At 42.8% G+C, this 144,179-nt stretch overlaps 2 protein-coding genes and 2 pseudogenes across 6 annotated transcripts; 1 reads left to right on the forward strand and 3 right to left on the reverse strand.

The window, feature by feature from the left end:
* The first annotated feature begins 3,273 nt into the window (after positions 1 to 3,273).
* Positions 3,274 to 14,703, forward strand: LOC139408401 (centriolar satellite-associated tubulin polyglutamylase complex regulator 1). Of its 2 annotated transcripts, XM_071152242.1 has the most exons (9): positions 3,274 to 3,499; positions 3,678 to 3,780; positions 4,045 to 4,175; positions 7,309 to 7,393; positions 12,170 to 12,255; positions 12,923 to 13,118; positions 13,697 to 13,806; positions 13,963 to 14,026; positions 14,170 to 14,703. In XM_071152242.1, the coding sequence occupies exons 1-9, from the start codon at positions 3,439 to 3,441 to the stop codon at positions 14,333 to 14,335; spliced, it is 1,002 nt and encodes a 333-aa protein (XP_071008343.1). In that variant the 5' UTR covers positions 3,274 to 3,438; the 3' UTR covers positions 14,336 to 14,703. The 2 variants fall into 2 exon arrangements, with proteins under 2 accessions (XP_071008343.1, XP_071008353.1); XM_071152252.1 differs by lacking the exons at positions 7,309 to 7,393; positions 12,170 to 12,255 and having other exon boundaries at positions 3,319 to 3,499.
* Positions 14,704 to 14,816: 113 nt separating this feature from the next.
* Positions 14,817 to 32,103, reverse strand: LOC139408392 (mitogen-activated protein kinase 8 interacting protein 1a). 4 transcript variants are annotated; one of them, XM_071152203.1, is made up of 12 exons: positions 31,250 to 32,103; positions 30,635 to 30,746; positions 29,102 to 29,452; positions 24,857 to 24,950; positions 23,436 to 24,482; positions 23,050 to 23,125; positions 18,661 to 18,827; positions 18,170 to 18,273; positions 17,842 to 17,952; positions 16,924 to 16,994; positions 16,367 to 16,465; positions 14,817 to 16,192 (listed from the first exon to the last, which is right to left on the reverse strand). In XM_071152203.1, the coding sequence occupies exons 1-12, from the start codon at positions 31,351 to 31,353 to the stop codon at positions 16,120 to 16,122; spliced, it is 2,409 nt and encodes an 802-aa protein (XP_071008304.1). In that variant the 5' UTR covers positions 31,354 to 32,103; the 3' UTR covers positions 14,817 to 16,119. The 4 variants fall into 4 exon arrangements, 3 of the variants coding, with proteins under 3 accessions (XP_071008304.1, XP_071008315.1, XP_071008330.1); XM_071152214.1 differs by having other exon boundaries at positions 30,635 to 30,781; XM_071152229.1 differs by lacking the exon at positions 29,102 to 29,452.
* Positions 32,104 to 38,298: 6,195 nt separating this feature from the next.
* On the reverse strand, positions 38,299 to 41,589 carry LOC139406045 (cryptochrome-2-like; annotated as a pseudogene).
* A 125-nt stretch (positions 41,590 to 41,714) lies between these two features.
* Positions 41,715 to 58,225, reverse strand: LOC139406136 (cryptochrome-2-like; annotated as a pseudogene).
* Positions 58,226 to 144,179: the final 85,954 nt, after the last annotated feature.

The following is a 144,179-nucleotide window of genomic DNA, read 5'->3' on the forward strand; positions in this document are numbered from 1 at the left end:
GGAAAGAAATTCCACACATTAACTTTTAAGAAGGCACACCTCAAGAAGCTGGTTGAAAGAATGCCAAGAGTGTGCAAAGATGTTATCAAGGCAAAGAGTGACTACTTTGAAGAATCTCAAATCTAAAATATATTTGGATTTATTTAACACTTTTTTGGTTACTACATGATTACATACGTGTTATTTAATGGTTTTGATGTCTTCACTATTCTTCTACAATGTAGCAAATAGTAAAAAATAAAGAAAAACCCTTGAATGAGTAAATTTGTCCAAGCGTTTGACTGGTACTGTATATATTTGTTTACTTTTTTGTATGATATGCTTTATTTATACAGGTGAGTCACTGAGTTAAGAATCTATTTTCCATACCTGACAACTATTCGCAGAACAGAGGAGTGTGTTTGTGACGGGGGGTGGGGGGGTGTTATCGATACAGCATTTTATTCCTGTTGTTCTGACCACATGCAAAATGTATTTGTCTTTGATTTATTTCTCTGAACTAATACAATAACCTCCATTGGTGAGGTCATTATGTGTAAAGAAATCAAGACAAATACATGCAAAAGTGGAAACATTATATCCATAAGGTATAACACGACAGACACATTGGGGCCAAAGAGAGTAAGAGCTGGGTGCCCTGAATAGAAAGAGAAGTAGTAGATATTCCTGATAAGTAACATCTTGATGCCACAGAATACTATTTTTATTTAATGTATTTGACATGTAAAGTTGGTTAAAGCACAACAAATAAATTCAAAATTGTGTAATTGTGTAATGTACTATAATATAATTGTATTATTAATAACCATTAATGAACCATTCTATAATTATCCTAAATGATCCTTAAATATAATTGTTATTTATTATAGGTGTCACCTTCCTTCTCCTCATTCACAGTGCCAAGACACGTAATATCATTTCTGCTTTCCTCTGTAAAACAGTTGGCCTAAAGACATAGCAATCGCTGGAATTTTTCAAATTTAGTTGATGATGAGCCAACATCAAAACACCCCCTCGGTTATGCAGGCATTCAAATAACTGAGTGCCTTACATTTTCCAAAGACCCACTCCTTTTTGGCGAATCTACCAAACGTTTTGATTTGATATTTTCTAGAGAACGTGGCGTTGAGAAGAGTGGCCTCTCAGTCCTCTCTGTACGATTGTCAGGGTGAACCTTGCTCATGCCATTGACAAGGACAATAACCAAGGTCCTGTAGCGGCACTTCATGGCAAACTTTCCCAGATGTGTTGTCATCTCCCAAATCCGACCAGGCAAGACCGAAAATGTCCAGTGTAATTAGATGGAGGGTCACTCCATCATTGTGGTCATTCCTGGAAAGGACAACCTACTCATGCTATGTGAGGTGGAGGTACATGCAACTCCTGCAGGTAATAGCCAATGACTGTCTTCACTGTTCATCTTCATCAGACAGTTGAACTCTTCCTGTATTTCATATAGACCGTTTCAATCTTTTTTTTAGATAGGAAATTAACTTTTCGACTACATCTGGCACATTTACAGAGATATGCATTGGCCCTGTCAAATACATTTAATAAAGTAAAGGAAACATTTTTGGTATTGTGGTAAGATTCCCTGCATGCTGTGTCAGTGAGTGCACCCGTGTCAAGAGTGAAATATTGTAAACTCTCTCTCTGTTTCAGACACACCCACCTCTGTGTCCTCCACTCAACCTTCCAAAATCCTCCTATCTTTTCTCCTCTTCTTCCCCAATATCCACTCATCTTCCTTCTTCTTCAACTAGTGCTTCAACTCCTCCATCTTCTCCCACACCCGCTCTCCTGCCCACCACCCCTCCTCCACTTCCTTCCTACAGTGTCCTCTTAAGGGGGAGGAAGGTGACAGTGGTGACGAAGAAGCTGTGTTGGTCCGACGCTCTGTTCTACTGTAGGGATTACTATGGGGACCTGCTCTATGTCCGCAGCAAGGATGAACATAGAGCGGTGGAGGATCTGCTGCGGCGCAGCGACCTGCCCTCCCTCACCCCCCCACTGTGGCTGGGCCTTCGCAGGTATTTACAGATGTGATGAGAACCTATTTGCCACACCCTGATGAAGGCTATTGGAAATGTTGGTAATAAATCCACAAGCAAGGAGAGATGAGTGTGCGACTTTTGTTTTTTCATTCTATGACCCTATGCAGGTACATCATCACAGACAGGTGGTGCTGGATGACCGGGGACCACATGGACTACAGACACTGGGAGGGAGTCACACACCCTAAGAAGGACTTCTCCAACCCCTGTGGAGCGTTGACCAACGGGTGAGTCTTCCTATGGGTGGAGCTGCGCTATGATGTCCATCACCCCTTCCTCTGCTACGCAGGTGAAGATGACAGAAATGCAATGCCTTACCGTCCCATGGTCACTCAGTGAACCTCAACAAACCTCTTTTCATCCTGTGTTTCAAATGACTTACTGTACCTCCAATACTTGAACTATGTGTTATGATGCTGTGTCTGAATGTTTAGTACCAAGATACCACGATTCCAAAATCCCTGTCTCGCCTTCCTCCTGAGTAACATCTCTCCTTTTCACTCCCTCTCTCAGATGCAGCACATAAAGATGCCTCATACAGATGCTTCAAAATGTAGATAATAGAGAGATAATAATAGAGAGAGATCAAATCCAATGTATTTATAAAGCCCTTTTTACATCAGCAGATGTCACATAGTGCTAATACAGAAACCCAGCCTAAAACTCCAAAGATCAAGCCTTTTTGTGAATCCTTTGTCTCTCTCTCCCTCAGGTGCTGAGGAAGGGGTCTAAAGAGTGTGGTTCTACAGCACCTACAGAGACAAACGGCCAGAGACAGGGTCTGTGGAAAGATAGTCCATCCATTGATTCAACCGGTAGTGGAGTAGTAGTGTTTGATAAAGATCTGTTGATAGATGCAGACAAGAGTGATTTATTATCCTTTTTAATGTACTTAGATGTTTTGTGTTGTCTTTAACTAAACATGGCCCTTAATTTAAATGTTAATATGACAAGCGGCAAAGGACGGTTTTGATAAAGTGATTGAAATTAGACGATTGAGGCTACTCAGGCCAACATACTTCATAGCTTGATGTATTGCATATACGGACTGCTTTAATAAATGTGTAATAAGCTATTTGAATTATTGTCCATTACATTAATAGTTCATCAATCACTTATTGTCCATTACATCAATAGACCCATGATTGTTGCCTTCTGTTTGTGGGTTACACTGGGAACCTTTCAGTGAATACCGATGTACCATGGGGGTTTAGTTGATAAAACCCCAAACATCCGGCACTGTTTCCCATGGAAACGAAGTCTGTGCCGAAACCTACCAAGGCTAGATCGCAACAGTAACATGAACATGCAATGTCAGCTATAAAATTCAAGTAGTGAATACATTAAAATATAAATATATAACCTTATAATTACGGACGCAGCAATGTGCACGAAAATGAATCCTGATCGTTTCAACCCTACCCTCTCAGTTGATGAGTACCTTGGTGAGTAGCTAACGTTAGCTAAACCAGGCAGCAGAGCCGTTAGGCCTATGGGTAGAGATATGCTGCTCTGCATTACACTTCCTTGTTAGCTAGCAACACCTGCATAAAAGGGCACCAATATTGGTTGGCCCAATGCTAAAAAATAGTTTGTACCTACTCACCCTCTCTCCTCTGGCAGCTGAGACCAACGTGCTTTTCTACCTGAACGATGCTGTGACCCAGCTTCTGGAGCACAAGGAGGAATACACCCAGTTTGGCATCGTCCGTTACTTTGCAGAATAGTACGTTTCTATTATATTCTACCAGTCTTGTTTCTTCAGAGCAGATCATGGTGTTGGTGGAATACGTTTCCCTGCCACGTTCCTCAAATCAATTAATCTTATTTCAAAGTTACTACATTGTAGCTACAGTGTAGCTATGTAGGTAGATATACATTCTTACATTAAACTGGTTATAGCCATCTCCTGTTTATGGATTATTATTATGTTTTTGTCAAATAATTGGACCTTATGTTGTATTTCACTTCCTTTGTGATTGGTTGACAGCTTTAGCAGTGTGAAGAACGGCAACCACGTACTGTTCAGAGAGTTTGGCTACATCAAGGCCACAGCTCATAACAGGGCCTCCTTCATCCGCGTCCTCTGGAGGTGCTTCCGACAGATCGGGAAGAATGGAGGTAGGCCTAATGAGTGTGTGTGTGTGTCTGTCTGTATGTGTGATGAGGTAACACTGTCTTTGAACATTTGGAAAATGTGAAAACAATTGAGTGAAAAAGTTACGATTGAAAACACAATGCTTATGGAATTATACTCGAGCTTCAGCTTCCTGCAAGGACCTCCTGTGTGTGTGTCAAATCAAAATCAAATCAAATTTTATTTGTCACATGCGCCGAGTACAACAGGTGTAGATCTTAAGGTGAAATGCTTACTTACAAGCCCTTAACCAACAATGCAGTTTTAAGAAAAATAAGTGTGAAGTAAAAAATAAAATAAAATAAAAGCAGCAGTAAAATAACAGTAGCGAGGCTATATACAGGGTTACCGGTACAGAGTCGATGTGAGGGGGCACCGGTTAGTTGAGGTAATTGAGATAATACGTACATGTAGGTAGATTTAAAGTGACTATGCATAGATAATAAACAGAGAGTTGCAGCAGCGTGGGGGGCAATGCAAATAGTCTTGGTAGCAATTTGATTAGCTGTTCAGGAGTTATGGCTTGGGGGTAGAAGCTGTTAAGAAGTCTTTTGGACCAAGACTTGGAGCTCCGGTACCGCTTGCCATGCGGTAGTAGAGAGAACAGTTTATGGGTGGCTGGAGTCTTGACAATTTTTGGGGCCTTCCTCTGACACCGCCTGGTATAGTGTTCCTGGATGGCAGGAATCTTGGCCCCAGTGATGTACAGGGCCGTACGCACTACCCTCTGTAGTGCCTTGCGGCCGTGCCTTGCCATACCAGGCAGTGATGCAACCAGTCAGGATGCTCTTGATGGTGCAGCGTTAGAACTTTTTGAGGATCTGAGGACCCATGCCAAATCTTTTCAGTCTCCTGAGAGGGAACAGGTTTTGTCGTGCCCACTTCACGACTGTCTTGCTGTGTTTGGACCATGATAGTGTGTTGGTGATATGGACACCAAGGACCTTGAAGCTCTCAACCTGCTCCACTATAGCCCCGTCGATGAGAATGGGGGCGTGCTCGGTCCTCCTTTTCTTGTAGTCCACGATTATCTCCTTTGTCTTGATCACATTGAGGGAGAGGCTGTTATCCTGGCACGACACGGCCAGGTCTCTGACCTCCTCCCTATAGTAGCCTAGTGGTTAGAGCGTTGGGCCAGTAACCAAAACGGTTGCTTGATCAAATCCCTGAGCTGACAAGGTAAAAATCAGTTGTTCTGCCCCTGAGCAAGGCAGTTAACCCACTGTTCCCGGGGCGCCAAAGACGTGGATGTTGATTAAGGCAGCCTCCCGCACTTCTCTAATTCAGAGGGATTGGGTTAAATGAGGAAGACACATTTCAGTTGAAGGCATTCAGTTGTACAACTGACTAGGTATCCCCCTTTCCCTTTATATTGTTGTCGGTGATCAGGCCTACCACTGTTGTGTCGTCGGCAAACTTAATGATGGTGTTGGCCATGCAGTCATGAGTGAACAGGGAGTACAGGAGGGGACTGAGAACACACCCCTGAGGGGCCCACGTGTTGAGGATCAGGGTGGTCGATGTGTTGTTACCTACTCTTACCACCTGGGGGCGGCCCGTCAGGAAGTCCTGGATCCAGTTGCAGAGGGTGGTGTTTTGTCCCAGGGTCCTTAGCTTAGTGATGAGCTTAGAGGGTACTATGTTGTTGAATGCTGAGCTGTAGTCAATGAATAGCATTCTCATATAGGTGTTCCTTTTGTCCAGGTGGGAAAGGGCAGTGTGGAGTGCAATAGAGATTACATCATCTGTGGATCTGTTGGGGCGGTATGCAAATTGGAGTGGGTCTAGGGTTTCTGGCATAATGTTGTTGATGTGAGCCATGACCAGCCTTTCAAAACACTTCATGGCTACAGACGTGAGTTCTACGGGTCGGTAGTCATTTAGGCAGGTTACCTTAGTGTTCTTGGGCACAGGGACTATGGTGGTCTGCTTGAAGCATGTTGGTATTACAGACTCAGTCAGGGACAGGTTGAAAATGTCAGTGAAGACACTTGCCAGTTGGTCAGCGCATGCTCGGAGTACACGTCCTGGTAATGTGAATGTTGACCTGTATAAAAGGTCTTACTCATCGGCTACGGAGAGCGTGATCACACAGTCTTCCGGAACAGCTAATGCTCTCAAGCATGTTTCAGTGTTGCTTGCCTCGAAGCGAGCATAGAAGTAATTTTGGTGGTCTAGTAGGCTCGTGTCACTGGGCAGCTCGCGGCTGTGTTTTCCTTTGTAGGTTGTAATAGTTTGCAAGCCTTGCCACATCCGACAAGCTTTGGAGCCGGTGTTGTACAATTCGATTTTAGTCCTGTATTGACGCTTTGCCTGTTTGAGGGTATAGCGCGATTTCTAATAAGCTTCTCGGTTAGAGTCCCGCTCCTTGAAAGCGGCAGCTCTACCCTTTAACTCAGTGTGGATGATGCCTGTAATCCATGGCTTCTGGTTAGGGTATGTACAGTCACTGTGGGGACGACATCATCGATTCACTTATTGATGAAGCCAGTGACTGATGTGGTGTAGTCCTCAATGCCATTGGTAGAATCCCGGAACATATTCCATCATTGCTAGCAAAACAGTCCTGTAGGTTAGCACCTGCTTCATCTGACCACTTTTTTATTGACCAAGTCACTGGTGCTTCCTGCTTTAGTTTTTGCTTGAAAGCAGGAATTAGGAGGATAGAATTATTGTCATATTTGCCAAATGGAGGACGAGGAAGAACTTTGTACACATCTCTGTATGGAGTAAAGGTGGTCTAGTGTTTTATCCCCTCTGGTTGCACATTTAACAGGCTGGTAGAAGTTAGGTAAAAACAGATTTAAGTTTCCCTGCATTAACGTCCCCAGCCACTAGGAGCGCCGCCTCTGGATGAGCTTTTTCCTGTTTGCTTATGGGCGTATACACCTCGTTGATGCGGTCTTAGTGCCAGCATCGGTTTGTGGTGGTAAATAGACAGCTACAAAGAATATAGATTAAAACGCTCTTGGTAAATAGTGTGGTCTACAGCTTATCATGAGATACTCTACCTCAGGTGAGCGAAACCTCGTCATTGAGTTATATAGATTAATGAATACCTCTGGTGTTGCTTGTCAGTGTTTATATATTTTATGTGCTTTTGTATGCTTGCTATAGACCTCCTGGCCATGTTGGAGTACAGCTCCCTTCTGCAGCTCCTCTGTCCAGACTTCCCAGTGGAGATGGTACAACATGCAGCAAGGTCTGATTTGGCATAATTTATTGATATTGTACAATATGTTAATTTAGCTACATTTAAGTTACATTACGTTCAGTGTGTTTCCATCTCTGTGAAATGGAATGCCAACACATGATTGTAAATATTTAAAGTATACACTATTTGTATTTGTATTTATTATGGATCCCTTTTAGCTGCTGCCAAGGCAGTTATACAATTTTAAAAACATTACAGTACATTCACAGATTTCACAACACACTGTGTGCCCCTCAGGCCACTACCTCACTCCACATATCTACAGTACAAAATCCATGTGTACCTGTTGTGGTAAACCGTGGGGTGTTGGGTTGAGCGTGCAGAGATTGACACAGAGACAGTGAGGCTTTAGTCTGGAAAAACAACTTTACTTAAGACAGAAAATGAATATATCAAAGAAATAACTCAGGTTTGCTCGGTCATCCGTCTCTCTCTTCTCTGGTGCCCGTCTCTCTCCCTTCTCTCCCGCGGTGTGCCATCGTGCTCCTTTTATTAAGCCTCCACGGCTGGTTGGCACTTTCGTCTAATTACCTCCACTTAGCTGTCAGTGTCGGGGTGCAAGCTCCCGTATTCCCAGCAGAGGGAGCCAACGTCACCTCACGTACCTCCCCTCTATTACCATCCCCCGGGGTAGACCTCCTGGGATACCACAGCGTGTGTATAGTGCGTATGTTATCGTGTGTGCGTGTAAAATCAAATCAAAGTTTATTTGTCACGTGTGCCGAATACAACAGGTGTAAACCTTACAGTAAAATCCTTACAGTGAAAAAAGGCATGTGTGTGTGTGTAGGTAAGTAACGAAATAAAACAACAGTAAAAAGACATTTGAAAAAAGAGTAGCAAGGCTATATACAGACACCTGTTAGTCAGGCTTATTGAAGTAGTATGTACATGTAGGTATCGTTAAAGTGACTATGCATATATGATGAACAGAGAGTAGCAGAAATGTAAAAAGAGGGGTTGGTGGGTGGTGGGACACAATGCAGATAGCCCGGTTAGCCAATGTGCGGGAGCACTGGTTGGTCGGGCCAATTTAGGTAGTATGTACATTAATGTATAGTTAAAGTGACTATGCATATAAGATAAACAGAGAGTAGCAACAGCGTAAAAGAGGGGTTGGGGGGCAGACAATGCAAATAGTTCGGGTAACCATTTGGTTACCTGTTCAGGAGTCTAATGGCTTGGGGGTAAAAACTGTTGAGAAGCCTTTTTGTCCTAGACTTGGCACTCCGGTACCGCGTGCCATGCGGTAGTAGAGAGAACAGTCTATGGCTGGGGTGGCTGGGGTCTTTGACAATTTTTAGGGCCTTCCTCTGACACCGCCTGGTGTAGAGGTCTTGGATGGCAGGCAGCTTTGCCACAGTGATGTACTGGGCCGTACGCACTACTCTCAGAAGTGCCTTGCGGTCGGAGGCCGAGCAATTGCCGTACCAGGCAGTGATGCAACCGGTCAGGATGTTCTCGATGTTGCAGCTGTAGAACCTTTTGAGGATTTCAGGTCCCATGCCAAATCTTTTTAGTTTCCTGAGGGGGAATAGGCTTTGTCGTGCCCTCTTCACGACTGTCTTGGTGTGTTTGGACCAATCTAGTTTGTTGTTGATGTGGACACCAAGGAATTTGAAGCTCTCAACCTGCTCCACTACTGCCCCATCGATGAGAATGGGGACATGCTCGGTGCTCCTTTTCCTGTAGTCCACAATCATCTCCTTAGTCTTGGTTATGTTGAGGGATAGGTTGTTATTCTCTGACCTCCCCCCTATAGGCTGTCTCGTCGTTGTTGGTGATCAGGCCTACCACTGTTGTGTCGTCAGCAAACTTAATGATGGTGTTGGAGTCGTGCCTGGCCATGCAGTCGTGGGTGAACAGGGAGTACAGGAGGGGACTGAGCACGCACCCCTGGGGAGCTCCAGTGTTGAGGATCAGCGTGGCAGATGTGTTGCTACCTACCCTCACCACCTGGGGGCGGCCTGTCAGGAAGTCCAGGATCCAGTTGCAGAGGGAGGTGTTTAGTCCCAGGATCCTTAGCTTGGTGATGAGCTTTGAGGGTACTATGGTGTTGAACGCTGAGCTGAAGTCAATGAACAGCATTCTCACATAGGTGTTCCTTTTGTCCAGGTGGGAAAGAGCAGTGTGGAGTGCAATAGAGATTGCATCATCTGTGGATCTGTTTGGGCGGTATGCAAATTGGAGTGGGTCTAGGGTTTATGGGATAATGGGGTTGATGTGAGCCATTACCAGCCTTTCAAAGCACTTCATGGTCTGTAGTCATTGAAGCAGGTTGTCTTTGTGTTCTTGGGCACTGCTTGAAGCATGTTGGTATTACAGACTCAATCAGGGACATGTTGAAAATGTCAGTGAAGACACCTGCCAGTTGGTCAGCACATGCCCGGAGCACATGTCCTGGTAATCCGTCTGGCCCCGCAGCCTTGTGTATGTTGACCTGTTTAAAGGTCTTACTCACGTCGGCTATGGAGAGCGTGATCACACAGTCGTCCGGAACAGCTGATGCTCTCATGCATGCCTCAGTGTTGCTTGCCTCGAAGCGAGCATAGAAGTGATTTAGCTCGTCTGGTAGGCTCGTGTCACTGGGCAGCTCACGGCTGGGTTTCCCTTTGTAGTCTGTAATAGTTTGCAAGCCCTGCCACATCCGACGAGCGTCGGAGCCGGTGTAGTATGATTCAATCTTAGCCCTGTATTGACGCTTTGCCTGTTTGATGTTTCGTCGCAGGGCATAGCGGGATTTCTTGTAAGCTTCCGGGTTAGAGTCCCGCACCTCGAAAGCGTTAGCTCTACCCTTTAGCTCAGTGCGAATGTTGCCTGTAATCCATGGCTTCTGGTTGGGGTATGTACGTACAGTCACTTTTGGGATGACGTCCTGCACTTATTGATAAAGCCAGTGACTGATGTGGTGTATTCCTCAATGTCATCGGAAGAATTCCGGAACATGTTCCAGTCTGTGATAGCAAAGCAGTCCTGTAGTTTAGCATCTGCTTCATCTGACCATTTTTTTATAGACCGAGTCACTGGTGCTTCCTGCTTTAATTTTTGCTTGTAAGCAGGAATCAGGAGGATAGAGTTGTGGTCGGATTTACCAAATGGAGGGCGAGGGAGAGCTTTGTACGCGTCTCTGTGTGTGGAGTACAGGTGATCTAGAATTGTTTCCCCCTCTGGTTGCACATTTAACATGTTGATAGAGATTTGGTAGAACTGATTTAAGTTTCCCCGCATTAAAGTCTCCGGCCACTAGGAGCGCCGCCTCTGTGTGAGTGGTTTTCTGTTTGCTTATTTCCTTATACAGCTGACTTAGTGCGGTCTTAGTGCCAGCATCTGTCTGTGGTGGTAAATAAACAGCCACGAAAAGTATAGCTGAGAACTCTCTAGGCAAGTAGTGTGGCCTGCAGTTTATCACAATATACTCAACTTCAGGCGAGCAAAATCTAGAGACTTCCTTAGATTTCGTGCACCAGCTGTTGTTTACAAATATGCACAGTTGTCTTCTGCGGGTCCGGACGAGGCATTCGGCTCTTTGTCCTCTGCGTCGCTTCCTTTTGCGAATAATTGGGATGTCTGCCCTGTGGGGTGTTTGGAAAATATCGTGTGAGTCCTGCTGTTGAAGAAATCTTTGTCTAATCCGAGGTGAGTGATCGCTGTCCTGATATCCAGAAGCTCTTTTCTTCTGTAAGATACGGTTGCAGAAACATTATGAACAAAATAATTTACAAATATTGCGAAAAAAAACCCCACATGATAGCACAATTGGTTAGGAGACCGTAAAACGGCGGCCAACTCCTCGGCGGCCATCTCCTCCGGCGCCATTTTTTATATGTGTGTGTGTGTGTATGCATGTGTCTGTGCCTATGTTTGTGTTGCTTCACAGTCCCTGCTGTTCCATAAGGTGTTTATTTAATCTGTTTTTGAAATCTAATTGTACTGCTTGCGTCAGTTACTTGATGTGGAATAGAGTTACATGTAGTCATGGCTCTATGTAGTACTGTGCGCCTCCCATAGTCTGTTCTGGACTTGGGAACTGTGAAGACACGTCTTGTGGCATGTGTTGTGGGGGTATGCATGGGTGTCCGAGCTGTGCACCAGTAGTTCAAACAGACAGCTCGGGTGCATTCAACATTCAACACCTCTCATAAATACAAGTAGTGATGAAGCCAATCTCTCCTCCACTTTGAGCCAGGAGAGATTGACATGCATATTATTAATATTAGCTCTCTGTGTACATCCAAGGGCCAGCCGTGCTGCCCTGTTCTGAACCAATTGCAATGTTCCTAATTCCTTTTTTGTGGCCCCTGACTACACAACTGAATAGTAGTCCAGGTGCGACAAAACTAAGGCCTGTAGGAGCTTAACTCTTTGTTAAGTGTTGCAGTAATTTCAGTTGCTGTAGTAGCTGACATGTATTGTTGAGTCATCTTCATACATAGACACGCTGGCTTTACTCAAAGCCAGTGGCATGTCATTAGTAAAGATTGAAAAAAGTAATGAGCCTAGACAGTTGCCCTGGGGAATTCCTGATTCTACCTGGATTATGTTGGAGGCTTCCATTAAAGAACACCCTCTGTGTTCTGTTAGGCAGGTAACTCTTTATCCACAATATAGCAGGGGGTGTAAAGCCATAACACATACGGTTTTCCAGCAGCAGACTATGATCGATAATGTCAAAAGCCGCACTGAAGTCTAACAAAACAGCCCCCACAATCATCTTTTTATCATCAACACTATGACTATATCCAACTGATATCTCTTTCAACACAGGATAGTGCTAATGGATGATGCCATGGACTGCCTCATGTCCTTCTCGGATTTCCTCTTCTCTTTCCAAATCCAGTTCTACTTCGAAGGTAAGTACATCTGTATAAACCAATGACGAGAGAACTTGGTTTACCACTCTGTACCTGACACGATGATCAAATCAAATCAAACTTTATTTGTCACATGCCGAATACAACAGGTGTGTTTCACCTTACCGTGAAATGCTTACTTACAAGTCCTTAACCAACAGTGCAGTTCAAGAAAGAGGGACGAAAATATTTACCAAATAAACTAAAGTAAAAAAGAATAACAAGTAACACAATGTATATAGTCCGGTGGCCATTTGATTAATTGTTCAGCAGCCTTATGGCTTGGGGGTAGAAGCTGTTAAGAAGCCTTTTGGTCCTAGACTTGGCGCTCCGGTACCGCTTGCCGTGCGGTAGCAGAGAGAACAGTCTTATGACTTTGGTGACTGGAGTCTTTGACAATTTTTGGGGCTTTCCTCTGACACCGCCTAGTATATAGGTCCTGGATGGCAGGAATCTTGGCCCCAGTGATGTACTGGGCCGTACGCACTACCCTCTGCAGCGCCATATAGTCTGATGCAGAGAGCAGTTGCCATACCAGGCGGTGCTGCAACCGGTTACATAAACTCTAATGCTAGAGCACTAGATCCTTTTCAGACTCTAACTGGGTAGACTCTAGGTTGTACTGTGTCACCTGAAATCCTGTATTCCTTTTACTTTCCACTAACAGAGTTCCTGGAGAGTATTGCCGTGATCTACCAGGACCTGCTGTCAGGGAAAAGCCCCAACACTGTGATCGTCCCAACCTCTACCTCAGTGGAACAGCTCCCCCAGGTGGCCACAGAGGAAACTGAGGCCCAGGAAGGAGTGGACTCCTCTGTCTTTTTAGAGTGCATCGAGGTGCTTTGTGAAAGGTTCAAACACAAGTAAGAAATAGTTCCATGATTACAATACATCTAAATAAATATTGTGACTAGCCTACAATGACAATATAAACAAACATTCAATGATTCTCAAGTAACACCAGCACTCGGGAGAAGATCATACCGGGGGGTCAAATTAAGTTGTATTGAACTACTAGGGTACATAACTCCTGATTAGAGATGCTCTATGTTGAAATCACTCTACCATTTCCTGGTTGCTAAAAATCGAATAGTTTGCCTAATATCAGTTTATGTGATAAAACAAGCAAGTATAGTGTAGAGAATCATTGTACCATCTAAACAGCTTTTAAATATATTTTCCAAACCCCAAAATGTTGTAATTTCAGCTGTTTGAAGCTTTTGTACAAAACTGAAAGTAAAGGACGCAAAAACTAAACTTGAAAACAGGAAGTATAGAAATAGTGCTCATAGAACAGATCTACTGCATCTTAGACTTTCTTTCATTTGGGAATGACAGATCTATAACACACATTTCTATGAATTTGGTCAGGTCACCGAAAAAGTTACATATTGCCGCTTTAAGTTAGAGTGATTTATTGATCTTGTGTGTTTCTCCATAGCCATCCTTCTACATCTGCCATTAGAGAGGTTCTGGAGCTAACACAGAGAGTGACATTCTATGGCTTTGTGATGGCTCTGGTCAGACATGAGGGCATCAACCAGGACATTGGTGAGAACTAGCCTACTGTGTCGTTATCTATTGATAACAAAGACTATTGTTCCAATAATGAAATAGAACTACAATGCATTACAATAAATGTACCCTAAAAGGCTTTTCATTTAATCACTGTTTATCTAGTGTTTGTAATTGAGTTGACCTTGCTAGGTGCCCTACCAAACAAGTCAGAGCTTCTCATTGACCCTGAGATGGACCAGGAAGTGGAGAAACTGTGAGTAAACTGGAGCACATAATGTACCATAATCAAAACCTACATTTGCCCATGTTTCTAGTAGTACTGTGTATCCTCTACTCTCAACAGGATTAAATAATATTATATTGTAATATGTTATTATATCTCTATGCTCTCTACAGCATTGCCCAGATCGCTATCAGTCCTACATCCAACAGCAGCAGCAGTGTACCAGGACACAAGGAGCCCCCTAGGAAGGCCTCCCCACGCAAGTCCCTTCACCACCGCAAGAGGATCGAGATGGAGAGTGACGGATCCACCGAGGAGACTGACTCCTCAGAGAACTGAGCCTGGACTGAGGCTGACCTCCCAATGGCCTCCCATTAACACACTTATACTTCCACTGGCGGACTAAACTTGCCATTAACCCTGTTACAACTATAGTGTCTGTGTTACAACGGAGTAGGCTTATTAGGCTTATTACTCTAGGCAAACTTTCAGTAGAACTGCTATATATTTAGTACTATGAGAACCTGTCTGTCTGAGAAGTGTGAAAGTTTTATTTTACGATCTCTGCAGGTTGGAACTGTAATTCTGTGTTCCCTACCTGGTAACACGCATTCTTGTATGTATTTATTTATGATGTGATATATCTGTATGTCATTTATGATTACCAACCCTGTATCACCTAATATAAAAATTGTTGCTGTGTGTCACAATGTCGCCCATGGCAATAATGTCTCACTGCATGGCCAGGAAGATTTTTACACCTCAGTCTACCTCTTAGAGGGTTGTTTAGAGATGGAATCATCAAGGAAAATATAAATCATACAGTTCAGAGAGGATGTAAACACCTTCACATTTAATGACAAGAATTTACATCCTGTGTTTTTTTTCTCTACAATGTTTTGTTTGACATTGATATCATGCAATACACACCCGGTTTGATCAAACTAACTGTAGGACATTTAATTTACAAACAGCATATTTATATTGTACAGGTATTACATCTGTCCCACAGTGCCAGGATAACCTTCTCAAATAAAAAGGAAATACATCATGTATACAGTAACCACAATAATTAGAAAATAGGCACTACTTGTGGTTTGAAAACATGATTTTAGAACACATGCCTTCAGGGTGACTTTTAAAGTGGAAAGACCACAGTGATTCCAAGATCATATTTATTAAAGTATTTTCCTTATACAGGAAACCCACCTAACAATTTGGGCCAAAAATATTGTTTCCAAGTTACAGTAGGAGTATGGGCTCAATTAAATCATATCCGCTTTGGCCGACATCCGCATAGCAGTTGTTTTGGAGGTGTCAGAGGTGGAACTGCGTTAAGAGTTGTTAAATCCACCAAGCCTAAAGCGGACATTGCCATTGGCTGTACGGAGTCACATTAAGAGAAAAATAAAAGTGAATTCACCTTTTTGGTATTGGAAGATAGATGACAGGCCCTAGTCAGAGTTCATTGGTGAGAATGATGAACGGGACTTCATTTAAAGCCTGTTATGATGTGATGGGGACCATTAATCCATTAATACACTTTCCCATCCAACATACATACTAACTGATTCTGAAATCAAACACAGTGTGATTTTAAAAACAGTCCAGGGACACATACGGACAGATTGAAATCACTGCCTCTCTGTCTTCCTCTGTGCAAAGACAAGGTTTCCAGGTGACTTGATATAGTGATCTCATATAATTTGGAGTTGCTCGTAAAACCACACACATAGAAACATTCTATCTTGATTTTGAGTGTGATATTGAATTAGATCTGAAATCTGTAACTACTTTTGGGATTTTCTGTACTGTAGTGCCGGTCCTTAAATTTGGCTGCACACTTTACATTTAAAAGTACTGTACTTTAGGCCAATTAAATTTTTTTTTTTTTTAAGGAAGATACATGTATGCTCTTTTGGATAGGATTGGTAATGCTTTAGTTTGGGTATTTCTGTTTGTGCTGTGGAAACACGACAGTGAATAGGAAGACCGCACCAAGTAGACCTGTGTGACAGATCAATATTACTATAAGTTAGTTACCATTCAATGCAGTAATCCACCAATGCAAGTTGTTTCATCATGACACAACATTGGAGAAATGTACTATAGCGAGAAGAAAGCTACTCAATGAAGATGTCCTCCGTTGGGCATGAGTAGCCCACAGTTTCCTTGTAGTACATTTGGAAGGCTTTCCTATAGGTAGGAACAACAAAAGAGGGGTTAGGTACAAATAGTGAGTAGCAGTTTGTGACTAGAAAGATGTATTATTATAAACAGTATGATGTTCATATTCATGAGCGTATTTGGATAGCAAGAAGAGATGAGTGGTAGAGAGAAAGGAGGAGAGAGAAACGCTAGAGAGCTTACCCAACAGACTGAGCCAGAGGCATCATGGAGTCGTCTGACATAAACACATGGCAAGCAAACCTCTGGTGATCAGGATGTTTGGTGATGAATCCAAAATACCTGGAATCAATGGGAGAGACGTGGTACAACCTGCTCCAGATACAGTAGCTGCTACTTGCTAGTCTTTCTGCCCTTGAGAAACAGCTCTTTTAATTTTTGTTAAAATAAGTTGCCCACTGGGCACAGACGTCAGTTTTGATTTACATTTGGTTGAGTTGTCAACTAACATGGATTCAACATGGAATCAACAAAAAAATGTAACCATGTCATTGGATTTAGGTTAAAAGTTCAAAGTGAAAAAGAAGAAATTCCCTTTCGTTGATGACTGCAAATCCAATCAGTTTCCCACGTTGATTCAACGTCATCACATCATTTGGGGGGGGTTGAAATGACATGGAAAGTTGATTGAACCAGTTTTTGCCAAGTGGGTGAGGTGGCCATCAATCTGATGTGGTATTTATAGGCCTGTAGCCTGGAGTTGAATGACTTCCTTAGTTACGTACGTGTCATTTACTCACTTGTTATGTTTTGGGTGACAGCCGCAAAAGGAGATGTTCTTAAGCTGAAAAAAGTGAAAGCACTTATCCCCCTGTGAAAATATACATAGAGATGAGAGATAGTCACGGTGAGTTCCTGCGCTAGCATGTGATGTCATAGAATTAGAGAGTACTTATAGAATGGGCTAATTCTATTTCTATGGGTACAGTAGTTGTTGGGCCTGAGTGAATGCATCATACTAGCGTAGCCTGGGTCCCAGTCTGTTTCCGCTCATGCTTGCCATGGCAATTCAATAAAGAGTTGTCAAGAGAGCAGAAACAGACGGACTCTCAGGCCACACCACACCATACACCACACCTCGGTAAGAACAGAACATAATGTTAGGCTCAGACCCTATCGTCTGTGTCTGAGAGTGTACTCATACAGTAAGCCAGTCCAATGGGACACACGGGTGGAACCACGAGTGAGGAGGATTAAAAAGTCTTAAGACTAAGTGGTCATTATGCAAGAGGGGTTATGTCACCAACCACAGGACCACAGTATCCCACCAGGGAAATGTCCACCCTGCTAAATGACTGCTGCTTTCCACCCAAGACTGTTTTGAAAAGATCTAGTCATACTTAACCTCGTTTTGAACCTTGTTTGAACCCTGCTTTGAAAAGGTCTAGTTATACTGTATTTTCCATGCCTACAGAAATACTCCAGACTTGTATTTTCCAAAGTATGACAAACGCATGAGGGACTATGACTAATGTATGACTTACAGGATTAACTTTGGTCTGACTGGAACATTCCTCATCACGTGTGTCTAGCTAATCGAAATGAGAAATGTGTATCTACATAGGCCTTGAACACGGATGCATAAACTAATAAGAGTGAGGCATTGTGAACACGGATATCAATAAAAAGGGCATTTGAGTGTATAAGAGAGGACATACTCTTTCCGAGGTCCTACATTCATCTTGCACAATGATTTTCACCCCCTTCAGGTTGATTTCCAGAATACATGCAGAGGGAGGCTGCAGGGTCATCCGGCGGTTGTTAGCAACCTGTTGACGAAAACAATAGCACAGCTTGATTGTTTTACACGTGCACGTCAGCATATCCACTCAGGTTTTAAAGAAGCCAGTCCGTTCTCAGACGTTGCTGTAAGTACAATAGGCTGCCTAATCCCCTTCCGTCTGTGTTGTTCTTCCAATTGAGGATTGTGAAATGATGGTTTAGACTACCAACCCCAACACACCACCTGGGGGGCGGATACTGTACCTTTTGCATAGCAGCGCAAAGCACATCGTTGCCTTTGTGGTAGGGTACGTTAACGGAACCCAGGAACTTCACTCGGAACCTGTCTACCCAGTCATCTTTGTTATCTAACGGAGATAGGGTAAGACAAAGGCAAGGGCAAAGACACACTTAGAGTTCTATTTGTCAGCATATTATTCAGTAGAGGTTCATTCAAAGCCAAATCAGGCTATTTAAAGAGCCTATCCATCCTATACTGTTTGAACTCTCTTGCCAAAATGCCAACTCCTATGGGCAAACATGTTTGGCATGACAATACGGGACAAGGAGTTGGCAAGAGGGCACAGACTTGCACTCAGGCTAATGAATTGAATGCATTTCATAGAACGTCTATATTGATCCTATAACCAAACACTGATGCCCAAAGTGTATTGATGACAGTACCCTTGCTGTGTTCAAAGCCTGTCTAATGGATTAAATAAACCATCATAAACAGTGTAAACCATATTTGATACCTTTGATGGGTTCCTGGGTGACCTTGGCAGCGTAGTAGGCAGGGAAGATGCCGCAGGCCCCAGTTCTCATGTTGTAGGCCTTACACCACAGATCATCAGCCTGAACCACCATCAGCAGAGGGTCGTCCACTTCTAGCTCCAGCTCATCGCTATGGCGAGGGACAAACCTGTTAATCACACAGACAGCATGGTTAATCATTCAATCAATAAATCAATCAAATGTATTTGCATTATCTTGCTTAACCACTTAACCACTGACCACTATGATGTTATGTTTGATATTAGTCCATGTAATGAATCTCTAATGTGTTTGTTGGTACTTGAAGGAGGACCCTGTGTAAGATTGCTTCAAGCATTTATAAATATTTATATCACAGCGTTGTTGAGTACTCGTCTCTGATTGGCTAGAAGTCCATTCTAGGGCTTGAGCCGGTGTTTGGAGGGGAAATATTGGCACGGTATTGTTAGGCCCAAGACAAAGTAATTCTAATAATTTTATACCATAGCATTGTTGAATAGTCATTTATGATTGGCTGGAAGGGCATTCTAGAGTGGACATTTAAACCAGATGGGACAGTTGGAAAATATATCGGGACAGTTGGAAAAGATGTTGGGACACCTTGCAATCATGGCACAATAAGCGCAGATACATGCAGACCGTACTTGCTACAAACAACCACTCAAACTGAAGTTGGATACATTGTAAACGCGGGTCCAACAAGGAAAAAACGTAGCTAGCTAGCATTGATTTCTTTTTGCAGAGACACATTTTTTGGGTACATCTCATGACCTAACATGGTGAGTGATAAACATGAATTTACATTTTTTGGGTACATCTCATGATGTGGTGAGTGATAAACATGAATTCCTCTGGTCCCGGCTACTGTTGCACGCAAGTGCTGTCAAATCCTCCCACGTTTCAAATTTGACCAGCTGTTTTCAGCAACTGATATTTTTAGAATTTGGTTGTCATATTGGCAGGTTTGCTAGCAACAAACTATTTAGCTAGCTTCTAGCTTAGTGTTTGATGCAATCCCATCTCCTTGTAATGAACAGCATCGAGTGTCCTGACGAGAAGGCAAACTTTCCTAGCGATGCCAGGCAAAATTGGGCATTATCAGCTCATTGTTATGGATGTATCCAAATGAATGTCAATAGAAAACAGCTACTTTGCTGTTAATCTGGCTGCAGAGGTCATGACTGTGTTAGCCGTAGCTAGCTGGCTAGCTAGCGAGGGATAAGAACGCTACCAGCAGCAGGATGGCAAAGGAACATAAAGAATGAATGACTGGGTCACATCCATAAATAACGAACTAATCGGATGGCGTCTCTAGCAACCAAAAAATTAGAAAGTACTAGTTTGCTTATATAAATGAAGATATCAACGGAAAAATGTTTTTACTTGTTACTCCCAAACTTTGGGATATCTAATTGGTAGTTACAGTCTTGTCCCATTGCTGCAACTTCCGTATGGACTCGGGAGGGGCAAAGGTCGAGAGCCATGCGTCCTCCGAAACACGACCCTGCCAAGCTGCACTGTTTACCCAACCCGGAAGCCAGCTGCACCAATGTGTCGGAGGAAACACCGTACAACTGGCGACCATGTCAGCATGCATGCGCCCAGCAAACCACAGGAGTCGCTAGAGCACGATGGGACAAGGTTATCCCTGCCGGCCAAACCCTCCCCTAAACCAGAAACAATTGTGCAATTGACCCCATGGGTCTCCCGGTCGTGGCCAGCTGGACTTGAACCCAGAATCTCTAGTGGTACAGCTAGCACTGCGATGCAGTGCCTTAGACCACTACACCACTCGGGAGGCAACATTCTTATCCCTTGCTTGCTAGCTAGCTACAGCTAACACAGTCACGACCTCTGCAGCCAGCAAAGTAGCTGTTTTCTATTGACATTAATTTGGATACATCCATGACAATGAGCTAAAAACGCTATATTTTGCCTGGCATAGCTAGGACAGTTTGCCTTCTTCTCAGGACATTCGTCACTGGTTGTTACAAGGAGATCTCAATACATATCAAACACTAGGCTAGAAGATAGCTAAATAGTTTTTTTGGTACAAACCTGCCAATATGACAACCAAATCAAAAAATATCAGTTGCTGAAAACAAATGGTCAAACTAGTCAAGAACTGTGGGAGTATTTGACAGCATACAGTTGAAGTCGGGAAGTACACTTAGGTTGGAGTCATTAAAACTTGTTTATCAAACACTCCACAAATTTCTTGTTAGCAAACTATAGTTTTGGCAAGTTGGTTAGGACATCTACTTTGTGCATAACACAAGTCATTTTTCCAACAATTGTTTACAGACAGATTATTTCACTTATAATTCACTGTATCACAATTCCAGTGGTCCAAAAGTGTACACACACTAAGTTGACTGTGCCTTTAAACAGATTGGAAAATTCTGATAGGCTAATTGATATAATTTGAGTCAATTGGAGGTGTACCTGTGGATGTATTTCAAGGCCTACCTTCAAACTCGGTAACTCTTTGCTTGACATCATGGGAAAATCAAAAGAAAGACCTCAGAAAAAAAATTGTAGACCTCCATAAGTCTGGTTCATCTTGGGAGCAATTTCCAAATGCCTGAAGACACCACGTTCATCTGTACAAACAATTGTACAATTGTATAAACACCATGGGACCAAGCAGTCATCATACCGCTCAGGAAGGAGATGTGTTTTGTCTCCTAGAGATGATCGTACTTTGGTGCGAAAAGTGCAAATCAATCCCAGAACAACAGCAAAGGACCTTGTGAAGATGCTGGAGAAAACTGGTACAGAAGTATCTATATCCACAGTAAAACGAATCCTATATCGACATAACCTGAAAGGCCGCTCAGCAAGGAAGAAGCCACTGCTCCAAAACCGCCATAAAAAAGCCAGACTACGGCTTGCAACTGCCCATGGGGACAAAGATCATACTTTTCGAGAAATGTTCTCTAGTCTGATGAAACAAAAATAGAACTGTTTGGCCATAATGACCAACGTTATGTTTGGAGGAAAAAGGGGAGGCTTGCAAGCCGAAGAACACTATCCCAACCATGAAGCACGGGGGTCGCAGCATCATGTTGTGGGGGTGCTTTGCTGCAGGAGTGACTGGTGCACTTCACAAAATAGATGGCATCATGAGATGGGAAATGATGTGGATATATTGAAGCAACTTCTCAAGACATCAGTCAGGAAGTTAAAGCTTGGTCGCAAATGGGTGTTCCAAATGAACAACGACCCCAAGCATACTTCCAAAGTTGTGGCAAAATGGCTTAAGGACAACAAAGTCAAGGTATTGGAGTGGCCATCACAACGCCCTGACCTCAATCCAATAGAAAATTTGTGGGCAGAACTGAAAAAGCGTGTGCGAGCAAGGAGGCCTACAAACCTGACTCAGTTACACCAGCTCTGTCAGGAGGAATGGGCCAAAGTTCACCCAACTTACTGTGGGAAGCTTGTGGAAGGGCTACCCGAAACATTTGACCCAAGTTTAACAATTTAAAGGCAATGCTACCAAATACTAATATAGCGTATGTAAACTTCTGACCCACTGGGAATGTGATGAAAGATATAAAAGCTTAAATAAATTATTCTCTCTACTATTATTCTGATATTTCACATTCTTAAAATAAAGTGGTGATCCTAATCCTAATTTTTACTAGGATTAAATGTCAGCAATTGTGAAAAACTTCCGATTTCAACTGTAGCGCCACATGCCTCAAGACTGCAACAGTAGGATTTGTGTTCATCACTCACCACGATAGGTGATCAGATGCTCCCTGCAAAACAAATCAATGCTAGCTAGTTAGCTAAGTTTTTTCCTCGTTGGACCTGCGTTTACATTGTATCCAATTTCGGTTTGTTCGGTTGTTGGTTTAGATTTCTGTAACTTTGTACGGTTTGCATGTGTAGGTGCTTATTGTGTCGTGATTGCAAGGTGTCCCGATATCTTTTCCAACTGTTCTGTTATATGGTAAATATGCTTTTATTGTCCATTCTAGAATGCTCTTCTAACCAATCAGAACCAGTATTCATCATCGCTGTGGTATAAATATATATACATGTCATTTACCAGACAATCTTATCCTAAACGACTTGCAGGAGCAATTAGGGTTATGTGCCTTGCTCAAGGGCACATCGATAGATTTTTCACGTAGTCAGCTTGGGGATTCAAATCAGTGAAGTTTCAGTTACTGGACCAACGCTCTTAACCATTAGGCTAGCTGCCGTGGCTCTATGCACTCTCTGGCAAATAATGTAACTTTTTCCATAGAACGCTCGTCGTTGATTATCACTTACGGATAACTCATTTATAATGGCTTATTCATTAGTTTCTATATAAACCAAGTTTTTATAAAGAGTAAAACCGTACAACGTCTCACCTAAACACAGCTCTGTGGCTCTGCTCTTGCTCTACTCCATTCAACACACAGGAGAACAGGCCAAAGGACTCCGCACCTGGAGGACACAAGGCAGGAGAGGAGCTTTTAGGTCATTGTGATAAAAATGGAATAACAAAGTGCCAAAACAAGAATACCATACAGGAGTAACTTTGCTGAATTTAGTGTCTTTCAATCATGTTAAATGGGGCATTCTAACTTCTGTAATTCCTTTGAATTAAGAAAGTAAGTACAGCTCTTTGTCTTCAGAAAGGTAAACATAGTTTCAATGAATTTACAACACAATTGAGTATGAGCATTATCCTGAGCCAGGTCTGCCTAAGGGGGAAAAAAGGGTAATTGGCAGCAGCCAGCCACACAAAACTCACCAGAAGAGTGTAAATGTCTGTTCACAAACACATTGCGGAACTTGCGTGTTCGAGGTCCCCCGCCAACTCCTGCCTCAGAGGACGAAGAAGCCCTCGACAGACGTGATGACTTCCTTTCTCTCTTCAGCTCGCTGTGATCCACCTCATAGTCCTCTTCCTCGTTGGCTGACTCATATACCGTCTCTGTGTCGCTTTCATCACTGTAGCTCTGGTAGCACTGCTTCAAGCTCACCAGTTCTAACTTGGCGTGCTCGTCCACCACTAGGGTGTACTTAACAGAGTCATAGGAGAGGCCGTCGGCCTCGGAGCTCTGAGCGTGTGCAGTCCGCAGGGCCCCCGACCCCCCCGACTCACCCTTAGAGCTAGACTTAGAGCCCCTGTCCCACAACCCCCTTTCTTGCTCCCCTCCCTCACTGTCAGATGGCCTAAAGCATGAGGAGATGGAGAAGGAACGTGGAGGAGGTGCAGGGGGGTGCAGGTAGACCTCGTCCTCCTCGCTGATAGAGGGGTTTGTTCGGTTGGGGAGGGCAGTGTTTGTGTACGCTGGGGGTCCCTCCGCGTCAGAGCTGATTGACATGCGATTGCCCTCGCTGCTCTGAGACAGGAAGGGACGGTCAGAGTCTGGACGGTCAGTGTCTGTGTTCTTCTGGTGTACCGGTGTCAGGTAGATCTCCTCTGTGGCTTCTGGCTGGCGCTCCTCCTTACTGCAGCACCCCCGCCCATGCCCCTGTCCTCCTCGCCCCCTGCTCCCATCCCTATCCCCATCCACAGCTTTGTCTCTCACGCTGTCTGCTTTCGGCTTTGCTGCTGTCGTCTGGTTGTGTGGAGCAGTGGAGGACTTCTTATCCCGCTGCTTTGCGTCACGCCGCCTGCCCCGTGATTCTGTCGGTCCATGTGAGATGAACGTGGAGTAGTCCTTGCTGTATGCCTTGGCTGCCTTCTCTGGTACTCTACCTCTGTGTTGGGGTTGTTTGGCCACAGAGCCGTCGTTGTGCTGCTGGACTTTAGACTCATCGTTGAGCTGCTCATTAGTGGGTGTCAGATCGCCTTTAACACACACAAACAAAACAACAGCACAAGCAAAAACAAAAGATGATTAACTAGGCCTCAAACTGCTGAAGGATTATAAGGGATGTAGCTACAGTAACAGTATCCATGCTGCATGGGAAAGAGTTACAGGATGAGAGCCATTTGTTGGGTTTCCTGGCCAACATGTTCTTATTGTATGTATCATACTGAAGTATGAGAACGCCGAAGATGTTGGGCTTTTAATATTTTCTGTTTCTTGAACATTTGAAGGATTGGGACTGTGAGTGTTCATGTCAGGGTCACCTTATGAAGGAATTTGGTATTACTCTCACAAGAAAGTACTGTATACATGTACAGTATATGGCTTAAACCAGTGAATATCCCATTCTCACCTGTTATGTGGGGGGAGGAGGAGTTTGAGTTTGACAGATTCTCCTTCCATGTGTCCTTCTTTCCAAATGAGTTGTTGTTAATTGTATCCTTGTCCTACAACGATATTACAGACAGAGAGAGGTAAAGATCGACAGATAGGAAGAGCGAGAGAGGAGAGAAAGATAGTTAGATGTAACTTTTATTTGATCAACTTTACATCACCCTTTAAGAGTGTGCGTACACACACACAGTCTGTACAGCTAACACAATTCAGTTACATTCAAAATCCTATTTTCCCAAACCCCTAACCCTAAACCTAACCTGTACTTTCACCCTTACCCTAACCCCAACCTTAACCCTAACCTAAAAACCTAACCCACAAATGAACCCTAGCTCCTAACCCTAAACATAATTATAACCCTAATTATAACCTTAACCCTAAACCCCATAGAAATAGCATTAGACTTCTGGTCCCCACAAGAATAGTTAGACACGTCCACACACACACACACACACACACACACACACACACACACACACACACACACACACACACACACACACACACACACACACACACACACACACACACACACACACACACACACACACACACACACACACACACAAAAGAGTGGCTGTTAAAACGCATGAGTGGTTGTTCTGCCTAAGAAGACGGCTGTTCTCTATTCTCTATTATTACCACACAGTCCAGCCCAGTCAGTCCACAGCCCTTTTCTAGCCAAGCAGCTCTATGATCAATGACTTGTCTCAGCTGTCAATCACATCTACCCAGTCATAGCCTCTGTTCCAGGCTTCCTGCAGCCAAGTGATGAACGAGGCTTTGGACTACGGTAACGCAAGATCACAGCCATCTAAATATATGGCGCTGGCTTCACCAAGCCCCGATGACATCATCTCACATACCATCACAATTTGATCCGGCTGCCAGGAAGAGGAATCAGGAGCTAGCCAATAAAGAGGAAGTCAAGACTGTTAGACTACACAGCAGCACACTGTCATATAGACCATTCACAGTGATGATGCTGACTCACAGTCGTGATGCAGCTGCTGCTGGGCACTGGAACTGGCTCTGTTACCATGGTTACCATGGCCAGGAACTGGAGGAGAGCGAAACTGTGTGTAGTGTGTGTGTGTGTGTGTGTTTCTTTGGTGTGTCGGGTTTGTGTTGATATAATGGTTTGATGTTGAAACGCTCCAAGTTCTATTTATGAAATGAAAATAAGACGTTTTGGAATTCATGGGACTGACTGTTTATCAAGACTGTGTTATCATTTTGGTAGCTGTTATCCCTTTGGTTGAAGTCTTCGGGTCTCAGGTAAGGTTACTCCTCATGTAGCTTCACAAACTTTGGTACACTTCACCCTCCCCCTTGGCCTCCTGTTCACAGTAACCAACCCCGGCAACTGATAACCATCCACTGTGTAATCCGATTCACGACACCACCAATATCAGTCATATTGCTCTGAGAGATTCAGGTCTCTTCAGGCCTCAGGCAACATGGCACCGGCATAGTTTAGAGTAGTATCATCACGTCTAATAGCCTAATTGTCAGAAAAGTGTTCAGCCCAAATAAACAACTGTGATGACTGTAATGATAATTGAACTGCCGTGCGCGCCATTTGCTGCATTGGCCACGCACCTACGTACGCGCGTGGCCAATGCAGCTTACATACATACTCACGCATACACACACACACACACACACACACGCACACACGCACACACGCGCACACACACACGCACACACACACACACACACACACACACACACACACACACGGCTCAACCCATCCATCACAACAGCGTGATGTAACAAGGTGGGACACGTAGTGACGGCAACAGCCATGGTGACATATGGCTGGCAGATGTTGTTCACAATCAAACTAATCTGTTTTTTAGTCTCAAAAAAGGGGCTAAAGTTTCTAAGTAATCGTTCACCTTGATCACATTAGAAATCTGAGTAGGTGTGATATAGCATAGAGCAGGGCTCTATACAACCCTGTTGCTGTAGAGCTAGCCTCCTGTTGGTTTTCACTCCGCCCCAGTTGTAACTAACCCGATTCAGTTTATCAACCAGCTAACTATTACTAGAATCAGGGGCGCTAGACTAGGTTTGGAGCTAAAACCTACAGAAACAGGGTTGGAGAGCCCTGCTATAGTCACTTGATCTTGAGGGGGGATGTAATCTCAAGGACTGTGAAAATAGGCCTTGCTACAGCACAAACAGATCTGGGACCAGAATATCTGAATCAAGCTTTCACTACCTGTTTCCCCAGTCCTTGAGCTCAAGTGTCTCTGTCATCTGTACCAGGCTACCACTCAGACAGAGTAGGAGCGAGACATCAAACATGGTTCGCCCAATCCTTCCCAACACAGCGTGAGACCACGAGCAGCAGCAGGGCTCTGAGGTCAGGTCGTGTTGTGGTGTCATACACAGAGACGTTAGTCACGTGACCAGGTCTGACAGGGCCAGAAGTAGGAATTACACCTCCTAGAGGGGAATAACATCCCAGGCTTCCCTCTATCCTCCGCAGGCCACACTTGGGTTCAAAAGCACATACTTTCAAAATCCTTTGAATACTTTTTAGCATTTGCTTTAGTCTGCCTAGAGTGCCAGACGAACAGAGTCTGAGTCTAAAGTGGATGTGGTATTAGGTTATTTGATGGGAAGGGACCTTGGCAGGGTAAGGATTAACCAGTCAGTGTAGCAGGTTATCCAAACCGACATCTGGTCACGCACCTTATCCTGATCTTCTTTGAATTGAATCAGAAGTCTGCTCATCATTCGTGAATGTCCTTGTGAAACAGATTCTCTGAAACATTTCCTTTTTAAGCATCTTGATGTTTTGGTTATAACTGATTATAACCGGTTATGTCTGATTATCACTGGTTTCAACTGGTTCCGCCTGATTTTAACTAGTTAAAACTGGGTGGAGTTGTTTGGGTGGGTACATATATCATACATACAGTACATACACTACAATAATCCTACCAATGGCTCAGGTTAAAAGATGAAACCGTCAAACATTCAAACTGCAGTCTGCACTCTACTACTAGAGACTGTAGAGTATTTGGTCGTGCTGAGCATTGTGGGCAATTACTAAGATCATTCCAAATCTCCTCCAGAGAAATGACAGCCCTCTCCTCGTCGCATACGTCTTCAATGAAGACAGGTCTGAAGCTCACTGGACTGTATCAAAGCATCCAAGCAATAATAAACCTTTTTTTTTACGACAAAATACTAACCTACAAAATCTAATTCTGGCAAGAGGTCTATTCTGAGGGAAAGATCAAAGACGTTTTATAAAGATCAACATGAGGATGCAATGGATGAAAGACGAGTGAACAGATCCTCACTCGTTTAGACACTCTACATAGGATTGCCATTGTAAACGGCCCTATCCTTGGACTGACACTGATGGACTCTGACCTGTCCTTTCCATCGTAATCCCTAGTCAGCAGAGCACACACACCCTTCCTTCCCCGTCTGATGCCATTCAGCTGGCGGGGAAGCCGACAGACTCACAGAGGGACAGAAGGGTGCGCTGTTTACAGACAGCAAAGATCCAGGACAGCAGTCACACGGAGCACATGCCACAAACACAGTCGTAAGCATGGGCTCCGTCGAGAGAGAAAGAGCACATTCATTCTCACACGCATGAACATTTCCTCTACTGTTACAATGCTTCGATCGAGAACCACAACCGTCCCAGCGTTATGATTTTCTGGTATACAGTGGCTGCAAATGTGAAATGAAAATATTTCCATTTAACGACATTAACAAATACACACTGTAGACATATTGCTTACATTACATTAAAAGGGAGTCCATATTTATATTGGTGCCTGGGTCAGGCATGCTGCCTCGACACAGATACCATTCTATACCGATTCAATTCTATCTGGTCTCCCATTAATTATTTAAACCAAACAGACGATCTGTAAAAACAGAGGAGAAAATAAGCAGGATCTCTACTGTAAATTGGTGCTGGGTGTAAGCAACCAGCTTCTATACTGCTCTTATGCAGATCCCATCCTATCGAATCTCATATTTCAAACAAACCTAATATGATCTATGATACAGTACATGATCCGCCTGTCACCCCAGGGAAGATATAGAAGCAGCCCCTTTAATGCCTCTTTACAGATCCCGTTCTATAGCCAATCCAATATTATATGAACCAAACAGATGATGTGATGATGTCGTGTCATCACAGAGGGTAGATATAAACAGTCCCCACCTGAGTCCTGGGAGGCTGAGGAGGCTGAGGCTGCACCTGTGGAAACAGCGCTAGTGTGGTGGGTCTCTTGGGCCTGTACGTATCCATAGCGACTGGATGTTCAGCAGATTTGAATTCTATCACATTGGGCTGTTGCTGTCTGACAGGAGTTAGAACGACGGCCCCTCTCTCTTCCTGGTTGAGTCTGTGGTCGCCGAGGGAACCATGGATCAGGCCCCAGTGCTCCTCTTCCTCCTGGATCTCCCCCTCAGCATCGATCAGGTCCAAGTGGAGCATCTCCGCCTGCACTTCCCTGAACCCCCGCCCGTCTGCCTTCCCCGCCTCGCTACTGGCTGGCCACGTCACATGGTCCTGGGAAGAGCCAGGCAGCAGTGTTGCAGCAGATAGAGAGAGAATAATTCAGTGAGGTGGAGGGGGGAGAGGGAGGGAGGCGGAGAAAGCAAGAATGAGAGCGAGTGGAGAGAGAGAGAGAGAGAAAAAAGGATTCAGTGAGGAGAAAAGGAAGGGAGGGGAAAGGAGGAGGAGAGCAGAGAGGGAGCCAGTCAATCACGGCCTGGCAATGACATCAGCAGCCTGAGCCCGTGGCTCGTTCTCTGCTCATGCTCACTGTAATGCCATTCTAATTCAATCATACTGTAGTAGGATAAACCTCCCTGAAAACAAACACAGGCAAAGCTAGGCTACTGTTCTGTTCTGTGAGGTATACAACAGCAGCATGTAACACCCTTACTATCTTTACACTGACGTCAAATCTAAAGATAATGTTAATACGGAATCATTTCTTTAACCACAAAATACGAAGATGCACACAGACCTGCTGTACGGTACATCAACGTCATACAACCTTCCCCTGAGCTAATGTATGGTCTGACATTCTCCATTTGACTCATACTAAAATGACAGTTCACCCTAGCAGCTAGTTGAGTAGAATATCTGCAGGGCTGAAGGCGGAGGCCAGTGATGCGATGGCCAGGCTTTAATGGCGTGTGGCATGTTAGGTCTACTCGGCTCTGGAACACATGTGTACCAAGACCATCCCCGCCTGCAGTCATTAATCTGATTAGTGACTTTGGACTACTAACTCTGGATTCTACTGCCTCTTCCGCTTCTGCTGCGGCTACTATCTCACAGCGACAGACCCAAAATAACAGCAAGCATACAAATGGGGAGCGACATTTATCTCAATATCTCAACCTTCTGTTATGAATATTCATATTATGAAAAACAGGACTGCAACAGAGTGAAGTCAGGCAGTGTGTTGTCGGAGAAGGGAGGGAGGAGTTTGTTGAGGGGAAACTGGTGCAGAGGAGCTTACTTGGTCATCCCGGTTGTCGTAGTTGAGGCTGGCACCCCGCTGTGCACTGGGTTCATATACTATTCAAAATCATTTCAAATACTTGATCTGTGCTTGATTGAGCTTGCCTGGCTTAATGGACCAATAGAAAAGTCACAAAATTGGGATCCGAGCACATTTGACACTTTGAAACTGTTTTTGAACCCAGGTCTGGTGTGTGTACATGTAGATTAGCTTACTTGAGAGTCAAGGTCGTCGTAGTTAAGGCTGGCTCCAGCCTCATCAGTGATCTCTGTGACCTGAGAAAGGTCCTCGTCCTCAAACTCCTCCAGGCTGATGTCATGGGTCAGCCTGAGGACACGACATACACACCGCATCACACCACACTACAGAAAACAAACCACGCCGTCACTCAACATCGCTGAGAGCCGAGGGCAGAGCACACTGTTTTGCACACATCAATGAGAGAGTAAACACATGGGTGTCGCTCTCTGCAGACAAACGACTTGGTCACACTTTCACCTTAGTGAGGTACTGCTTGATACTCCTGATGGTAGGTGGCAGTTGCACAACCAGGTGGACAACCATCTGTGCTGACATCAAAAATCTCTAAACCCTTTAATAAAAAGGCGTGCATTGGGGTTTGCATGAAGGCCCGAGAGAGACAGGAAAAAGTGTGCTCTCTTACATTAGCATTACTGTACGTCACTGCCAGGAAGTCTAGACCTTTATGGCAAATAAACGCTTGTCTGGTAAACACTTGTTTTAGTTATCCTTTGAAAAGCATTTTGTTACTTTTTACCCTAATGAATGTGACCCTAGTTTAACTCTACAGTATATAAATAATACTGTACCATTTCTCCCACTGGTCCTCCATCCACTTCTCTCCATTCTCCTCCTCCCTCCAATTCTCCCCATCCTCGTTGGACTCCATGGCCAGACTGAGGTAGAGCAACATCAGCTGGGCTGGGCAGGGTAGGCAGATGGACCAGGAACTGATCGATTCAACAGGCAATTACAGCACTTCCGCCTTTTCAACTGAGCATCATTCACAGTCCTGACTTTTCAATCTCCATCCGCTCTGGCCCACACGTCAGCAACAGCATCAGCAACAAAAAAACAACAACAACACCACCACACCACTGATAGAGAGGGACCCTGAAGCTAAAGACAGCTTATTTGTCCTTTCCCCCACACACAGTATAGAGCTCTCTTCTCTTCACCACGGGCTCCACCCAGGCACTTATCTCCTCTCTGTGTATTTGTACTCCCCCTCTGGTCCAGAATAATGACCGGAGGAGGATGGGAGGATGGGGGAGGTGCAGGCTGCAGGTGGACAGTAAAGAGACTGGCGATCGGGTGACTCAATCACTCGCTCAAGCTCCAGCCCATCAGCCCTAGCTGGGTAGGTTCTCCTCCTGTAAGTCCCTGCCTCCTGTATGATGGGCGGCTTGAATCGATGCAGCTCTACTCCGTTTGCCTGCCTCCTCCTCCGCAGGCCAGGCAGCCGTATACAGGGAGGGCCAGACTGAGGGAAGGGAAGTGGTGTCTGCTAGGATCAATGGAGCCGCTGTAGTGCTGAACTAGAACCTTCTTCCCTTTTATCCCTGGTCTGAGGGAGGGAGTATTTGGAAGGTCCCTGGCCCTGCTTAGAGCATCATGGCTTCCATTGTGTTGTGGTTTAGGTTGGTTCTCACGCCATGGAATGACCCACGCCTTCTTCTCCTCACTCTGAACAGACTGTGACGTGATGGGTGAGCCGGTGCAGCAGAGAGAATTAACAGCTTACGTATGTCGGCGGGTATAATTTTTTAAAATGGCGGAGGAGGTCAAGTGGGCTAAGCGGTCATTACATTATTACCTCTAATGTGATTTGCTGTCCCTGTGGACATGTCCACACATTACACACTAAAATACTGTTTAAGACATGACATGCACACACATTTTACACACTACAACCCTGGCCACTAACACGCACACCACGCCAGGGGTGGGTGAGTACATCACAGTTCATTTATAACTGGATACACCAGAAAGAAAGGAGGGCAAAATCACAGTAAAAAGTTTGACAACCCAGGCCTGTGTACATTCATAGACACAATATCCTATTCTTGGTATCCTAATCATGTCCTCACTTTATCAAGTTACAAACCAGGATAATTATACTGCACGGGAAAGCTAGAATGTCACTTTCACTGGGCCAGGTCTGTATCAGATAGCTTAAAGACAGCCAGGTCTGTATCAGATAGCTTAAAGACAGCCAGGTCTGTATCAGATAGCTTAAAGACAGCCTTTAGCTCGTTTCTCCCTCCTCGCCCTTCTATTCTTTACTGTTCACCGCAACAGATGGGTCGTCAGAACCATTCAGGAATTTGTTTCTATCAGAGTTGATATCAGGGAGCGAGGCGAGAGAGTGTGAGATGGAGAGACAGACACAGAGAGGAGGGAGAGACACACACACACAGACAGAGAGAGAGACAGAGAGAGAGAGAGAGAGAGAGAGAGAGAGAGAGAGAGAGAGAGAGAGAGAGAGAGAGAGAGAGAGAGAGAGAGAGAGAGAGACAGCGAGAGAGAGAGAGAGAGAGAGAGAGAGAGAGAGAGAGAGAGAGAGAGAGAGCGAGAGAGAGAGAGAGAAATAGATAAGAGAGAGGGAGAGAGAGGACTCAGACCGTTAGCAGTGATCCCTGAGGAGATGGCATAAGGGTTACTGCTGGTCAACAAAGCACTGTTAAACCTCATCCTTCTCATCCTCCTCCCAGACTACAACCTGTACAGTATTACATAACAAGCCTCTATTGCTATAACTAACCTGAGATTACCACTTCAATAAACCAAAGTTTGGCCCTAATGTGTTGATGGATTGTTGATTAATTGATAAGTTTATTAATGACACATAACCATTGATGAGCCACAACCATTTTCAGAAAATAAGGGTTGTTCGAGTGAAGTGCAGATGACCCGCGGTCCAAGTTCAGTTCCAGACCTCCTGCACCGTACAAAGCTTTCAGCACATTCTGTGCTAAGAACCTACTGCATGTGGCCCTCCAGTGGCGAAACGCAGTACTGAAAAAGTGGTACTGTAACTACCTACTACCAATTATAAACTGGGTGGTTCGAGCCCTGAATGTTGATTGGCTGACAGCTGTGGTATATCAGACCATGGGTATGAAAAAACAGTTATTTTTACTTCTCTAATTACTTTGGTAAACAGTTTATAGTAGCATTAAGGCACCTCGGAGGTTTGTGAAATATGGCCAATATACCACAGCTAAGGGCTGTATCCAGGCACTCTGCGTTGTGTCGTGTGTAAGAATAGCCCTTAGCCGTGGTATATTAGCCATATACCATACCTCCTCAGGCCTTATTGCTTAAATACAATGCTATGAATTAACTATATTTATTACCATCAACAGTGAATTCCAGCATCAGGTATAGAGGTTCATATACAGATACAATCACGAAGACTGAGTGGATCACTATTCTATCAGCGCTTTAATGAAAATAAAACTATTTTGTACAATACAAAACAAAGAAATACAACTACATACACGTTTCACAAAGCTAACATTAAGTATGCAACGCAAGAATGCAAAATGGCTGTCCTGAGTACTTAAGTAGACTATACATTAGGCAAAACTCATCCCTTTCTGGGCAGATCCACAGACAGAACAGTGCAAACAAAGAAAACATGTTTTATGGTAATATATACAGTTTAATATACACACAGGGCTGATAGATGTGCAAATATAAACAGAATATAGCGGGAATTAATACAAATCTTTTATACACATGGTACTTAGCGGAACTAGTTCTTATTGTATTAGTATAGACACTATTATCATTATGGGATCTTTTGGCAAAATATTTGTTTCTAAACCAACGACATGGTTGTGATCGAAGTCAAAATATCATACAGAGGACAAACAGATGAATGACAGTAGAAGCTTAGATCACGAATGGAGGTTGTTAAGAACACTGAAATGTATAGAAAATATGAATTGCGTATTTTACATGAATGTGTATTGTTTTAATGCGTTTTTTTATGGGGGGGGCGGGGGAGGGACAACAAAAAAAACATCCATGTTAATATTGCCTGCTCGCTTGACCGGTCAGTTGGTAAATCTAAGGTTTGTATCTTTGAGGTTCTACTGTAGTCCTAAGGCAGTTTTTCACTCACGAATCAAAGTGTCTGGTGTTGCAAAAAACTATAGCAAAAAAAACAGTTTAGGAAAGCTGAAACGAACGGTGTAAAGCACTAACTTGCTATATAATACACTGGTTGTAACCTTTCTGTATGCAAATTATTATTGGCAATTACAGAGATGTTCTTGCTGCTCTTATACCTCATAAACCGCTTATTGTATGTACAACTCTGTGTATGCTTGTGTGTGTGTGTGTGTGTGTGACTAGTCTTGCCCGAAGGGAAAGGGTGAGCACAAGACATCAGAAGTCTTCTGCTATGTCTCTCTAGCATACGCCATCCCACATGGCAAGCTCCGAAAAACACAGAAACCTAATTGCAGAGTTGGTTAAATTTCTACAAATACCCCACAGCAGGCTTCCCCAACTGGCAGCCTGCGGGCCTGTTGGTGGTTTTATTTGGCCCCCCAGTTTTGCTGAGCAAAGGAAAATAAAACAATACGATCACGTGTCTCTATATTATGCTTGGGAATACTTGGGAACAGATATCTTAAATAAAAATCTATTTGAGTTGATTTCCTGGTGTTTTTCCAGTCTTTTCCAGTACCGGTCAAAAGTTTTAGAACACCAACTCATCCAAGGGTTTTTCTTTATTTAGCTATTTTCTACATTATAGAATAATAGTGAAGACATAAAAAACATGAAATAACACATATGGAATCATGTTGTAACCAAAAAAGTGGTAAACAATATATTTTAACAAATTAGCCACCCGTAGCCTTGATGACAGCTTTACACACTCTTGGCATGGAAAGACTGGAGAAACACCAGGAAATAAACTCCAATTGATTTTTATTTAAGATATCTGTTCCCAAGTATTCCCACGCATAATAGAGAGACACGTGATTGCATACAAATGTCAGCAAGGTTTGAAATGATTATGTTTTAGTCTAACATCATACAGTCCCTTGCAAAAGTATTCATCCCCCTTGGAGTTTTTCCTATTTTGTTGCATTACATCCTGTAATTTAAATGGATTTCTTTGACATATTACTAGCTCAAAGCATTTGAATCTGCTATATGACAAGTTAATCAGTGGGTGATGAGGATGTTGGATAACAAGGTGGGGGCACAAAAAAACAGAAATTGCCCCCCCTAATCTGTTAGTGGTAGATGTACACACTCAAACAAACACACATTTTGTGGTCCAAATTGATGAAGTGAAATGAAAAAAAAAAAACTTTTTAAAATTACTTTTTTATTTTTTTTAAAATGGAAAAGTGGTGCATGTATATGTATTCACCCCTTTTGCTATGAAGTCCCGAAATAAGATCTGGTGCAACCAATTACCTTCAGAAGTCACATAATTAGTTCGATTGCACACAGTTGGACTTTATTTAAGTGTCACATGACCTGCCACATGATCTCAGTATATATACACCTGTTCTGAAAGGCCCCACCACTAAGCAAGGGGCACCACCAATTAAGCTGCAACATGAAGACCAAGGAGCGCTTCAAACAGGTCAGGGACAAAGTTGTGGAGAAGTACAGATCAGGGTTGGGTTATACAAATATATCCGAAACTTTGAACATCCCACGGAGCACCATCAAATCCATTATTAAAAAATGGAAAGAATATGGCACCACAACAAACATGCCAAGAGAGGGTCGCCCACCAAAACTCACAGACCAGGCAAGGAGGGGATTAATCAGAGAGGCAACAAAGAGACCGAAGATAACCCTGAAGGAGCTGCACAACTCCACAGCTGAGATTGTAGTATCTGTCCATAGGACCACTTTAAGCCTTACACTACACAGAGCTGGGCTTTACGGAAGAGTGGCCAGCCATTGTTTAAAGAAAAAGAATAAGCAAACACATTTGGTGTTTGCCAAGAGGCATGTGGGAGACTCCCCAAACATATTGAAGAAGGTACTCTGGTCAGATGAGACTAAAATGTAGCTTTTTTGTCATCAAGGAAAACGCTATGTCTGGTGCAAACCCAACACCTCTCATCACCCGAGAACACCATGTTTTTCATCGGCAGGGACTGGGAAACTGGTCAGAATTGAAGGAATGATGGATGGCGCTAAATACAGGGAAATTCGTTAAGGAAACCTGTTTCAGTCTTCCAGAGATTTGAGACTGGGACAGAGGTTCACCTTCCAGCGGGACAATGAGCCTAAGCATACTGTTAAAGCAACACTCGAGTGGTTTAAGGGGAAACATTTAAATGTCTTGGAATGGCCTAGTCAAAGCCCAGACCTCAATCCAATTGAGAATCTGTGGTATGACTTAAAGATTGCTGTACACTAGCGGATCCCATCCAACTTGAAGGAGCTGGAGCAGTTTTGCCTTGAAGAATGGACACAAATCCCAGTGGCTAGATATGCCAAGCTTATAGAGACATTCCCCAAGAGACGTTCAGCTGTAATTGCTGCAAAAGGTGGCTCTACTAAGTATTGACTTTGGGGGGGTGAATAGTTATGCACGCTCAAGTAAAAAAAAAAAAAAAGCCTTATTTCTTGTTTGTTTCACAATAAAATATATTTTGCATCTTCAAAGTGGTAGGCATGTTGTGTAAATCAAATGATACAAACCCCCCAAAAATCAAGTTTAATTCCAGGTTGTAAGTCAGCAATATAGGAAAAATGCCAAGGGAGGTGAATACTTTCACAAGCCACTGTATTTGTTTGGGCTTTTTGCGGTCAATTTGCAGCCTACAAATGATTTGTAATTATGTTCCGGCCCCCCAACCATCCACTCAAGAAAAAAACTGGCACATGGCTGAATCTCGTTGATGATCCCTGGCCTACAGAAAGAGTATTGAAAGATTTTATTTGACTGAAATTTGATGACTTATGAAGAGGTTCCAGTAAAATGCCTCACATTTCAGAATACAGAACAACCCATTGTCTTATTATCGTGTGCCACTGCAGATCCATTGGCTGTTCTACAGCCTGCTGCTCTGACTGTTCCTCCCACTGCTCCTGTGCTGTTCCTGTTGTTGCCGCTTGTCTCCTTGGGCAGTGATGGTGTGCTGGTGTTTCGGGTGGGTGCACTTCTGGGTGCTCTATGGTTCGGAGGGCCTGCCTCTCTTCAGAGTGTTGGACTGGGCAGATAACGTGTGTGTGGGTGACTGCATTAAATAGAGTTTAGATTGGTCATGTCTTTTTCCTGTACATGTATCCTTCACTTTCTGTTAGACGACATGTATTTGTTTAGCTGATACATTGAAACTTTGAGAAAAGAAAACTCATGCATTAAATTTCAAATCATAGCTTGTTTTTTTTACGTTAATCTAAAGCAGCAACTAAAACCTGGAAAATGCTGCTTTCTTGACCAGGACTTTCCTGGTTAATTAAATGATAAATAAAAAAAAAGACATACCACAGGTGCTGCTGCTGATCTAAAAGTCGTCTGTTGGGGGAGGCACTGCCTCTTCCTGGATGGTGGGCACAGAGGCCAGGAGACCTGATGGACACACACACACACACACACACACACACACACACACACACACACACACGTTACATCACTGTTACCATGGCAGCCACTGACTGGAAATAGCCTACATAACGGCTGATGGCCGCGGAAAAAATGGTGATGCAGGACATCCAAAGAAAAAAACAACAACAACATTTAACCACTAGGTGGCTCTCTCTACATCCATAGAATAAGCCAGGAGAAGTGCTTTGTAAAAACAGGATGCAAAAAGAGTCAAATGACTAGCTAGAAGATTGTGGTGGAGTTGTGGGCCGAATCAAGAGCCAAATTGCTTCAGTTCTCAATAGGAACTGTGAGAGAGAACCATGATGTGGAATCAGAAGAGAACGAGTGGGAGAGTTGCTGGAAGACCTTCTTCATCTTTTCTATGTTGAGCCTGCTGCCCTCTGCGTGGTTGATCATGGGCTTAGGGTAGTCCATTCATGATGCAGTAAGCTGCTTTCTGAACAGGCTCTGGGGCTCTCCACGGCTCATAGATGTAGTAGTTGGGATAGTCCTTTAGCGTAAGGATGTAGCGCCTGTGAGATAGACAATCACAGATACAGTGCCTTGCAAAAGTATTCGGCCCCCTTGAACTTTGCGACCTTTTGCCACATTTCAGGCTTCAAACATAAAGATATAAAACTGTATTTTTTTGTGAAGAATCAACAACAAGTGGGACACAATCATGAAGTGGAACGACATTTATTGGATATTTCAAACTTTTTTAACAAATCAAAAACTGAAAAATTGGGCGTGCAAAATTACGTAATCACGGACCAATCACCGTCTTTTGTCTGAAGCCCAGGAGGGCAGTAAGTGAGTGTCTGTGTTTGTGTGTAGTGTGGGTGTCTATGTGAGTACCTGATGTAGTGTGTGTGTAGTGTGTACCGGATTTAGTGTGCATGTGTGTGTGTCTACGTGTGTGCCTATGTGTGTGTATGTGTCTACGTGTGTCTATGTGTCTACGTGTATGTGTCTATGTGAGTGTGTATGTGTGTGTGGTGTGTACCCTGCTTTAGTGTATGTGTGTGTGTGTGTGTGTGTGTGTGTGTGTGTGTGTGTGTGTGTGTGTGTGTGTGTGTGTGTGTGTGTGTGTGGGCGGGCGTGAGCGTGTGTGTGTGCGTGCGTGCATGTGTGTGTGTACCTGATGTAGTCTCCTCTGGGGTCTTTCCTTTGTCCGAAGCCTACACGAGAGTAGCAGTGGAAGAACTGCTGGAAGAAAGACACTGCAGGAGAGCCACATCCAGTGCCTGAGTTTATACTCCCGTCTGCATCCAGAGGCACCTCCTCAAATACCTGACAGGCAAAACCAACCAGCACAGAATACAGTTAGTCAGATTCTAGTGAAGCGGCACCACTACTGTCTCTCTTAAGCGTCTATCATAGTCCAAAACGTGTATGTGTATTCACAGCAGTGTTCGAGTATATTGGACCGTTGGCTTTCGTGCTTTTAAAATTCACAGAGCAGCTCAAGCTATTTCTCCAATGTCACCACATTAAAATGAATAGAGGATGTGTAGCGGAGCCGCGTTGGTTGGGAATTGTGGGGAGGTGAGCGTTTGTGATTTGCATCCTCCGCAGATGGTGGTCTCAAAGCAGTTTAGCTATGCATTGCGTCGTATCGTCTGTGGACTATGATTTACGCTCGGTTGTCTTTATGCCATGCTTTGTATATTAAGTAAATCCCCATGTCCCCCAATGCTTTTATGTGTGTGTAAATGTCTTGTATTTGTGAGAAACATATTGGACTGTTATGTGGAAGTAATAGGCTAAGGTAAAGAAAACACTGCGTTGACATTCTGTATTCGGTAAAAGCTCTTTAAACACATGGACAAGGGGAAAACGCCCCAATAGGGAAAAGCCCCAATAGGGAAAAGCCCCAATTGGGAAAAGCCCCTATAGGGAAAAGCCCCAATAGGGAAAAGCCCCTATAGGGAAAAGCCCCTATAGGGAAAAGCCCCAATTGGGAAAAGCCCCTATAGGGAAAAGCCCCAATTGGGAAAAGCCCCTACAGGGAAAAGCCCCAATAGGGAAAAACCCCAATAGGGAAAAGCCCCTATAGGGAAAAGCCCCTATAGGGAAAAGCCCCAATGTTACATGCTCTAAGACACTGGCTGACTGATAACATGCTTTGTGGCTTAGCCCAGACACTGTATATTTGCAACGGGCTTATGACAAGCTTTACAGGTTACTTTTAAATGTCTTCCTAACAAATGTAAGGTTTGACATTTTTACGTTTTATCCAAACTATATCTGTTTGGGTTTCTTGCAGTCAATTTGCAGTCTACAAATGATTTGTAATTCTGTTGACATTTTATATATTTTATATATTTAGTAGACGCTCTTATTCAGGCTCGGGGATTTGAATCAGTGCCTATTTACCTGATTTGTTTAATATTCATATTTAACAGTTAATATGCTTAACAATGGTATAGACATGTATTTAGTGCCAATGCTGTGCTTCTGAGAAAGGATGGTTCATTTCTTCCACGTTCACTCCCCGCAGCTGGTCTAGGCGTGTAGTCAGGGACATGGGATGGAGATCAGCTGGTCTAGGCGTGTAGTCAGGGACATGGGATAGAGATCAGCTGGTCTAGGCGTGTAGTCAGGGACATGGGATAGAGATCAGCTGGTCTAGGCGTGGAGTCAGGGATAGAGATCAGCTTGAAAAACAGATAGACCTGTATTATTTCCATTTCTCTTTGCTTCTGAGTAAGCTGGTCACACGGCATAAGACAAAGAGCCTCTGAGAAGTGACCACTGTACTTCGGCCCATCCTGTTCTTTTACTGTCTTCCAAGGGCACAGCTGTGGGGAGAGAGAAGAGAACGGAGGCTAGCTTGGTAGAGAAGGGAGTAAACGGAACCAACGTCTGCTATGACCCGATACACATAGCCACAAGATGAAAACAAGGTAGCTTAAATTGCCCTGATCTGCCAGGGAGGGTGGAACCAACCATGACTAAGCAGTTTTGTGTTTCAATATAAACCCTTTGCTTCTCTGTATTATTAGAGCACTCAATCGATTCACCTTGTATGTGTGTGTTGTATTGACCTGCTCCCTTACTAATAAGTGAATAAAGAAGTATAACTCTGACTTGTGTGATAAGCTTGTCTTTCCTCATTTGATAATACAGAAAAAACCACTACACGGTCCACGGCTGACTCTAGTTGATGATCCCTGCTGCATAGGCTACTTGCTCAGCCCATAAAATGAAATATAAAATCACCTGCTATTGAAATTAGGCTCTCGTCATTCACTTTCCTGTCAGATCGACTCGGGGCAGTATTTGTTTCATTCGGGCCAGTAGCATTCAGTTGAATGTTGAGCCCTGCTGTGTGCGGTGTGCTGTGTGCTCCAAAAGAATGTTGCAGGAATGGTAATCTTATCGGTTTCCAACGGAAACGACATCAGAACAATCTGAGATGATGTGTGTCAAAGTTTTATTTCTTGTGCTTTTGGAGGTGGAACGACCCACATCCAATTCTGTTGTTTTAATACATTTTCAAAGTGAGATTTTGAGAGCAAAAACCTGACAAAATGTATTAAAATCACTTGCTTTCTCCATGTTTTTGGTTTGTTTGTTGCCATGGTATCATTTTGGTATCAAGTCTATTTTTTTCAAATTCTATTATTTTACTTGAATATTACATGGCGATCAGCGAACACATGTTGTTCCTGGTCCACTGAAAGTTAGCCACCCAGGCATTTCTGTCTAAGTGTTTGTAGAGTCTCTAGTGCTTCAGACTCCTCACCCTTCCACATCGCTGGGCCCAGTCCTTGAGTCTTGAATCCTGGAGAATGGAGTCAAGACAAGTCAAGCACAGTCAGATAACAAGCACCAAATGTACATGGACACTGTGACTCTCTATTTCTCCTTGTCAACAGACAGTACTGCAAACAGTACTGCACACAGTGCGTGAGGAATAACAGGATGTAACAGTTCTGGATATCACAATGGTGGAAATGTGTCAAGCACTATATTATACTGTACAATCACACTGTTGTTCCACCAGGTGTTAATGAAACAAAAAGAGTAGATTTAGGTCAAAGTTAAAATTACCTTCTTCCATATGGTCGGAGTCCCTTCTCCCTAGTCTGGATTACCCTTTCTGACAACTGCTCATGCAAAAGGGGATTTATACAGTGCCTTCAGAAAGTCTTGACTTTTTCTACATTTTGTTGTGTTACAAAGTGGGATTAAAATGGATTTAACGCTGTTGGTGTGATAGAGGCGAAAGAGCTTTGCACACCTAGATTGTACAATATTTGGGCATTATTCTTCAAAAATTCTTTAAGCTCTGTCAAGTTGGTTGTTGATCATTACTAGACAACCATTTTCAGGTCTTGCAATATATTTTCAAGCAGATTTAGGTCAACCCGGTAACTCGGCCACTCAGGAACATTCCCTGTCATTCTTGGTAAGCAACTCCAGTGTAGATTTGGCCTTGTGTCTTAGGTTATTGTCCCACTGAAAGGTGAATTCATCTCCCAGTCTTTGGTGGAAAGCAGACTGAACAAGGTTTTCCCAAGGATTTTGCCTGTGCTTAGCTCCATTCCGTTTATTTTTTATCCTGGAAAAACTCCCCAGTCCTTAACAATTACAAGCATACCCATAACATGATGCAGTCACCACTATGCTTGAACATTTGGGGTGTGGTACTCAGTAACGTGTTGTATTGGATTTGCCCAAAACATAACACTGTATTCAGGACAAAAAGGTAATTGCTTTGCCACATTTCTTGCAGTATTACTTTAGTGCCTTGTTGCAAACAGGATGCATGTAAAGGTGAAATAAAAAAAATAGAAAAATGTTTTGGAATATTTGTATTCTGTACAGGCTTTCTTCTTTTCACTCTGTCAATTAGGTTAGTTTTGTGGAGTAACTATAATCTTGTTGATTCATCCTCAGTCTTCTCCTATCACAGCCATTAAAGTCTGTTTTAAAGTCACCATTGGCCTCATTGTGAAATCCCTGAGCGGTTTCCAGAAACGGAGTTAGGAAGGACGCCTGGATCTTTGTAGTGACTGGGTGTATTGATACACCATCCACAGCATAATGCATGCACCATGCACCCCCTAGATTCGATGTCTGTGCCCCACAAAAAAACAAAAAAAATCCCCATCAAAACCAGTCTAAGCTAGAGATATCCACCGCATGCACCAATGGCGGCCTTCCACATCTACGGAACATGAGACATCCCGAAAATCAATCCTCTCACCAAAATGTCTGTAGCGTTCAAACAAATACGAAAGGAATGGAAAGATGATGCTCTCACGAACACGATGGTGTTCAGTTTTGCTCTACAACCCCCACAAGCGTCACGGGAAACATCTGAAGCTAGCCCGCTACCAGTTTAAAATGTTTTATTCAATAGCAGTAAGGCCAAATTCAATGTTTCATCAAATAATTGTTTCGATACCTAAAAGGGTCCTGAAATTCAAAATCAAATGCCTTAAATGATCCTTGGTATGACCATCTTAAAACAACTCCATATGTTAGTTTTGTAGAACCTCCCCCCATAACAAAGGGGTTGAATACTTATCGACTCAAGCCATTTAAGCTTACATTATGGGGTATTGAGTGTAGGCAAGTGGCACAAAATATAAATGCAATCCGTTTTAAATTCAGGCTGTAACAACAAAATGTGGAAAAAGTCCAGGGTTCTGAATACTTTCCGAAGGCACTGTAAAATACATCTGATTGATTGATTACCCAGCTCTTCCAGAACAGGGGACGCTGTAGTGTCAGTCTGTGGTTGTCTGCGGTCTTCGTCTGACAGCTGTCCAGTTGTTCTTGTGTGATGGTGGGCATGGGTTTCCTAGGCAGCTCTAGCCTGTTCCCTAAGGCCTGGAACTTCTTGCAGGTCAGCGGAGGACTGCCGTTGTCCTTCTCAATTATCCTGATAACAGCAGAAACATGAGGGACAGTGAGATTAAAACATTGACATCTGGGCCCATATTCATGAAACTAATCAGAGTAAGCGATGATCTAAGATCAGGTCCTTTAGGTAAGGTCTACACTTGTTGTGACAAATACAGTTTGACTTGATTTGATTATATGTGACAAAAAAGTTTGATTTGATTATCCTGTTCTAGTGATTTTACTCATTATTTATCTCAAAGGCATAACTGATCCTAGATTAGCACTTCTACTCTGAGACAGTTTCTGAATACATGGCCCGAGGTAACTTTGCAGAAATGTCAATAATAATACTGTTGGTGTGGGGAAATGATGCTGTTAATAAAAATGTCTTCTTTGGTATGACGCTATAAGCTTGGCACACCTGTATTTGAGGAGTTTCTCCCATTCTTCTCTGCAGATTCTCTCAAGCTCTGTCAGGTTGGATGGGGAGCGTTGCTGCACAGCCATTTTCAGGTCTCTCCAGAGATGTTTGATCGTGTTCAAGTCTGTCTGTTGTCTGTGTGCTTAGGGTTGTTGCCCTGTTGGAAGGTGAACCTTCACCCCAGTCTGAGGTCCTGAGCACTCCGGAGCAGGTTTTCATCGAGGATCTGTCTGTACTTTGCTCCGTTCATCTTTGCCTCGATCCTGACTAGTCTCCCAGTCCCCGCCGCTGAAAAACATCCCCACAGCATGATGCTGCCACCACCATGCTTCACCGTAGGGATGGTGCCAGGTTTCCTCCAGAGGTGACGCTTGGCATTCAGACCAAAGAGTTCAATCTTGGTTTCATCAGACCAGAGAATCTTGTTTCTCATGGTCTGAGAGTCTTTAGGTGCCTTTTGTCAAACTCCAAGCGGGCTGTCATGTGCCTTTTACTGAGGAGTGGCTTCCGTCTGGCCACTCTACCATATAGGCCTGATTGGTAGAGTGCTGCAGAGATGGTTGTCTTTCTGGAAGGTTCTCTCATCTCCACAGAGGAACTCTGTCAGAGTGACCTTGGTCACCTTCCTGACGAAGGCCCTCCCCCAAATGCTCAGTTTGGCTGGACAGCCAGCTCTAGGAAGATCTTGATGGTTTCAAACTTCATCAATTTAAGAATGATGGAGGCCACTGTGTTCTTGGGGACCTTTAATGCTGCATAATTCATTTGGTACCCTTCCCCAGATCTGTGCCTCGACACAATCCTGTCTCGGAGCTCTACAGACAATTCCTTCAACCTCATGGCTTAGTTTTTGCGCTGACATGCACTGTCAACTGTAGGACTTATATAGACAGGTGTGTGCCTTTCTAAATCATGTACAATCAATTGGACTCCAATCAATGTAATGTATCAAAATGTGGAAAAAGTCAAGTGGTCTGAATACTTTTTGAAGGCACTGTAAATGTAGAGGTAGAAATTATTAAAACATAATTTCAAGATTAAAATAGAGCATAACTTTTTGAAATGCCAATTGATTCTGATCTGGCAATCTTTGCACACCAACAAACTGGTTGTTTCAAGTTAACTACACAGTACATCATTTCTCAGCACAATTCAAAACATCATAATAACAATACAGTTTTACTTTTCAGTTTTTGAAATTCTGTAGTTTTTACATTTAGTAAAATCTAAAATCCTACTGTATAAATGATTTATAGTCAACTTGTAAAGTAAACATAGTCATGGTACTTGATTTGATCATAGTTATCAAGTTGTTATTCATCTTCTCCATTACTCATATACAGGATGTACAACAAAGTACATATAAAATATATATTTTACAAATTATAATAAAATGGCAGCATCATGACTCATTATAGAACAGCGGGCAGTATCTACATAGCCATTCCCTAACCATGCCCTGATGAAGTTACAGCACGTCATCTATATCGGTGCTGGCTGGAGCCTTTCAGACCTTCCTATTGGATCATTCCCTGTTGTGGGCCGGGCCAAACAGGCGTATCAAGAGCCTCCATGAGTCTCCAGCAGAAACATGGTTTGTAATGGCTGAGCACTGCCACCCTACCGGGCCGCCACTCGCAAGTCTGCCACGGTGACTGCCTCCCTGCTTAGCTATTTCATCTCCTCACTGCTTGGAGCCTGCACACGTTGTGTGGTGTGACAGCACTGAGCTATGGGACTCTGCTGTAGGAAGTAAAACATCAAAACTCTTTCAGTTGGTTCTACATCAGTGAGAGCTTTTTCCCCTTTGACCTCCGGACGCAGCATGCGTGTCTTTCGAGCATCGATCACATTTATGTAACCCACTGTGCTCTAGTTTAGTTACAGTAACATACTGACATCGGTTAGCCTACTGGATAGTAAGAAATAGGCTGAATGGAAGCTACTGTGCTGACAACAGAAGTTGTGGAAATGTGAAAGTAGAAATTATAATCTTATTGATCCCTCCCGGGCAAAATACCCCACCAATGCTGCACTTTACACTGTCCTGGGGTTCTGGATTTTCTGGAACCTGACTTGGTTCTGGATTTTTCTGCTCAGTGCTCCCACCGCTCCCCTGCCGCTTCCCTTTCATTGACATGGAGGGAGAAATGTCATGTTGTACACTAAAGATATGGTTGACATCTTCAAACTATGTATTCCTTGCGTCCTCCTCTCCGAAAACTCAGTGTTCACGGCCTATAATTGAACATGCTCTTAGATGTGACGTTTCCCTACCCGCGAGCATTTTCTCAATTTACACTCTTATTTTCCAGTTGGCTCTTCTCTATCCAGCAAGCAACCGTGTTGAATATGCCACCGGAAACAGTTTGAGCTCAAAATTCAAATACTATTCAAATCACTATTGAATGTACAGTTATCGGACTAATCAGAAATAACTTCAAATGACATGGGTAGGTAAGCACTAGCCTGGTCCCAGATCTGTTTATGTCGTCTTACTAACTCCTATGGTCATTGTCCTCTGGCTACAGAGCACAAACAGATTTGTGACTAGGTTTTTTAAAATTATTTTTAAATTTTTTAACTTTACCTTTATTTAACCGGATAGGCTAGTTGAGAACATTTACAACTGTGACCTGGCCAAGATAAAGCAAAGCAGTGCGACACATACAACAACACCGAGTTACACATGGAATGAACAAGTGTACAGTCAATAACACAATAGAAAAAAGAAAGTCTATATACAGTGTGTGCAAATGGCGTGAGGAGGTCAGGAAATAAATAGGCCAATAGTAGCAAGTAATTACAACGTAGCAAATGAACACTGGAGAGATAGATGTGCAGATGTGCAGATGATGATGTGCAAGTAGAAATACTGGTGTGCAAAAGAGCAGAAAAGTAAATAAAACAATATGGGGATGAGGTAGGTAGGCTATGTACAGCTGCAGCGATCGGTTAGCTGCTCGGATAGCTGATGTTTAAAGTTAGTGAGGGAAATATAAGTCTCCAGCTTCAGCGATTTTTGCAGGTAAGCACTATCGCGGAGAGAAGCATTTCACTTATTGGACCCTTCCTACTGAATGTGACAGTGAGTGACTAACCTGTCCAAGTTGTAGGGTGTGTTAGAATTCCCCACTATTGTCTCCACTACAAACTCCTGGGCCATTTGAATGATGGATTCATCTCTCTCCTTCCCAAAGGTCACCCGGGTGATGTTCCACTCCTACAGAGAATACAAAGGCAGGAGGAGGGATAGAGACGGGTATACAGGTGGAAATTGGGGCGGCAGGGTAGCCTAGTGGTTAGAGCTGTTGGACTAGTAACCGAAAGGTTGGAAGTTCATATTCCCGAGCTGACAAGGTACAAATCTGTCGTTCTGCCCCTGAACAGGCAGTTAACCCACTGTTCCTAGGCCGTTATTGAAAATAAGAATTTGTTCTTAACTGACTTGCCTAGTTAAATAAAGGTTTAAAAAATGAGAGAGGATGAGAAATGATAACATGACATATTGTATGTACTGGGGTTGAGATCATTATTCAGTGAGGTTTTTGGGACTGTCTGTTGACTATCTGTTGACAGATATGCCAGACTAGCCATATCTCCCAGACATACAGATCAGAACCTAACAATACTGTTTGCGCCTGCATGATATTGACACAATTTTGTACCTACTAGGGCAGAGAAATCAATCTTAATGCGTGTTCAGGAAAACACATTTTGTATTCACCTATTGGGCCTATATCTACTGTGTGCCCAGGCAGCATGACAGGTTGCCAGAGTGTACACGTAAGTCAATGTGTTTATTACGATGAGGGAAAACAGAGTATTCTCCATCAGTGCTTGTTGCAACCAGTGGTTTCTTACTAGTCACAGAACCTTCTAAACATCCCCCAGGGATTGTTCTGCCATTGAAATCCTTGGGATTTCAAAATTCTGGAATGGGAAAATGCTAAAACCTGATATACGGTATGTAGAAAAGATATGTTTTAAATAAATATATATCATCTTAGAGAACTATGTTGGAGCAAAAGAATACAGCTTTAACCAAAATGTTCTCTCAGCTCCATGGCAAAATGTGTAGAATTGCAAGAAATTTGCCGACAGAACCCATTGCCTCGCCCCGTGCCACGCCCACCACCTAAGCCCCTTTTTGATCCAATAAAACCCTGCTTATCTGTTGAAGCAGTGGCTGAATAGATGCAGCAATCTCCTATAGTGATCTCATCTCTGCGCAGAACAATTTCATCACCCTCACTGCATTCACTATCAAAATAGGCAGCAGTGTGCAATGTATCTGTACTTCTGAAGAGGGGCTGTTATTGGAGTTTTATAGACATCTGATGTTGATGGCTATTCAACCATCTAGGCCCTGCTGCTATACACACAATGGTGATAAGAGCTTACAGCTGAATGTGAAATGTGCTGACTGCTCTCAGACCTGAAGGACTCTTGCATAAGCAACCCTTTCTCTTAACCGGCTGGTCGGTGCTTCACCCACTACACGTTCACAACATGTCATCTAGCGCTGTCAATTGGACATCTCAAAGTTTGGCAAAGTGGCTGTTCACGAGCACATAACTTCTGAATGATTGTATTATGACAATCAGCCTAAAAGCCTGTGAGACAATCTTTGCCCAACTGTCAAAAGAGCGATGTTTTCTCTCTCCTCTTAGTTATCAACCTTTCAGAGATGAATTGAGACATACAAAAGTGCCATTTCTTAGAACAGGTGAAAACAGGCGACTGGCATCAGACCACTTACTTCTTTACAGGTTGTTCAGTGTGGCTTGATTTATTCATTAACCATAGGCTCTATTTCTGATAGGTGGAAAACACGTTCTTCTCATAGGCACCTCACAAGACTAATGGTGATTCATCATCTTGTCTCATGCATGAACAAACTCATTGCGTGGTAGAAAATATGGGTAATTAAGCAGGTTGACGCATATTCTCAGTGTTCAGTTTATTAAATGAAGGTGTCTGAGTTGTAGGCTGTGTTGTGTTAGGCCAGGCATAGTCATTGCGCAGCTCGCAGAGCCTTGATTGGTGGCTCGCGGTAATATTTCGATTTTACATGTGCAGACCACCAAATACAGCACAATTTCAAATAGTTTCAGAGCAGTCAAATTCCACAAACTCCCAACAGGTGGCAGTATAAGATAGATTTTGAGCTTTTGCATTAACATGTGCAGTCGAATTACCTTGCAATAAAGATTTAAAATTGGGCTTCTACTATTTACAAGAGTAAATATATTCAAATCATTAAAATCCAGACAGAAAATATTTACACAAGAAGCAATCTAATATCACACAGTCAAACTCTCAGTCATTTAGTAGTTTCACCATTTGTTTGGAAAACAAATATCAGCAACTTACTGCTTTGCTGAAAGTACAGTAAGAGCTGATGAACAGAACAACTTCTGCTGCAGAGAAATTGACGGAGGCAACATATGAGAATGTATGGATCTTGGCCAGTAGCGATTTTAGTATGTACGTCTTGGTGGGGCAAACAATTGTTATTTTTTCAAATGCATGCCAGCAAAGCCACTACACTACACAACACAACACTAAACAATACATTAATTGCACTATAAAGGTGACAAACCGTGCCCACAAACTGTTAGGGCCTACATAAAGCTGTCCCAACAGCAGAGTTCCAACACCTTACCACTGCTACACCTGGCTATCAGTGGAGCCTTGTCTGGTAGCAAAACAGTTAATTCAGCCTCATTTACTGCCTTTAAAAAAACATAGCCGATATGGCTGACTTGCTTACTTTGTTGGGGATAGGGGGCAGTATTTTCACTTTGGATGAATTGCGTGCCCATAGTGAACTGCATCCTACTCTGTCCTAGATTGCTAATATATGCATATTATTATTACTATTGGAAAGAAAACACTCTGAAGTTTCTTAAACTGTTTGAATTATGTCTGTGAGTATAACAGAACTCATAGGGCAGGCAATCTTCCAAACAGGAAGTGAAATTCTGAATGCGGGTCTAATTTTAAGTCATCGCCTCCTCACTTCCAAATAAGATATGGATCTGTTAGCACTTCCTACGCCTTCCACTAGATGTCCTCATTCAGTAGAACGTGGAATGGAGCCTCTGGTGTGAACCTGACCGAATAGGAGGGTAATGAGTCACTGTCCTGACAGAATGCCATTTCCTGGTTGCGCATTTGTCTGTTGATATCACCATCATTCCATTTGGCTGCAGATGAAAACGTATGCTCCGGTTGGAACGTTATTGGATATAAATGAAACTAACATCCTGAAGATTGATTCTCTACTTAGTTTGACCAGTTTATTCGACCTGGAATATATATTTTTTAAGTTTTCGTCCGAGTTCTCCTGGACCAGCGTCAGCTTTTGGGCACGTGAGCTGAAAGTGCTAGCAAATGCAGCTAATTGGACACTAATATTGGACATTATGGAACAAAACAACAATTTATTGTGGAACTAGGACTTCTTGCACTGCATTCTGATGAAAGATCATCAAACGGTAAGGGAATATTTATCATGTAATTTCGTATTTCTGTTGACTCCAACATGGCGGAGAAATATATTTACGTCTGAGCGCCGTCTCAGATTATTGCATGGTATACTTTTTTCGTAACGTTTAAAAAAAATCTGACACAGCGGTTGCATTAAGAACCAGTGTATCTTTAATTATATGTAGAACATGTATCTTTCGTCAAAGTTTATGATGAGTATTTCTGTTACCTGGCGTAGCTCTCTGTAATTACTCTGGATATTTTGGAGGCATTTCTGAACATGGCGTCAATGTAAACCGAGATTTGTGGATATAAATATGCATTTTATCGAACAAAACATAAATGTATTGTGTAACATGTCATATGAGTGTCATCTGATGAAGATTATCAAAAGGTTAGTTATTCATTTTATCTCTAATTCTGCTTTTGTGACTCTATCTTTGGCTGGGAAAAATGGCTGTTTTGTTTTGATTTGGTGGTGGTCTAACATAAATATATGTTGTGTTTTCGCTGTAAAACATTTTAAAAATTGGACACAATGGGTAGATTAACAAGATGTTTATCTTTCATTTGCTGTATTGGACTTGTTAATGTGTGAAAGTTAAATATTTCTAAAGAATATTTTAGAATTCCCCGCGCCACCTTTTCAGCTGAATGGGGGAGTGGGAGTTCCCCTAGGGGAATGCCTTGCCATAACAGGTTTTAAACAAATATGGTTTCTACTGACAATTGAGACGTACAAACTATGGCATAAGTGGATGAGGAGTGGATAAGAGGCAATCCATAATTCCCATTAAGACATTAATGAGCGAGCTAGGATGGACGTAGTCAATATAACTATTTGTTTAGCACTTTTGAAATGTACATGACATAATTCAGAACATGGGTCGTTCTTACAGTTATCTCCTTGTACACCAAGTCAGAACCGTAGGATAAGCAGACAATGAAAACTCTTACAATATTCGATGATGACATTTCTCTAAACCGGACTATAGGCTAAATGTGCACCACCAAATCAGAACATGATTATGAGGGGAAAAGAGACCAAATTATTAGGGTGAGGCACATGGGCTGCTAACAGCTTACTACACAATATACACTTAGTATTACTTTCTTAGCTACAGTATACATATCTCCCTGGCATTGTACATAATTTATGCAGCAGCATACAATACATTTTTGGACTCTTTTGGACTCTCAGGAAGGTGCACGGCAGTCCTTCATGGGCAAGTTTTGTCATCAAAGTCTGTCATTCACTGGATTTCAATACAACTGTGAACATAAAATAAAAAAGGTTGAGATTTCCCAGTTCCGAGTTTCCAGTTGTTTTGAACACGGCAGAAGTCATGCTGGATTGACAGCATGGCCAATGTTGAATGTTTATTATTTGAAACTTGGAAAAGATACCTTTAAACCCAGACTTGGACCACACACACACTCCACTGAATAGTAGGCTAGTGATTGCTTTCCATACCACTCATTGTTGTATTTGCGATTTCCAACTTGTTGTGTAATGTTGATGTCCAATGGCTGATGAGTACAGATACGTTTTATCTATATTTTCTCTTCATATGACAACAATTGAAAATTATTTGCCAGAAGATTGTTGACTTGATTCAGGATGATGACTGCTAGCTTGCTAGCTAAGATTTTGAAAGTATGATTTTGACATGATGTGGCCAATGACCTTGAGCCTTCTTGAAATGGCACTGCTAATGTAACTCTCCCTGTAGATTTTGCGGTGACGCAGTGTCCCCATGAGTGACAGAACACTGAGCCAATCACGGCGCAACTAGAGAACATTACCAACCCCTGTATTCTGCCACACCACCACAGAAAGCACTGAGCTAGGCTGAAACAGATACATTTTGGAGCTGCCTTACTCAAGAAAGCAAAAAAGAGACCAAGTTTGTATCTGATGCTGCCTGAACCAAAAGAGTATAAAATGTTGTATCCGTAGCATTTGATTGATCAATGCCAGCAAGCATTTGCTCAACTGTGGGTTGTACTGGTGCAGCAAAATGTCCCCCGAGGGAGGCCAGTTTGGATTTGGCTTCAGACCAATCAAATAATTTCCTAAGCAAAACCTATTTTTGTTTGTTTCTGGGCTGCTTGTGTTGATGTCTTGCATAGATGGAGATGTTGATGTGGATTTGTGGTTTTGACTTAATTCTCTGTACAGGTCAATGATTATGATGGTGAATCCGATCAAACCATAAATTAATATGTTGTGCCACTGGCCTGAGACGATAGAAGTTAAATATGTAGCCTAGATGTAACCTAGTAGGCTCACCTTAGCTCGCTGCACAACTTAGCTGGTTGATTATTGCCCATGCCAGGAAGTTAGGCTTACAAGTCCCTAACCAACAATGGAGTTGAAAAAATATGAATAAGAATAAGAAATAAAAGGATCAAGTAATTAAAGAGCAGCAATAAAATATCAATAGCGAGTCTATATACAGGGGGGTACCGGTACAGAGTAAATATGCCGGGGCACCGATTAGTCGAGGTAATATGTACATGTAGCTATAGTAATTAAAGTGACTATGCATAGATAATAACAGAGAGTAGCAGTGGCGTAAATGCAAATAGTCTGGGTAGCCATTGATTAGATGTTCAGGAGTCTTATGGCTTGGGGGTTGAAGCTGTTTAGAAGCCTCGTGGACCTAGACTTGGTGCTCCGGTACCGCCTTCCATGCGGTAGCAGAGAGAACAGTCTATGACTAGGGTGGCTGGAGTCTTTGACAATTTATAGGGCCTTCCTCTGATATCGCCTGGTATAGAGGTCCTGGATGGCAGGAAGCTTGGCCCCAGTGATGACTGTCTTGGTGTGCTTGGACCATGTTAGTTTGTTGATGTAGACACCAAGGAACTTGAAGCTCTCAACCTACTCCACTACAACTCAATTCGTATTTGGTAGCAATGCCTTTAAATTGATTAGCTTGGGTCAAATGTTTCTGGTAGCTTTCCACAAGCTTCCCACAATACGTTGGGTGAATTTTGGCCCATTCCTCCTGACAGAGCTGGTGTAACTGAGTCAGGTTTGTAGGCCTCCTTGCTCACACACACTTTCTCAGTTCTGCCCACAAATTCTCTATAGGGTTGAGGTCAGGGCTTTGTGATGGCCACTCCAATACCTTGACTTTGTTGTCCTTAAGCCATTTTGCCAAAACTTTGGAAGTATGCTTGGGGTCATTGCCTATTTGAAAGACCCATTTAAAATGACCAATAAATAGACCCATAAGATCTCTGTCCCCATGTGCAGTTGCAATCCATAGTCTGGCTTTTTATTTTCGTATTTGGTAGCAATGCCTTTAAATTGATTAGCTTGGGTCAAATGTTTCTGGTAGCCTTCCACAAGCTTCCCACAATATGGTGGGTGAATTTTGGCCCATTCTTCCTGACAGAGCTGGTGTAACGAAGTCAGGTTTGTAGGCCTCCTTGCATGCACACGCTTTTTCAGTTCTGCTAACAAATTTTCTATGTGATTGAGGTCAGGGCGTTGTGATGGCCACTCCAATACCTTGCCTTTGTTGTCCTTAAGCCATTTTTTTGGAAGTCATTGTCCATTTGGAAGACCCATTTAAAACCAAACTTTAACTTCCTGACTGATGTCTTGAGATGGTGCTTCAATATATCCACATAATTTTCCTGCCTCATGATGCCTTCTATTTTGTGAAGAGCACCAGTCCCTCCTGCAGCAAAGCACACCCACAAAATGATGCTGCCACCCCCATGATTCACGGTTGGGATGGTGTTCTTCGGCTTGCAAGCCTCCCCCTTTTTCCTCCACACGTAACGATGGTCATTATGGCCAAACAGATCTATTTTTGTTTCATCGGGCCAGAGGAAATTTCTCCAAAAAGTACGATCTTTATCCCCATGTGCAGTTGCAAACCGTAGTCTGGCTTTTTTTATGGCGGTTTTGGAGCAGTGGCTTCTTCCTTGCTGAGCTGCCTTTCAGGTTATGTCGATATAGGACTCATTTTACTGTGGATATAGACTTTGTACCTGTTTCCTCCAGCATCTTCACAAGGTCCTTTGCTGTTGTTCTGGGATTGATTTGCACTTTTCGCACCAAAGTATGTTCATCTCTAGGAGACAGAACACGTCTCCTTCCTGAGTGGTGTCATGACGTTGGCCTGGGGGTAGGTTTATGACAGTCATAAATACCTCTTCCCCCCTTTTTCATCTCTCAACCCTACTGATGTTACCTTTGCAAATCCTTTGGTTAACATAGAGATTCTGGGAACATCAGAAGGTGGGGGGAAATGAACTATATTCTGGTAATCCGAACAATTGAACATATGCAGTGGTATTTAATGAATATGATGTCAGTTCGGTTGTCATCTGAGTCATTCTCATCAATGATAAGATGACAAACTCTACAGTGTAAAGTCTACACATCAGAGTTATCGGATTCACATGGAATTGCTGTTCAATTTAAATGTTTGAATATGACATTTTTCGTGATGGAATGAAATGTGATTTTAGCTTAAAAAATTTGAGATTTGGGTTTTCATAAGGCATGGCTCTGCTCAATCAGTGGCCCGCCCTTGTGAAGGAACATGGGCTATAAAACTTTTCAAACACGCCCTCCTCTCCCTTCCTATATAAGCCCTTGATGACAATATAACCTCCTGTTCCGAGGACGTGAGGACGACGATCCGATGTCAGAATGGTTCAGATAATAACTACAGAACGAAGCCAACATCAGCGTGAGCTTTGGTTGCGAATGGTATGAACTTTGAACTCTTATTCACTACAGAAGTGATACCTCCTAGTCGTTGAGTTAGCAACAGCAGATGCAAACGCAGGTTAGGAAGGAACAGACAGAGTATCCCGTCTACCACACAACGACGTTACTACAACGTATTTACCAGCAGAGACATTCTTCAAAGGACTCGGTTGGGCAACTCCGCCTTCCATCTACCACCAACCTACTGAAGCGCAGCTCAGAGTAAATATTTATTACATTTTCCTTTTCCGAATGGGCAGTAATTTGGAATGCATAAGATACTGTATTTACGATAGCACAGCTTCGCCCTTTGTTCCTCAGTCTTCCCGCTCCATCACTCAAACCCAGCCTCTTTTCTTTTGTGTAACCAGCTGTCATATCTGTTCCACCCGCTAGGGACGTTTTCCTTTATGACGTAATTTGTAATCAAGTTGATTAATTAAGTGTATGTGTAATTCTGTGTGATTAGTTAGGTATTTAGTAAATAAATAATTAAACCCAATTTTGTATTGCTGATTCAACTTGTTAGCCAGGGTTTGTGCAGATAACTAAGAATTTACAACTTTCAGATGAGACTGAATTACGATTACGATTAATATTGACTGCTATTGATGTAAAATATTACTAGGTCTTTAAGAGTTTATTCGGAAGATAACTGCTCTATAAATATTATTTTGTGGTGCCCTGACTCTCTAGTTAATTACATTTACATGATTAACTCAATCAGGTAGTATTAATTACGGAGAAATTATTTTATAGAATAGCATGTCACTTAATCCGGCATAGCCAGAGACAATACAGTGGTATGACGGCTGCGTGGTCCCATGGTGTTTATACTTGCATACTATTGTTTGTACAGATGAACGTGGCACCTTCAGGCGTTTGAAAATTGCTTCCAAGGATGAACCAGACTTGTGGAGGTCTACAATTTTTTCTGAGGTCTTTGCTGATTTCTTTAGATTTCTCCATGATGTCAAGCAAAGAGGCACTGAGTTTGAAGGTAGGCCTTGAAAGACATCCACAGGTACACCTCCAATAGAAGCTTCTAAAGCCATGACATAATTTTCTGGAATTTTCCAAGCTGTTTATTAAAAGGCACAGTCAACTTAGTGTATTTAAACTTCTGACCCACTGGAATTGTGATATGGTGAATTATAAGTGAAATGATTGGTCTGTAAACAATTATTGGAAAAAGGACCTTTGTCATGCACAAAGTAGATGTCCTAACCGACTTGCCAAAACTATGGTTTGTTAACAAGAAATGTGTGGAGTGGTTGAAAAACAAGTTTTAATTATTCCAACCTAAGTGTATGTAAACTTCTGATTTCAACGGTTCATATAAGTAGCGTTAATACTAGGCAACAGGATAGATGCAGTAGCAGGTAGCCAGCCATTTGATTAGCCATTTAACAGTTTTGTTTAGCAGTCTTATGGCTTGGGAGTACAGTGCCTTGCGAAAGTATTCGGCCCCCTTGAACTTTGCAACCTTTTTCCACATTTCAGGCTTCAAACATAAAGATATAAAACTGCATTTTTTGTGAAGAATCAACAACAAGTGGGACACAACCATGAAGTGGAATGACATTTATTGGATATTTCAAACTTTTTTAACAAATCAAAAACTGAAAAATTGGGCGTGCTAAATTATTCAGCCCCCTTAAGTTAATACTTTGTAGCGCCACCTTTTGCTGCGATTACAGCTGTAAGTCGCTTGGGGTATGTCTCTATCAGTTTTGCACATCGAGAGACTGAAATTTTTTCCCATTCCTCCTTGCAAAACAGCTCGAGCTCAGTGAGGTTGGATGGAGAGCATTTGTGAACAGTTTTCAGTTCTTTGGATTCAGGTCTGGACTTTGACTTGGCCATTCTAACACCTGGATATGTTTATTTTTGAACCATTCCATTGTAGATTTTGCTTTATGTTTTGGATCATTGTCTTGTTGGAAGACAAATCTCCGTCCCAGTCTCAGGTCTTTTGCAGACTCCATCAGGTTTTCTTCCAGAATGGTCCTGTATTTGGCTCCATCCATCTTCCCATCAATTTTAACCATCTTCCCTGTCCCTGCTGAAGAAAAGCAGGCCCAAACCATGATGCTGCCACCACCATGTTTGACAGTGGGGATGGTGTGTTCAGCTGTGTTGCTTTTACGCCAAACATAACGTTTTGCATTGTTGCCAAAAAGTTCAATTTTGGTTTCATCTGACCAGAGCACCTTCTTCCACATGTTTGGTGTGTCTCCCAGGTGGCTTGTGGCAAACTTTAAACAACACTTTTTATGGATATCTTTAAGAAATGGCTTTCTTCTTGCCACTCTTCCATAAAGGCCAGATTTGTGCAATATACGACTGATTGTTGTCCTATGGACAGAGTCTCCCACCTCAGCTGTAGATCTCTGCAGTTCATCCAGAGTGATCATGGGCCTCTTGGCTGCATCTCTGATCAGTCTTCTCCTTGTATGAGCTGAAAGTTTAGAGGGACGGCCAGGTCTTGGTAGATTTGCAGTGGTCTGATACTCCTTCCATTTCAATATTATCGCTTGCACAGTGCTCCTTGGGATGTTTAAAGCCTGGGAAATATTTTTGTATCCAAATCCGGCTTTAAACTTCTTCGCAACAGTATCTCGGACCTGCCTGGTGTGTTCCTTGTTCTCCTTGTTCATGATGCTGGGAGACACACCAAACATGTGGAAGAAGGTGCTCTGGTCAGATGAAACCAAAATTGAACTTTTTGGCAACAATGCAAAACGTTATGTTTGGCGTAAAAGCAACACAGCTGAACACACCATCCCCACTGTCAAACATGGTGGTGGCAGCATCATGGTTTGGGCCTGCTTTTCTTCAGCAGGGACAGGGAAGATGGTTAAAATTGATGGGAAGATGGATGGAGCCAAATACAGGACCATTCAAAATGTTATGTTTGGCAACAAGAAAACCTGATGGAGTCTGCAAAAGACCTGAGACTGGGACGGAGATTTGTCTTCCAACAAGACAATGATCCAAAACATAAAGCAAAATCTACAATGGAATGGTTCAAAAATAAACATATCCAGGTGTTAGAATGGCCAAGTCAAAGTCCAGACCTGAATCCAAAGAACTGAAAACTGTTCACAAATGCTCTCCATCCAACCTCACTGAGCTCGAGCTGTTTTGCAAGGAGGAATGGGAAAAAATTTCAGTCTCTCGATGTGCAAAACTGATAGAGACATACCCCAAGCGACTTACAGCTGTAATCGCAGCAAAAGGTGGCGCTACAAAGTATTAACTTAAGGGGGCTGAATAATTTTGCACGCCCAATTTTTCAGTTTTTGATTTGTTAAAAAAGTTTGAAATATCCAATAAATGTCGTTCCACTTCATGATTGTGTCCCACTTGTTGTTGATTCTTCACAAAAAAATACAGTTTTATATCTTTATGTTTGAAGCCTGAAATGTGGCAAAAGGTTGCAAAGTTCAAGGGGGCCGAATACTTTCACAAGGCACTGTAACTATATCTATTTTGCCAATTGGATGGATCCCCTCTACCACACGGAACCCCACTAATCTACCGATGGAAACGCACGAGGTGGCTAAAAACAGACCTCCATCCTATGCTAGCTTGCTACTGATGGCTCGGATAGCTGTCTGAAACGCCGTTACCCCAACCAACCTCACGACTCACTGGACCCTTATGATCACTCGACTAAGCATGCCTCTCCTTAATGTCAATATGCCTCGTCCATTTCTGTTCTGGTTAGTGTTTATTGGCTTATTTCACTGTAGAGCCTCTAGCCCTGCTCATTATACCTTATCCAACCTTTCAGGTCTACCACCCACACATGCGATGACATCACCTGGTTTCAATTATGTTTCTAGAGACAATATCTCTCTCATCATCACTCAATACCTAGGTTTACCTCCACTGTATTCACATCCTACCATACCTTTGTCTGTACGTTATACCTTGAAGCTATTTTATCGCCCACAGAAACCTCCTTTTACTCTCTGTTCCGGACGTTCTAGACAACCAATTCTCATAGCTTTTAGCTATACCCTTATCCTACTCCTCCTCTGTTCCTCTGGCGATGTAGAGGTGAATCCAGGCCCTGCAGTGCCTAGCTCCACTCCTATTCCCCAGGCGCTCTCTTTTGATGACTTCTGTAACCGTAATAGCCTTGGTTTTATGCATGTTAACATTAGAAGCTTCCTCCCTAAGTTTGTTTTATTCACTGCTTTAGCACAATCTGCCAACCCGGATATTCTAGCCGTGTCTGAATCCTGGCTTAGGAAGAAAATTTTGAAATCTCCATCCCTAACTACAACATTTTCAGACAAGATAGAACGGCCAAAGTGGGCGGTGTTGCAATCTACTGCAAAGATAGCCTGCAGAGTTCTGTCCTACTATCCAGGTCTGTACCGAAACCATTTGAACTTCTACTAAAATCCAACTCTCTAAAAACAAGTCTCTCACTGTTGCCGCCTGCTATAGACCACCCTCTGCCTTCAGCTGTGCTCTGGACACCATATGTGAACTGATTTCCCCCCATCTATCTTCAGAGCTCGTGCTGCTAGGCGACCTAAACTGGAACATGCTTAACACCCCAGCCATCCTCCAATCTAATCTTGATGCCATCAATCTCACACAAATTATCAATGAACCTACCAGGTATCACCCCAAAGCCATAAACACGGGCACACTCATAGATATCATCCTAACCAACTTGCCCTCTAAATACACCTCTGCTGTTTTCAACCAAGATTTCAGCGATCACTGCCTCATTGCATGCATCCGTAATGGGTCAGCGGTCAAACGACCTACACTCATCACTGTCAAACGCTCCCTGAAACACTTCAGCGAGCAGGCCTTTCTAATCGACCTGGCAGGGGTATCCTGGAAGGATATTGATCTCATCCCGTCAGTAGAGGATGCTTGTTTTTTTATATTTAAATGCCTTCCTCACCATCTTAAATATGCATGCCCCATTCAAGAAATCTAGAACCAGGAACAGATATAGCCCTTGGTTCTCTCCAGACCTGACTGCCCTTAACCAACACAAAAACATCCTATGGCGTTCTGCATTAGCATCAAACAGCCCCCGTGATATGCAACTTTTCAGGGAAGCTAAGGTTCTGGGACACTGTAAAGTCCATGGAGAATAAGAACACCTCCTCCCAGCTGCCCACTGCACTGAGGATAGGAAACACTGTCACCACCAATAAATCCACTATAATTGAGATTTTCAATAAGCATTTTTCTACGGCTGGCCATGCTTTCCACCTGGCTACCCCTACCCCAGTCAACAGCACTGCACCACCCACAGCAACTCGCCCAAGCCTTCCCCATTTCTCCTTCTCCCAAATCCAGTCAGCTGATGTTCTGAAAGAGCTGCAAAATCTAGACCCCAACAAATCAGCCGGGCTAGACAATCTGGACCCTTTCTTTCTAAAATTATCTGCCGAAATTGTTGCAACCCCTATTACTAGCCTATTCAACCTCTCTTTCTGTCTGAGATCCCCAAAGATTGGAAAGCAGCTGCGGTCAACCCCCTCTTCAAAGGGGGGGGACACTCTTGACCCAAACTGCTACAGACCTATATCTATCCTACCCTGCCTTTCTAAGGTCTTCGAAAGCCAAGTCAACAAACAGATTACCGACCGTTTCGAATCCCACCATACCTTCTCCGCTATGCAATCTGGTTTCAGAGCTGGTCATGGGTGCACCTCAGCCACACTCAAGGTCCTAAACGATATCTTAATCGCCATCAATAAGAAACAATACTGTGCAGCTGTATTCATTGACCTGGCCAAGGCTTTCGACTCTGTCAATCACCACATCCGCATTGGCAGACTCGATAGCCTTGGTTTCTCAAATGATTGCCTCGCCTGGTTCACCAACTACTTCTCTGATAGAGTCCAGTGAGTCAAATCGGAGGGCTTGTTGTCCGTGCCTCTGGGAGTCTCTATGGGGATGCCACAGGGTTCATTTCTTGGACCGACTCTCTTCTCTGTATACATCAATGATGTCGCTCTTGCTACCATTCTGTATACTTCTGACCCTTCTTTGGACACTGTGTTAACAACCCTCCAGACGAGCTTCAATGCCATACAACTCTCCTTCCGTGGCCTCCAATTGCTCTTAAATACAAGTAAAACTAAATGCATGCTCTTCAACCGATCGCTGCCTGCACCTACCCACCCGTCTAACATCACTACTCTGGACGGTTCTGACTTAGAATACGTGGACAACTACAAATACATAGGTGTCTGGTTAGACTGTAAACTCTCCTTCCAGACTCACATCAAACATCTCCAATCCAAAGTTAAATCTAGAATTGGCTTCCTATTTCGCAACAAAGCATCCTTCACTCATGCTGCCAAACATACCCTTGTAAAACTGACCATCCTACCGATCCTCGACTTCGGCGATGTCATTTACAAAATAGCCTCCAACACTCTACTCAGCAAACTGGATGCAGTCTATCACAGTGCCATCCGTTTTGTCACCAAAGCCCTATATACTACCCACCACTGCGATCTGTATCCTCTCGTTGGCTGGCCCTCGCTTCATATTCGTCGCCAAACCCACTGGCTCAAGGTCATCTATAAGTCTTTGCTAGGTAAAGCCCCACCTTATCTCAGCTAACTGGTCACCATAGCAGCACCTACCCGCAGCACACGCTCCAGCAGGTATATTTCACTGGTCACCCCAAAGCCAATTCCTCCTTTGGCTGCCTTTCCTTCCAGTTCTCTGCTGCCAATGACTGGAACAAATTGCAAAAATCACTGAAGCTGGAGACTCATATCTCCCTCACATGCTTTAAGCATCAGCTATCAGAGCAGCTTACAGATCATTGCACCTGTACATAGCCCATCTGTAAATACCCCATCCAACTACCTCACCCCCATATTGATATTTATTTTATTTTATTTTTTGCTCCTTTGCACACTAGTATCTCTACTTGCACACTCATCTTCTGCACATCTATCACTCCAGTGTTCATTTGCTAAATTGTAATTATTTCGCCACTACGGCCTATTTATTGCTTCACCTACATAATCTTACTTAATTTGCACACACTGTATATAGACTTTTCTATTGTGTTATTGACTGTACATTTGGTTATTCCATGTGTAACTCTGTGTTTGTGTCGCACTGCTTTGATTTATCTTGGCCAGGTCGCAGTTTTAAATGAGAACTTGTTCTCAACTGGCCTACCTGGTTAAATAAAGGTGAAAAAATAAATACAAATAAAGGTATGTACAGTACATCTCTGCATTCAATAATTGCACTTGTGTGGGCTACTTAGCAAACATGTGATGACATATACCATCTAAATGTTGTCACGCCCTGACCATAGAGAGCCATTGTTTCTCTATGGTATAGTCAGGGCGTGACTGGGGTGTTCTAGTCTATTATTTCTATGTGGTGTTCTAGTTTATTATTTCTATGTGGCGTTCTAGTTTTCATATTTCTATGTTGGTGTGCTTGATATGGTTCCCAATTTGAGGCAGCTGGTAATTGTTGTCTCTATTTGGGGATCATATTTAGGTAGCCTTTTTTCCACCTGTGTTTTGTGGGATATTGAGTAAGTGTATGTAGCACCTCTGTAGTCACGGTTCGTTGTTCATTTATTGTTTATTGTTTTTGTTACGTTTCACTATTAATACATTAGGTGGAACTGTAATCACGCTTGCACCTTGGTCCGTTTCTACAAACGATCGTGACAACTCTAGGACCATGATTATGAAATGGATTTAGAAATCTATGATGTCTAATCTGTCAGCAACATAAGCCATAATTACCCTTAATATTAAAGACGCTGACCGCAATGTTGGTGACTAAATATTTTAGAAACCTCTCACTTTGGCTGGAATTCGTCAATAAGCATTCAATACATGCATAATTAATGTCTTACATCGATTAGATACAATCTTTATTTGAATCCATATAATTTTGTGGTCAGCCATTTTGGATACAAGGAACACTGATTTCCTGTTATATGAGCCAGACTAACTAGAATAATGCACTGCCCAGCATTACCAGAGCTGACGGCAGAAGTGTGGCGAGTTGGCATTTGCCCAGCACTTTTCAATAAGGTGGAGAACCACTCAGTTTGCAAGGCAGGCTCAATGGCTCCCCGAGGGAGAGCAAAAAGAGAGCGATGGCAAAGACGTGGTGCACATGTGTGATGTAGTACGCAATTTTCAGGTACCACATTTGGCTTGTGAGTGCCACTTTCTCCACCAGTGGCCAAACTTCGCACACCGCATCTTTAAAATGAGCTTTTGACTAATTGGACTAGCTACCATCTAAGACTGCTAGATTGTGGACCAAGACATTGTGCACCGAAGACAGGACTTCCTCAACCAGTGTCCCAGTGTTAAAGACATGAGAGGCAGATGGCCTGCTCTGTTTGAAACCTCTCAGGTGAGTCAGCAGCCAAAATATACAGTACCAAATGAAATATCTGTACCATTACAAACCTCTTAATTGATGATATTTGAGTATTTGTCTTTCAGATAAATGAAGAATTCCAGAGGATCACCACAAAGCATCTTGAGCAAAGGTTTATGGCCATGTTGGACCAGTACATCCCTAAGCTGCTGTCCTTATTCCATTCCAAGGGAGGAGCACTTGGGCATAGATTGCGGGTCATGCTGGATGTGTTACTCCAGGTAAAGTATTCTCAGGAAAAATTCATTGTTTTATATTTTGCTGGCTGATGTTTGGTGCTGCAATTTAAGTCATAGCCCCTGCTTTAGTACCCAAGCACCATACGCCTTTTAGTAATACGGGATACTTGGATCAGTGGATGCATAGACTTCAACCCTTTACATATGCACAGATTCAATCGATGTGAGTTCAGTGAGGAATTTTTGTTCAGTGTTACTGAGCAATGAGCAATGAATGGTATGTGGTTTGTATTGAATACCTAATTTCAGAACCCAAATAGTACCCCCATTTGAGAAGACAAGAGAAGTGGTTTTACGTTGCTTAATTGACTACCTGGCTGAAGATGGAGGTGACCTCATTAAAGACTACCATGTGAGGGCAATAAAGTATTTTCTGACCTGTATATTCTATCGTGTGTGTGTGTGTGTGTGTGTGTGTGTGTGTGTGAGAGAGAGACAGAATGTTCACTGCATTCTGATATAAAATAAGGGCATCTCATAATCCGGTTTGATTTAATGGAAAATTGCCTGGAAAATTTTATCCCAACATTGAAAGAATATATCTGTATTTTTGTTTTATTTTTTTACAGGAAGCTGAAGGGGGTGATGTCATGCAGGACCTGGCACAACATATAATGAAAAACTACAGTACCAGTCAATATTTTGGACACACCTACTCATTCCAGGGTTTTTCTACTTAAATGTTTTTACTATTTACTATTATTTTTGTATAATAGTGAAGACATCAAAACTATGAAATAACACATATGGAATCATGTAGTAACTAAAAAAGTGTTAAACAAATAAAAATATATTTTAGATTCTTCAATGTAGCCACCCTTTGCCTTGATGACAGCTTTGCACACTCTTGGCATTCTCTCAACCAGCATCACGAGGTAGTCACATGGAATGCATTTCAATTAACAGTTGTGCCTTGTTAAAAGTGAATTGGTGAATTTCTTTCCTCCTTAATGTGTTCGAGACAATCAGCTGTGTTGTGACAAGGTAGGGGTGATATACAGAAGATAGCCCTATTTGGTAAAAGACCAAGTCCATATTATGGCAAGAACAGCTCAAATAAACAAAGAGTAATGAGCATCCATTATTACTTTAAGACAAGAAGGTCTGTCAATCTGGAAAATTTCAAGATATTTGAAAGTTTCTTCAAGTGCAGTTGCAAAAACCCTCAAGCGCTGTGATAAAACTGGCTCTCATGAGGACCGCCACAGGAAAGAAAGACCCAGAGTTACCTCTGCTGCAGAGGACACGTTCATTGGAGTTAACTGCACCTCAGATTGCAGCCCAAATAAATGCTTCACTGAGTTCAAGTAATAGAAACATCTCAACATCAACTGTTCATAGCAGACTAAGTGAATCAGGCCTTCATGGTCGAATTGTTGCAAAGAAACCAATACTAAAGGACACCAATAGTAAGAAGAGACTTGTTGGGCCAAGAAACACGAGCAATGGACATTCATTTTTGGTTCCGACTGCCTTGTCTTTGTAAGATGCAGAGTAGGTGAGCGAATGATCTCCGCATGTGTGGTTCCCACCGTGAATCATGGAGGAGGAGGTGTGATGGTGTGGGGGTGCTTTGCTGGTCACACTGTCTGTGATTTATTTAGAATTCAAGGCACACTTAACCAGCATTGCCACCACAGAATTCTGCAGCGATATGCCATCCCATCTGGTTTTCGCTTAGTGGTACTATAATTTGTTTTTCAACAGGATAATGACCCAAAACACCTCCAGGCTGCAGAGTGAAGGAAAAGCAGTCAACAAGTGCTCAGCATATGTGGGGAGCTGGTTGAGAGAATGCCAAGATTGTGCAAAGCTGTCATCAAGGCAAAGGGTGGCTACTTTGAAGAATTTGTTGAAATTCTTTTGGGTTACTACATGATTCCATTTGTGTTATTTCATAGTTTTGATGTCTTCACTATTATTCTACAATGTAGAAAATAGCAAAAATAAAGGAAAACCCTGGAATGAGTAGGTGTGTCCAAACCTTTTACTGGTACTGTATATATGTATTTTTTCCTGATTTGCATGTTATTTTAGCATTAGTACGTGTCACATATCAGTTTGCAAACAATGTAAAAAATATTACGGGCAGAGCTCGACAATTCAAGCCCTTTGGATGCTGCCATAGAGTTTGGCCCAGTTTGGCTTGGTGATTTCATGGGCATGTACCTCAAGTGCTTGGTTCGTCCCAAATCACCCAGCAATCTTCAAATTATACACTGCTCAAAACAATAAAGGGAACACTAAAATAACACATCCTAGATCTGAATGAATGAAATGTTCTTATTAGATACTTTTTTCTTTACATAGTTGAATGTGCTGACAACAAAATCCCACAAAAATGATCAATGGAAATCAAATTTATCAACACATGGAGGTCTGGATTTGGAGTCACACTCAAAATTAAAGTGGAAAACCACACTACAGGCTGATCCAACTTTGATGTAATGTCCTTAAAACAAGTCAAAATGAGGCTCAGTAGTGTGTGTGGCCTCCACGTGCCTGTATGACATCCCTACAATGCCTGGGCATGCTCCTGATGAGGTGGCGGATGGTCTCCTGAGTGGTCCTGGACTAAAGCATCCGCCAACTCCTGGACAGTCTGTCCACCATTGGTGGATGGTGTGAGACATGATGTCCCAGATGTGCTCAATTGGATTCAGGTCTGGGGAACGGGCGGGCCAGTCCATAGCATCAATTTCTTCCTCTTGCAGGAACTGCTGACACACTCCAGCCACATGAGGTCAAGCATTGTCTTGCATTAGGAGGAACCCAGGGCCAACCGCACTAGCATATGGTCTCACAAGGGGTCTGAGGATCTCATCTCGGTACCTAATGGCAGTCAGGCTACCTCTGGCGAGCACATGGAGGGCTGTGCGGCCCCCCAAAGAAATGCCACCCCACACCATGACTGACCCACCGCCAAACCGGTCATGCTGGAGGATGTTGCAGGCAGCAGAACGTTCGCCACCGCGTCTCCAGACTCTGTCACGTCTGTCACGTGCTCAGTGTGAACCTGCTTTCATCTGTGAAGAGCACAGGGCGCCAGTGGCAAATTTGCCATTCTTGGTGTTCTCTGGCAAATGCCAAACGTCCTGCACGGTGTTGGTCTGTAAGCACAACCCCCACCTGTGGACATCGGGTCCTCATACCACCCTGATGGAGTCTGTTTCTGATCGTTTGAGCAGACACATGCACATTTGTGGCCTGCTGGAGGTCATTTTTGCAGGGCTCTGGCAGTGCTCCTCCTTGCACAAAGGCGGAGGTAGCGGTCCTGCTGCTGGGTTGTTGCCCTCCTACGGCCTCCTCTACGTCTCCTGATGTACTGGCCTGTCTCCTGGTAGCGCCTCCATGCTTGGGACACTACGCTGACAGACACAGCAAACCTTCTTGCCACAGCTCGCATTGATGTGCCATCCTGGATGAGCTGCACTACCTGAGCCACTTGTGTGGGTTGTAGACTCCATCTCATGCTACCACTAGAGTGAAAGCACCGCCAGCATTCAAAAGTGACCAAAACATCAGCCAGGAAGCATAGGAACTGAGAAGTGGTCTGTGGTCCCCACCTGCAGAACCACTCCTTTATTGGGGGTGTCTTGCTCATTGCCTATAATTTCCACCTGTTGTCTATTCCATTTGCACAACAGCATGTGAAATTTATTGTCAATCAGTGTTGCTTCCTAAGTGGACTGTTTGATTTCACAGAAGTGTGATTGACTTGGAGTTACATTGTGTTGTTTAAGTGTTCCCTTTATTGTTTTGAGCATTGTACTTCAGATGAGCACATTTCCATTTCGGAGCGCTTCACAATTATCCTTTAGGATTGCACTAGCAGTCAAGATAACATAATTCTAAGTCATTTTTAGATATTCATGATGAAAGGAACAGAAAAGGACCAAGTCCTCTAACAAATAATGCTTCATTGCAGCACATCAAAATCATTCCTTACAAATGTAATTTATCTGTCCCTTTTCATAACAATGATTGTCGCAGAGTGCTTTACAACAACCCGTCCTAGACACCCAAAGAATAAGCAGCAGTTATGTGGCAAAGGAAAATCAGGAAAAGTGGTAACTTATGATATTTTTCATGCCAATGCCCTATGATATGACATGCTTCTTTTCAGGGCTGGATTTTATTTTCACTAAATGCTTATGACAAATCCAGCCCCAGAACCAGCCTAACCTAGCAAGCTGGCTAATCTTTTGAACATGATTTAGCAACAACAGATAAATCAAATCAAATCAAAGTTTATTTGTCACGTGCGCCGACCACAGCAGGTGTAGGTAGACCTTACAGTGAAATGCTTACTTACAGGCTCTAACCAATAGTGCAAAAAAGGTGTTAGGTGAACAATAGGTAAGTAAAGAAATAAAACAACAGTAAAAAGACAGGCTATATACAGTAGCGAGGCTATAAAAGTAGCGAGGGTAAATACAGACATCGGTTAATCAGGTTGATTGAGGTAGTATGTACATGTAGATATGGTTAAAATGACTATGCATATATGATGACCAGAGAGTAGCAGTAGCGTAAAAGAGGGGTTGGCAGGTGGTGGGTGTTCAGGAGTCTTATGGCTTGGGGGTAAAAACTGTTGAGAAGCCTTTTTTGTCCTAGACTTGGCACTATGGCACTGCTTGCCATGCGGAGTAGAGAGAACAGTCTATGACTGGGGTGGCTGGGGTCTGACATACCTTAAGGGAACATTTCGGCATTTCGTGTATGATTAGTGAAAAAGTCCATATTGCAAATGTACGGTCCCTTACTAGACGTCCGAAATCGTTTGTAAAATTCGCGGTCGGGCCGTGCGGTAGGGCCGGACCTACCGGGAAGTCATCAAATGAACTTTGTCGGACATTCGGTTTCCGTTTTATAAAATAAACAAGTTTTTGACCGTTTTTCCGCTATCCCGGAAATTCCCACAAGAGGGCATACGGAATCATATGGCAATTTGGCAAAACATCACGAATCACGACGGGGCCTTATCTCGAAAACTGAAAATATTTCGAAGCCGAAACTTGGTGAGCGTAGGTTTGGCATAATGGGCAGTTGGCCCCGAACAAGATGGCGTCTAGGCCTCGACGGTTTTTGAGTTATGGCCATTTTTCTGGGATTAAAGGTCCAAAATGGAAATAGAGAAATTATTTTTCCACTTCAGGTCAAAGTCAAGGAGCCTCCGGTGTCAATAAAAAAAGAACCAGCCATTTATCTATCGTCATTTAAGAGAAACGGAACAATGACAACTTGGTGATGGTCACAAATAGGCGTTTTTTTTTTCAACGGTTACAGATCCAGTTGCAGGGTGTTCATACTAATCTTTTTAAAGTGTGCTGCGGAGCTCTGTGAGATTTCTGTGATTTTCTATGATTTTCTGAAATAACACACACATACTAAACCCTCCGTAAATAACTCAGTTCTTAACGTAAAGACTTAAAACTCAGGATTATGTAAAAGCATACCCCAATGAGGATATGTGGTGACTTATAGCTTCCTGTGCCAACCGGAAGTGCCATAATTGGTGTCTCAGGGGCTGTTTCGAAGGGTTAAAAAAGTCTGATCTCTCCAAAATGTCATATGTGTGATTAGGCAACCCCCATGAACTGTAAATCAGTCATTTTTCCCAAAAAAAATCAAAGGAAAAAAAAATCACACTAAAACACAACTTGGATGGAGGGACGTATTGGGGTGCGTAGAGACAGACAGTGGCTGCAATAGTTAGCTTTGTTGGAGCTAAAAAAGAACCGTCAGACCTAGAGTTCCGAAACTTTAGAAACCTGTTCTAGACCTCCGGTCGATGGTGCGTGGTGAGTTACGTGGCTCTAGACGGTTTTCGGACCGAGAAACAGCCTCGTACATTTGCAATACCTTCAATTCATTTTGACCATTACGAAAATGACGACGTTTAGAAAAGTCTCAGAGACGCAAGGCTAGGTGCATTGAAACCGGCTCGGCCCATAGAGACGGACCCCAACGTTTCTGTCCGATAGCTCGTTCAAGGACCCCGTAGCAAGACATGGAAAAAAAGTGGATTTTCAGCACCAATTAGGGTTTTTCTCGGACACCAAATGACCTATCGAGCCGAAACTCGGGATTCGGGGTCGCCTCACATAGGACTTCACATAATGTCCGAACTGGACCCGCAGCTAGAACGTAACTATGTGTTTTACCTTTTTATTATGTTTTAAACCGAAGGCGCTGTGAATTATGGGCCTGCTCTGACATATGTGATAGTTGGCTTCTAAATGAGTAGGAAAAAGTGGGTTTGGTGTCAATTGATATCCGTTTGGTGTCATAATGACATCTAATTGACTGATGGACACTGACTTGCTAGTTGACTTTTGTGCATTTGCAATATGTTTAAACGGAGAGGGACCATCACCAAAATGTCATTCTGAAATCAACACAAAAAATGGCATCACCATAGTCTCCAGACTGTGCCGAGTTCAACGAGACGCCCCGCTTGACCGTAGCTCGTTCTGAGTGCAGCGAACTTGAAAAAAAGAAGGCCCAAAATGAAGCCTGCCCCACGTCATTTGATTTTGGGTGGCAGTGAGAGAACCGTTAGGGTGAGAAGCACAATTCGACCTCAGGTACGTTCCTGAGGTCCTCCCGATCCGTGCAAGCCTAACCTTGACCGTGTGGCATTAACCCTTCACAGTAAAAAGAAGGTGTTTACTTGAAACAGCTTGCTTTGACTTCTCTCCCCATAGGAATACATTGCCTGCACCTCTAAATTCAACCTGAAGCCTATGTGGGTTATGAATGCCTTATGAACCTGTCTTCTATGACAGTCCATCAGGCCACTCTGAGGTCTACCTGTGTCGAATCTAAGCTTCCTGGAGCAACCGGAAGTGGTTAAAATCACCCTAAAAGTGTATACCCATACACTGCCTGCAGTTTGATAGACATAGTGCATTCAACCCTGTGTAAATCAGTCAATTCTTAACGTAAGGACTTAAAACTCAGGATTCTGTAACAGCATACCCCAATGAGGATATGTGTTGATTTATAGCTTCCTGTGCCAACCGGAAGTGCCATAATTGGTGTCTCAGGGGCTGTTTCGAAGGGTTAAAAAAGTCAGATCTGTCCAAAACTTCATATATGTGATTAGGCAACCCCCATGAACTGTAAATCGGTCATTTTTCCCCAAAAAATTCAAAGGAAAAAAAAATCACACTAAAACACAACTTGGAAGGAGGGGCGTATTGGGATGCGTAGAGACAGACAGTGGCTGCAATAGTTAGCTTTGTTCGAGCTAAAAAAGAACCGTCAGACCTAGAGTTCCGAAACTTTAGAAACCTGTTCTAGACCTCCGGTCGATGGTGCGTGGTGAGTTACGTGGCTCTAGACGGTTCTCGGACCGAGAAACAGCCTCGTACATTTGCAATACCTTCAATTCATTTTGACCATCACGAAAATGACGACGTTTAGAAAAGTCTCAGAGACGCAAGGCTAGGTGCATTGAAACCGGCTCGGCCCATAGAGACGGACCCCAACGTTTCTGTCCGATAGCTCGTTCAAGGACCCCGTAGCAAGTCATGGAAAATAGTGGATTTTCAGCACCAATTAGGGTTTTTCTCGGACACCAAATGACCTATCGAGCCGAAACTTGGGATTCGGGGCTTCCTCAGCTAGGCCAACACATAACATAAGAAATGGACCCGCAGCTAGAACGTAACTACGTGTTTTATGGTTTTTTTATGGTTTGAACCGAAGGCGTTGTGAATTTTGGGCCAGCTCTGAAGTATGTAATAGTTGGCTACTAAACGAGTTGGAAAAAGTGGGTTTGGTGTCAGTTTGTATCAGTTTGGTGTCAGAATGATATCTAATTGACTGATTGACTCTTGTCCACTTGACTCTTGTACATTTGCAATATGTTTAAACAGTGAGGTACCATCACCAAAAGCGACATTCTGAAATCAACCCAAACGAGCGATTGAGATGACCCAGAATCACTGCAAAGCCATCCTGAGTTCATCGGGCCAGTCAATTTCACATTCCTGCAGGATTTTTATAGCATGACCAATTCGTGATGGTACCTGCCCATTAAAACATATTGCAAATGCACAGTGACTTTGAAAAAGTAAGGAAACATAAACAAATGGACATAATGAAATCAACATTTTTTTTATTTTTGGGTGACCAGTTGCACGTGCATTTGCAATATGATTCTATAGTGAAAAAACATCACCAAAAGCGACATTCTGAAATCAACCCAAACGAGCGATTGAGATGACCCAGAATCACTGCAAAGCCATCCCGAGTTCATCGGGCCAGTCAATTTCACATTCCTGCAGGATTTTTATAGCATGACCAATTCGTGATGGTACCTGCCCATTGAAACATATTGCAAATGCACAGTGACTTTGAAAAAGTAAGGAAACATAAACAAATGGACATAATGAAATCAACATTTTTTTTATTTTTGGGTGACCAGTTGCACGTGCATTTGCAATATGATTCTATAGTGAAAAAACATCACCAAAAGCGACATTCTGAAATCAACCCAAACGAGCGATTGAGATGACCCAGAATCACTGCAAAGCCATCCCGAGTTCATCGGGCCAGTCAATTTCACATTCCTGCAGGATTTTTTATAGCATGACAAATTCGTGATGGTACCTGCCCATTAAAACATATTGCAAATGCACAGTGACTTTGAAAAAGTAAGGAAACATAAACAAAAAAAATCATTTTTTTTTTTTTTGGGTTACCAGCTGCACATTTCAGATCACCAGTTGCACATTTCAGATCACCAGTTGCACATTTCAGATCACCAGTTGCACGGAGGAAAATCGTTACATTTGACTTTGACTTTTGACTTCCTATGACATCATATTGCAAATGGACAAAACATATGCCTTATGCACAAGTAAAACAAAAAAAAATTAGGATAATACAAGTTGACAAAGGTATAGTTTGAGCAAAGTATAGTTTGAATTTTGAGCATGACAAATTCGTGATGGTACCTGCCCATTAAAACATATTGCAAATGCACAGTGACTTTGAAAAAGTAAGGAAACATAAACAAATGGACATAATGAAATCATCATTTTTTTTTTTTGGTTACCAGTTGCACGCGCATTTGCAATATGATGCTATAGTGAAAAAACATCACCAAATGGACATGATGAAATCAACACAACGAGTGATGGAAATGAACAACTATCACTGCCCGGCCGTCCCGAGTTCATCAGTTCAGTCAATTTTGGCCCCAAAAAAATTGACTTTTGACTTTGACTTTTGACTTCCTATGAAATCATATTGCAAATGGACAAATCATATTCCTTATGCACAAGTAAAAAAAAAAAAATTATGATAATAACATTTTACAAAATTATATTCATACACTTCTTACACATGATTAATTGTCTTAAAATCGAAACAATTTCGAAAAACGGTCCAGAAAGCACTTTTTTTTTAGTTTTTAAAGTTTACATTTTTTTTTTCCGACTTTTGACATCCTATTAAATCATATTGAAAATGGACAAAACATATGCCTTATGCACAAGTAAAAAAATAAAAAATTATGATAATAAAATACGAATAAAGTATGTTGATACAGTTCTTATACGTGTGTAATTGACACAAAATTCGAAAGAATTTTGAAAAACGGTCCAGAGAGCACTTTTTTAAGGGTGTGTGAAGTTTTTTATAAAATTTTGACATTTTTGACTTTTGACTTTTGACTTCCTATGAAATCATATTCCAAATGGAGAAAACATATGCCTTATGCACAAGTAAAAAAAAAAAAAAAATGATAATAAAGTATGACTAAAGTATGTTGATAAAGTTCTTATACATGTGTAATTGACACAAAAATTGAAAGAATTTTGAAAAACGGTCCAGAAAGCACTTTTTTAAGGATGTGTGAAGTTTTTTACCAAATTTTGACATTTTTGACTTTTGACTTTTGACTTCCTATGAAATTATATTGCAAATGGACAAAACATATGCCTTATGCGCATGTAATTAAAAAAAAAAAATATGATAAAAAAATTGGACAAAAGTATATTCATAAAGGTCTTACACATGTGTAATTGACAAAAAAAATCGAAAGAATTTGCGAAAAAAGGCCCAGAAAGCACTTTTTTAAGGGGTGAAAAGTTTTTGAAAAAAAAATCATTTTTTCAAAATTTTGCTTTTGGATGTTGACTTGGGTTGCATTTCCAATATGAAAAACCCAGGTGGAGCGCACTCGCCCCCTGTTGGATTTTTGAAGTGTTACAATTGGCAATTGCCATATGGCATTTGCCATATACTTTGCACGAATCAACGCCGCTTTGGGTGGTATTGGACATCGTGTATATGGTTTGTCCAATGCCAATATCTTGCCATTCATTTTTGTCCAATTCAGGGGGGTATTCCCTTACAATTTTTAGGGCCTTCCTCTGACGCCGCCTGGTGCTGAGTTCCTGGATGGCAGGCAGCGTAGCCCCAGTGATGTACTGGGCCGTGCGCACTACACTCTGTAGTGCCTTGCGGTCAGAGGCCGAGCGCCTGCCGTACCAGGCAGTGATGCAGCCAGGATGCTCTCGATGGTGCAGCTGTATAACCTTTTGAGGATCTCAGGACCCATGCCAAATCTTTTTAGTTTCCTGAGGGGAATAGGCTTTATCGTGCCCTCTTCACAACTGTCTTGGTGTGCTTGGATCATTCTAGTTTGTTGTTGATGTGGAGACCAAGAAACTTGAAGCTCTCAACCTGCTCCACTACAGCCCCGTCAATGAGAATGGGGGCATGCTCTGTCCTCCTTTTCCTGTAGTCCACGATCGTCTCCTTAGTCTTGGTTACGTTGAGGGATAGGTTGTTATTCTGGCACCACCCGGCTAGGTCTCTGACCTCCTCCCTATAGGTTGTCTCGTCGTTGTCGGTGATCAGGCCTACCACTGTTGTGTCGTCTGGAAACTTAATGATGGTGTTGGAGTCGTGCCTGGCCATGCAGTTGTGGGTGAACAGGGAGTACAGGAAGGGACTGAGCACGCACCCCTGTGGAGCTCCATTGTTGAGGATCAGCGTGGCAGATGTGTTGCTACCTACCCTCACCACCTGGGGGCAGCCCGTCAGGAAGTCCAGGATCCAGTTGCAGAGGGAGGTGTTTATTCCCAGGGTCCTTAGCTTAGTGATGAGCTTTGAGGGTACTATGGTGTTAAACGCTGAGCTGTAGTCAATGAATAGCATTCTCACATAGGTGTTCCTTTTGTCCAGGTGGGAAAGGGCATTGTGGAGTGCAATAGAAATCTCTCATCTCTATCATCTGTGGATCTGTTGTGGCAGTATGCGAAATTGGAGTGGGTCTAGGGTTTCTGTGATAATGGTGTTGATGTGAGCGGTATGCATGTGTGTGTCATGTCTGTATGTCCGCGTATGAAGTGTATGTGAACGTTTGTGGCTTTTATATTGTGTAGTGTGTGAGTATGTATATAGTGTGTATATAAGTCATGAGTGTGCATAGAGTGCAAGATAGGCGCTGTCGTGCCCTCATCATGACTGTGCGGGTGTGTGTGGACCAAGTCCTTAGTGATGCGGACGACAAGAAACTTGAAACTGTTTAAAGGTTTTACTCACATCGGCCACAGAGAGCAATAAATGAGGCTGGTTACCTTGGAGTTATTAGGAAAAAGGGACAATAGTGGTCAGCTTAAAACATGTTGGGATTACAGACTGGGACAAGGAAAGAATGAAAATGTCTGTTAAGATACTTGCCAGCTGGTCTGCACATGGTTTGAGTACACACCCTAGCCCGGCAGCCTTGCAAGTGTTAACCTTTTAAAAAGTTTTTCTCACATCTGCCATGGAGAGCGAGATCACACAGTCATCCGGAACAACAGTGGCTTTCACGCACGACTCGGTGTTGTATTCCTCGAAGTGAGCATTAATGGCTTTTATCTTGTTTGGGAGTTCTGCATCACTGGGCATCTTATGGTTGGTTTTCCCTTTGTAATTCGTTATCGTCTGCAAGGCCTGCCACATATGACGCGCGTCAGAGCCGGTGTAATAGGATTCCACCTTCCTCCTATATTGTCCTTTTGCATTTTTGATGTCTCGTTGGAGGTCATAGTGTGCTTTCTTGTATGTGTCCATGTCTATGTGTTATTTATTGTAAGCGGTAGCTCTAGCCTTTTGCCCAGCACAGATATTTCCTATAATCCATGGTTTTGGTTTGGATATGTTCGTGTAGTCATTGTTGGGACGACGTCGTCTATGCACTTATTGATGAAGCCAGTGACTGATGTGGTAAACTCCTCAATGTTATCAGATGAATCCTGGAACATATACCAGTCCTCGCAAAAAGTATTATAGCCTGGCGTCTGCTTCATCGGACATTGAGCGCGTCACTGGTACTTCCTGTTTGAGCTTTTGTTTGTAAACAGGAAGCAGGAGAATAGACTCATGGTCAGATTTGCAGAACGTATGATGATTAAGGGCCTTATGCGTTTCTGTGGGTAGAATAAAAGTAGTCTAGAGATTTAACGCCCCTAGTGGTGCAGGAGACATGTGTTATAAGATGGGTGGCCCATCCACCACCTCACCACCCCCCATCTTTGTAGGACAAAATAAGCATTGTTTTTACAGCTTTTTCTTTTGTTGTTACATGTACATTCTACACACAATTTACGTACATGGCATTTAGAAAAAAAAATATTGACAGTAGTTACGTAGTAACAATAAAGTAATTTGATATTTGATGTACATTATAGATGCAGATGCAGACAGTGTCGAAGTAACACAAGTTTATTACTAGAACAGGTCAATAATACTATGTGGTGGGGCAAGGTACAGGACAGCAGGTAGGCGCAGGGCAGACAGAATGGTCCAAACTGGGAAAACTAGAAAACAGGAACTATAGAAAAGACAGGAGCAAGAGGAAAACCGCTGGTAGGCTTGACGAACAAAACTAACTGGCAACAGACAGAGCACACAGGTATAAATACACAGGGGATAATGAGGGGATATGGGACACACCTGGTGGGGCTGGAGACAAGCATAAAGACAGGTGAAACAGATCAGGGTATGACAGTATATCTTGATAGATAGATACATTAAACATTGTGTTTTCAGTCATAACTATCATGGAAAGTGAGCTCAAAATCCCACCCCTCAGCTACTCTCAGTCCATCCCCCCTTTCTCCGTAAACTGCCCTCTATATTTTTCAACAGTGCTGTGATGTTTTGCATAAATTCTGAACCAGTAAAATCACATGGTAAGTTAAAGATAAATATTTTTACTAAAAGTATGATTATATTGTTGATTGATAGACTATGGTTTTCCAAATATCTCAACAGTGCTATTTGTAATGTTAATTTTATATAAATGATGTGATTTTTCAGCCATTCCTGAACCAGTGACCAAAAACAAGCTACAGTGCATTCAGAAAGTATTCAGACCCCTTCCCTTTTTCCATTATTCAGATCCCATCAAGAGAGAGCATGATGGAGAAATGTACAGTTACAGTATTTTGATTTCAGGTGTGAGTTGATTTAACCACCAGGTGGCGAGTGTATCCAATTTATGGGGACAGCTTATTGATATGATCTGAGTAAATGTGACTGTGGTTGGGCAGAGCTTCACACAGAAATAACTAATATATGTGGCAGCATTGAGGTGGATGTGCTGCTCTAACTTCACATCCAACATGAGCCTGCATGCCAGCTGCTGTCAGTGTCATCTACTGCAAGAGAAATATATGGCTTTTGTGATTGTGACAGTATACAGTCCCTTCAGAAAGTATTTACACCCCTTGACCTTTTTCCACATTTTGCTGTGTTACAAGGTGGGATTTAGTCAACGGTCTACACAACATACTCTGTAAAGTTAATGGGGTGAAGAAAAATGTGAACAATTGTAAAAAATGTATGAAAAATAAAACAGTAATATATCTTGATTAGATAAGTATTCAACCCCCTGAGTCAATACATCTTTGGCAGCGATGACAGCTGTGAGTCCTTTGGGGGTAAATCTCTAAGAGCTTTGCACACCTAGTGAATAATATTTGGTCATTATTCCTTTAAAAATCCTTCAAGCTCTGTCAAGTTGGTTGTTGTTCATTACTAGACAGCCATTTTCAATTCTTGCCATAGATTCTCAAGCCGATTTAAGTCAAAACTGTAACTAGGCCACTCAGGAATATTCAATGTCGTCTTCGTAAGCAACTCCAGTGTATATTTGTCCTTTTGTTTTAGGTTATTGTCCTGCTGAAAGGTGAATTTGTCTCCCAGTGTCTGCTAGAAAGCAGACTGAAACCAATTTTGGTTGTGCTTAGCTCCCTAGTCCTTGCAGATGACAAGCATACCCATAACATGATTCAACCACCACCATGCTTAAAAATATGAAGAGTGGTACTCAGTGATGTACCCAAAAAGAAAAAGTGAATTTCTTTGCCACATTTTTTTCTGTTTTACTTTAGAGCCTTATTACAAACAGGATGCATATTTTTTTACAGGCTTCCTTCTGTTCACTCTGTCATTTATGTTAGTATTGTGCAGTAATTACAATGTTGTTGATCCATCCTCAGTTTTCTCCTATCACAGTCATTAAACTCTGTAACTGTTTTAAAGTCACCATTGGCCTCATAGTGAAATTCCTAAACGGTTTCCTTCCTCTCCGGCAACTGAGTTAGGTGTATTGATACACCATCCAAAGTGTAATTAATACATTTGTCATACTTAAAGGGATATTATTATTATTATTATATTGTCTGCTTTTTAAATGTTTACATAAACCAATAGGTGCCCTTCTTTGCGAGGCATTGGAAAACTTCCCTGGTCTTTGTGGTTGAATATGTGTTTGAAATTCACTCCTTGACTGAGAGACGGTACAGAGATGAGATAGTCATTCAAAAATCATTTTAAACACTATTATTGCACAAAGAGGGAGTCCATGCGACGTGTTAAGCACATTCATTTGACTCTTGAACTTATTTAAGCTTGCCATATCAAAGGTCGTGGAATATTGGTCCTGCCGTACATACCTACACGTACGCTACGGTCACAAGACGCCGGCCTCCTTACTGTCCCTAGAATTTCTAAGCAAACCGTGGGAGGCAGGGCTTTCTACTATAGAGCTCCACTTTTATGGAATGGTTTGCCTATCCATGTGAGAGACGCAGACTTGGTCTCAACCTTTAAGTCTTTATTGAAGACTCTTCTCTTCAGTAGGTCCTATGATTGAGTGTAGTCTGGCCCAGGGGTGTGAAGGTGAACGGAAAGGCACTGGAGCAACGAACCACCCTTGCTGTCTCTGCCTAGCCGGTTCCCCTCTCTCCACTGGGATTCTCTGCCTCTAACCCTATTATGGGCGCTGAGCCACTGGCTTACTGGTGCTCTTCCATGCCATCCCTACGAGGGGTGTGTCACTTGAGTGGGTTGAGTCACTGACGTGATCTTGCTGTCCGGGTTGGTGCCCCCCTCGGGTTCATGCCGTGAGGGAGATATTCGTGGGCTATACTCGGCCTTGACACAGAGTAGTAGGTTGGTGGTTGGAGATATCCCTCTAGTGGTGTGGGGGCTGTGCTTTGTCAAAGTGGGTGGGGTTATATCCTGCCTGTTTGGCCCTGTCCTGGGGTATTGTCAGACAGGGACACAGTGTCACCCGACCTCTCCTGTCTCAGCCTCCAGTATTTATGCTGCAGTAGTTTGTGTCGGGGGGCTAGGGTCAGTCTGTTATATCTGGAGTAGTTCTCCCATCTTATCCGGTGTCCTGTGTGAATTTAAGTATGCTCTCTAATTCTCTCTTTCTCTCTTTTTCGTTCTCTCTCTCGGAGGACCTGCACCCTAGGACCATGTCTTAGGAATACCTGGCCGGATGACTCCTTGCTGTCCCCAGTCCACCTGGTCATGCTGCTGCTCCAGTTTCAAATGTTCTGCCTTCAGCAATGGAACCCTGACCTGTTCACTGGATGTGCAACCTTGTCCCGGACCTGCTGTTAAGGACTCTCTCTCTGACGCACCTGCTGTCTCTAATTCTGAATGATCGGCTATAAAAAGCCAACTTACTTTACTCCTGAGGTGCTGACCTGTTGCATCCTCTACAACCACTGTGATTATTATTATCTGACCCTGCTGGTCATCTATGAACGTTTGAACATCTTGGCCATGTTCTGTTATAATCTCCACCCGGCACAGCCAGAAGAGGACTGGCAACCCCACAGAGCCTGGTTCCTCTCTAGGCTTCTTCCTAGGGTCTGGCCTTTCTAGGGAGTTTTTCCTAGCCACCATGCTTCTACATCTGCATTACTTGCTGTTTGGGGTTTTAGACTGGGTTTCTGTACAGCACTTTGTGACATTGGCATTGACATTGATACTTATTGACTCAAGACATTTCAGCTTCGTTGTAGTTTTACCTCCCGTTTCTCACCAATTTCATGATATCCAATTGCGATACAATTATGATCTTGTCTCATCGCTGCTACTCCCCTATGGGCTCAGGAGAGGCAAAGATCAAGTCATGCATCCTACGGAACATGACCCGCACCAAGGAAACACCACTCAACAGCTTGCAGGTGCCCAGACCGCCACAAGGAGTCACTAGAGCTTGATGAGCCAAGGAAAGCCCCCTGGCCAAATCCTCCCCTAACCTGGAGCAAGGCCAATTGTACGCCGTCCTATGTGCCTCCCAGTCACGGCCGGCTGTGACACAGCCTGGGATCAAACCCCAGGCTTTAGTCATGCCTCAACACTGCAATGTAATGCCTTAGACTGCTGCGCCAGTCGTGAGGTCTCAGCTTTTCATTTTTAATAATTGTGTAAATAAATTCAAAATAACAATTTCACTTTAACGTGTTTCCACTGCTCCAATGGCGGCAAGCTTTACACCACTCCAGCCAACACATGGCATTGCACATCATTATCTTAGGTTTGTATGCGGCTGCTCGGCCATGGAAAGCCATTTGATGAAGCTCCTGACGAACATTTCTTGTCTGAAATTTTCTTCCAGAGGCAGTTTGGAACTTAATGAGTGTTGCAATGGAGGACAGACGATTTTTACGCGCTACGTGCTTCAGCATTCAGCGGTCCCGTTCGGTGAGCTTTTTTGGCCTACCACTTTGTGGCTGAGCCATTGTTGCTCCTAGGTGTTTCCACTTCATAATAACAGCACTTACAGTACAGTTGACCGGGCAGGTCTCGCAGTGCAGAAATTTGACTAACTGACTTGTTAGAAAAGGTGGCATCCTTTGACGGTGCCACTTTGAAAGTCACTGAGCTCTTCAGTAAGGCCATTCTACTGCCAATGTTTGTCTATGGATATTTGGCTGTGGCAGTGTGCTCAATGCATGGCTGTGTGCTCAATTTTATACAATTGTCAGCAATGGGTGTGGCTGAAAATGTCCTCATACTTTTCTGTATATAGTGTACATTGTGCCCCCTCAGATTTTGGGGGTGCATGACACCCCTGCTATGAATATAGTTTGCTTAAAAACCAATGTAATCACAAATACAAATCTACTGTATAATCACTGGCTGTATAACTATATGACTTGATGGCCCACTTAGGCCCCCTTATATGACAGTGTTCCTCTGTTGAGATTCATTATTAACATTGAAAACAGAGCATGCTGATTGTCACTGTTTACTACTAAACAAGGATGCCTCAAACTGTCAATCAAATGTTGTCTAATGCATTCAGTTGAGTTTAAGCATATATATTTTTTGTGTATTTGTGTATTTTATGATGTATCTCAGGTCCATGTGTATTTTATATGCATTTTTATATGACTTTGTCTTCGTCATTGAAACTTTACTTTTTTTGTGTGTATTTGAACTATCAGGGATGATGATATCGCTTCAATTTTGTTAATCCTTCAATTTCGGTAATCCCTTTTTAATGCATTGGGCTATATCAAGAGTGAACAGAAAGTACAGTATCTTTCAATGCATGCTAATACTGTGATTCCCATAATCTCTCTGAGATTGGCAAAATGGAGAATGAAAAGTACACAGTCACAACCTCTCTGCTTCTTTGCAAATATATTTTTAATACCAAAAAATGAATTCCCAGAATTCCTATCTTGAACCATAAGATGTTATTGATTTTCAGACTGTGCCCTTTTCCTACACTTCAAAGAGGGAAACATTTGAGGGATATTGATCCCATTTAGTAACTATATTCCTCCCACCTATTCCCTCTATCCTGAACTAATAATATATTCCACGGTGGATTATGATGAATAGCTTGTCATATAAAGTTAGGAGATAAGGCGGTCTCCTTATTTCTGTAACACAGTTATTTTTTTCAGAGCAGCTAAACACTGTGAATTAAACTTGATTTCACAGATCCTGGAGCTGATGACATTTGGACTTTTATCTGAGATGTGATCACATTATATAATAGTAAATGCAACTTCTCTGAATGTAGTAGATGAAAGGCAGAGTTTAAGGTACCTTGGGCTGCCCTGTACGACAAGATAAGCATAACTTGTTAGATAACATTTTGTGCAGAGCTGTCTAAGAATTCGGTAATACTCAACAATTGGTGCATTTGGCTAGTCTTCTTTATGTATTTTTTTCATGTAAAAGCAATCAGTATGCAGGGAATATTGCAAGCCTATGCATGCACTATGCAGGTTTCTATTGTTCCTTTTGCGAGACAATCTGCTGTAGATCAAAGAGTATATGCAAAGCAAAAATATTCCCTTATCTCAGCAAGAAAAATCACTGATGACAATCACATATTATATGAAATTATGCATAATTAAATTGTATTACAGGAAACAGTGTGTGATTTTCAAAGAACAATGTGATTGAACACAAAATGACCTTGAATTCCATACCTTAAAGTTAAGATTCCTCCAACTTCTCTCCTCTTTCTTCCTTCTACCTCCTCTAACACCTCCTCCTTGTGGGAGAACAGGTGCTAGTGTTTCCATGCTACATTAGCTGTATTTCATGTCTTGCCAGGGTTGGGTTGTCTTTGCCAGGGAACACATAGGTGATTTATTACATGTCTCTATGACAGAGGTTGTCTATCACTAAAAACGTATGCCGTTTCCAGTGGTTAAATTGAGACGGACCATACGGCGGAGCACAATTGGCCCAGCGTCGTCCAGGTTAGGGGAGGGTTTGGCCGGGGTAGGCCTCATTGTAAAATAAGAATTTGTTCTTAAACTGACTTGCCTAGTTAAATTAAGGTTCAATAAAAAAATACAAAAATAAAAGGAGAGCCAGGCAGAGGCGAGCTCCAGGTCTAAAGAGAAAAGTAGGTTGAACCGCGATCTGGATATTAAGCTAGGATTAGTGTAAGGGTTGTGGTTGAGGCTAGGGTTAGGGCTGTGGTTGAGGCTAGGGTTAGGGTTGAACCAGGATGTGGATGTGAAGCCTCTGATAGTAAAGATCAGGTGACAGTCTTATTACCATGTTTTTGTTGTAAAGAGGGACAGTTCAAGGTAAGTCCAGTTTACATTAAACCAGATATTAGTGGGCTAGAGTGTGGTGAGTAACCATGACTACAGAGAAAGTCAGTATGTTAGCCTCAGGGGGGAACGACTGCCCCCTCTCATTGAAGCCATGGAGGTACTAGGCTGACCATGATACTGCAGACATTGTTAGTAGGAAACAGGATCCCCTGAGAGTTTCTATTGGACAAATTCAGGTATTTTTATCCCCGTTTCTTTTGCTTCTGTTTAAGAAACATTTTTCGACAGAATTGGCAGAATGACTATCCCTGATCACGCATATATTCTACCGTGGCCAATAATCTGCTCCTTTTACTCTCTGTTCCGAACGTTCTAGAAAACCAATTCTTATAGCCTTTAGCTGTACCCTTATCCTACCCCTCCACTGTTCCTCTGGTGATGTAGAGGTTAATCCAGGCCCTGCAGTGCCTAGCTCCACTCCCATTCTCCAAGCACTCTCATTTGTTGACTTCTGTAACCGTAAAAGCCTTGGTTTCATGCATGTTAACATTAGAAGCCTTCTCCCTAAGTTTGTTTTATTCACTACTTTAGCACACTCTGCCAACCCGAATGTCCAAGCCGTGTGTGAATCCTGGCTTAGGAAGACCACTAAAAACCCTGAAATCTCCATCCCTAACTATACAATTTTCCGACAAGATAGAACTGCCAAAGGGGGCGGAGTTGCAATCTACTGTAGGGATAGCCTGCAGAGTTCTGTCTTACTATCCAGGTCTGTGCCCAAACAATTTGAGCTTCTACTTTTAAAAATCCACCATTTCAGAAACAAGTCTCTCACCATTGCCACTTGCTATAGACCACCTTCTGCCCCCAGCTGTGCCCTGGATACCATATGTGAATTGATTGCCTCCAATCTATCTTCAGAGCTCGTGATTTTAGGTGACCTAAACTGGGACATGCTTATTAACACCCCGGCCATCCAACAATCTAAGCTTGATGCCCTTAATCTCACACAAATTATCAATGAACCTACCAGGTACAACCCCAAATCCGTAAACATGTGCAACCTCATTGATATCATCCTAACCAACCTGCCCTCCAAATACACCTCTACTGTCTTCAACCAGGATCTCAGCGATCACTGCCTCATTGCCTGCGTTCGTAATGTGTCTGGGGTCAAACGACAACCTCTCTTCCCTGTCAAACGCTCCCTAAAACACTTCAGCGAGCAGGCCTTTCTAATCAACCTGGAAGGATATTGACCTCATTCCGTCAGTAGAGGATGCCTGGTTATTCTTCAAAAAACATTTGAAGCAGGAACAGATATAGCCCTTGGTTCACTCCAGACCTGACTGTCCTTAACCAGCACAAAAATATCCTGTGGCGTACTGCATTAGCATCGAAAAGCCCCCGCGATATGCAACTTTTCAAGGAAGTTAGGAACCAATATACACAGGCAGTTAGGAAAGCAAGGCTAGCTTTTTCAAATATAAATTGGCAGTTCTGGGACACTGTAAAATCCATGGAGAATAAGAGCACCTCCTCCCAGCTGCCCACTGCCCTGAGGCTAGGAAACACTGTCACCACCGATAAACCCACGATAATTGAGAATTTCAATAAGTATTTTTCTACGGCTGGCCATGCTTTCCACCTGGCTACCCCTACCCCGGTCAACAGCCCTGCACCCCCCACAGCAACTTGCACAAGCCTCCCCCATTTCTCCTTCACCCAAATCCAGATAGCTGATGTTCTGAAAGAGCCGCAAAATCTGGAACCCTACAAATCAGCCGGGCTAGACAATCTGGACCCTCTCTTTCTAAAATGACCCGCCGAAATTGTTGCAACCCCTATAACTAGAATGTTCAACCTCTCTTCTGTATCATCTGAGATCCCCAAAGATTGGAATGCTGCCGCGGTCATCCCCCCCTTCAAATGGGGCGACACTCTAGACCCAAACTGCTACAGACCACAGAGTTCAGTGTGTCAAATCGAAGGGCCTGTTGTCCAGACCTCTGACAGTCTCTATGGGGGTGACACAGGGATCAATACTCGGGCCGACTCTTTTCTCTGTATACATCAATGCTGCTGGTGATTCTCTGATCCACCTCTACGCAGACGACACCATTCTGTGTACTTCTGCCCTTCTTTGGACACTGTGTTAACTAACCTCCAGACGAGCTTCAATGCCATACAGCACTCCTTCCGTGGACTCCAACTGCTCTTAAATGCAAGTAAAACTAAATGCATGCTCTTCAACCGATCGCTGCCCACACCTGCCCGCCCGTCCAGCATCACTACTCTAGACGGTTCTGACTTAGAATATGTGAACAACTACAAATACCTAGGTGTCTGGTTAGACTGTAAACTCTCCTTCCAGACTCACATTAAACATATCCAATCCAGCTTTCTATTTCGCAACAATGCATGCTCATGCTGCCAAACATACCCTCGTAAATCTGACTATCCTACCAATTCTTGACTTCGGCCCACCACTGCGACCTGTATGCTTTCATTGGCTGGCCCTTGCTTCATATTCGTCGCCAAACCCACTGGCTCAAGGTCATCTGTAAGTCTTTGCTAGGTAAAGCCCCATCTTATCTTCTTTGGGATAGGGGGCAGAATTTTCACTTTTGGATGAATAGTGTGCCCAGAGTAAACTGCCTCCTACTCAGTCCCAGATGCTAATATATGCATATTATTATTAGTAGTATTGGAAGGAAAATACTCTGAAGTTTCTAAAACTGTTTGAATGACGTCTGTAAGTATAACAGAACTCATATGGCAGGCAAAAACACGAGAAAAAATCCAAACAGGAAGTGGGAAATCTGAGGTTTGTAGTTTTTGAACACAGCCCCTATCGAATTCACAGTGGAATATGGGTTATGGGTCAGGCTGCTCCTGTGAAGGTGGGCCAGATGAGAGCTGTTTGACTAAGGGATCTGGCAGCAGCCTCGTTCTCAGTCAGGTGCATTTCACATGAGAGGTATCTCTCGTTCCATTGCTTTTCTACAGACAATGGAATTCTCCGGTTGGAACATTATTGAACATTTATGATAACTTCCTAAAGATTGATTCTATTCTATGCAAATTAATTACTTAAAAATCATACAAATGTGATTTTCTGGATTTTTGTTCTCTCACCGTTGAAGTGTACCTATGATAAAAAATAACAGACCTCTACATGCTTTGTAAGTAGGAAAACCTGCAAAATCGGCAGTGTATCAAATACTTGTTCTCCCCACTGTATATATATTTCCCCTTTATTTAACCATGGAAGGATTCCAGACCTTGGTGGAACGTCACGACTGTGCATTCCATACATTGCTGGAGCAAGTCCACAGATTGTCTGTTAGACAGCCAGACACTACCGTAACCTCCCAGCCTCTCAGTACCCCTGCTGTCAGCAGCGCATCCCCCCAGCCCACCCCGACTTCCCGAGAACTCCGCTCACCTCATCCGGAATGCTTCGCTGGAGATTCAGGGACCTGTCGGTTGTTTCTCTCTCAGTGCTCCCTAGTCTTTGAGCTACAGCTCTTTTCTTTTCCCTAGGACTGCTCGAAGGTAGCGTACCTTATAACACTGTTGTCCGGGAGAGGTCTCGCCTGGGCGACTGCGGTGTGGGAGCAACATGCCGCTGTGTGTTTCAGGCCAGAATAGTTTATTGTAGGGGTGAAGAAAGTGTTTGATTCTCCATTATCAGAGAGGCTGCTCGGAAGCTACTCCGGCTACGCCAAGACTCCCATAGTGTGGCAGACTATGTGGTCGATATCTGCAATTTGGCCGCTGAGAGTGCTTGGAACCTGGAAGCCATTCGATAACCATTCAATTCTTCACAGGTTATCGGAGGAGGTGAAAGATGAGCTCGCAGCCCGGGAACTGCCCATCAATCTCGACTCTCTCATCGCCTTGACCATCCTGATCGATGGGAGGGAGAGGAGGTCTGTTCCCACTCCCCCTCGCTCATCCATGGATCCCATCTCATATCGAGGAATCCCGGAAGTCCTTGGCGTCTACATTGTGAATCCGAATTCATTGACTCTGGGGCCGATAATTGTTTTATGGACGCTACCCTAGTGCCTGAGCTGGGAATCCCCACTCAGCCCCTCTCCATTCCCATGGACATCAGAGCGCTATATGGGCGTTAGTTTGGCAGAGTGTTAAAGGAATTATATTCCTATTTGTTCATCAACCAATTCAATTAAAACACTCTGCCCATTTCTAAGAATTTGTAAGATACTTATTTGTATAAAATGGACAGAGACCAGTCTCAAAATCAATCAATAGCGTTTATTCTCGAGAGTACTGATCATAATATAATGTACATTGGTTTATATCACATTTCGTCATAGCGTTTTGAATGCTGCTCCTCCTTCTCTCCGATATAATGGCAATATAGTTCACAAGCCTTCCCACATTGTCTGCCGCCTGTTAAACAATATACTACAAGCCCAAGGTCTCTCCCCTCCCTGGGTAGAGACAGGATGTCCTGTAAGGAACACAGCATTCCAGCCAGTCTGACAATAGCTCCATTCGTTTCTAACAAGGAACAGACAGTCCTTCTAATTCTGGATGAAAACTACACACATTACATTCAGTATTATGATTATAATAAGATTAATACATCCATACAGTAACATAGTAGTATTCTGTTTAGTCATAGTTCTGATTTAAAATGTTTACATAATTTAGTCATTATTCATAAAAATCGTCTTAACACAGAGTCACCCAAAACACGGTTCCTATCAACCTGCGAGTGTCAGGCAACCACAGCGAGTCGATACAGTTTCTACTTATCGAATCCCCTCAGGTACCAGTGGTGTTGGGGTTTTCATGGCTCAAGAGACACAATCCCTTTGTTGACTGGACTGGGGGTTCGATCAAGGGTTGGAGCCCATTCTGCCATGCTCATTACTTGAAGTCAGCGCAGCCTGCCCTGGGACGTCTACTTATTTTCCACCATAATTTGCAAATAAATTCATTAAAAATCCTACAATGTGATTTTCTGGATTTTGTTTCTCATTTTGTCTGTCATAGGTGAAGTGTACCTATGATGAAAATTACAGGCCTCTCTCATCTTTTTAAGTGGGAGAACTTGCACAATTGGTGGCTGACTAAATACTTTTTTTGCCCCACTGTATCTAGCAGTGGCAAGTGGCAACATATTGATCACAGAACACTGTCTAAGAAATTACATCATCATTGCTCTTTTTAACACTGGATAAATGTACAAAGAAAGTCTTTGTATTGGCAATATAATAGCACATTGGAAATAGTCGAAGGGTTTGATGTAACAACAAACACAATGTTCTTTGAGCAAACAGCCTTATTAGTCTGCTGTTTTACAAATACCAGACAGACCTAACCACTGCCATTCAATGTATTTTTCTACAAATTGTTTCAATGCAGAAACAATATGAGTGTGGTGATAGCTAGTCATTATTTCGAAAGTGTTGCCCTTCTTCTATGCATTACTTTTTACAGCAGCATGTATTGAAAGGAATAACTTAAGTAGAGAGACGTATCAATGCTTACATGTGGGACAACAACACTGTGCAACAAATTATTCGGTAACACTTTACTAGACACCCAGTGTTATAACATGTTATGTCAAAATATGTAATAACAGCTGACATAATTTGTCATAAACTGTCATAATATGGTCATAAGTGTCATGACCAATATATTTACTGTTGGGACATATATTATTTTATGGCTGGTTATGACACCAACCAAAGAGAGTCAAAACCCACATTTTTTTTAAACAATATGTTTATTGATTTTTCTTCTTTATCAAGACAAATATAAGCAGAAATATTATGTGAAAAAAATAACAGCAAAAAAACCATAAAAAGTTAACAGCAAAAATAAAAATAAATACAACTTATGAAACATCTAAGACAAAATAAAAGAGTTACAGAAGCATAAAACCACCTAAATTACATTTCACAGTGGTCTGATCCAATAGGGTAGAACATATGTGGTACAAATTTCAGATGAAACACCACGCCACGAGCCAATCGGATATCTCTCACCACCCCACATGCACACAAATCACAGTACACAACCCAGAGTTCCCTTCATTAGCCAATATTTCACCCACATCACTCTGCTCAACAAAATCCCCAAAATGGTCCCCAAACCTTTTCAAAAGTGTCTCGTTTAGCCTTAACCGTAAATGTTATCCTTTCCATTGTTAGGCAAGACGACATTTCCCTAAGCCATTGGGCAATACTAGCCCTGCTCACACTTTTCCAGGCATGAGCTATCAAGAGTTTCGCTTGCAACAAGCACATATCTGTACGTGTTCGTACTTGGTTCTTTAGATGAGGATTGATTGGGTACAACCCCAGGACAAACACTTTTGGATGGAGAGGCAATTTTACTGATACTATTTGGGATATCATATGTGATACCTACTTCCAAAAATCTTGAATTTTCTCACAGTCCCACAGACAATGAAACGGAGTCCCTTTAGGGTGATTGCACTTGTAGCATATCTCTGGAATTGTACTATTAAACTTATTTAACTTAGCATATGTTTGCATCAACCAATTGTATTGCAGTAGTTTTAGCCAAGTATTCACAGACTGTGTCTGAGCCTTAGTACATATACTTCTCCATTCATCCAAGACTATGTCCTCCCGAATATCTTCCTTCCAAGAGTTCAGTTTGTGTGCAGAGGATTTGGTTGAGCCAGACTCTAGCATAATGTATAGAGCTGAAAATCTACCCTTACCATTACAATGGGTTGAGATCGTCATTTTCTAAAGTGGACAGATGGGGTTCTGTTACGTTTTGGTTTTGGGCAGCCGTGGGGAAGCTCCATAACTGTAAATATTTGTAAAAAAAATATTCTAGGATGTTCCTATTTAGGTTCTTCAAATGACATAAAAATACCTTCTTTATACAAGTCTTGAACTTTCCTTAAACCTTTGCTGGCCCGTAGTTGGAAACCGGATCAGCTCTCCCAGGAGTGGTTGTGGTTACCCCAGATAGGACAAAAACATGACAAAGAATCAATTTCACCAAGGAGCTTCCGCACCTCATACCATATGTTGATTGTATTAAAAACAAATGGATTATTTTTTTTATTTTTTTGTGTGTCTTGAAATCAACTGAGTAAATGTAGAGGTTAAGGGGTAATTTGGGTACAACTGAAGAAATTTAAATCTCCATCCACGAAGGGAGAGACTCGGTGGTAAAATAGTACACAGCCGTGCGAAGCTGAGCTGCCCAGTAGTACCACTGGATATTAGGCAAATGGAGCCCCCCTCTGTCATACGGTAGGTACAATAAGGACAAGTGAACTCTGGGACGTCTGTTATTCCAGATAAATATAGTGAGCATATTTTTAAGCCTTGTAAAGAGGGATGGTGGTGGCGGCAAGCAAGGGAATGTTCTGAAATAGATACAACAGTTTTGGGAGGACGTTCATTTTCAGAATGCCAATCCGGACAATTAAAAATATAGGTAAAGATGACCATCTATCTATTGATTGAGTTATTGAATCTACAACAGGGTCCTAATTAGTTGAGACTATGCGGTCAATCTCTGGCACAATACAAATGGCGAGATATGTAAAGCATTCCGTTGCATTAAAAAAGAAGTCAGAGGTGTAGGTCTACGTCTTTCCTCCTTTAGCATCATAATGGAGGATTTTGCAGTATTTATTTTGTTTATTTTGTTTGTTTATTTGATTTTGTATCACGAAAACACCCCAAAACATTTAGATTAGGTCCATAAGTGCGGGTATGGAATTTCACAAGTCTGTAAGAAACAAATGACATCATCTGCATAAAGGGCAATTCGATGTTCCATCTGATCTATTCTGATACCTAAAATATTGGGGTGGGACCTAACAGCTATGGCTAGAGGCTCAACGGCTAGGATAAACAGGAGAGGGGAAAGTGTGCAGCCCTGCCTAGAACCCTTGCAAATGTCAAAAGGTTTAGATACCGTATTAGTAGTAAGGATCTCTGCAGTGGGATTTGAATATAGTATCTTTATCCATTTACAAAAGCTTTCACCACAACGAAAACGAGTTAACACTTCAAAAAGGTAGGGTCACTCAACCCTGTCGAAGGCCTTCTCTGGTCCAACGACAGGATTGCAGTGTCTGACGACCCAATTCTAGCAAGTAGAACATTTATCACTCTCCTAACATCCTTGACGACCTTTAAAAAAGCCATTTTGGTCTCTACCCACCACATCCAGGGGAAAACCCTCCAACCTCTTCGCAAGTGCTCCACAAAGAACCTTAGTGTCAGAATGAAAAAGTGAAATGGCACGATAGGAATCAGATTTGGTATGCATCTTTCCAGATTTTAGGAGCAGAGTGATCAGAGCTCCTTTCAAAGAAGGGAGCAGCAGACCATTTTCGTAAGATTCCAAAAAAAATACAGTTTGTTCTTAAATCTATTGTAGATGTCAATGGGCAGCCCATCTGGGCCAGATACCCTCCCCACCCTCATACTATCAATTGCATTGGAAATTTCCTTCACAGTCAGCTCACCTGAAATATTGGGAAACTCCAATGTATCTATAAAGCTAGCCTGTGTATCAGTTTCAGGAGGATACTCTTATGCGTATAATTATTCATAAAAGGATTTAAAGGTATTGTTTATCTCCCGAGGGTCTACTGTCACAGCTCCCCCTGCATCCTGAATTGAATGGATTGCTCTCTCTGCTTGCTGCTGTTTGATTCGCTAGGGTAACAGCTTCCCAGGTTTTTCACCCTGGTCATAATATGATTGGTTTAGTCTCAATAAGCTTGCTGCAGCTCTACCCGCAGAAATTATGTCATATTTGAGCCCTGAGCAAGAGCAACTCCTTGTATGCACCTGTGGAATTAGTGAGGAAAATTTCTCTCTCCAGTTTTAATTTTGGTTTCAGGTAATTTCATTTTTTGATGAGTATTTTTGGACTTGGAGCTAGTGAAATGTATAATTTGACCACTTATGAAAGCTTTAAAGGCTTTCCATTTAGTACAAGCTGAAGTCTGTGTTGTATTAATTGACAATTATAGGTCAATTTGCTGTCCAATGTATTCTGTAAAACTTGCATGTTACAGCCATTTTGGTTGGAAGCGCCATTTTGGTGGGTCACCTGCTAAATTAGAATCTGAATATATAAGAGATGCTGGCGCATGGTCAGAGATGACAATGCTATCATGAAAACAATCCCAATGCTGGTGAGATTGTTGAAAATAAATTGTTGATTCGGGAATAGGTCTGGTGGGTGCTAGAGTAACAGGAGTATTCCACATAATCTGGTTTCATTTATCTCCAAATCTCTGTTAAGACTAAATCCTTCATAAAAGGCTGTCTGGTTTTCCTAGACCCCGAGGTCCGATCTTTAACAGGATCCAAAGTGCAATTAAAGTCTCCTGCAACAATATAATTACCTGGAAGTGTGGAAAGGTTTAAAAACAAATCATTAAAGAATTTAGAGTCATCTTATTTGGGACCATACATTAAATTCAACTGCTCGGACAGCAAGGTACCCCATAAAATAATATATCTGCTGGCGGGATCACAAATTGTTTGCAATATCTGATATGGAATGGACTTATGGATAAGAATAATAACTCCCCTTACATGGGAACTAAATGAGGCTGCAATGATCTGCCCAATGCCACATCTTGTAAGGAAGCGACGAAGGAGATGAGAAGCAGGTACAGGGAGTGAAGGTGTACAGGAACAGGAACAGCGTCTGGACAGGAACACATAACAAACACAATACCGAATAAGGCGGACACAGGGAACACAACCAAGGAACAGACAGATATACAGGGGGTAATCAACAAAGTGAAGGAGTCCAGGTGAGTCCAATGAGCACAGCTGCGTGTAATGTTGGTATGTAACGATGACGGGTAGCCTGGCGCCCTCGAGCGCCAGGGAGGGGGAGAGGGAGCACCTTATGCGTACCTTATGAATGTCGCCAGATAATAGATGATAATAGATGTGATTCTTACAAAAATATGATCTTCACCTGAAGTTGTTTTTAAATCTACTGATTTCCTGTTTTATTTAGGAGATTTTGTTTAATCCCCTACAGTTCCAGTATGTATATTTAACCTTAACACTATGAGTCATCGAATTGACCAGGGACACTTGAACTAAAACATTGCCCCATAAGAGCACATTGGATCAGCCTAATATACCAATAGACCTCTGTCACCACCATAAACAAACACACAAAAGACGCTTTAAAGCACCTCATTGTACAAAAACACATGTCCAACAATCAACCATGAATGTGTGATTAACCCTCTTACCCCAAAGTCTGTATCAGACTTCCCCCTCCCCAATCAGTGACACTCCTTATAAGGTGCTCAACAGATCCACACACGTGAGGAGCCGCCTCTGCCTCTGCGTTTTTTCCCCCTCTGTACACCTTCTACTTGTCATTACACTATATTGTGTTCACCATTTAACAAAGAACCCCCCAAAAAATACCAGGAGTGAGCCAGAATATAAGACCACCGTGATCTAGCGCCATATAGGCCTAAATTAAACAAACCCGCACCCAGAAGTTACGATGCATAAAAGCTAAGTTTCATGGTACATAAAATTATGATAAGGCTTACTTGTAAACTGGGCATGTTATTATAGTTCAATAGACAGTGCTACTACAGTGGCAATAAAAAGTATGTGAACCCTTTGGAATTACCTGGATTTCTGCATAAATTGGTCATCAAATTTAATCTGAACTTCTTCTAAGTAACAACAATAGACACATGCAGTGTGCTTACACGAATAACACAAAAATTACTGTATTTTTCTTGTCTAAATTGAATACATCATTTAAACACAGTGTAGGTTGGAAAAAGTATGTGAACCCATAGGCTAATGACTTCTCCAAAAGCTAATTGAAGTCAGGAGTCAGCTAACCTGGAGTCTAATCGGTGAGATGAGATTGGAGATCTTGGTTAGAGCTGCCTTATAAAAATCACTCACAAACTTTGAATTTGCTATTCACAAGAAGCATTGCCTGATGTGAACCATACCTTGAAGAAAAGAGATCTCAACAGACCTAAAACTAAGAATTGTTGACTTGCATAAAACATGGAAAGGGTTACACAAGTATCTCTAAAAGCCTTGATGTTCATTAGTCTACTGTAAGACAAATTGTCTATAAATGGAGAAAGTTCAGCACTGTTGCTACTCTCCCTAGGAGTGGCCGTCCTGCAAAGATGACTGCAAAGCACAGCACAGAATGCTCAATGAGGTTAAGAAGAATTCTAGCTTGTCAGTTTAAGATTGACATAAATCTCTGGAACATGCTAGCATCTCTGTTGACTTAACAAGAATATGTTGTTCATGGGAGGACACCACGGAAGAAGCCTCTGCTGTCCAAAAAAATCATTGCTGCACGTCTGAAGTTTGCAAAAGTGCACCTGGATGTTCCACAGCAAAATGGCAAAATATTCTGTGGACAGATGAAACTACAGTTGAGTTGTTTGGAAGGAACACACAACACTATGTGTGGAGAAAAAAAGGCACAGCACACCAACATCAAAACCTCATCCCAACTGTAAAGTATGGTGGAGGGAGCATCATGGTTTAGGGCTGCTTTGCTGCCTCAGGGCCTGGACAGCTTGCTATCATCGTCGGAAAAATTAATTCCCAAGTTTATCAATACATTTTGAAAGTTAAGCTATCTGTCCGCCAATTGAAGTTCAACGGAAGTTGAGTGATGCAACAGGACAACGACCCAAAACACAGAAGTAAATCAACAACAGAATGGCTTCAACAGAAGAAAATACCCCTTCTGGAGTGGCCCAGTCAGAGTCCTGAACTCAACCCGATTGAGATGCTGTGGCATGACCTCAAGAGAGAAGTTCACACCAGACATCCCAAGAATATTGCTGAACTGAAACAGTTTTGTAAAGAGGAATGATCCAAAATTCCTCGTTACCATTGTGCAGGTCTGATCCGCAGCTACAGAAAAACGTTTGGTTGAGATTATTGCTGCCAAAGGAGGGTCAACCAGTATTTAAATCCAAGGGTTCATATTCTTTTCCTACACTGCACTGTGAATGTTTACACATTGTGCTCAATAAAGACATGATAACGTCTAATTGTTAGTGTGTTATTAGTTTTAAGCAGACTGTGTTTGTCAATTGTTGTGACCTAAATGAAGATCAGATCAAATTTTATGACCAATTTATGCAGAAGTCCAGGCATTTCCATAGGGTTCACATACTTGTTCTTACCACTGTATGTTACTCTGTAAATTATAACTTTAAATACCTGCTTAGACAAAACTGAAAGCAACAGTTCGAAAAATGTTTTTAAAAATAGGTCAAAGTTTAACTTTACGTTGCCATTGCCTCTTCTTCAAGGTTGCTCTGCTTCCACACCTCTGCCTAGCTTCTCAAGAAACTGCTCCGCAGCGGCTGCTGTTTCAGAAATGTAGGAACGCTGGAAAGATGATTCCATACCGTATAGCCTTAGCCCGTAGCCGCTGCTTGACACTATCAAAGCGTTTCTGCTGCTTGTGGACTTCCAATGAGAGATCTGGGAAGAACATCACTTGCCAATTATTGTAGAGTACTCTCCATTTCACCCTGGCTGCGTTCACCACGTGGAGCTTATCTTTATAGTTTAAGAACATCATTATCAGAGCGCTGTGTTGGGGTCGGATCGCGGGCCAGAAATCCGATGTGCTCTCTCAATGATCAAAGGAGAGTGGAGTGGCTCCATCTCCAGAGTCTCGGGAAGCCACTGCTCTAGGAATGAGCAAGCATCGCTCCCATCAGCGCCTTCGTGGAGATGTACTAGTCTCAAGTTCGATCTCCTGCTGCGGCCCTCCAAATCAACTAGTTTAGAGGTAAACGATTCAACCTTTTTCTTAAGAGCGGGGGTCGTTGCTATAATGTTGTCTTCGGATCCAGAGATGTGTACCTCAGCCTGAGAGATTTGCCCAGCACATTCTTTGACTTCCTTTTTAATGTTGTAGACAGTACATTTTCGAATTTAATAGAGAATTCTGCATTTCATATCTTTGATGGCCTTGAGGATATATTCGGAGCTAACGTCACTGCACGTGTTTATCGCCTCAGTCCTGCTTCCACCACTAGCACATGAAGCTAGCACAGCACCTTCATCCTCACTCTAAACTTTCGCTCGTTAAGTCTGGCTTTTTGGTGTGATTTTTCTTTGTCGGCATTGTGGTTTTCGGAAGCTAATAAACTATTACTGCCTTTCCTGGTACATTAAGGTTAAGGTTGAACATTTTTCAGGATTTATTTCAAATTTGTAACGGAGCTAAAAATAAGATCAGACTGATCAGCTCTGCGTCATACTGGAAGCCCAAAAGTTTTTTCCCCGCCAAGAAGTTTCCTTAAATCCTTTGTTGTTGTTGTAATTAATTATTTTCATATTTGAATTATTTTCATATTTTATATGATTTCATATTTTAAATAACTTGTAGGAAATACACTTTATGACACTGTCAAGAAGCATTATGACCATCATAACCATATAAGCCAGATACGCCTATCACATTCCCTCATGTCAGTCATCAGTCAAAAAGAGGGTGTCTTGTCCTACTCCTGAAATCTGCTCCGGCATTCATCCAAGTCATCAGCAACAGAGCTGGTATGTGCCGCATGTCTGACATCAATTTGTGGACCATTACAATGATCATTTAATATGATAAATTTATGTGGGTGCCATAAACAGCAATAGAATAACTACCGTGGTGGGTTTTGTGGGTTTTGTCGATCTTATGTAGGTGTCATAACCAGCCATAAATAACTACCATGTAAGTTTTGTGTGTTTTTACACTCTTATGTAGGTGTCATAACCAGCCATAAATAACTACCATGTAAGTTTTGTGCGTTTTTACACTCTTATGTAGGTGTCATAACCAGCCATAAAATAAAACAATATATGTCACAACAGGTGATGATATATGTGTCATGACAGTGGTATGGTCGTATTATAACAGATGACAAGTTATGACATGGTTATGACATGATGCTGGGCGTCAAGTAAAGTGTTACAAATTATTCTAAAGCCTTGTGAGACACAAATAACTGAGATTGTATAATGGACCATTGTTTGCCTTTCAATGATGATGATTTTATCAATGTCTTAAGAGTGTTTTGTGTCACATCCAGGGCTATGGCTGATACAGTACGTACAGCTAGATCGATACCATCTGTGTTCAATAATTCTTCTTGTTCCCAGATCCTCCAGGAGGGAGAGGGATGGCGGGTTGGAGGGATGGGGGGATGGAGAGAGAGAGAGAGAGAGAGAGAGAGAGAGAGAGAGAGAGAGAGAGAGAGAGAGAGAGAGAGAGAGAGCAGTTATTAGGTGTGGAGCAGATGGTACAAAGCCAGACTCTGGAGATGTCTGTCTGGCTGCTGTGTGTGTGCGTGCCTGCGAGCATGGCTGCTGTGTGTGTGTGCGTGCCTGCGAGCATGGCTGCTGTGTGTGTGTGCGTGCCTGCGAGCATGCCTGCAGGCGTGCATGCGCATGCGTGTGGGGTGGACCTGCGAAATAGAACAGAGCCATCTCTACAATGACTCACAATAATGGTCTGGTGATGAATGGAGTTTTACCCTGGTCCCTGGGACTGCTAAACGGCCACACCATCTGGATAGGGCCATAGGTATTGGTCTCCTTCCTCTGGCTTTCTCTGTACCATCTTCATCTCTGTCAATTTTTTTTCTGAAAAGTCAATGGCCTCCAAGGCCTTTACCCCTTTCCTGGTTGGTTCCTACACTGGCTGCAGGGTGCTACCTAAGCAAGACTGGCAAGCAAGACTATCGTCCATGTCAAATCTCGATGTAGGACAAGGATGCTGTTGTATAGGCTTCTCTTACATTGCAGGGGTTGCGGTTGGGGGTTTGAAGAGGACTGTCCTTTTATGTTGTGTCCAGAACATTGAGCCCAAAGCCTAACACTCTGAGGCACAGCACAGTCAGATATCCCTCCCCAACATCGGACTAGGCACTGATACTATCCTACTGGGTCAACCAAACTCATTGGAAACTTTTAAAAACAGCACAATAGCAATCAACTTTGGAAGTGTTTCAATACTTTCCACTGATATGGCTTGAGGGAGGTGTGGCTTGTGAGCAATGTTCCCTCTAAGCTGCACCCCTGTGCTGTATCAGACCACGGAGAGAAGCACGAGATTGAACCAAGCTTTCCCTCTTAGTTAACACTATCAGCGTTTCCCTCCAATGTGGCAATTGTGATCTAATCAACACAATATTATCCACTTTCAATGCAACATACCGAAAACAAAAAAAACTATGCAAGGGATTTTGTTCTAGGCAGGAGACATAGGAGTGAGATTCTATTGCGCACGACTCAGCTTGTACTACACAGACCGGTGTGGCGTAGCCAATCAGAGCTCCAGTAGGCCTATATGCAAATAGACCATTGCCATATATGGATCTGTGCCATTTACTTTGAACTGGACTGTGTTTGCAGCTGTGGTCGTAAGTGGATGCACTTGTTTCGAAATCAAAGCAAGAGCTGCATGTAGCCACGTGTGAACATTTTGCTCATATCCTTTGCTAAATTAGTTAGTTAGTTATTAGCCCAGTTATAGATAATTTGTAGTCAGCTATAGGGGAGTGATTGCTTCCAACAAGAGCACAAAACGTGTACATTTCTAGACATCTTTGAAAAGCGAGTCAGGTAAAGAGCTTTTTTTTGTCTTAAAGGGGCAGTGTTGTATTTTGAGACACGCTTGAATAAGCTAAGTAGCCAACAGGCAGAGGGTAGGATCCTTTCTCTGACTCTCTGTGATAAGGGTATGGAAATTATAATGCATTTTAATTTGTAAAGTGGTTCCTTGCATCAAACAACAAAACAACATTTTCAGTCATAAACAGGTTAATGTTAGTTAAGACCTGCATGTTTTTTTTTCAAAAGTCTAATGTAATGTAAGGCTACATTGAACACCACACATTGTCTGCTACTGTAGGGTGAATGATAGAACAGCTATTTTCCTGTTAAAAATTATGGGATGCATTTTCTCCATTGTTTTTGATGGTAGGTCACTCTGGTAGGCCCACATGATCAAATAGACACAGTAGCCTACTTGGCCACTGTTGAAACTGTAAGTTAAAGCGGGTACAGCCTCAGTGTTCACAGTAAACGCCCGCTGGAAGTTGCACAGATTTTCCACAACGTTCAAGTTTGCCCTCGACAGACCTGAAATATGCTGAGAAACGTGGCGAGGGAACATTGCTCGTGAGTGTTCAGGGAGGCCCAGCTAGTTAGACATTTCTCTCCAGCTCTTTAATGAATCTGGTCATGCTGAGGTATTAAAGCCACTGCACAGCAGACCAACGATTAAGGCGTCAGTACAAAGGCCTGGCCGGGATTCTAGAATGCAGTATTGGAATTGGAATTCCCTATTTGCAGAATTAGAATGAGCAAACCTGGCTCGCCTTGGGCAGGCTATTGGTCTACTTGTGGCTTGTGATAATGAGGAAGCACGCATGTTGAATGTGAACTCTTGAAGATGATGTAAAAAATAAAACATTGTCAATCAACCAAGCTCTGCTTCTCCCCCCCCCGTGTAATTTCATTATGTGTTTCTTAAAATGATGCTTGTGACCCTTTTGGAGGTTGCTTGCAGCGTGCCGACTTCTCATAGTTGCTCATTCAATACCTAGAACACATAACTGTTTGACTTCAATAGAGGAAACCTTGAATAGCTAATGTGTCTGTCCAGAGACAATGGGGTTCATTGGTTGCCTTTAAACATGGTTGCCTTTAAACACTTTAACACAACCTTTAGTTGCCTTCAAAATATTGTCACAATAATTACTTGAGAACTAGCCATGATGACACAACCTTTTCCACAAACAAAATATTCTCTCTCGTTGCTCATTGAGTCATGTTTTTTCAGCGCATGGTAAGTAAAGCATGTATCAAGTTCAGGTAATAAAGTTCATTCGGATTGAGAAAAAAAAAAAAAGAGGTTCTCTGAGTCCTTTGGTCCCCTCTCAATCTCTGGTAACAGACACGGCGCCCAAAAAGAAGGGCTATTTATTCCACGCAGTAAATACTCATCCTCTACTATAACACAGACTCTTCTGTCTCAATCACTCGATTCCATGACAACCTGTAATACAGTGGACTTGAAAGGGGATGGGATTTCCCGGCAGCACAGGCTGTTTTTTGTTGTGGAGTTTAGTCATTGGCCTCCTCTGTGGAGAAACTCACGGGAGTCTATGACTGCATCCCAAATGGCACCCCATGAACAGAGAAGCATGATGTTGTCCTTTCCTGCAGAGACCTCACTTGGCCATTTGGTGCTCTCTCTGCAATCAGATGCTGTATGCACTCATAAAAAAAAGTACTACTGAATAACAACTCAACCCTACTACACAGCATCTACACAAAACCAATGGGTTTTACTGCTTGATTGTTATTGATATGTGTAGTTAACCAGTGGTGATTTATGTAGTAATTTAAGTAGTAATGCGTGATAAAATGGGACATTTCACTACTGGTGAACACTTTTTCCTATTCAAATCACGACATTATTCTCCCTGAATGACTGCTATGTAACTACTGAGCTTTTGGGTATCTACTACTTACAGTTGAAGTCGGAAGTTTGCATACACTTAGGTTGGCGTCATTAAAACTCGTTTTTCAACCACTCGACAAATTTCTTGTTAAGAAACTATAGTTTTAAGCAAGTCGGTTAGGACATCTACTTTGTGCATGACACAAGTAATTTTTCCAACAATTGTTTACAGACAGATTATTTCACTTATAATTCACTGTATCACAATTCCAATGGGTCAGAAGTTTACATACACTAAGTTGACTGTGCCTTTGAACAGCTTGGAAAATTCCAGAAAATGATGTCGTGGCTTTAGAAGCTTCTGATAGGCTAATTGACATCATTTGAGTAAATTGGACGTGTACCTGTGGATGTATTTCAAGTCCTATCTTCAAACTTAGTGCCTCTTCGCTTGCCATCATGGGAAAATCAAAATGAATCAGCCAGGACCTCAGGAAACATTGTAGACCTCCACAAGTCTGGTTCATCCATGGGAGCAATTTCCAAATGCCTGATGGTAACACGTTCATCTGTACAAACAATAGTACGCAAGTATAAACACCATGGGACCACACAGCCGTCATACCGCTCAGGAAGGAGACGTGTTCTGTCTTCTAGAAATGAAAGGACTTTGGTGCAAAAAGTGCAAATCACAACAGCAAAGGACCTTGTGTCCTATATCGACATAACCTGAAAGGCCGCGGAGCAAGGAAGAAGCCACTGCTCCAAAACTGCCATTAAAAAGCCAAACTACGGTTTGCAACTGCACATGGAGACAGAGATCACACTTTTTGGAGAACTGTCCTCTGGTCTGATGAAACAAAAATAGAACTGTTTGGCCATAATGACCATCGTTATGTTTGGAGGAGAAAGGGGGAGGCTTGCAAGCCAAAGAACACCATCCCAACCATGAAGCACGGGGGTGGCAGCTTCATGTTGTGGGGGTGCTTTGCTGCGGGAGGGACTGGGGCACTTCACAAAATAAATGGCATCATGAGGCACAAAAATTATGTGGATATATTGAAGCAACATCTCAAGACATCAGTCAGGAAGTTAAAACTTGGTCACAAATGGGTCTTTCAAATGGACAATAACCCCAAGCATACTTCCAAAGTTGTGGCAAAATGGCTTAAGGACAACACAGTCAAGGTATTGGAGTGGCCATCACAAAGCCCTGACCTCAACCCTATAGAACATTTGTTGGCAGAACTGAAAAGGCATGTGCAAGCAAGGAGGCCTACAAACCTGACTCAGTTACACCAGTTACACCAGCTCTGTCAAGAGGAATGGGCCAAAATTCACCCAACTTATTGTGGGAAGCTTGTGGAAGACTACCCGAAACGTTTGACCCAAGTTAAACCATTTAAAGGCAATGCTACCAAACACTAATTGAGTGTATGTAAATTTCTTACCCACTGGGAATGTGATGAAATAAATTACTCTACTATTGTTCTGACATTTCACATTCTTAAAATAAAGTGGTGATCCTAACTGACCTAAGACAGGGATTTTTTACGAGGATGAAATGTCAGGAATTGTGAAATACTAAGTTTCAATTTGCTTGGCTAAGGTGTATGTAAACTTCAGACTTCAACTATACAGCTAGCTATCAATAACCAACTACTTCCTGCATTGTCTTTTTCTGCAGTCGCAAAAAGCCGGTGTGACTACTTATTTACTACCAACGTCAAGCAGTAAAAACTATACCTGCTTACAACTGGAAACACTACTGTTTTCCTACTGAACACTACAAAACTCTACTTGTGTGTCTTGAGTAGTGCATACACTACACACTCACTACACAATCATTACACGTCTCTACATAGTCACTACTGCGCGAATAGGTTTTGTGTAGTAATTCAGTAGTACTTTTTACTAAGGGTGGTGGCTATATTACATGTTTTAATGAGCAGAGTGTAGGACCTCTGTGAAAAGCTCCTCTGTTTGAAGTTAGGGAGACAAAGAGACCTCACTGCTCTGCCCAAACCTCCTATAGCTCTCTCTTTCATGGTAGTACACTACTGTACTCATGCTGTGTGGAAGTATATCATGCCTCTATAGTACTCAAGGGACAGAGAGAACCAAATCCTTGAAATCTGAGTAGGTCCTGCAGTGATTTGTTGGTTTGAACATCTATAGTATTGTAGCGACCTTAACCCAACACCAAGCAACCTCGTCAAGGGAGTTTGATCCCTTGGCGCAACGGTTAAGGTTGACAGTAACTAGACCTGGGTTTGAGTCCCAGTTGGGGCTACCCCTGAATTTGCTGCAGTATAATGTATTATAAAACAAGTATAATATCCCATGGAACTACTCACTCATTAGTCTAACTGTCTGATTGTACGGTGGTCTATCTATCGGCCTATACATTACCCAACTACCTGGCAGTCTGCTCAGCTGTCAGTTAATCCATCAGGTTGCCTTATAGCAGTTGCAGTTGGACGGGTCTAGCAGTAACAGATGCTGTTGTCTATGGACAGACGAGGTGGCAGATGTTGGGTGCCAATAAAGATACTTGATGTGGATCTGTTCTGCTTAAAGGAGAGTAATATGCATGGGATTTTATCACCACCATTATTACAATGAACTGCTTTATAAAGGGAAATGGGAATTGCCCCAATGGTGAGAGAGATATAACAGGCCTCCTTCAAGGGCGTATTATTTTTTCATAAGCCTTTTTAACACCAGGGAAAAAGGGCATCAAGAGAGTTGATTATGCCTGGCCTATTTAAGTTTAATCTTAATAAGACCAAGCCTGCTTTCATGGTGATTCAATGGGAAAGGGGAAAGAAGGAGAACAGAACATATAAAAGCTCTGCTTACAACAACCTGTTTCTATTGGCTTATTGTAATGCCAACCATTGATTGTGTCAAAGAATGCTGTTTTCTGATCCGTCCTCAACTTAACTCATGTAAAAACAGAGATTCACTTATGTCAGTACAGAGAGAGTTGGGTTGAACCAATTTGCAAGGACACGGGCTTGCTAGAGGGAAATACGGTGGTGTGTTGTACTTAGACACACAGAGGTGAGAAGGAACATGATTTTCAGCCTGAGTGTCTCAGCTTACCACCTATCTGCAGTATTTCTTGTTAATCTAACTGCACTGTCCAAGTTACAGTAGCTATTACAGTGAACGCATACCATGCTGTTTGAGGAGAGTGCACAATTTTGAACATGAAAAGTTATTAATAAACAAATTAGGCACACTTGATGCAAAATTTTGAACAGAAATGCAATGGTTCATTGGATCAGCCTAAAACTTTGCACATACACTGCTCCCATCTAGTGGCCAAAATAGAAATTGCACCTGGGCTGGAATAATACATCATGGCTTTTCTCTTGATGATGGTACAAAAAAATACAAAGAATGGTTGTTTTTTTCTTTGTATTATATTTTACCAGATCTATTGTGTAATATTCTCCTACATTCCCGTTACATTTCCACACCTTCAAATTATACCAAGAATATGCATATCCTTGCTTTAGGGCATGAGCTACAGGCAGTTAGATTTGGGTATGTCATTTTAGGCAAAAATCTAAAAAAAGGGGCTGATCCTTAAGAGGTTTTAAGCACACTCTCCCCCACACAATCAGAAATTGCAGTGGTGGAAAAAGTACCCAATTTTCATATTTGAGTAAAAGTAAAGATACCTTGCTAGAAAATGACTCAAGTAAAAGTTACACAGTAAAATACTACTTGAGTTAAAAAGTAAATGTAATTGATAAAATATACTTAAGCATCAAAAGTAAAAGTAAAAGCATAAATAATTCCAAATCATTTTATATTAAGCAAACCAGACGGCCAAATGTTCTTGTTTTTTTTAATCTATTTACGGATAGCCATGGGCACGCTCCAACACTCAGACATAATTTACAAACGAAGCATGTGTTTAGTGAGTCCACCAGATAAGAGACTATAGGGATGGCCTTTTGAAAAGTGTGTGAATTAGACTATTTTTTTTGTCCTGCTAAGCAGGTTAAAATGTATGGAGTAAAAAGTACATCATTTTCTTTTGGAATGTAGTGAAGTAAAAGTTGTAGAAAATATAAATAGCAAAGTAAAGTACAGATACCCCCAAAAACTACTTAAGTAGTACTTTCAAGTATTTTTACTTAAGTACTTTACACCACTGGCAAATTGTCTTTATTCCTCTAATACAGCAGTGTGCTGGACCAGATGCTATCGCTGGAGCTCCAATAAAAGACACTACATTTCATTTCTATAAGCGCTGTACATCGTACTGTACTATCTCACACATAGATTTAGCAAAATAACGTTGTTCTACATTTAATGCCTGTTTTCAGACAGACTGGCCAACAGACAGACAGACAGACATACATACAGACAGGTGGATACATACTACCCTGAACAAAAATATAAACGCAACATGCAACAATTTAAAATATTTTTCTGAGTTAAAGTTCATATAAGGAAATCAGTCAATTAAAATAAATAAATTAGGTCCTAATATATGGATTTTACATGGCTTGGAATACAGATATGCATCTGTTGGTCACAGATACCTTAAAACAAAAGATAGGGGCGTGGATCAGAAAACCAGACAGTGTTGTAATGAGCACGAGGGGAGACAGATAGCTGGTTTCAAGCGCAGGGCGCAGCAGGTGTTTATTGAAAAGGACCACAGGAGGAGGCAGGTAGTTTTGTCACACAACACAATGCCACGGATGTCTCAATTTTTGAGGGAGGGTGCAATTGGCATGCAGACTGCAGGAATGTCCACCAGAGCTGTTGCCAGATAATTGAATGTTCATTTCACTACCATAAGCCACCTCCAACGTCCTTTTAGAGAATTAGGCAATACGTCCAACCGGCCTCCAGCAAAAGGTGCACCTGTGTAATAATTATGCTCTTCATCAGCTTCTTGATATGCCACACCTGTCAGGTGGATGGATTATCTTGGCAAAGGACAAACGCTTACTAACAGGGATGTAAACAAATTTGTGCCCAAAATTTGAGAGAAATAAGCTTTTTGTACACATGGAAAATGTCTGCGATCTTTCACTTAAACTCGTGAAACATGGGACCAACACTTTACATGTTGCGTTTATATTTTTGTTTGGTGTAGATACTGTAGACAGATATAGATAACTTTTTTCCATCCTCATGTAGATATTCATTCATTCAAGCAAGTCGGTCATCACTGTACCCCTGTTGTGATTGTGTTGGTACGGCTGAGCACTACTCCACAGTACTTCAGTTATCATATCTATAATGCACACACTCCCCAGCATTATACTGTGGCTCGGGCTATTGCCTGTTACAAAGACCAACCAATGTCATCAAGACAAACCGCCGACTGATGCTCATTTCAAACTATCCTCATGTCATGCCCCATTTGGCTCTGAACATATGCAAACACCTGAAATTAGCCATTCACACTCCCACTGCATACATAAGTTGATCTCTTGGTTGTGGTTGATGGACCTTAAACTGCAGGAAATGGAGGGAAGAATAACCACAAACAGACCCGGGGTAATTCAAAGTCAAGAGCCCTTTGGAGAGGAGATGAGCTGCCATGCCACATTATTGCACTGACTACCAAGATGGTAGAGGTTTCATTATAAAGGACCTGTCACCCAAACCCGGATGAAATGACACACGTTGATCAAAAATGATCTGACATATTGTTATTCTCCTTTATCAAAAGGCATAAGACATTGTTAGTAAACGTATTGAGAACCTGGATTAGAACATGCTACTGACTGTGCCAAGGTTGCTACGGTATGTAACATGCATGTAGAATGTTGCCATGGTCCCTATAGTAACAATCCCCTGGTTTACATTAGAAACGCTAATCGATTAGTCTATTGGACACTATTTCAGGAGGTCATGATGCTCAGCTGTTGAGTTGTTGTGCAGTCCAGATCCAAAGTTTTTTTCCCCAGAGTAATGGGTTTGTTGTGCTTTTGCCTACGGTGCATTCAGCTATGCAGATTGTCAATACACCCACACCCACACCCACACCCACACCCACACTAAAATCATGCATCTCTCCAGTTTGTGAGTTTGAGAGTTAAGCATAGTATCGTCTTGGCTCAGTGAATTAGACTACTTAGTTCTGTCTCTGCAGTCTGCTGTTGAAGAAAACCTTCAGTGTTACACCCTGTGTATGTCCCAAATGCCATGGGCCCTGGTTAAAAGTAATGCACTACAAAGGGAATAGGGTGCCGTTTGGGATGTAGACCTGATCGCGCTCTAAAATAAGTAATACTGTACGAAGGCGTGTGTGAAAATAGTCTGTGCTCATTCCTGTCATATTGAGGTTGCAGGAGTCAGTGCTATGAGGCAGTGATATGAATAATGTATCTCTTTATAAGTGTCATAACCTCTATAGATTTCACACTGTTCCTTAACCACGGTGATCAATAAGGTTTCCTGGGAAATAAGTAGCTATTGATCATAGCTGGGATGAGAAGTGTTCCCTGGAGTGGACTGGAGGGGGTGAGAGTGTTGAGACCTTCCAAGACTCTGCACAGCAGGAGCAGCCCCCCTCTGTACCCCACTCCACACAACACCTCTTCATCCCTCCATCCCTCTATCTACCTCCAGACCTCCCTTTATCCCTCCCCCATCTCCATCCAACCCCATCCAGCCACCTTTATCCTCTCAATCCACCCCCTTCCCTCAGCCACACATCCACACAGGCACTGATGGATCACATAGCCAGACCAACTTATTTCCCCAAGATGCCCAATCCTATTTGAGGGAATAAAGCTCTGGAAGATTTATGTGGCTGGGAGAGTGAAGGCTACACAGCAGTTTCGTCTAGGCAGGTTAGGTCACAGAGAGGAACACACTCATCTCGTATTCATTTATTATGAATGTATTAGGGGAGTCTAAAGTGTGCCTAGGGATATTACATGTACAACCACATTACAACCTAGTCTGAAAATGTCGTTTGAACGATGGAACGCTCTCAATTAAAAAGGAATGTTCCATAGCTATAACAGTAAATATCCACTCTGCTTCGTTCAGAAGCACTAAGAGCAGCAGACAAGGCAATCCAATTTAGCTATTCTTATTATCCATGGAACCCCTGGCCTAGGCAATTCGTCAATCGAAGGAAACAACACATCGTTTTCTCAAATCTACTGACCACTTCATCTCATTATATGCAGACACTATTTTCCTTTATCTAGACAATGTATCTCAATCGCTCCCAAACTAAGTGAAGATCATAGATAAATTCAGCTTCATCTTAAGTTATAAAATTAATCTAAGTAAGCCACCCTATGCCTTGATGACAGCTTTGCACACTCTTGGCATTCTCTAAACCAGCTTCACCTGGAATGCTTTTCCAACAGTGTTGAAGGAGTTCTCACATATGCTGAGCACTTCTTGGCTGCTTTTCCTTAACTCTGCGGTCCAACTCATCCCAAACCATCTCAATTGGGTTGATTGTGGAGGCCAGGTCATCTGATGCAGCACTCCATCACTCTCCTTCTTGGTCAAAAAGCCCTTACACAGCCTGGATGTGTGTTGGGTCATTGTCCTCTTGAAAAACAAATGATAGTCCCACTAGGTGCAAACCAGATGGGATGGTTTATCGTTGCAGAATGCTGTGGTAGCCATGGTGGTTAATCACAGACAGTGACACCAGCAAAGCACCCCCACACCATCACACCTCCTCCTCCATGCTTCATGATGGGAACCACACATGCGGAGATCATCCATTCACCTACTCTGCGTCTCACAAAGACACTGCGGTTGGAACCAAAAATCTCAAAATTGGACTCATCAGGATACATTTCCACCAGTCTAATGTCCATTGCTTGTGTCTCTTGGCCCAAGCAAGTCTCTTCTTATTATTGGTGTCCTTTAGTAGTGGTTTCTTTGCAGAAATTTGACCATGAAGGCCTGATTCACACGGTCCTCATGAGAGCCAGATTCATCATAGCGCTTGATGGCTTTTGCGACTGCACTTGAAGAAACTTTCAAAGTTCCTGAAATTTTCCGGACTGACTGACCTTCATGTCTTACGGTAAAGATGGACTGTCTTTCTCTTTGCTTATTTGAGCAGTTCTTGCCATTTGAAAAATTGAATTGACCAAATAGGGCTATCTTCTCTATCAAATAAAATAAAATCAAGTTGTATTTGTCACATGCCTCCGAATACAACAGGTGTAGACCTTACCGTGAAATGCTTACTTACAAGCCCTTAACCAACAAGGCAGTTCGAGAAAGAGATTTAATAAAATATTTAATAAATAAGTAACACAATAAATGTGCATAATAATAACGAGGCTATATACAGGGGGTACCGGTACCGAGTCAATGTACGGGGGTACAGATTAATCAAGGTAATTTGTAAAGTGATTATGCATTGGTAATAAACAGAGAGTTAAACAGCAAGTAGCAGCAGTGTAAAAAGAAGGGGGGTGGGGTGGGGGGGCAATGTAAATAGTCCGGGTGGTCATTTGATTAGTTTAGTTGTTTAGCAGTCACATGGCTTGGGGATAGAAGCTGTTAAGGAACCTTTTGGTCCTAGACTTGGTGCTTTGGTACCGCTTGCCATGCGGTAGCTAAGAGAATGTGGGTGGCTGGAGTCTTTTACAATTTTGGTAGGGCCTTCCTCTGATCCTGCCTGGTATGGAGGTCCTGGATGGCAGGAAGGTTGGCCCCAGTGATGAACTGGGCTGTACGCACTACCCTCTGTAGGTTGGATGCTGAGCAGTTGCCATACCAAGCGGTGATGCAACCAGTCAGGATGCTCTTGATGTAGAACTTTTTGAAAATGCCAAATCTTTTCAGCCTTCTGTGGGGGAATAGTCATTGTCATGCTTTCTTCACGACTGTCTTTGTGTGTTTGGATAATTGGGCCTTAGTGATGTGGACACCAATGAACTTGAAGCTCTCGACCTGCTCCACTGCAGCCCCATTGATGTGAATGGGGGCATGCTCGGCCATCCTTTTCCTGTATTCCACAATCAGCTCCTTTGTCTTGCTCACATTGAGGGAGAGGCTGTCGTGTCGTCAGCGACTTAATGATGGTGTTGGATTTGTGCATGGCCATGCAGTCGTGGGTGAACAGGGAGTATAGGAGGGGAATAATAAGCACTGTGGGGTGGTATGCAAATTGGAGTGGGTCTAGTGTTTCTGAGATGATGGTATGGATGTGAGCCATGACTTGCCTTTTCAAAGCATTTCATAGCTACAGATATGAGTACTACGGGGCGATAGTCATTTAGTCAGGTTACCTTGGCGTTCTTGGGCAAAGGGTCTATGGTAGTCTCCATGAAACATTTACTTATTACAGACTAGGTCAGGGACAGGTTGAAAATGTCAGGGAAAACACTTGCCAGCTGGCCAGCACATGCTTTGAGTACGTGTCCTGGTAATCTGCACTGAATGTAAAACATGTTAAAGGTCTTACTCACATCGGCTATGGAGAGCATGATCACACAGTTGTCCGGAACAGCTGGTTCTCTCATGCATGGTTCAGTGTTGGTTGCCTCGAAGCGAGCATAGAAGGCATTTAGCTTTTCTGGTAGGTTTGCCTCACTGGACAGCTCACGGCTGTGAGCAATTCCACATCCGACAAGCAATTCCACATCCGACAAGCATCAGAAGCGGTGTAGTAGGATTTGGTCTTGGTATTTTTCTCTAGTTGCATATGTGAAATGATGGTAGAAATGAGGTAAAACCAATTGCAGATTTCCTGCATTAAAGTCCCCTGGCCACGAGCAGGGCCACTTTTGGATGAGCATTTTCTTTTTTGCTTATGACCTTAAACAGCTTGTTGAGTGCGGTCTTAGTGCCAGCATCGGTTTGTGGTGGTAAATAGACAGCTACGAAAAATATAGATGAAAACTCTTGGTAAATAGTGTGGTCTACAGCTTATCAACTCTGGTGAGCAAAACCTCAAGACTTCCTTAATATTAGAGATTGCGCACCAGCTGTTGTTGAAAAAAAGACACACCCCATGCTTGTCATTTTCACGGACTATTAGGATAAGAATAGAGCTAAGTACAGGCAATATCCTAGATGACAACCAGGTTCAGTCTGTTTGGTAGACAAAATTCACCTTTCAACAGGACAATAACCTAAAACACAAGGCCAAATATACACTGGAGGTGTTTACCAAGATGACATTGAATGTTCCTTAGTGGCCTTAGTTACAGTTTTGCTTAAATCTTCTTGGAAGTCTATGGCAAGACTGGAAAATCTAGCGATGATCAACAATCAATTTGACAGAGCTTGAAGAATGATTTAACTAATAATGTGCAAATATTGTACAATCCAGGTGTGCACAACTTCCCCAGAAGGACTCACCGCTTTAATCACTACCAAAGGTGATCCTAAAATGTATTGGCTCAGGGGTGTGATACTTATGCAAATGAGATATCTATGTGCTGTATAGCCTGACTAAAGAGCCATATGCCACTAGCCTGGTCCCATATCTATGTGCTGTATAGCCTGACTATAAGAGCTATATGACACTTGCCTGGTCCCATATCTATGTGCTGTATAGCCTGACAATGACCATACATTGACCAAAATAATTTGGACTTGATGTAGTGTCCCTGAATTCCTCCATACTCCTCTAATATCTGATAAATCACATCCATTATGTTTTAAATTCCTTCCATGAGTCAACAATAATAGGAATTTAAACTTTATAGCTCACTAATAGGACTTATCACCGGCCCAGTCAGTGTAATCCTGTAACACACTGTGAAATGAGTTTCTCTTTGCTATTTAAATGCAAATGCAGAAGCAATGCTGCGTGGAGAGAATCGAGAGAGAGAGAGAGAGGTTCATAACTTGGACCAGGGAGAGCAGCGAAGCATCCAAACAAACCACCAGATTTGTAGACTCAATCCACCTTTAATGTGATTTCCTATGAGAGTTAATTAGAAAAACCTGATATCAGATCTGTAATTAACCACGTAGTTAATGTTGTCTCTAATAAGAGTTGTTATTTAAGAGCTGGTCTCAGACCTGTAAACACCAGCACGATTAATGTTGTAGTTTATAACAGTAAATCATTAGTAGATGGTCTTAGATCAGTGACTTAACTCTAGAGGAGGACAGGCCTTTTTGTTTGAGATCCTATCCTACATTGGGTATACAGAAAACATGCCTTTGTAAAATTGAATTAAATGTACAAAGAATTATTTTGCATATTTTCCATCTATTAATGTGACAATTCCTTTTATCATTCTTACACTACTCGATTACTCCAAAGAATCTAGGTAGAACAGAGTGTTTCCAGTTTGTTCAGTACTATGATCTCTAGTTACAAGCAAATGCGTTTTCTGATTGCAACATCCTCCTTGGATATTGTAAAATGAGATTGTCTGAAGCGCCTGTCCCTGGGAGAAGATGGGAAGAGAGAGAAGAGAGTCACTTTATTCTGAAGTATACCTGGGGGATAACATGATTTACAGTATATGACAACAACAAAACCAGCACAGGCAGGCAACAAACTTTCCAAAGCATCAATGTGTATTTCTGCTGCATCCAGAGAGGATAAACAGCTTTTATTTTACTGAAGTGAATTTGTAACTTGTCATGAGTTTAGAGTACATGGAAGTTGAAAAATGACTGTATTCTTTTAGTTGATATGAGCATATCTACGTTTCTATTTTAGAAACCAAATACATAAACTGCTCAAACGTTAAACAACTAAAATGTGTATCTGCTGTCTGAAAGGACATACAGTTTAAGACTTGAATTCAAGTTTTAAATGACATTTTCTTCACAGTACTTTCCATCTCTGTATCATTGTATAGCTGCCTAACTCATTTTCATACATTTCTTATGAAATGGCCTTTTCCAAATAACTCCTTTTTAGTGTCCCTGCTTGCAGACAGTAATTCTGAGATGATGAAGACAGACCGCCAGCTGTCAGCTGTTGGATAATAAAGGTATTTAATGAATTCATTGGCTGATTGGCTGCCGCTATCGAGGAGACACATGCAGCCACAGTTTATGACCATTGAGCTGATTCCTGCCAACTAAATTGGCTTTTCAATGTTCAGTTCGGAACGGAGGGAGAATCAGGAAGAGAATACATCCCACTGATTGGTCGTGTATGATTGGTTGAGGTGGCCAAGTGCTGGATTAATTGCTATTGTCATAATGCGATGGCAACGCAAGGCTATTATCCTGATGGTGAGCATTCATCATGCACCAGCCCACAGCTTGAGGCATGAAGCATCAGGCCTTACCGGCAGAGTAGTGTAGCATGCGCTACAGTACTTGCAACACTAATCATTCCTCTTGTGTGTATGCTGTTTTACATAGCAATTCTCCAATCGTGCTCCTTCATCAAGCCCAGCCCAGCCACTCAGGACGACAGACAATGCTGGATTTAGTCTTCACTGATGTCCTTATTTAAAAAAAATATATATTATTATTATTTTTTATTTTTTACAAACAGACAAATAATGACCGCCAAAAAACACCCCCACCCCTCATCCCTGACAGAAGACACAATAACAAAACAAGGGGGGAAAAAAAAAAAAAAAACAGTACAGAAAGAAATCAGCACCACGCTTCAGTGATATTTGACTTGTAAGGAACATGCTCCATTAAAAATAATTACTGTGGATCAGGGTGGGTTGCTAGTTGTATGTTGTGTTGCCCATTATCAGGTGACAGACAAGCTAAAAAGGGCAACCACATCTTAAACGAATGTATTAGATTTGCCAGAGATATCATGGCTAATCCTTTTCATATGTAGCGAACTAGGGACTTCGGATTTACACACAGGTACAGTCTCCTTATTCCAAAGGCTTAAAAAAAATAATATTTTTTTGCATTTACCATGCCATATTGTACAGTATTTTGTTTCCAGTGGGTTCAAGTCATCAGGTGCTGTGACCTACCTTAAACAGCAGTGTCCAGGGCTTGTGCGAGGTTTCAGCTGTATACTTTTGAGTAACCCTTAAAAATATCCAGCCAGAGTGCATTCAATTATGAGCATCACCAGAAGAGATGAGCTAGGGTACCTTCGGCAGATTTGCACTTTCGGCACATTGGAGAAACCAAGGGATAAAACAAATGCGATTTGTTACAGGAATATTTTAGTCTGTGAATCACTTTATATTGAATAAATTGGTGCCGGGTGTTTATTGAGCAAAAGTGAATATCCCTAAGGAAATCAGCCCAGCTATCATCAGTAATCTCCACACCAAGGTCTTCCTCCCAGAATTCCTTCAAATATTGTGTGGATACAGAGTAATATGCTGTAAATCAATCTACAAATCTGGAGACCAGACTCTTGGATTCAGGGACGAGATTCATTCAAATATACAGTTTGCGGGCAAGTGTAATTGCTTAAAAATTTTGAATATGTAAGCAAACCTCATTTATTTTCTGAAGATATATCATAAGAAATGAGATGCGGGGAGGTCGTACTCTTCCCTCAACTGCCCAAATGTTGCAAAAATGATAAATTATATAAAGGTCTGCAATAGTAGTAAGAAAATAAACGTATATTCAGTTAGTGAGGGAGTGAAAGCATGGTTATGGAAAATAGGATTACAGACTGAGGTCTCCAGGAGACTGAATGTTTCCCTTATTCGATGCCAAATTTGTTATGATTTTTTTTGCATAAAGTTATTGCCAGTAATTGCTGTGGGGGATTTAGTTGATGAGAAAATGAGTGCAAGAAGAGAGGTGTTGTGGATATCTTGTTCAATAGCGAACCATGAAGGGGTGGAGGAATCTACCACACCAGGATATGCATTCTGCCAATAGACTGGTGCTCTAGCATTTGCTGCCCAATAATAATGCAGACAATTTGGCAGGCTCAGGCCCCCTAACTCTTTGTGTTTTTAGATACAGTATTCTTTGCATCCCCACACAAAAGGCAGGATGATAGAATTTAAGGATTTTAAAAAAAATAGGCAGATTCTGAAATAGATGAATAAATCTGGGGAGTGTATCCATTTTAATAGCGTTAACAGGGCCTATCATAGATAGAGGCAACACTCTCCAGATCTCAATGTCGCAATTCAACATCTTTATCATGTCGAGATTGTTCAATTTATAAATCAATTAAGGGTCCTTGGTGAAAACAACACCCAAATATTTGATTTTAAAGGTATATTCATTCCTAAGAAAGTCTGGGTTTAGATCACCTTTAAGAGGTATCAATTCACTTTTATCCCAGTTTATGGTGTACCCAGAGCTCTCCAAATGATTTACTGAGCTCCAACATATGTGGGAATGAATCTTTGAGACATGAAAGAAGCAAAATGACGTCATCCACATAGAGTGAGATGCGGTGATCAACCCTGCGCATGTTTAGCAGAGCAATGTGAGGATGTTACTGATACCAGAGATACTGGATAAAATGACAATAGGCCTATGTCTACGCCCTAACAATGGAATTAGTTGTCGACAGAGCGGAACGGCGGGCTGTCAATCCCTTTCGATTGGTGGATACACATCGTTATTTGAATACTCTTTTGAGGGGTGATCATGTCAACCACCTGTATTCAATGGAGAGTGAAATGCTATGCTAGCCACCTGAATATGACTCACATTTCAACAGGGACAACTTTGATATAAAGTGTTTTTTCTCAAAGTTACCGGGATGTCACATACATCACTCTTATATCACCAAACTTGTAACAACCTAAGCATTATGAAACTTCTATTAGATCAAATAAACCTCAGGTATCAAAATAGCAATTCATTTTTATCTTCACTAAATTCAACAGTCTCTCGTTGCCGCCCATACAAAAACTCTTCAATTGCGTAATAATGAATGATCTGCTTAATGTGGACAGATTTTGGGTGATTTTTCAACCCAAAAGGCCACACTCTTGCCCAAACCAAAATCCTTTATTACTGTCAGAATGTAGGTCCATCCCCCTTGGTCAAAAGCTTTCTGAGCATCAAGTGCTTGAATGGCAATTTCAGAATCTTTGTCATGTTTGGAATGATATTCATCAGTCACCTAACGTTGGAGGTTCCGGACTGTAGCCCGTCGTTGGAGGTTCTGGACTATGGACCATCGTTGGAGGTTTCGGACTGTGAAACGTCGCCGGAAGCTCTGGACTGGGAACTGTCGCCAGAAGCTCTGGACTGGGAACTGTCGCCGGAAGCTCTGGACTGTGGACGCGCACTGGAGGCCTGATGCGTGGTGCCGGCACTGGTGGTACCAGGCTGGTGACACGCACCTCAGGGCGAGTGAGGGGAGGAGGCACAGGACTTACTGGACTGTGGAGGCGCACTGGAGGCCTGGTGCGTGGGACCGGCACAGGTGGCACCGGGCTGAAGACACGCAACTCAGGGCGAGTGTGGGGAGGAGGCACAGGACGTCCTGGACTGTGGGGGAGCACTGGCGGTCTGGTGCGTGGTGCCGGCACTGGTGGTACCGAGCTGGTGACACGCACCTCAGAGCGAGTGAGGGGAGGAGGCACAGGACTTACTGGACTGTGGAGGCGCACTGGAGGCCTGGTGCGTGGGACCGGCACAGGTGGCACCGGGCTGAAGACATGCAACTCAGGGCGAGTGCGGGGAGGAGGCACAGGACGTCCTGGACTGTGGGGGAGCACTGGCGGTCTGGTGGGTGGTGCCGGCACTGGTGGTACCGAGCTGGTGACACGCACCTCAGAGCGAGTGCGGGAAGCAGGCACAGGACGCACTGGACTGTGGAGGCACACTGGAGATCTGGAGCGTAGAGCTGGCACAATGCGTCCTGGCTGGATGCTCACTTGAGCCGGACAAGTGCGGGGGGCTAGCACAGGATGCACTGGGCTGTGAAGACGCACCGGAGACACAGTACGCAGACCTGGCGCAGGATATCCTGGTCCAAGGAAGTGTACTGGAGACCAGGAGCGCTGAGCTGACACCATCCGTCCTGGATGGATGCCCATTCTAGCCCGGCAAATGCGAGAAGCTGGAATAGAGCGCACCGGACTATGAATGCGAACTGGAGACACCGTGCGCATCTCTGCATAACACGCACCGTGTGACCAGTCACACGCTCCCCACGGTTAGCACGAGGAGTTGGCTCAGGTCTCCAACCTGACTCAGCCAATCAGCCAATCAGAAGAATCTGGTGGATTCTTCTGTCATGTTTTTCATATGAAGGAGACCAAGGTGCAGCGTGGTATACGTACATTCTGTATTTATTAAATGAACGGCGAACAAAAACAATAAAGAACAAATGAAACGTGAAGCTATCCAAACTAGTGCTGACTGGCAACTAAACATAGACAAGAAGCCACGAACACAAAAGGGAAAAGGGCTACCGAAATATGATCCCCAATCAGAAACAACAATAAACAGCTGCCTCTAATAGGGAACCATATCAGGCCACCCTAGACATAGGAAAACCCTAGACATACAAAAACCCTAGACAATACAAAAACTAGCATACCCACCCTCGTCACACCCTGACCTAACCAAAATATAAAGAAAAAAAGAGATATCTAAGGTCAGAGCGTGACAGGCGGGGTGTTTCATGATTAACTACTCATGGTGTGATTGTGATAACATACAGGAACTCAAGTCCTTTTGTTCACCCGACCTATAATACCTTACAATCAAATGCCGACCGCATTTCCTCCCAAGATAATTATCTTTGGTTATAGTCACAAGCCAATACCACGACGGCCCTCAAATAACTTCATTGGACTTCATGCAAAGAAACCACATGTCCCGAGGCTGCATTTATTGTAGCTGGGGATTATAACAAAGCAAATTAGAGAAAAACGTTACCAAAATTCTATCAACACATGGACTGTGGTACTCTCGCTGCTAAAACACTTGACCACTGCTACTCCAACTTCCGGGAGGCCTACAGGGTCCTTCCCAGCCCTCCCTTGGGCAAATAGATTCACGATTCCATTTTACTCCTCCCTTCCTATAGGCAGAAACTCAAACAGGAAGAACCCGTGGCGAGGACTATTCAACACTGGACTGACCAATTGGAATCCACGCTGCAATATTGTTTTGATCATGCGGACTGGGATATGTTCCGAGAAAAACATAGACGAATACACTGATACGGTGACTGAGTTTATCAGGAAGTGTACAGGATATATTGTACCCACTGTGACTAATTAAACCAATCCTAACCAGAAACCATGGATAGATGGCAGCATTTGCACAAAATTAAGTGCGAACCATCACATTTAACCATGGCAAGGTGACTGGGAATATGGCCGAATACAAACAGTGTAGTTATTCCTTCCGTAAGCCAATCAAACAGGCAACACATCAGTTTTGAAAGTCTTAATTCAATCACTCAGACACAAGACTTATGTGGCAGTGTCTACAGACAACAAAGGGGAAACCAACCACGTCGCGGACACCGACTTTTTGCTTCCTGACAAGCAAAACACCTTCTTTGCCCGCTTTGAGGATAACACAGTGCCACCGACCCGGACCGTACCAAGGGCTGTGGGCTCTCCTTCTCCGTGGCCAACGTGAGTAAGACATTTAAGCGTGTTAACCCTCGCAAGGCTGCCGGCCCAGACGGCATCCCTAGCCACGTCCTCAGAGTATGTGCAGAACAGCTGGCTGGAGTGTTTACGGACATACTCAATTTCTCCCTATCCCAGTCTGCGTCCCCACATGCTTCAAGACATCCACCATTGTTCCTGTACCCAAGAAAGCAAAGGTAACTGAACTAAATGACTATTACCCCGTAGCACTCACTTTTGTCATCATGAAGTGCTGAGAGACTAGTGCTGAAGTGCTGAGAGACATTGAGAGACTAGTCAAGGATCATATCCCCTCTACCTTGCCTGACACCCTAGACACACTCCAATTTGCTTACTGCCCCAATAGATCCGCAGACGATGCAATTGCCATCGCACTGCACACTGCCCTATCCCATCTGGACAAGAGGAATACCTATGTAAGAATGTTGTTCTCCAAGCTCATCATTACGCTTGAGGCCCTGCGTCTGAACACTGGGTCCTAGATTTCCTGACGGGCCGCCCCCAGATGTGAAGGTAGGAAACAACACCTCCACTTCACTTTTTATGGATATCTTTAAGAAATGGCTTTCTTCTTGCCACTCTTCCATAAAGGCCAGATTTGTGCAATACACGACTGATTGTTGTCCTATGGACATAGTCTCCCACCTCAGCTGTAGATCTCTGCAGTTCATCCAGAGTGATCATGGGCCTCTTGGCTGCATCTCTGATCAGTCTTCTCCTTGTATGAGCTGAAAGTTTAGGGGGACGGCCAGGTCTTGGTAGATTTGCAGTGGTCTGATACTCCTTCCATTTCAATATTATCGCTTGCACAGTGCTCCTTGGGATGTTTAAAGCTTGGGAAATCTTTTTGTATCCAAATCCGGCTTTAAACTTCACAACAGTATCTCGGACCTGCCTGGTGTGTTCCTTGTTCTTCATGATGCTCTCTGCGCTTTTAACGGACCTCTGAGACTATCACAGTGCAGGTGCATTTATACGGAGACTTGATTACACACAGGTGGATTGTATTTATCATCATTAGTCATTTAGGTCAACATTGGATCATTCAGAGATCCTCACTGAACTTCTGGAGAGAGTTTGCTGCACTGAAAGTAAAGGGGCTGAATAATTTTGCACGCCCAATTTTTCAGTTTTTGATTTGTTAAACAAGTTTGAAATATCCAATAAATGTCGTTCCACTTCATGATTGTGTCCCACTTGTTGTTGATTCTTCACAAAAAAATACAGTTTTATATCTTTATGTTTGAAGCCTGAAATGTGGCAAAAGGTCGCAAAGTTCAAGGGGGCCGAATACTTTCGCAAGGCACTGTATTTGTCTGTGTGGGTGGACCATTTCAGTTTGTCAGTGATGTGTACGCCGAGGAACTTGAAGATTTCCACCTTCTCCACTGCGGTCCTGTCGATGTGCTTTCCTGAAGTCCACGATCAGCTCCTTGGTTTTGTTGATATTGGGTGAGAGGTTATTTTCCTGGCACCACACTCCCAGGGCCCTCACCTCCTCCCTGTAGGCTGTCTCGTCATTGTTGGTAATCAGACCTACTACTGTTGTGTCGTCTTCAAACTTGATGATTGAGTTGGAGGCGTGCATGGCCCCGCAGTCATGGGTTAACAGGGAGTACAGGAGGGGGCTAAGCATGCATCCTTGTGGGGCCCCAGTGTTGAGGATCAGCGAAGTGGAGGTGTTGTTTCCTACCTTCACATCTGGGGGTGGCCCGTCAGGAAATCTAGGATTCTTCACACAAAAATACAGTTTTATATCTTTATGTTTGAAGCCTGAAATGTGGCAAAAGGTCGCAAAGTTCAAGGGGGCCGAATACTTTCACAAGGCACTGTATTTATATATTCTTAATTCCATTCCTTTACTTTAGATCTTTGTGTATTGTTGTGAATTTGTTTTGATATTACTTGTTAGATGTTACTGCACTGTTGAAGCTAGAAACACAAGCGTTTCGCTACACCCGTAATAACATCTGCTAAACATGTGTATGTGACAAATTCGATTTGATTTGATTTGGGGGTAAGTGGAGGAGGGTGTGTCTTTTATGTGTTTGAAACGCAGCCATAGTCCGTAATTAAGGTGAGGCACCACACCCTAATCCCTTTAATCACATCACAATTAACTTTTACCAGTTGAATATAGACACCAATTTAACACTTTTTGGCACTGCAACTTTTCTAAGATATTGTATTAAAATATGCAAATGAGGCAATATAAATTAAATATATGCAAATTTGCATATACTGCAAATCCGTTTTTATGGACACCGGATGAAGTCGGCCTAAATATTTTTATTTCATTTTGTTAAGACACTCCAGGACCGGACTTGCATATAGAGCAGATTGTGGATATTAACATTTTTCAACTTTCTATCTGTAAAACACAAAAGACGTACTCTATATCAAAAGCATTTTTGGCAAATATTTACAAAGACATTGTTATGCAGAATCAAATTGTTATAACATACCAACAATTCCCTCTATACAAGTCTGGAGAATATAGAGTGCCTTCGGAAAGTATTCAGACACCTTAACCTTTTCCACATATTGTTACGTTACAGCCTTATTCTAAAATGGATTCAATAAAAAAAATCCCCAGAAATCTACACACAATAGCCCATAATTACAAAGCAAAAACAGGTTTTTAGTAATGTTTGCAAATGCATTCAAAATAAAAAACCTGAAAAGCATTTTTTACATAATTATTCAGACCCTTTGCTATGAGACTCGAAATTGAGCTCAGGTGCTTCGTGTTTACATTTTTCAGCATTTAGATGTTTCTACAACTTGACTGGAGTCCACCTGTGGTAAATTTAATAGATTTTTACATGATTTGGAAAGGTACTCACCTGTCTATATATGGTCTCACAGTTGACAGTGCATGTCAGAGCAAAAAACAAGCCGTGTGGTTGAAGGACTTGACAATAGAGCTCCAAGACAGGATCGTGTCGAGGCACAGATTTGGGGAAGGGTACCAAAACATTTCTGCAGCATTGAAGGTCCCCAAGAACACAGTAGCCTCCATCATTCTTATTAAAAAATATATATTTTTACCACCTTTCTTCCCAATTTGGGGAATCCAATTGGTAGTTACAGTCTTGTCTCATCACTGCAACACCCGTACGGACTTGGGAGAGGAGAAGGTTGAAAGCCGTGCATCCTCCGAAACACAACCCAGCCAAGCCGCACTGCTTCTTAACAAAATGCCCGCTTCACGCGGAAGCCAGCCACACGAATGTGTCGGGAGGAAATACTGTACACCTGGCAAAAATGTCAGTGTGCATTGCCTACCACAGGAGTCCCTAAAGTGCGATGGGACAAGAACATCCCTGCCGGCCAAACCCTCCCCTAATCCGGACAACGCTGGGCCAATTGTGCGCCGCCCCATGGGTCTCCCAGTCGTGGCCGGCTGCGACAGAGCCTGGACTCAAACCAGGATCTCCAGTTGCACAGCTAGCACAGCGTTACAATGCCTTAGAAAACTGTGCCACTCGGGAGGCCCTGGCCTCCATCATTCTTAAATGGTAGAAGTTTGGAACAAGCAAGAATCTCCCGAGAGCTGGCCGTCTGGCCAAACTGAGCAATCGGGGGGAGAAGGGTCTTGGTCAGGGAGGTGACCAAGAAACAGATGGTCACTCTGACAGGACTCTAGAATTCCTCTGTGGAAATGGGATAACTTTCCAGAAGGACCACCATCTCTGCAGCACTCCACCAATCAGGGCTTTACGGTAGAGTGACCAGATTGAAGCCACTCCTCAGTAAAAGGCATATGACAGTCCACTCAGAGTTTGCCAAAAGGCACATTAAGACTCTCAGACCATGAGAGACACGATTATCTGGTCTGATGAAACCAAGATTGAACTCCTTGGGCTGAATACAAAGCGTCACGTCTGGAGGAATCCATCCCTATGGTGAAACATGGTGGTGGCAGCATCATCCTGTGGAGATGTTTTTCAGCAGCATGCTGGAAGACTAGTCAGGATAGAGGCAAAGATGAACGGCGAAAAGTACAGAGAAATCCTTGATGAAAACCTGCTCCAGAGCTCTCATGACCTCAGACTGGGACGAAGGTTCACCTTCCAAGAGGACAATGACCCCAAGCACACAACCAAGACAATGCAGGAGTATGTGTCAGATTGTGTCTGAATATTTTCCCGAAGGCACTGTATCTAATGATAACCACAAGAAATGTGGTGAATGCAGATGCTTCTGAAGCGGAGAAAAAGGATTTGGCATGTAGCAAGAGTCTGACTTTTGGGAAATGTAAGTTAAAGAGATCCTACCAATCGCCGAATGCCTATTTAGATTCAATTACTATCTCTTCAAAGTAAGTTGCCACATACACTGAGTGTATAGCACATTAAGGACACCTGATCTGTCCATGATATAGACTGAATAGTTGAATCCAGATGAAATTAAGGATATGATCTCTTACATACAGTTGAAGTCGGAAGTTTACATACACTTACGTTGGAGTCATTAAAACAAGTTTTTCAATGGGTCAGAAGTTTACATACACTAAGTTGATTGTACCTTTAAACAGCTTGGAAAATTCCCCAAAATTATGTCATGGCTTTAGAAGCTTCTGATAGGCTAATTGACATAATTTGAGTCAATTGGAGGTGCGCCTGTGGATGTATTTCAATGCCTACCTTCTAACTCCGTGCTTCTTTGCTTGACATCATGGGAAAATCAAAAGAAATCAGCCAAGACACGTTCTGTCTCCTAGAGATGAAAGTACTTTTGTGTGAAAAGTGCAAATCAATCCCAGAACAACAGCAAAGGACCTGGTGAAGATGCTGGAGGAAACAGGTTCAAACGTATCTATATCCACAGAAAAACAAGTCCTGTATTGACATAACCTGAAAGGCAGCTCAGCAAGGAAGAAGCCACTGCTCCAAAACCGCCATAAAAAAAGCCAGACTACGATTTGCAACGGCACATGGGGACAACGATCGTACTTTTGGAGAAATGTCCTCTGGTCTGATGAAACAAAAATAGAACTGTTTGACCATAATGACCATCGTTGTGTTTGGAGGAAAAAGGGGGAGGCTTACAAGCCGAAGAAAACCATCCCAACCATGAAGCACGGGGGTGGCAGCATCATGTTGTGGGTGTGCTTTTCTGCAGGGGGGTCTGCTGCACTTCACAAAATAGATGGGATCATGAGGAGGGAATTTATGTGGATATATTATAACAACATCTCAAGACATTTGTCAGGAAGTTAAAGCTTGGTCACAAATGGGTCTTCCAAAGGGACAATGATTCCAAGCATACTTCCAATGTTGTGGCAAAATGGCCATCACAAAGCCCTGACCTCAATCACATAGAACATTTGTGGGCAGAGCTGAAAAAGCGTGTGCGAGCAAGGAGGCCTACAAACCTGACTCAGTTACACCAGCTCTGTCAGGAGGAATGGGCCAAAATTCACCCAACATATTGTGGGAAGCTTGTGGAAGGCTACCCGAAACGTTTGACCCAAATTACACTCAATTAGTTTTAAATTGTTTATGTAAACTTGGGGAATTCCCAGTGGGAATGTGATGAAAGAATTAAAAGCTGAAATTAATCAATCACTCTACTATTATTCTGACATTTCACATTCTTAAAATAAAGTGGTGATCCTAACTGATCTAAAACAGGGATTTTTTCTAAGATTAAATGTCAGGAATTGTGAAAAACTGAGTTCAAATGTATTTGACTAAGGTGTATTTAAAATTCCAACTCCAACTGTAAGTGTATGCATACTTCCGACATCAACTGTATAGTGTATCTATACTGGTTAACAGCTACTCGGAATGGCATTATTGATCCTCGGCGTCGGTGGCTTTAGCACGAACCCCGTTAATGAAAGTCTCGGTGTCTTGTGGCTTCTCAAACACCTTCTCTACCCTACCGTACTGTACTATGGGTAAGAATCAGTCGAGCAGAGAAGAGGAGGCCATGTGATTCCCAGGTCTCTGAGTTTCTTCCTTGCTCCAGTGAAGGTGCTGCTTGGTTACCTCGGCGGTGTAGTCTGGGTATATATTCATCTGCACCCTGTTGAAGGACTGGGGGAAATTGCTGGCGGGACAGAATATTGTCCTTCTCGGAGTCGTGGTGGATTTTGGCAATCATGACATGGGGCCGCGTTGAGGAGAGCATGCTGATACGGTGTCCTCGATCCACTTTTAGGCCTTGGGGGATATTGTCATTCCCCAACAGTTTTTGTGGAGGTCTTCCACAAACTGAGTCAGACTGCTCTTCTCAATTTTTTTTCCAATCCTGTGATTGTTACCTGTATATTTGAACACCTTGAATGTCCCTCAAGGTCAATTAGCTTGAGTTTCATGGCTTTGTTTGCTGTGAGTAACTCTTCATACTAACCCTCGAGGGAGGTGATGCGCATATTGTGGTCATCTGCTCTTTCTTCCCGGTCAACAATACGGATTGTGTTGTCAGGCAGTGAGGTTTGGACTAATAGTAAGGATACGTCCAGGTTGTTAAATTGAGTAGTCATGCCCTTCATTTTTATTTATAGCAGCCAGAATGTTAGCTGGTAAAGGCTCCAGGTCAGGGTTAGCCATGCTAGTCATTTCAGCTGGGCTAATGTTAGCATTGCCATCTTCGTGTTGTGCAGTGGTCAGTTCAGACTGGACGGTAGTAACTTTGACGTATTTCATGCCGGTTGGTTTTGGGTTATTTTGTTCTGCCTTGGCCATGTTTCTCGTAGATTTGTTCATTGTAGCAGTTTGGCCTCGTATAATTTTGCATATATAAAGTAGAATTTAAATCTAATTTTAGCATGGGGTCGTCAGAAAAGCATCTACTCTGTGAGGTGCTCACTAGCACCCCCTTAGTCATTCATGTCTAAATGAAATAGAGTTCCATGCAGACTAACAGCAGGGATCAACAATGGCCAGAATACAGTATGTATATACTGCTCACAAATGGCTCAAATACTATTTGAAATCTTTCAAATACTTTGAGCGTTTGCTGAAGCCTAGTTCCAGATGGGTGGGGCTTTCCATTTTGGGACCCTTCTATTGGCCCATCAAACTAAGCAAGCTCAATCAAGCACAGATAAGTCTTTGAAATCATGTCATTTGTCAAATAGTATTTGAACCCAGGTCTGGCTGCCCAGTTTGAAGGACATAATATTTACACTGAGCAGGTAATTGGGCTCAGAGCTACTAAACCTAACATGGCAACAACTCAGGAATAATAAGCAGGAACTCTGCGGCCTGTGATCACCAAGCTTTAAGAGGCCAATCATACTGCTTCAGAACTATTGTATAAGTGCTGTCTCTCTCTTTAAAACATAAAACACAAAGCTAAAGCTATATGCTTCACAGTACAGAGCTATTGTATAAGTGCTCTCTCTTCAGAACAGAAAATAAAGCTTTATGCTTTGTTCCACACATACAGTGTGATTAATATGCAGCCTTTTGTGATCATCTGAACAATAGACCTCACTTTGTGTGAAAGCACATGTTTGGGGAGCGTGTTATAGAATAAACGATGTCAACAACAGAACAGAATTGAATAGTGGGTCCTCTATTTCTGGTGACCGATTGCTCCTCTTTGAGAAGAAACTGTCCCCTTTATATATCCCCTAGTTCTGATTAGATTACAGGGCAACTTTTTTGGGAGCGGGCCATTAAGTACAGTCATGAATCTTATTCTTTTCCCCAAATGGGGCTCCGTCAGGGCGCCTTGGATTAATGATCGTCGCTGCTGTGTTACCCTTTCTCTTCCAAGGCCCGCGTTCCCATTCACCCTGGGCTAATGCAAATTAATTTCCACTCTCCCAGCAAATGAGTCCTTGGGACTTGGCCTCTCACTAGGGCTGGAATAAGAGAGAGTTGTAAGGCACCAATACTTAATTTGCTATTCCTCACAGCTGTAATGGATATATAGGAATGGTTGCTTTCCCAAATGGCACCCTACAGTATATGCCCTAATCCCGATGGACCCTGGTCAAAAGTAGTGCACTATGTAGGGGATACAATGCAATTTGGGATGTTGCCAGGATTTCAGCACAAATTGGATGGTGCATTGTTCTCTAATAGGTTTTAAACCAAATGATTTATTTGCACAGGTGTTTTTTTCCAACCATGGGTGGTTGACTGAACTCAATGCTCAACATACTCCTCATTGGATTTCAACTTCAAAGTTAATATTAGGACACTCTTCTCCCATATGTGAAAAAAATAAATAATAATTTAGGATACATATAATATTTATAATTGGCCAAATAATGTATTTAACATTTTTATTTAATACATTTAACATACATTCCAACATCTATTACGGTAATGTATATACAAATGTATGTGAAATGTACAGTACCAGTCAAAAGTTTGGACACACCTACTCATTCAAGGGTTTTTCTTTATTTGGACAAGTTTCTACATTGTAGAATAATAGTGAGACAACAAAACTATGAAATAACACATATGGAATCATTTAATAACCCCCCAAAAAGTGTTAAACATGTCACTCCCTGATCTGTTTCACCTGTTCCTGTGATTGTCTCCACCCCCTCCAGGTGTCGCTTATTTCCCCCCAGTGTATTTATCCCTGTGTTTCTCTGTGCCAGTTCGTCTTGTATGTTTAGTCAAGTCAACCAGCGTGTTTTTCCCGTACTCCTTTTCTATTCTCTTTTTATAGTCCTCCCGGTTCTGACCCCTGCCTGACTCTGGACTACCTTCCTGCATGTCTGATCATCCTGCCTGCCCTGACCTTGATTCTGCCTGCCCTTCGGTACCTATTGACCTTTTTGCCTGTCCACGACCTCTCTCTTGCCTAGCCCTTTTGATTAATAAACATTGTAAGACTCCAACCATCTGCCTCCTGTGTCTGCATCTGGGTCTCACCTTGAGCCTTGACAAAACAAATGTTTTAAATGTATGTTTTAGATTCTTCAAAGTAGCCACCCTTTGCCTTGATGACAGCTTTGCACACTCTTGGCATTATCTCAACCAGCTTCACCTGGAATGCTTTTCCAACAGTCTTGAAGGAGTTCTCACATATGCTGAGCACTTCTTGGCTGCTTTTCCTTAACTCTGCGGTCCAACTCATCCCAAACCATCTCAATTGGGTTGATTGTGGAGGCCAGGTCATCTGATGCAGCACTCCATCACTCTCCTTCTTGGTCATAAAGCGCTTACACAGCCTGAAGGTGTGTTGGGTCAATTTCCTGTTGAAAAACAAATGATAGTCCCACTAAGCACAAACCAGACGGGATAGCGTATAGCTGCAGAATGCTGTTGTTGCAATGCTGGTTAAGTGTGCCTTGAATTCTAAATAAATCACAGACAGTCTCACCAGCAAAGCACCCCCACACCATCACATCTTCTCCAATCTTCACAGTGGGAACCACACATGTGGAGATCATCCGTTCATCAACAATCTCAAACTTAGATTAATCAGACCAATGGACAGATTTTCACCGGTCTAATGTCCATTGCTCGTGTTTCTTGGACCAAGCAAGTCACTTCTTCTTACTTGTGTCATTTAGAAGTGACCATGAAGGCCTGATTCACGCAGTCTCCTCCGAACAGTTGATGTTGAGATGTGTCTGTTTCTTGAACTTGGTGACGCATTAATTTGTGCTGCAATCACAGCAGAGGTAACTCCGGGTCTTCCTTTCCTGTGGCGGTCCTCATGAGAGCCAGTTTCATCGTAACACTTGATGGTTTTTGCGACTACACTTGGAGAAACTTTCAAAGTTCTTGTAATTTCCGTATTGACTGACCTTCATGTCTTCAAGTAATGATGGACTGTCGTTTCTCTTTGCTTATTTGAGCTGTTCTTGAGCTGGTCTTTTACCAGGTAGGGCTCTCTTCTGTATACCACCCCTACCTTGTCACAACACAACTGTGTTGGAAAGACATTCCACAAATTGTCACACCTGTTAATTGAAATGCATTCCAGCTGCCTACCTCATGAAGCTGGGAGAAGTTGAGAAAATTTCAAGTGTGCAAAGTGTGGCTACTTTTAAGAATCTCAAATATAAAATCTATTTAGATTTGTTTAATAATTTTTTGTTTATTACATGCTTCCATATGTGCCATTTCATAGGTTTGATGTTTTCACTATTATACTACAATGTAGAGAATAGAACAACCCTTGAATGAGTAGGTGTGTCCAAACCTGGTACTGTATATAACAACATACAGTTGAAGTCGGAAGTTTACATACACCTTAGCCAACTACATTTAAACTCAGGTTTTCACAATTCCTGACATTTAATCCCAGTAAAAATTCCCTGTCTTAAGTCAGTTAGGATCACCACTTTATTTTAAAAATGTGAAATGTCAGAATAATAGCAGAGAGAATGATTTATTTCAGCTTTTATTTCTTTCATCACATTCCCAGTGGGTCAGAAGTTTACATACACTCAATTAGTATTTGGTAGCATTGCCTTTAAATTGTTTAACCTGGGTCAAACGTTTCGGGTAGCCTTCCACAAGCTTCCCACAATACGTTGGGTGAATTTTGGCCCATTCCTCCTGACAGAGCTGGTGTAACTGAGTCAGGTTTGTAGGCCTCCTTGCTCACACACACTTTCTCAGTTCTGCCCACAAATTCTCTATAGGGTTGAGGTCAGGGCTTTGTGATGGCCACTCCAATACCTTGACTTTGTTGTCCTTAAGCCATTTTGCCAAAACTTTGGAAGTATGCTTGGGGTCATTGCCCATTTGAAAGACCCATTTAAAATGACCAATAAATAGACCCATAAGATCTCTGTCCCCATGTGCAGTTGCAATCCATAGTCTGGCTTTTTTATGGCGGTTTTGGAGCAGTGGCTTCTTCCTTGCTGAGCGGCATTTCAGGTTATGTCGATATAGGACTCGTTTTACAGTGGATATAGATACTTTTGTACCTGTTTCCTCCAGCATCTTCACAAGGTCCTTTGCTGTTGTTCTGGGATTGAGTTGCACTTTTCGCACCAAAGTAGGTTCATCTCTAGGAGACCGAACGCGTCTCCTTCCTGAGTGGTATGACGGCTGTGTGGTCCATGGTGTTTTTACTTGCGTGCTATTGTTTGTACAGATGAACGTGGTACCTTCAGGCGTTTGAAAATTGCTCTCAAGGATGAACCAGACTTGTGGAGGTCTACAATTCTTTTTCTGAGGTCTTGGCTGATTTCTTTTGATTTTCCCATGATGTCAAGAAAAGAGGCACTGAGTTTGAAGGTAGGTCTTGAAATACATCCACAGGTACACCTCAAATGATTTCAACTAGCCTATCAGAAGCTTCTAAAGCCATGACATCATTTTCTGGAATTTTCCAAGCTGTTCAAAGGCACAGTCAACTTAGTGTATGTAAACTTCTGACCCACTGGAATTGTGATACAATGAATTATGAGTGAAATAATCTGTCTGTAAACAATTGTGTCATGCACAAAGTAGATGTCCTAACCGACTTGCCAAAACTATAGTTTGTTAACAAGAAATTTGTGGAGGGGTTGAAATACGAGTTTTAATGACGCCAACCTAAGTGTATGTAAACTTCTGACTTCAAATGTATGTTAAATGTACCGGAAATGTATTTAATGTATTTCAAAATGTACTTGTATTGTAACATTGTTGATATTGAACCAAAATGTTTTGCATGTCAGCGAATTAGTTTAAGATATGTAACTTTCAAAATACAAATATGATGATGCAAAATGTATCATAGGGGACAGCTTTCTGAATTTTGAAAGTTACATATCTTGAAAACTTGATTGCTGACATGCATAACATTTTAGAAAAATATTAACAATGTTACAATATTCTAATAATTAAATCATATTGTACAATCAGGGGAGCTGGTTCTACTCTGTTGCCATTTTTTTTTTTTTTGTGGTGAAACTGAGCTGGTCGAGCATATTACGTCAACCCTGTTACCCATAGACAGGCTAGAAATGTTTTAACATTGTACTCATTTTTGTGAATGGCGCATTCAATTGCCTCACCCTGTTGCACAAAACAAGCTTCCATTTCCCCTGTCACAAAGGAATTCTTTAACTACTTTAACTGGTTATTACCAGGTGATGGGTGGTTCAAGAGGATCTTTCCCAGATGTGGTAAATGCCCACTTCCCACTTGGTTGGGAACGCACCATAACTCTGCTAACTATCCACTGTAGAACCGTATAATACCACTGATTGGAAGCACAAGACATAGACATATACTTTGACATATTGTGGAGCGTTGTACAATATTTAGTTTTTGTTTAAAACCTCTTAAGTCTACCCCCTCCTTTTTCGAACATTCTGTTAAAAATCGCGCAACTTTTCAGCGTCCTGCTACTCATGCCAGGAATATAGTATATGCATATGATTAGTATGTGTGGATAGAAAACGCTCTGAAGTTTCTAAAACTGGTTAAATCACGTCTGTGACTATAACAGATCGTTTGTTTCATCAAAAAACGCAAGAAAAACTGCTCTCTGAAAGCTAAAAATAATTTCCATGCGTCACTTTCATGGGTTGTTAAAAGGGCACAAAATTAATTATGGATCTGCATGCAATTCCTACAGATTCCACACGATGTCGCCATTGTCGTCATTTTCAAGGGACTTTTTTCTTGGTAAATCCAACTAACTGGATTCCATTTCTTCCGGTCTCCACCAGGATGTTTTGAATGTGCACATTGGCAGCTATTGATTTGAAAACGAGGAGCTATTGAATATACATCGCCCTGTAATCATTTTGATAGATTATAAACGTTTACTAATACCTAAAGTTGGATTACAAAAGTATTTCGAAGTGTTTTGTGAAAGTTTATCGTCGACTTTTTTAATTTAAAAAAATGACGCAGCGTTTAAAAACAATGTTTTTTTCTGAATGACACAGCTTCCATAGAAAGCTATTTTGGGTATATATGGACCGATTTAAACGAAAAAAAGACCCAATAGTGATGTTTATGGGGCATATAGGAGTGCCAAGAAAGAAGCTCGTCAAAGGTAATGAATGTTTTATATTTTATTTCTGCGTTTTGTGTAGCGCCGGCTAAGCTATATCTTTGTGTACATCGCATTCAGGCATTTTGGGGTGTTGCATGCTATCAGATAATAGCTTCTCATGCTTTCGCCGAAAAGCATTTTAAAAATCTGACTTGTTGGCTAGGTTCACAACGAGTGTAGCTTTAATTCAATACCCTGCATGTGAATTTTGATGAACGTTTGAGTTTTAACGAGTACATTTAGCATTTAGCGTAGCGCATTTGCATTTCCAGGTGTCTACTTGAGACATCTGCGTCTCAAGTAGGAGCAAGAAGTTAAATTGATAAAGAAAATATAAAATAATAAAAACAGCCACTAGATTCATTATTTAATTAAGCTGAAGAGAGGCACTTACTACAGTGATTTGTTTTTACTTCTTGGGATGGGAAAACGTGTTTTTTATTAAGTAAAAAAACATGTGCTCTTTATTACAGAATGATACAATTACTTGAAATCAAAGCGTTTTCAATTGAAATTACTATATATCACTGCCAAAGTTTTTTGCTTGGTGGACAAAAATTTTACCTCCATTGATCAATACCTAAAGGTTAATTTAAGAAGCTGAATTAGGAACCACTTTGGCCACCCTTAATACTGTCAGGCATTACATACATATGCATCTTTGCTCAAATGCATGTCCATGTATTTTTTCCTCATATTGTAACCTAGACACAGGGAGTCTGGAAGCAAGTGCAGTGTGATGGACCGAAAACAAAACAGGAGACTCGTCGACAATATAACCAATACTACCTGAAGAGTGATGCTAGGGAATGCTAGCTAAAGGGGGAGTAATCAGGGTAGTGATGGAGTCCAGGTGCATCTGATTATGAGGCGTACTGTAGGTGTGCGTAATGAAGGTTGCCAGGTGTGCGTAATGATGGGTTGCCAGGACCGGTGATTAGTAAACCCGGCAACGTCGAGCGACGGTGAGTGGGAGTAGATGCGACACATGGGCTACCTTAAGAAACTTCGTTTTTTTTTGTGGAACCAGACTGGAGTGTATTGCTACTTAACCAGACTAAACAGAAATTAACTGACTGAAAAATAACAAGTCTGACCTACGTAGAGTGGGTTGGAATCCAGACAAGTCCATCCAGGCTATGCATAAACTCTGTAGATTTAAAGCCTGTTTCTTCATAAAAACCAACTACGATTCAGTGTGAGGCTTCATTCAGGTAGGTTTCCCTGGTGAAACAGAATCACATTTCCACACAAATATAATTTTACCTCAGGTACTCTATCATGAAGGAATGACAAAGAAGAAAATCCTAAATTATGTACAAATATCTATGGCAAGACCTAATTTCTTCCTTGTTTCCACTTAACGCAATCAAGTAAATGTCTTCTATTTCTCATACGGACTCCACGTCATAAAATAAGCATTACGCCTACTGCCGTCAAGGTATTTGCTCAAATGAGCAATTTTGCATTTCTCCTTTAGTCGTCTTCAGTTTAATAAAGCCTTATTTGACACTGTGGTTACAGAGCATTGCGTATCAAAGCATCACAACCTGCTTTGAGCATGTGAAATATTTCCCTGGTCCTTTTAATCAAATAAGAAAGGTATTCAAGGAACTCCAGTACAGATGCAATAAACTAAAGGAATGGCCCTTGATGAAATGCATTTTAAGTAGTTCATTTGAAACACCCAAGAGAAGAGGTAGCAACCCCATGCTCTGATAAGAATGTTATGTTTAAGGCCAGGTCCTTATGGAGTCTCAAGCCTGTTTGTCAAACAGTGATTCTTCTTTCTGTTCTCCCACATCCCCCCTTTCTGTCCTCCCTCATCCCTCCTTGCTGTCTACGCACATTCCCTCTGCGCTCTGTTATCAAGGAACTTCCACAGCTCTACTCTGTTTTACTATAAGTTTCTAATTCCAATCATAAAAGTTGTTGAATTTTCTATGTCTCCTGATAAAGTTGCACTGATAAATAGCACTTGGATTTGTCTACACACTCTTTAAAAAAAGTTTTCCAAAAGGGTTCTTGGAGGAAGGATAGGGTTCTAACAAGAACCCTTTTCATCTGAAGAACACTTTTTTTGGAAGACAAGGGTTCTTTGTAAGGTAAAGAGTTCTACCTAGAACCTTTTCCATCCTAAGAACCGTTTTTGTCAGAAAGGTTTCTTTGACGATTGTTTGGAAGGCAAGAAGGAATGCTTGAAAGGCACGAAGTGTTCTAACGCTTTGGAATCTGAACACGTTTTTCAAGGATTCTTTTCTTCATTCTTTCTATTCAAAAGTGCCTTCAGCATTACTGTTTACGTTAATGTTTAAAATTGACCATCAGGAGTTGATGAGTAATCTGATACGTTTTAAAGATATGTGTGAGAATGTTCTGAATTGGACCTACAGTATGTTTCACGTGCCTAGTAATCCCTTAATCATTTTACATACAGTACTGACATTGCTGATATCTTTGCCATTGTTATATGAGAGAAGGGAGTCAGAGTTAAACAGTAGAGGGTTGAATTTGAAACAATGCATATTCTGGTACATGACTTGTACTGGAATCATCAACACCGACCACTAGACCATACAGGCCACTCTTTTACATCATTTTCGGGGTGAGGGGAGGTTAATTGGTCAGCCACTCCCTCTCTTTGACTTAGATAATGTGTGCAAGATCATAGGATTAGTACTGTTGATTTCATAACATCAAAAATGTAGGTTAATTAACTGTACGTCTTTTAGTAAACCTTATTGGCCTAGTAACCAATGTACCGCATGGTGATTTCACCATGGAAAGCCTAAACGTACGTCTATGCAAACCTGCTGATTAGAAGGTCCTGTGTAGATTGTATTTTCAACCAGCAACTATCAGGAAATAACACTGTTCAAATGTTTTCACACTTTTAAAGAGTTAGTTTCGTCAGCCGTTGTACAGTGTGACATAAAGCACAGGAAAAACAGACTACTGACTGCATTGGACCTTTAAGGACAGCACACCTCCCTCCTCAACACACTAAGAAACATAGGAAGAGTGTCCTGTGTGGTCCAGTGGTTGCAGCCGCTGACCCCGGCACACAGGTATGTCAGAATGGCTTTGAATACTGCCCTTTGACTCACCTTCCCCATCTTTCTAACACTGTTATATCTAGTCAATAAAGCAAAACAAGATGATGGAGTGAGACTGCCACACTCAAAAAAAATACCTTCAAAAAAGAAACACAGGAAGAAACTTAAGAACATTTCCAATAACTTTATTAAGGAATAGCAGCTTTTCGTAAGTTTCTTCATAAACTTAAGGAAAAAAATGGCACTTGCGTAGAAATGTCTTACGGTTTTGTGAATTCAGGCCCAGGTGTCACAAATCAGCAGTTGTCTGTACAATCACACTGAACTCAGTGTAAGAATTTATCAGCTGGATTTTACAAGAAGAGTTAATTACTCAATTAAATGTCCTTGATAAACAGTAAGCTATCAGCATTGGTGACCTGTGAACTTCTTTTGATCTGCCTGCTTTGTGGGTATTTGTGAAATGTAATCAGATTACAGCAAATGAGGCTCATTGCATTTCCCCCCCGTCAAGTTCTGTTTTTCACATTTTGTGAAAGTACACATTCAAAGCTCTAAAATTATGTATCATGCATTTTTGAATGTTGAATGTTGATCAACTTTAAAAAGCAACTTTTGAAGACGTGGACTCTAAAGTTTCTAATGCTATTATTTGTGTCTTGACTTGTCTATGCAGCAACTTCCCGGGTTTCGGCAAGGAGTCACTTTAGGGGTGGCAGGTAGCCTAGTGGTTAGAGCGTTGGGCCAGTAACCAAAAGATTGCTGGATTGAATCCCCAAGCGGACAAGGAAAAGAATCTGTCCTTCTCCCCCTGCACAAGGCTGTGATTCCCGGTTGGTTATTGTAAATAAGAATTTGTTCTTTTCTGACTTGCCTAGTTAAATAAAGGTTAAATACAACAACTACAAAAAATACAGAAATGGATTTCATGAGCTGGACAAGTATAGAGCTGTGCCAGTGGTTTGAAAGTGAGGGGTTAGGGGATCATACACAGGCCTTTTCTGGTGAGATTTCTAATGCACTACCAATGTCTTTGCTGTGCTATTAAATGCAGGATGTTCAACAAATACCTAAATCACCTTCAGAAATATCATCAAAGTGAAGCCAATGTTGTAGTCCAATGTGGCTGTAATGGATGCCATAACCAACATAGTAACACATCATCTCTGAGAAAACGTGTGAATCAGAAGCCCAGGATCACGTTAATAGTATTAGTGAAGATGAAGAAGACCCCCCCCACACAGAAACACCTCTTTTTTTTGGAGAAACTAACAGAAGCTAAAACAAATACGAAAAGAGACCTAGGTCTTTCTTTGCTTAAGCTTCAGGAAGGTCACATAGTACCTAATGTGGTTCAAACAAGTGTTGTTCAAGATGTTAGGCATCTATTGAATAATTTCAGTGAGAATTATTGACTTCTCAAAAAAATATTGTGCATTATCCATGGCTTATTGGTGAATTTGGGCCCCTCAGAGCACAGTGGTGCATTCGGTTTGAAGCCAAACATATGTTTTTCACAGGCCTATCATCTGTTGTATGCAACTTCCAGTGTATTTCTCTTGCATTTGCAAAGAGATACCAGACGCGCCAGTGACGCGCCAGACTTCTTAGTTGACAGCACCACATACAAAGTTGGAGATTTTTTTTATCCTTAATATAGTCCATGGAGAAGAGATCCCACTTCTTGTCAAAGTCCAGGATCAATAGCTGGTCTGTGGAAGTGTGTATACAGCTACATATTTTGAGAATTGCCTACATGCCTACAGCATCCAAGACACAAGGAAGTGGGTTTCCTTCAAGCCAGGGAAGATACTGATTATCACCCACTACATGTCTATGCTGATGACAGCGATGACCAGTTCATCACTCTACACCACAGGCCAATAGGAAAATGTGAGATGTACAAATGTGCTAATGTACGGTATTCAGGAATTGATAAGCACATTCAAACAACTAGTTGGGATTTGCAAATATGAGTATTTGTGTATTCTTTTTATATAGAGAATGACATAGATGGGGCAATGGTAAAGATTTTGACAGATATGGCTGATTGTCTTATCCCCTCGATAAAGATCCAAGCACAATTCCTGAAGTGCTTGGAGGAATTAAATGCCATACAACTAATGACAAGAGGTAATATATGTGCTGTGATGATGGCACAGTTCTGGGAAAACAAAACTGAATCTCACTGATCAAGGCATTGTTTTTTCATCCAGCAATCTACAAGCACCAGGAAGCAGAGCAAGGAGTGGGGCCTGCCCCTTTGGGTGCGTTCCTCTTCCCCAACAGCCCTTGCAATGCACTTCAGGAAAAAGACCCTGACATTTTGGCTCCTCAAAGAACCACAAAGCAGCCAAACTATGTAATTCAACTGTATTATTCTTATAGACTGTATGTTTGTAATGCGTACGTACTGGCGGCAGAGAAGTCAGGCGCAGGAGAGCAAAGACTGGTCAACGGTGCAGTTTAATAATAAAATCACTGTGAACAAATTCAATAAATAAATACAATGGGATGAAACCCTTCGCACGCCAGACATAACATGCACAAACTCTTACAATCAACAACACCGGACAAGGACATGTGGGGAACAGAGGGTTAAATACACAATCCGGACGAAGACGGTGGAACTCCTGCAGCATTGAAGGGTCCAACACGTCCTCGACCGGAAACCAGCACCTCTTCCGGACCGTACCCCTCCCACTCCACAAGATACTGAAAGCCCATCGCCCGGTGGCTCGAATCCAGTATGGAGCAAACGGAGTACGCCGGGGCCCCCCCGATGTCCAGAGGGGGTGGAGGAACCTCCCGCACCTCAGACTGCTGGAGCGGACCAGCCACCACCGGCCTGAGGAGAGTCACATGGAACGAGGGGTTAATACGGTAATCGGGTGGAAGTTGTAACCTATAACAAACCTCGTTCACTCTCCTCAGGACTTTAAATGGATCCACACACCATGGACCCAGCTTCCGGGAGGGCAGGGGCAGGTTTCTGGTCGAGAGCCAGACCCAGTCCCCCGGTGCGAATACCGGGGCCTCACTCCAGTGGCAATCTGCGTTTTCCTTTTGGCGCGTCACGGCTTGCTGAAGGTGAACACGGACAGCCTCCCATGTCTCCTCCGCACGCCTGAACCAGTCGCCCACCGCAGGAACCTCGGTTTGACTCGGATGCCAAGGTGCCAGAACCGACTGGTACCCCAGTACGCACTGGAAGGGAGATAGGTTAGTGGAGGAGTGGTGAAGCGAGTTCTGTGCCATCTCAGCCCAGGGCACGAATGCCGCCCACTCCCCCGGCCGGTCCTGGCAATAGGACCGCAGAAACCTGCCTACATCCTGGTTTACTCTCTCCACCTGCCCATTACTCTCGGGGTGAAACCCTGAAGTAAGGCTGATTGAGACCCCCAGACGTTCCATGAATGCCTTCCAGACCCTAGACGTGAACTGGGGACCTCGATCAGACACTATATCCACAGGCACCCCGTGGTGCCGGAAGACGGGCGTACACAAGGCCTCCGCAGTCTGTACGACCGTAGGGTGACCGGGCAGAGGGAGGAGATGACAGGACTTAGAGAAATTATCCACAACGACCAGGATCGCGGTGTTACCCTGTGAGAGTGGAAGATCGGTAAGAAAATTGTTGTGGAACGGGTAAGGGGTGTAGAGGAAACAAACCCTCACGTCCTTAGCCAAGGTAGGCCCCCAGTACCTCCCGCTCAAACAGAGCACTGTCAACCGATCCCGGGATGACCAGAGGAGGGTGACGTGTGGGCCCAATAGATCAACCGGTCACAAACAGCAGACGGGACGTACAGACGCCCAGCGGGACACTGGACGGGAGCGGGCTCTGCACGTAACACCTGATCAATGTCCGTGTACAGCTCCCACATTACAGGCGCCACCAGGCAGGAGGCGGGGAGTATGGGAGTGGGATCCATGGGCCGCTCCTCTGTGTCATACAGCCAAGACAATGCATCTGCCTTCACGTTCTGCGAGCCTGGTCTGTAGGAAAGGGTAAACACAAAACGGGTGAAAACATGGCCCACCTTGCCTGGCGAGGGTTCAGTCTCCTCGTCGCCCGGATGTCCTCCTGATTACAGTGGTCAGTCCAGATGAGAAAAGGGTGTCTAGCCCCCTCAAGACAATGTCTCCACGACTTCAAGGCCTTGACGACAGTCAACAGCTCCCCGTCCGCCATGTCATAGTTTCGCTCCGCAGGGCTGAGCTTCTTCGAGAAGAATGCACAGAGGCGGAGCGTCGGTGGCGTACCAGAGCGCTGAGAGAGCACAGCTCCTATCCCAGTCTCAGAAGCGTCCACCTCCACTATGAACACCAAAGAGGGTGGGCCAACACGGGAGCCGAGGTAAACAGAGCCCTCAGGTGATTAAAAGCCCTGTCCGCCTCAGCTGACCACTGCAAGCGTACCGGGGCCCCCCTTCAGCAGTGAGGTAATGGGAGCCGCTACCTGACCAAAACTACAGATAAATCGCTGTGGCTATGAGCGGTAGCGGGTAACTATACCTCACAGTGATCTGGTTCAGACCCCGATAGTCAATGCATGGGCGCAGACCTCCCTCCTTCTTCACAAGAAAGAAACTCGAGGAGGCGGGTGAAGTGGAGGACCGAATGTACCCCTGACGCAGGGATTCAGAGACATATGTTTCCATTGCCTCAGTCTGTGAGAGGGGATACACGTGACTCCTGGGAAGTGCAGCGTCTACCAGGAGATTTATCGCACAATCGCCCCGTCGACTGGGTGGTAATTGAGCCAAATCTGCATATTCAGGGGGAATGCGCACGGTGGAGACCTGGTCTGGACTCTCCACCGTAGTAGCACGAACGGAAACCCCTAAACACCTACCAGAGCACTCTTGCAACCACCCCGTGAGAGCCCTCTGTGGCCAAGAAACAGTGGGGTTATGACAAGCTAACCAGGGTAGGCCCAGCACCACGGGAAACGCAGGGGAGTCAATAAGGAAGAGACTAATTCTCTCCGTATGACCCCCCTGCGTCACCATGTCCAGAAGAGCGGTGACCTCCCTAATCAACCCTGACCCTAATGGTCGACTATCTAATGCGTGAATGGGAAGGGCACAGCCACAGGAACAATGGGGATTCCTAAACTATCAATACAATTCCCAGCCATGCCTTAAAATCGACGAGCGCCTTATGCTGGGATTGCGGGGAAAACTCAGGGAAAGTGATATACAAACATATGTGCAACAGAGGGCTCTGGGTGAGAATGGTGCCGGCTCACCTGGGGTGATGCCAGAGCGCCCTGCCTGCTGCCTCGGTACCTAGAGGGACCAACCCGGCACTGACCGGCAGTGTGACCTCTGCGGCCACAGATGGTGCACGAGCTGGAACCCCCTCCGTTCTCCCTGTGCACTGCCCCTCCCAGCTCCATGGGTATCGGAGAGGGGGTGCGTGGGGATGGAACTAACAGGTTGTCCAGCCGGATGGACAGGTCCACCAGCCGGTCGAACGTGAGGGTGGTGTCTCTGCAGACCAAATCCCGACGGACGTCCTTGAACATACTGCAACGATAATGGCGATCAGGGCCCTGTCACTCCATCACAGTGATCAAAAACAACAAATAAATACAATGGGACGAAACCCTTCGCACGCCAGACATAGCGTGCACAAACTCTTACAATCAACAATACCGGACAAGGACATATGGGGAACAGAGGGTTAAATACACATGTAATTGATGGGATTGAAACCAGGTGTGTGGAAGACAAGACAAAACAAATGGAAAATGAAAGGTGGGTCGGCAATGACTAGAAGACTGGTGACATCGACCACCGAACGTCGCCCAAACAAGCAGAGGGACCGACTTCGGAGAAAGTTGTGACAATGTAGGTTTTATTGGAAAATAGACATACTATTATGTAGCCTACCATACATAATATTCAATTTTGTACAGGTTTCACTAATTGTATATTTTCCCCAAGGTATCCAAGCAGCAAGCAAAACACAGAGGTTATTTTCCTGTTTGTCACCAGATATCCCTTCATGAAGGAACAAATGAAATCTGGTTATGTAAGTACAGAGAAATATAGTCTGTATGTTTCATAATGTATAAAAAACGGAATTAATTTCAGATGCACTAAGTTAACTATTCCTTGGTTAATGGACGCTTTGCTTCAGTCTTTGAAGAATACATTCAAGAAGGAGAGTCGCCCACTGATCCATGACCAGAACGTGCAAGAAATGAGGGCCAAGTTTGCTGTGACAGGGTCTGGCAGGATACGCCGCATGTCACTTCCGCCGACTGAGCCGAGACAGCGTGTGCATATAACTAGGCCAGCTGTACGTAACATGAACAGGGATAACTAAGGTGCTCCCAGATGTGAAACTTTCACAGGAGGAAATTAACAGAATGAGATTTTACAGGAGAACGTTTATGGTGGATGCCCAGACTACTGAAATCCTGGAAAAGTTTCCATCACCTCAGCTTCCAAAAGTGGAAGCAAGTCTACCAGGTGGAGACTAACTGCAAAATCCTAACAGAGCTGGCACCAATGGCAGCTAATATCCTTCAGCTGGCACCAAAGGGGAGATGAAGGACCGCTGCCAAAGGGCAATTGATGACTGTCTGGAGGAATCAGAGAGACAAGGTAGCTGTTGTTGGTTTTAAAATAAACTGATCATTAAAATAAACTGATCATAATGTATGTTCTTACAATCTCTTTGTTATGGTTGACATAAGGACAATTGTTATCTTTCATCAGGACTCATTCTGGCTGCAGCCATCCTTAATTTTTTTAAGGAAGACCCCTCCTTTCTGTTCTGTTTGGTAATGGTATTAATGGAATTAGAATGATCATCTCACACATCTCACACACTGTGTGTATTGCCACGTGACGTTTTAGATTAGCTTTATTTGGTGATATGTAACACCACTGGTGACTATGTTGATTATGCTGTTTCTATGGAGCCAAACGTGCCTACCCTTGTCATGTCCCTGCAGCGGATCGAGGAAGGCAACCCACTTCTGCCTGAAATTGTGTCTGTCCACTTTGGCGGTAGCGAAATGTTTAAGGACAACACCACGGACATACTGTACATACATACATAATACCATTTTTCATTTTTCATCTTTATTTTGTTTTTGGAGTTAAATATACATAGGAGCTGTTGGAGAGATTTGTTTTTGGGGATCAAAGATCATAGCACCATCTAGATATCAGCGAAGAGGCTATATAGCTGTGGATTACAACTATATTTTTGCTTTGCGGCCTGGGAGGCCAGCAACCTCCTGGATGTGAAAGGTAAAAAAATATGTAATTTGTCACATGCGCCGAAAACAATAGGTGTTTTACAGTGAAATGCTTACTTACAAGCCCTTAACCAACAACGCAGTTTTAAGAAAATACCCCCCAAAAAGTAAGAGATAAGAATAACAAATAATTAAAGAGCAGCAGTAAATAACAATAGCTGGGTTATATACAGCAGGTACAGTTACAGAGTCAATGTGCGGGGGCACCGGTGTCCAGTTAATTGAGGTTGTATGTACATGTAGGTAGAGTTATTAAAGTAACTATGCATAGATAATAACAGAGAGTAGCAGCAGCATAGAAGAGTAGGGGGGGACAATGCAAATAGTCTGGGTAGCCATTTGAATAGATGTTTAGAAGTCTTATGGCTTGGGGGTAGAAGCTGTTTAGAAGCCTCTTTGACCTGGACTCGGCGCTCCGGTACAGCTTGCCGTGCAGTAGCAGAAAGAACAGTCTATGACTAGGGTGGCTGGAGTCTCTGAAAATGTTTAGGGCCTTCTTCTGACACCGCCTGGTATAGAGGTCCTGGATGGCGGGAAGCTTGGCCCCGGTGATGTACTGGATCGTACGCACTACCCTCTGTAGTGCCTTGCGGTCGGAGGCCGAGCAGTTGCCATACCAGGCAGTGATGCAACCAGTCTCGATGGTGCAGCTGTAAAACCTTTTGAGGATCTGAGGACCCATGCCAAATCTTTTCAGTCTCCTGAGGGGGAATAGGTTTTGTCATGCCCTCTTCACGACTGTCTAGATGTGTTTGGACCATGTTAGTTTGTTGGTGATGTGGACGCCAAGGAACTTGAAGCTCTCAACCTGCTCCACTGCAGCCCCGTCGATGAGAATAGGGCGTGCTCGGTCCTCCTTTTCCTGTAGTCCACAAAAATCTCCCTTTTCTTGATCACGTTGAGGGAGAGGTTGTTGTCCTGGCAGCATACGTCTAGGTCTCTGACCTCCTCCCTATAGGCTGTCTCGTCGTTGTCGGTGATCACTGTTGTGTCATCAGCAAACTTAATGATGGTGTTGGAGTTGTGCCTGGCTATGCAGTCACGAGTGAACAGGGAGTAAAGGAAGGCACTGAGCATGCACCCCTGAGGGGCCCCCGTGTTGAGGATCAGCGTGGCGGATGTGTTGTTACCTACCCTTACCACCTGGGGGCTGCTCGTCAGGAAATCTAGGATCCAATTGCAGAGGGAGGTGTTTAGTCCCAGGGTCCTTATCTTAGTGATGAGCTTTGAGGGCACTATGGTGTTGAACGCTGAGCTATAGTCAGTGAATAGCATTCTCACACATGTACAGTGCCTTGCGAAAGTATTCGGCCCCCTTGAACTTTGCGACCTTTTGCCACATTTCAGGCTTCAAACATAAAGATATAAAACTGTATTTTTTTGTGAAGAATCAACAACAAGTGGAACACAATCATGAAGTGGAACAACATTTATTGGATATTTCAAACTTTTTTAACAAATCAAAAACTGAAAAATTGGGCGTGCAAAATTATTCAGCCCCCTTAAGTTAATACTTTGTAGCGCCACCTTTTGCTGCGATTACAGCTGTAAGTCGCTTGGGGTATGTCTATCAGTTTCCAGAACCTGCCGGGCCATTCTCTCACAGTGGAGTTTTTGAGCTGCAGCCTTCGTTGTTCCTCTTGGACCACTCGAGGATAGTGTTGATCATTATGCTGGTGTCCAGGAGGGCACTCGCCTGGGCCACGGCGATGTGGGAGCAGGAATCCGCCGTCTGCCTCAGTCTGGAGGTATTCGTGGAGGAGGTGAGAAAGGTTTTCAAGGCTCGGGTATCCGGGAGAGAGGCTGCCTGGAGGTTACTCCAGCTTCAGCAGGACTCAGTGTGACTATGCCGTGGATTTCCGCACGCTAGCAGCGAAGGGTGCCTGGAAACCGGAAGCACTATTCGATACATTTCTGCACAGAGTATCGGAGGAAGTAAAGTACGAACTTGCAGCCCGGGAACTACCAATGGATCTCGACTCACTCATCGCTTTGACCATCCAGATCGATGGACGGCTACGGGAACGTAGGAGGGAGAAGAGGTCTGTGTGCGGTCCCAATCGCTCACTCAAGGATCCCTCCTTGCATCTGATTGACTCCATAAGTTCCAGGCGTCTAACGTCCCCGAGAGGATCCGAGCTTACCCGAGTTCCTCCAAGAGCCTCCAAAGACTGCCGATTTACCTCTTCCCAAGCCGATGTAGCACGGCAGGGCTAGGCTGTCTCCAGCCGTATGTGTATGCAGACTTAACACCCAGAGTTGTCTGTATTGTGGTACTGCCAGTCATTAAGTGTCCACCTGTCCCTTCAAGATACCTAAGTCATTGGTAGGAATGAGTACTCTTGTGGGTCCTAAGAACAATTT

This window comes from Oncorhynchus clarkii, chromosome 1 (assembly GCF_045791955.1).
Source record: "Oncorhynchus clarkii lewisi isolate Uvic-CL-2024 chromosome 1, UVic_Ocla_1.0, whole genome shotgun sequence".
Taxonomy (NCBI): Eukaryota; Metazoa; Chordata; class Actinopteri; order Salmoniformes; family Salmonidae; genus Oncorhynchus; species Oncorhynchus clarkii.

Coding starts and splice junctions, on each gene's coding strand:
- LOC139408401 (XM_071152242.1), top strand. CDS start 3,439: ATGTGCACGAAAATGAATCCTGATCGTTTCAACCCTACCCTCTCAGTT. Junction 3,781..4,044: donor GTCCGTTACTTTGCAGAATA/GTACGTTTCTAT, acceptor ATTGGTTGACAG/CTTTAGCAGTGTGAAGAACG. Junction 4,176..7,308: donor ACAGATCGGGAAGAATGGAG/GTAGGCCTAATG, acceptor TGCTTGCTATAG/ACCTCCTGGCCATGTTGGAG.
- LOC139408392 (XM_071152203.1), bottom strand. CDS start 31,353: ATGTTGCTCTACCTCAGTCTGGCCATGGAGTCCAACGAGGATGGGGAG. Junction 23,126..23,435: donor CAGACATTTACACTCTTCTG/GTGAGTTTTGTG, acceptor TGTGTCCTCCAG/GTGCGGAGTCCTTTGGCCTG. Junction 18,274..18,660: donor CACCCAGGAACCCATCAAAG/GTATCAAATATG, acceptor TATCTCCGTTAG/ATAACAAAGATGACTGGGTA.